The 121,896-nt window shown below is 51.4% G+C and overlaps 1 protein-coding gene and 1 long non-coding RNA gene across 2 annotated transcripts; both read right to left on the reverse strand.

The window, feature by feature from the left end:
- Positions 1-50,615: 50,615 nt before the first annotated feature.
- LOC116738090 lies at positions 50,616-54,657 on the reverse strand. The gene is made up of 3 exons (XR_004343688.1): positions 54,590-54,657; positions 54,418-54,481; positions 50,616-51,291 (listed from the first exon to the last, which is right to left on the reverse strand). It is a non-coding gene; the product is annotated as an uncharacterized LOC116738090 (long non-coding RNA).
- A 4,770-nt stretch (positions 54,658-59,427) lies between these two features.
- MDGA1 (MAM domain containing glycosylphosphatidylinositol anchor 1) lies at positions 59,428-119,702 on the reverse strand. The gene is made up of 17 exons (XM_030315415.2): positions 119,463-119,702; positions 88,829-88,968; positions 84,150-84,324; positions 81,345-81,541; positions 80,411-80,543; positions 79,891-80,160; positions 77,414-77,743; positions 74,739-75,035; positions 73,615-73,899; positions 71,731-71,882; positions 70,702-70,879; positions 70,441-70,464; positions 69,271-69,423; positions 68,770-68,904; positions 64,477-64,607; positions 64,155-64,263; positions 59,428-63,411 (listed from the first exon to the last, which is right to left on the reverse strand). Exons 1-17 carry the CDS (start codon positions 119,527-119,529, stop codon positions 63,320-63,322), a joined length of 2,868 nt encoding a protein of 955 aa, XP_030171275.1. The 5' UTR covers positions 119,530-119,702; the 3' UTR covers positions 59,428-63,319.
- Between the last annotated feature and the right edge of the window lie 2,194 nt (positions 119,703-121,896).

The raw sequence follows: 121,896 nt of genomic DNA on the forward strand, positions 1-121,896 counted from the left end.
ACAGATGGCCACTACACTAGTGGAGAGCACAACATAACAGAGAGAAGTTGAGTCACCATGTTGCACACGTGAAACTAATATAACGTTGTGTACCAACTATGTTCAAATTAAAACATTTTTTTTGAAGAATTTCTGTGCTGTGACTGGAGGAGAAAGATGGAGGAGACAGGATTCCTGCTCATTGTTCTCGCCCCTGGGGAGCCCCGCGCGATGAAGCCCAGGCCCGCGAATCTCAGAATGGACAAGTCTTAGATATCAGCTTGTCTAACTTCTCCCTGCTAGCAAAGCCTGAGATGTGAATTCTTTGCGGGTGACTTGCCGTGGAGGAGGGGAGGAGGCGCAGGCGAGGCCAGGAGAAATCCAGGCAAGGGGGAGGCCTGACCCCACAGGAGGCCCGGGGGCATGAACGGCACCACATTGCTGGTCCTGTGAAGGAAGGAGGCTTTTTATGACCACCTTCACTCAGTCAGGCGGTCATTGGCTGTGAGAAGCCCAGGGAACCTCTCAGACATCTCAGACATTTTGTCAGGTGGCTCTGTTGGTTGAGAATAATTCTCTGGAAAAGAGGACCACCCTGAACATTGAGGAGCTGGGGCTGAATGTGGAGGCCTGATAAAGGGGATCCGGGCAGGCACCAGGCACCCACTGCGTTCCTCCAGATTGCCCTTCATACTAGGCATGATTTCTGAGCCTGTCTCAGAGGTGTGGAGAAGGGAGGACAGAAGGGACGTCTGTTCCCAGTTGTCAGTCCATGGGGGCACCACAAAGATTCAAGTTAGGAGAATTTTCATTTCAACTCTGCACTGTTACCTTCTTTCAAGTGCATGAACACACACACCCTGGTTTCATTATGCATTTATTCACATCTAGGTAAATTCTATCCTGTTATTTCACCCCAGCTTCATTTGCCCTCACCTGACCTCTGCATGGACCCTCATAATGGACACTGCCCCCACCCCCAGCCCCTGCTGCCCTTGTGCTGTCTGCACCCATCATCCCACCCCCTAGCCTTAGCTACAGCAGGGCTTTGCCGTGCAACAGGCTGAGAGGGGCCAGGGAAGATAAAATTTTGGAGAGAGGAATCTGTTAGAGGAAGGAGGGCAGAGCAGAGAGAAGCAGTGCCTGGCTGTAAACAGGAGACTATGCAGGGCAGAGAGATTGGCTGGGAGGAGCTGTGGCCCACTCAGAACCTCAGCTGGTTCTAGTTCCCTGAGTTCAGCTGCGGTGCACCCCTCTGTGCAACCTGTGAGTTGCAAGCTTGGAGCTTCCTGGGGAGAAGTAAAAGAAACCTGTTGTTGAGGGCGCCTGGGTGGCTCAGTTGGTTAAGCATCTGACTTCTGCTCAGGTACTGATCTGGCTGTTGGTGGGCTCGAGCCCCACATTCTGTGCTAATAGCACAGAGCCCGTTTCAGATCTTCTGTCTCCCTCTCTCTCTGCCCCTTCCCCCCACATGCGCTCTCTCTCAAAAATAAACATTAAAAAAAAAAACCGGCGACTCATATGGCTGATACCTACCTATCAAATAGGTAATCAGCCATCCCTCCATCTTCCTTAGACTGTAGAACCCTGATTTTGTTAAGGGGTGGCGGGGGGCATGCTCAAGAAAGTGAACCCAATCTCTGGCCCCAAGAGACGAACTAGGTGATCTATGCCAACCAAGATAATCCTGGCCACCTTTACTGGGGATTGGCTTGAGGGTGGGCAAGTGACCCGGTTCTGGCCAATGAGATGCAGTGGGAAGACTGGGGCGGGAAGGATGAGGGGGGCTTTTGTGAATGACTGTACTCCCTGGTCAAGAGACAGATAAGGAGGGGCGCCTGGGTGTCGCAGTCGGTTAAGCGTCCGACTTCAGCCAGGTCATGATCTCGCGGTCCGTGAGTTCGAGCCCCGCGTCAGGCTCTGGGCTGATGGCTCAGAGCCTGGAGCCTGTTTCCGATTCTGTGTCTCCCTCTCTCTCTGCCCCTCCCCCATTCATGCTCTGTCTCTCTCTGTCCCAAAAATAAATAAAAAACGTTGAAAAAAAAATTAAAAAAAAAAGAGACAGATAAGGAAGTATGCCTTTTCTTCTGTCTTGAATGCAGTCAAGTAAGGGTGTAAAGGCTGAGACACATGAGACAACAGCCTGAGGATAAGAAGTCAACCATCCTGAGGACGGTGAGGTGACAAGATAGAGCCTAGGTCCACAGTGATGTCACTGAACCTCTGAATGACACTGGGACTGCCTACAGAGGCTTATGTGTGACACAATTAAATGTCTTTATTGCTTAGGCCTCCAGGATGTGTGTGTGTGTGTGTGTGTGTGTGTGTGTGTGTATGCCTGTGACAGATACTTTCCTGCCTATTTTGATCCACTCTAGATCACTTCTCTCTATCTCCTTTTTGTCTCAGGAGGCTTCTGATTGTGTTTAGTCAATCGGAAGCCCTAGCAAAAGACCAGAAAGAGGGAAAACAGTGATGATGAAGTCATTTATTCCCCTGGCTCTCTACCTGCAAGGTCACTTCAGGCTGGCCGAAGGCCCTGTGCCTCTCAAGCTGGCCTGTTCCCCATGACTCTAGTTGCTGGGTTCCAGTAACCTCTCTCCCCCTCCATCCCTTTCAGCTTTGGGGTAGTCACAGCTCCTTTGATGCCAACCCTAGGTTTCTTCTCTTTCCCCCTTGTCATCTCCCTATATCCCATCTACACCTTTGTAATTAATCCCTTTGTAAATAAGTTATCCTTGAATTATCTTAAGTGTGCTACTTACCTCCTATTGAGATCTTGACTAACACTCAGTTCTTGTAGCCACAAGAATTCTTAACTGATATGACCATTTATTCTTGAGCTAACTTGAATGGGTACCATAGCCAGCAGTCTTGCTGGAACTATCTCTACACTAGACGGCCCTCTGGGATCCACTTGAGCCCCTCCAATGATGGCTGTTCACAGGTGTTGTTGGGGGAAATACCCACTCTGAGGTTAGATAGACTTGGACATGAATCCCATCCTTGCTGGATTTTAGTTGTGGGATTCTCTCTAGGTAAGATGCACACCTTGCAGAATTGCTGTATTGTCTGAAGACACTGTTTATAAAATGCCTATCCAGAAAAAGAGGACATTTTCAATATATTCATGCATATTTCAATATGTCACTGGAAAGATCTTTAAGGTATACTGTAAAGTATTAAAATCACAACGTCTGGCATTCAGTAAAAACATCACTAGGCATGTGAGAGACAGAACCAGATCACCTAAGTCAGAGGAAAAAAATAGACAATAGAAATAGACCCACAGGAGATCCAGATATTAAGGACTTTATTTTTTTTTTTAATTTTTTTTTCAACGTTTTTTATTTATTTTTGGGACAGAGAGAGACAGAGCATGAACGGGGGAGGGGCAGAGAGAGAGGGAGACACAGAATGGGAAACAGGCTCCAGGCTCTGAGCCATCAGCCCAGAGCCTGACGCGGGGCTCGAACTCACGGACCGCGAGATCGTGACCTGGCTGAAGTCGGACGCTTAACCGACTGCGCCACCCAGGCGCCCCTAAGGACTTTAGAATAGTTATGATTAATATGCTCAAAGAAACCAGAAGAAACTATGAAAAACATTTAAAAATGGAATATTCCATTAGATAATAGAATATATAAAAGAGAATCAATGGAAATTATAGAGCTGAAAAACAAAATAACTGAAATCAAGAACTCAATGCATGGGTTTACCATCAGATTAGATACAAGAGAAAAGAGGATTGTTAACGGGTAAATAGAAACTATCCAAAGTGAAGCAAAGACACAGCTGTGTGTATTATATGTTACCTTTTGTGAAAAAAGGCAGAGGTGTGTCAAAAATATGTGCTTTATTTGCGTATGGAAGCTTTGGAAGGAGAAAAGGTGGTTCCTGAATGCATGACGATAGGAGGGGTAGAGGATATTTTGGGATAGAAATAAGACTTTTCATTATAGACCTTTATGTATTGTTTTGTTTTTTGAGTATGTGAATGTATCACCTATTCAAAATAAGCACATTATTTTTCAGTAAAGTATAGCTAGTATAATTTCTTTCTGAGGCAGTCTGTTTCGATAACTAGTTTAGTTCCTTACATTAGACCCAAACCTACCTTTCTATAACTTACATGTGCGATCCTTGTTCATCAATAAAGAATGGCAATAATGAAGGTTCACTCAACTTGCCATGTGACAGTTACATGGCCCCCACTTTTATCGTATATGTCCCAGCTAAATACTGTCAGATTTTTGTTGTTGTTGTTCTCATCTCACATGATTTCCAAGCTTTTACATTTCTGGCCAGTTTCTCCTGGACTGGTTAATGTTTGCCAGTGTACTTCTTACCTGATGCCCAGAACAGAACAGGTGAGTGGGGTTCTCACCACCTTGGGACCCCGTGGTTCTACATCTTTTAATGTAATCTAAGACCAAGCAAGCTTTTATGGTTATCACACCCAATGGTTAGCAAATGTTGGTCAGCTAAAACTGGGTCTTTTTCACACAAACTTCTGTTGAATTTAACACCCCACCCTTTTCTGAATTTATGCAGATATTAAATACCAGATTACTTTTTCCCCCAGTCTTTTCCATCTTTTTATATTTCAGCCTGTGATGGCCTTTGCAAAACTGGATCCTGGCAGCTCTCAGTCAGGGACAGGTTAACAAGTACCTTAAACAAGCATGTATTTAGGTAATGTAAGGAGCAAACACTTCAACTTTAAAAAAATGTGTTCCACGGTCTCTGTCAGATTTATGCAGTGGGGGTTATCTTCCCCTGACACACAGGAAAACACTGGCGGGCCCATGATTTTTCTACTCTCTTAGGTGGATGATAGTTCTGCACTTTTTTTTTTTTTAGCAACAGCTTTATTGAAATATAACTCACATATCATAAAATTCACCTTTTATTTACTTATTTATTTATTTTGAGAGAGAGAGCGTTCATGCATGTGAGTGAGGGAGGGGTAGAGAGAGAGAGAACCCCAAGCAGGCTTCACACTCCGTGTGGAGCCTGATGCAGGGCTTGATCCCACAACCACAAGACCATGACCTGATTGAAAATCAAAAGTCAGATGCCCTATGGGGCGCCTGGGTGGCGCAGTCGGTTAAGCGTCCGACTTCAGCCAGGTCACGATCTCGCGCTCCGTGAGTTCGAGCCCCGCGTCAGGCTCTGGGCTGATGGCTCGGAGCCTGGAGCCTGTTTCCGATTCTGTGTCTCCCTCTCTCTCTGCCCCTCCCCCGTTCATGCTCTGTCTCTCTCTGTCCCAAAAATAAAAATAAACGTTGGAAAAAAAAAATATTAAAAAAAAAAAAGTCAGATGCCCTAACCGACTACACCACCCAGGTGCCCCAAATTCACCCTTTTAAGGTGTACAACTCAATAGTTTTCAGTACATTCAAAGAGTTATGGAACCATCACCACAATCAATTTTGGAACATTTGCATCACCCCAAAAAGAAACTCTGTTACCCATTAGCAGCTACTGCCCCCTTCCCTGCTCCCCCCTCCATCCTCCCAGCCCTGGGCAATTATTAATCTACTTCCTATCTTTATAGATTTGCCTCCTCTGGACCTTTCATATAAATGTAATTATGCCATACGGCAATTTTTGTGGCTGGCTTCTTTCAGTTAGCATACTGTCTTCAAGGTTCATCCACGTTGTGGCGTGGGTCAGTATTTCATTCCTTTGGATGGCAGAATCATATTCCATTGTGTGTATATCCTACATTTAAAGATCTATTCATTAGTGATGGACACTTGGGCTGTTTCTATTTTTTGGCTATTTGGAATAATGATCCTGTGAACATTCATGTCTAAGTTTTTGTGTGGACATATGTTTTCGTTTCTCTTGGGAATAAACTTAGGAGTGGAATTTCTAGATCAAATGGTAACTCTAACTTCCTGAGGAGCTACCAGACTGTTTTCCAAAGAAGTTGCACCATTTTGCATTTGCACCCATAGCGTATGAGGGGTCCAGTTGCTCCGTGTCCTTGTCAACACTTGTTATTATCTGTCTTTTGGATTATGGCCATCCTAGGGATGTGAGATGGGGACCACAGTATAGCAAGAGCTCTCTCCAAGGTAGTCTCTTCATAGAATCCTCTCCTTCTACTATGTGTCCTCTTTATATGTCCTTGACTTGGCTAAGGGTGCTACAAGTTATGAAACCGGTTCTGGAACATTTCTTTGGCAAATTCTGTATATAAGATCTGCCTTTGAAATTTCACCTGTATTGTACATTGGTGACTCCATGAAAAAGTCAGTTTTAGTACCTTGGCATGTGTGCAGTGCCCAACACGTGGTAGGCACTTTATAAGTCTCTTCTCTTCCTTAGGGTCTCCTCCAGCTACTGATAGAAACTGTGAGCAGGATGGAGGACAGCTCCGTGTGGCTCCCACTCCCTCCCTGCTCAGTAGAAGGGACCCCATGAGGTGCTATGTTGGAGGCCTTGCCACGGGCAGGATGGTGCATCTCTGTCATTGTCTTTATCTGCCCAGCTTTTAAGAGATATCCCTGTGGTGGCAAATAGGATGGCATTAGGGATCCATTCTGACTCTGTCACTGAGTTATTGTGGGGCCCTGAGAAAGCCACTTTTCCTCTCTCTCTGCTTCTGTTGTCATATTTACAAAATATAGGGAAGGGTTGGATTTGAGGAGTGATAACATTTTAGCTATAAAACACAATCCATTATACTTAGAGTCTACAAGAAATAAAGACGGGGCACCCAGGTGGCTCAGTTGGTTAAGCGTCTGACTCTTGATTTTGGCTCAGGTCATGATCTCACAGTTCATGAGATTGAGTCTCTCATGGGGCTCTGCGCTGCCAGCACAGAGCCTGCTTGGGATTCTCTCCTTCTCTATCTCTCTGCCCCTCCCTGGCTCACACATGCAGGTGTTCTCTCTCTCTCTCTCTCTCTCTCTCTCAAAATAAATAAACAAAAGAAAAAAGAAATAAAGATGAATTTGACCTTTGCTTCTGGGGAGGTACTGGGCTTATAAGAAAGCCTGGACACAGATAGGAGGCAAGAGTAGGGTTGTAGGGTCAAGGCTACAGATGCAATGCCAGACAGGGAATAGGATGAGCAAGGCAAGAGTGTCGGCCTGGGAGCTGTCCAGCATGTGGGAAAGAGGCAGGCAGCAGCGGAGGGACCTCCTAGGGTCCCATAGCCACACAGCCCTCCTGGACCTTAGGTCCTCCAGGGCTTCTAGGGCTCCTGAGTCTCATGACTGTCCAATATTGGTGCCTCGGTCCCCCCAAGGCAAGCTCCCCAGTCAGCTGAGGACTGGTTTTTACAGCCTGGAGTTGATTGTCAATGTTTCCCTGTCCATTGGTGCCACTTGGCTGTTGGTAAAGTGGGAACCCATGGGGAGTGTGTGTAAGAGTGTGTGTGTGTGTGTGTGTGTGTGTGTGTTTTGCTTCTGCCCTTCATTTCAGATAGTCTTCTTCACCTTGTGACTCTTTGGGAGATGTCCCAGTGGCCTTAGGATACCTCTTCTTATGACCCCAGTACTCCCTGAAGAAGTGATAAGTTTCTTACTCATCACACTCAAAGCTATGCAATATTTTCTCAGCAGCTGGAGGAGAATCTTGGGGCCCAAACTGTATCCAGACAGGCCAGCTTGGTCACAACAGACCACAGGCGGGAGACAGAGAAGGACCTTACATTTATTGCACAACCACTCTGTGCTGGCCACCATACAAAGTGCTTCTCACATTTTATCTCCGCTAATCCTTGAAGCAGCTCCATAGAAAGATATGATTGATGTCATTTCTCCAGTGGGGATATTGGACTCAAAGTGCTCAGGACTTTTCTCGCAGTCTTGTGCTAGGTCAGGGGCTGAGCTTGGACTTGAAACTGGGACTCTAAAGCTTGCAGTCTCTTTCCTATACCTCACGGGTACACAAGTCTACCCCACATTGGCACAGAAGGCCTCACCTTAAATTGGGTTCTTCCAGAAGCTGACCCTGTTAGGAGGGTTCGTGTACAGGTAAGATATTACAGGAGTGCTCACTTGAGAATCTGGCAAAAGAGGGGTGAAGCAGGACAGGAAAGATAAAGAAGCCAAGCATGGGGAGAATTTAGGCAAGGTTCTAACCTCAGTCTGATTCTATAGGGAACTCAGGCATAAATCACACCTCAGGGATGGTCCTGCTTCAAGGCAAGCTTGCTGGACTTTATTTACTCTCCTGACAGTCACTGGCTTCAGGCTGCCTATGTGTGTGGGAGGGAAGGAATGCAGACTCCCAGACACTTCCAGCTCTCCTTACAGATGAGGTGCTACCACAGCCCGAGGGAAACTGCTGGAAAAGGTCAAGGTGCCAGACATTAGTTGCAAAGCACACAGAACCCGGAGATGAACACACAGAGCAGTTAAAGGGATCTGAGAATATCATGGCAGGACCCCAAAAGCATCTGCCACACTTAGCTTTATCCAGCCTGGGGTGGGAGGTGGGGCAGAAGGAACACAGGATTGCGAGTCTGGAGGTGTTTTTGGTCTGGTCCTGGCTCCTGTCATTGATTTTCTGTGTATGACTCAGGGATACTGTCCCTCATTCTGGGACTTTATTTCTTCCTGTTTGAAATGAGGGGCTGGATTAGATTAATTCGTTCATTCAAGGAATATGACCTAGATGCCTACTGTGTGTCAGTTACCATCCCGGATGCTGGAGACACATCAGTGAACAGAATAGACAAATATCCCTAACCCTGTAGAGCTCACATTTTCATGAAGAAAGCTGATAGGGACAAAAGAAATAACTATGTTATATTGTATATTAAAGGGTATGAGTGCTATAAAAAATAAAGCAGGGTGGGGCGCCTGGGTGGCTCAGTCAGTTAAGCATCCGACTTCCACCCAGGTTATGATCTCATGGTTTGTGGGTTTGAGCCCCACGTTGGGCTCTGTGCTGACAGCTTGGAGCTCGGAGCCTGCCTTGGATTCTGTCTCCCTCTCTCTCTCTGTCCTCCCTCTCTTGTGCTTTGTCTGTCTCTCTCTCAAAAATAAATAAACATTTAACAAATTTTTAAAAAATAAAGCAGGGTAAGAGGGATAAAAAATTCTGGATTGGGATGGAGTTACAATTTTAAATAGGTCATAGAGGGTGGCATTGGAGCAAAGACCTGAAGGAAATGAGGGAGTGAGCTCTGCAGATACCTGGGGGAAGTGTTTTCCAGGCAGGAGGAATAGTCAGTGCAAAGGTCCTGTGGTAGGAGACTACTCATGTGTTTGAGGAACCATCAGGGAGGCCAGGGAAGCTGGAGTGGAGTGAATGAGGGAAAGATGGTAGGCTATAAAGTTGGAGAGGTAATGAGAGGCCAGAAGGCATAGAGCTCCTGGACCATTGTGAGGGCTTGCACCGTTAACTCAGAGTGAAATGAGCAGCCCTTCTGAGCAGAGGAGGGATGTGAGTTAACCTGTTGTTAAAGGATATTTCTAGCAGCTGTGTTGAAAGTAGATCCTAGAAGGTCAAAGGCAGAAGCAGGGAGAGCAGCGGGGAGGCTTCTGGAGTCTCCTAGGGCAGAGATGGTGGGGGTTGGGCAGGGGAGGGCAGTGGAGGTGTGAGAAGTGGGAGGGTTCTAGATGGATGTAGAGGATGGAGCCTATAAGATTTGCTAATGGGTTGACAGGGGTGTAAGAGACAGTGGAGTCAGGGATGATTCCAGTTCTTTCTGTGAGCAACGGCAAGGATGCCGCTGACATATACTGAGTAGGAAAAGACTCTGGTGCAAGAGGTTTGTGGAGGAAAGGCCAGGGCTCAGTTTTGCGAACACTGAGTCTGAAATATCCATTAGACACCCTAGTAGAGATGTTCAGTAGGCAGACACAGTCTGGAGTTCAGGAAGCAGGTCTGAACGGTGGCAGTAAATTTACAGGTTGTTGACAAACAGGTAGATGTATCGTAGAAGCCTGTTGGGAGTGAGTGCAGATAGAGCAGGGAAAGGCATTGCGACTGAGGAATGGCCCAGCACTGAGTGCTCAGAGGTCCAGGGGACAGGGACAGATGGCAAGGGAGGCTCAGAAAGGGCATCCAGGGAGGCAGGAGGAGAAGCCAAGGGGAGGGGATGACACCCTCTGGGCCCCTTGCCGCTCTGACCCTCAGTTTCTAACTGGCGTGGGCCTTTCTCTGGCTGGGCTCCTGACCTGGCCTCCAGGAGACAAGGTCAGAACCACCCTCTTTTAAGTCCCAGCTGGTGTCTGAGACCCTTTGGTTTGGGATTAGTGCTTCCAAAGCCCCTTTCTTTCCTCTCGTCCATCCCTTAAATGGCACCCACCCCACCCCTCACCCAAAGTCAAAGGCATAAGTCCTGGTTCATTCAACCATTTAAGCCTCAGGCTCTACCTCCTTGACCTTTAGGAATCTGCTCACATCAACCCCACATACCACAGACAGTCATCATACTTTCACACACATGCACACACGCACACAGTTCTTCCTTAGACTGGCATTTCTTTGTCAGTGCTCTAGACCACCTGTCCTTCTAGTCATGGCCTTTTTTTAAAAAAAAAAATTTTTTTTTGATGTTTATTTTTGACAGAGACAGAGTGCAAGCAGGGGAGGGGCAGAGAGAAAGGGAGACACAGAATCTGAAGCAGGTTCGATGCCAGCTCGAACTCACAAACTATGAGATCATGACCTGAGCCGAGACGAAGAGTTGGACCCTCAACCAACTGAGCCACCCAGGCGCCCCTAGTCATGGCCTTTCTGACCTTAGCTCTCTGTTCCAGGCCTCTGCTCGCCTGGTGCCACCCACCCATCCCATCCCATCCCTCAGAAGAGTTTGCATGAAGTTTGCTGTTCACACAGTCTCAGCCCCAGAATCAGGGGGAGCCCATGAGGCCTAACACAGAGGAGCCAGGCTTGAGAGCTGGGCTTAGCCCCTTCATGCTAGGTGGGGTCACTTAACCCCATACCTCAGCTGCACAATTGTAAGACTGGCCCCTCCCTCTACAGGGTCGCGGATTCTAGTGGAATCGGTCAGGTGGGAGGGTCTTGAAAACTGGACCAAGGTGGGGAGAAGTTGGCCAGGGAGATTGCGGTCTCATGGCACCAACTAACTCCCAGTGCCACCTTTCCAAAGCTACCTGCCTCAGTGACCTGGAGCATCTGGAAAACTCCCTCCAGTGAGAAGATCACCAAGGGCTGGACCTGGACAACAGGCCAGGGTCCCGGCCTTCGGCTCAGCCCAGAACCCCAGTAACAAGCTTGTCTGCATCCCTTCCCCCGGGACCCCAGACGCCACCCCTCATCCTTGGGGTGAGGGAAAGGGGGGTAGTGCCAGGTCCCTATACCCAGTCCTCATCTGTGCCTCCAGAACAGACTTGTGTCTGCTCACCCTCAGTCCCGGACTTGAGAAAATGTTGTGAGAGCACAGTGCCCACTGATGGCAGACCAGACTCGCTCCATCCACCCCCCTCCCAAGGTCTTCCCCATTTGTCCATACCCCCAGGAGTCAGTGCTCCCCTTTCCCCACCCACCCCACCCTCCCAAACTGTCCTTTTACTTTCCATCCAGCTCTAAGAGGGGCTTGAGAGGGGTCTCCTTCACGCTTCTACTCTGCTTGTGGGGAAACTGAGGCCCAGAAAGATGAGGCAGCTAGTACAAAACCGTGGTCGTTAGTCACACTAAACTTCACCTAGGGAGGCCCCTAATCCACCATCCAGTGGTTTTCCCACTGCACATCAGCCTCGGTCAAATTCCTGCTTTCTTCTTTTACACAGGTCTGTTTATAGGAGCCCTGAGCTAGGAGTCAGAACTGGGGTCAAGTTCTGGCTCTGCCATAACTGGAGTGTGACCCTAGCTTCAGGGCCTGAGTTTTCTCAGCTCTAAAATGGACTTTAAAATTTTCCCTTGGGGGCACCTAGGTGGGTCAGTTGGTTAAGCATCCAACTTCGGCTCAGGTCATGATCTCACAGTTCACGAGTTCAAGCCCCACGGTCGGGTCGGCACTGATGGTGCAGAACCCGCTTAGAATTCTCTCTCTCTCTCTCTCTCTCTCTCTTTCTGCCCTTCCCCCACTTGCACTTTCTCTCTCTCAAAGTGAATAAATAAACTTTAAAAAACTAAAATAAAAATTAAAAAAATAAAATAAAAATTTCCTTCGACGTTGGAAAAACAGTTGTTATTTGAGAAAATATAGATTGTATAACCAGCCCAGGCCCAAACCTCAGCTGGCTGCTAATAAATGACACGAAAATGAAAACATCCTTAAACAACACACCTGTTAAATCAGTAAAAATAAATTAAAATAGCTCAAGCCAACGTTGGTTGGGCTGGGAGGAAATAGGAACATTGGCTCATAAATTCCGCACGGCCCTGTTGTTCTGGCTGGTGTCTGGGAGCCCAGTCCTGCAAATGTAACAGCAGCTACTGCCAGAGAGGACGAGTCACCCCCTTCAACCTGGTAGGTTACCACATGTTTGGGAAGAAATCTCAAGGAAATAAGACAAATGGAGAACAGCAATTTGCACTAATATGGTTATCCAGAATGCAGAAAAAAAAAATTAGAAAAGTCCAAACTGATCATTACACCATGGAACTTACATGTGAAAGAATACCATCCTGGTTACCTTCTGGAACCATCTCTTTCTGCCTTAGGAAAAGAAAATTATCAAGGTACATGGATGCCCGGAATGAATATTTCATTTCCCAGCCTCCCTTGCAACTAGACGTGGCCTTGTGACCCAGTTCTGGCCAATGAGATAGAGACAGAACAGCCACATGTGACACGTCATTACAGAGTCACCCCTCCTCCCCCTTCCATGTCCCACTCGCAGGAGCACAGATGGCATAGTGTGAGTTTCAGCAGCTCTCTTAAGATATTTGGAGGAAATCATCTGTTGAGAATGGCAGAGTAACATGGAAGAAGGAGCCTGGGTTCCTCATGATCATGGGGTCACCATATCAGCCCCAGACAGCCTGCTTCTGGAATTTTCACCTGAGGGATTGAAGTAACCTTGGGTGTATACGTCATTGTTAATTTGGGTTTTCTGTTATTATCAGCCAAACTGAATTCTCACTGATGGATACACAGAGGAAGAAAATATCAAGTGGAAAAGTAGAACATAAGAGTGGACATTGGTCATCGGGTGCCTGGGTGGCTCAGTCGGTTGAGTGTCCGACTTCAGCTCAGCTCACGATCTCACGGTTTGTGGGTTCAAGCCCCGCGTCGGGCTCTGTGCTGACAGCTTAGAGCCTGGAGCCTGCTTCGGATTCTGTTTCCCTCCCCCGCTCACACTCTGTCTCTGTCTCTCTCTCTCTCTCAAAAGTAAATAAACATTAAAAACTTTAAAAATTATTTTTAACGTTTATTCATTTTTTTGAGACAGAGAGAGACAGAGCATGAATGGGGGAAGGTCAGAGAGAGAGGGAGACACAGAATCCGAAACAGGCTCCAGGCTCTGAGCTGTCAGCACAGACCCAACGGAAGGCTCGAACTCACAGACCGCGAGATCATGACCTGAGCCGAAGTCGGACGCCCAACCGACTGAGCCACCCAGGTGCCCCTAAAAACATTTTTAAAAAAAAGAGCGGACATTGGTCTTGGCAACGATTTTATGGATTGGACGCCAGCAGCAAAGGCGACAAAAGCAACAACTTTTAAATGGGATGGTATCAAACTAAAAAGCTTCTTTCTGCAGAGCAAAGGAAACTCGATAGTTTCAACCTGCTGAATGGGAGAAAATATTTGCAAATCATATAAATGGTAAGGGGTTAACATCCAAAATATATAAATAACTCGCACAACTCAATAGCAAAACAAACCAAATAATCCACTTCAAAAATGGGCACAGGGTCTGACATTATCCCAAAGAGGGCATACAGTTGCCAGAAGGGACATGAAAAGGTGCTTAGCATCCCCTAATCATCAGGGAAATGCAAATCAAAACCACAAAGAGATGTCGCCTCACACCTGTTAGAATGGCTATTAGCAAAAAGACTAGAAATACGTGTTGGCAAAAACGGGGAGAAAAGAGAACCTTTGGGCACTGTCGGTGGCAATGCAAATTGGTGCAGCCACTGTGGCAAACAGTATGGAGGTTCCTCAAAAAATTAAAAATAGAACTACTATATCTATGATCCAGCAAGTCCACTTCTGGGTATTTATCCACAGAAAGCAAAAAACACTAACTCAAAAAGATATCTGCACTCCCATGTTCATTGCAGTATTATTTACAATAGCCAAGATGTGGAAACAACCTAAGCGTCCATCGATGGATGGACAAAGGAAATGTGTGTGTACACAATGGAATATTATTCAGCCTTAAAAAGAAGGAAATCTTGCCACTTGCAACAACACAGATGAATTTCAAAGGCATTGTGCTAAGTGAAATGTCAGAGAAAGTCAAATACCGTATGATCCTACTTATACGTGGAATCTATAAACACAAGAACACAGAGCAAACAAGAACCCACCAAAAAACCTGAATTTATATGTATAGAGAACAGATTGGTGGCTGCCAGAAGCAGGGGGTGGGAAAAAGGTGATATGGGTAGAGGGAGTCAAGAGGTATAAGCTTCTGGTTATAAAATAAATAAGTCGTGGGGGGATGTAATGTACAGCATGGTAATTACAGTTAATAATACTGCGTGGCGTGTTTGAAAGTTGCTAACAGAGTAAATCTTAAAAGTTTTCATTACTGGGGCGCCTGGGTGGCGCAGTCGGTTAAGCGTCCGACTTCAGCCAGGTCACGATCTCGCGGTCCGTGAGTTCGAGCCCCGCGTCGGGCTCTGGGCTGATGGCTCAGAGCCTGGAGCCTGTTTCCGATTCTGTGTCTCCCTCTCTCTCTGCCCCTCCCCCGTTCATGCTCTGTCTCTCTCTGTCCCAAAAATAAATAAACGTTGAAAAAAAAAAATTAAAAAAAAAAAAAAAAAAAAAAGTTTTCATTACAGGGCACCTGGGTGGCTGAGTTGGTTGAGCATCTGACTCTTGATTTCAGCTCAGGTCATGATCCCAGGATCGTGGGATTGAGCCCCACGGTGGGCTCTGGGCTGAGCATGGAGCCTGCTTGGGATTCTTTCTCTCTCCCTCTGCCCCTCCCCTGCTCAAATGCACATGTGCTCCCTCCCTCTTTCTAAAGTAAAAAAAGAAAGAAACGGTTCCATCACAAGTAAAACGTTTTTCTAATTCTACACGGCGACAGATGTTAACTAGGTTTACTATGGTGATCGTTTGGCAATATATACAAGTATCGAACTATTATGTTGTACACCTAAAACTAATATAATGTTTTGTGCCAATTTTTTAAAATTCTTAACAAAAAATAGATGTTCTGGGGTGCCTAGGTGGCTCAGTTGGTTCAGTGTCCAACTTCGGCTCAGGTCATGATCTCATAGTTCATGAGTTCGAGCCCTGCATCAGGCTCTGTGCTGACAGCCCGGAGCCTGGAGCCTGCTTTGGATTCTGTGTCTCCCTCTGTCTCGATCCCCTCCCCTGTTCATGCTCTCTCCCTCTCTCTCTCTCTTTCTCAAAAATAAACATTTAAAATTTTTTAAAAAATAGATATTCTTCACGGATTATAACTATGTAAACTATACATTGGTGCAGAGAACATGACTGAGTGGGGAATCACCAATAATAGTATAATGGTGCTGATTGGGCTCTTTTCTGTAAACCAGTTCAGTTGTTGAACCAGTTGGGAGAAGCTAGGTGATGCTGAAGTGACAAGTAACTCTTAAATCACAAGGGCTGAAACAACCACTTTATTTTTTTTAACATTTATTTATTTTTGAGAGGGGAGGAGGGACAGAGAGAGAGAGGGAGAGAGAGAGAGGATCCAAAGTGGGCTGTGGGGTTCAAACTCTTGAACTTGTGACATCATGACCTGAGCCGAAATCCAGAGTCGGCCGCTTAACCGACTGAACCACCCAGATGCCCTGAAACAACCAGTTTAACTCTGCCTCCCTCTTCATGGCCACTGGGGGAATCGGGCTGAAGGCAAGCTACGCCAGAGTGAGAGAGGTCTGGAGGATCTTGCCCCGGTCATGAAATGCTCGGGCCTATCAGGCCCTTGCACTTTTGCTCCCCACTCATCGACCAGGACCAGACCCAGGACCAGGAGCCCACCCACCCACCCATGATGAAGTGCCAATTCAGCCATTTGGCAGAAGGCAGAAGGCAGAGAGCTGGAAAAAACTTGGCATACTGCATTAATGATGATCACAGATGCACAATGAAGAAACTTTAATAGCGTAAACATTTGTGAGAGAATTTTTAGAAGCCGTCCTTCCAGGGGAAAAAAAAAATTCTGTTTCGACAAGCCTTTGTATTCCCAATTAGATTGTAAATTCCTTGAGGGCAAGCAGTGTTCCTTCCTTCTTGGGGAGCTCCCACGTGCCCATCACAGGGCTGGGTCCATCCGGAGCATGACAGCAGGACTTGTGATAATGATGCTGGCAGCTGACATGCTCACCGTGTGCTATGCACTGTACCTCTGATCACAGCACTTATTAGCTCACCGGGCATGGTTCTCTGCATCTAATATGGATTAATTCATTGAATCCTCACCAAAAAACCTTTGAGGCCAGTGCTATTATTATCCCCATTTTACAGATAAGCACACTGAGGCACGGAGAGTTTAAGTGACTTGCCCTGGATCGCCGCAAGGAAGAGGCAGAGGAGCCCACGCGATCTTTTGCTCCTGCACAAACTCTGGAGGGCAGGAACGGCAGAGAGAAAAGACAGACTCCCTGCTGCTGAGGCCTCACAGCCTGGTGACCACAGTAGGATACCGTCAGTGGGGCCCCTGAGGCAGGCTGAGTGATGGCACCCAAAGATGTGCCCCTCCTAGCCCCTGGGACCTATCAGTGTTCCCTTATTTGGCAGAAGGGACTTTGCAGGTCTGATTAAATTAAGGATCTTGAGGTGGGGAGATTATCCCAGATTCCCCAAGGCAGGCCTAGTGTAATCACCAGGGTCCTTATAAATGAAAGAGCCAGGAGGATGAGAGATGTGATGACCGGAGCAGAGGTGGGCACGATGTGGCCACAAGGCAGGGAACGCCGGCAGCCTCCAGAAACTGCAGGAGGCAAGAGCAGATTCTCCCCTGGAGCCTCCAGAAGGAAGCAACCTTGCTGGCACCTTGATTTTTGTCCCTTAAGACTCATCTGGGACTCCTGACCTCCAGAACAGTGAGAGAATAAATATGTTGTCTTAAGCCACTAGGTTGCAGTAATATGTTGAGGGGGCAGCAAGAAAACTAATCAACCCACCTTTCCATTTCTCTCTACACAAACCTAGAAACTCCTGCACTCCCCCTGCACCCTGCCCCCAGCCTCCCATGTCTCCTTGGGGTGGAGGCTGAGAGAGAGCTGGGAAAGAGAGGGGAAACATTGTCCCATTCCAGTTACCTTGGGACATGACCTGCTTTGCCTACCCTGTTGGAGGGGTCCCGGGCAATTCCTGGCTCTGCCTCTAGAACACGACTCCCGACCCACAGCCTTCCCTACCACCCTTCCCCACCTGCTGGAAATGGCCTTTCCCTGCAGCCAGGCTGGGCACCCCCCCGTCACACCCCAGGCTGGTGCACTGCCCACCCCCATGGGCCAGGCCCTCATTGTCTCTGCTCAGCCAGCAAAAGGGGAGGGTGTGCCCAGCAGAGACTTGGAACCATACAGAGACCTGTCAGACACCAGCCAGGAGGCAGGCAGAAGCAGGGAGCTAGGGAGAGGAAACAGCTGGGTGGGGGTGCAGGGCAGAGTCACAGAGTCAGAGCAGGAGCGGACAGCAGGAGGAGGAGTTGAGACACGCATCCAGCAGGTCTGTTTCCTTTATCCACAACAAAAACAGCACCATGTGCAAGCAGAGAATAAGTGGACAGCTGGTTTGCCAGAGTGGGGCCAGGCACTGGACCCGATTCCTGGTCCAGTTGGCATTGGCGATGGCAAGCGCTCCATGTGACAGAATAAAACCCATGCTCCCTTCTGTGCCCTGGGTCAGCTCAGACCTCATTACCTATCCCCCCAAACCCCAAGTCCCACTCCACCCCTGGGCTGCAGTCACTCTGGCCCGAGCCCACTCCTATCTCCAGGCCTTTGCACCTGCAGTTTGCTGTGCCTGGCACGCCCTTCCCCAGACCACCCCAGCTCTCTCTCTTCTTTCCCTCGGTCTCTGCACAGGCCGGGTCTTGGAGCGGCCTTCCCTGACCACCCTTTCTAAAACAACAGCCCACTACGTCACTCTGTCACTCCATTTTTCTCGGTAGCGTTTATTGCAACCCGACACTGGACCGTATAGGTCTTTGTTTAATGTCTGTTCTCCCCGCCTGGAACAGAACGTCAGGGATGGATCCCAGGGTCTCCATACTGCTCTGTCCAATCCAGCAGCCAGGAGGCCCAGGGGGCTATTTAAGTTTACATTTACATTAACTAAAGTAATTAGAACCGAAAGCCGGCGCCTCAGTCTCACTGGCCACCTTTCCAGCGCTCAGGAGCCACAGGTGGCTACTGGCTACCAGACTGAATGGTGCAGATACACAGCATTTCCATCATCCTCACTGTGTCAAGAACCGACTAACATAAAGCAGGTGGAAGCAAGCAGTTTGTAAGGTGCTGTGTCAACACTGGTGGCTTCATACATAGCAGGTCTAGTTGTGACGCTCTCTCCCCCTCCCTGCCTCCCAGGTGCCCCTCACTCTCCCTTCTTGCCTCCTCCCCCCCTGTGTCTTCCCCAGGCGCACGTCTATGTCCCCTGTGCTCCCTCAGTGGGGTAGATGCCCCTCCTGGATGCCCCCACCCCCAGCCCTCGCCTTCCCCAATTGCATTTACTGGATTCTAATTACTTCTCTGTGAGCCTTCCCACAAGCCGGGAGCTTCCGAGGAACTGGGAAGTGCCTTTTATCTCAAATTGCTAGAGGCGCCACAAAGCCTCAGTAAATGTTGGCTCCCGGTGGGGTTTTCATCTTTGTCCGTTCTCCATTCCCCCGGTGTCCACAGTTTCAGATTCCGCGTCTCCACGCCAGGTCAGAGGACCCCTACCCCCTCCCTGAGCCGCTGGAGCCAGATGGCTGTGCCCTGTGGTTGCTGGAGGCAGGTGGGGGAGCAGGCCAGAAAAAGGCAGCCCCCTTGGACAATCCTTTGTGTCTCTCGGTCTTACTGTCACATGGTTTTTCTCATGCAGTCTTAACAACAAGACAAGTCAACACGTGACCTTTTAAATTGTGGGAAAGGCTCAGCTTTTTTGGTGCATGTGCTCAGGGGAAGCCCTATGCTGCCCCATGGCCCATCCCTCTACCTCCTGCCAGATAGGACCGCCCGCTCAGAGAGCCCCTGTTGTCCCACCCTCCCGATCTCCCTCCTTGGGATGCTGGCCCAGGTAGTAGGGATCCAGGTAGGGTCGGGGGAGCAGGGAGAGAGCAGAGCCCAAGGCCACGTGAAGGTAGGAGGGAGGGCACCAGGTGGGTTATGTGTCTCCCACCCACTCCACCGCTCCCTACCCCAGCCCCCACACCAGGCCACTCGGTCCAGCCTCAGACTGAGCCACTCTGTAGCTGTCCCCCTTGCCTTCAACCTCCCTAGACCCTTCCACCCTGAGCTGGGTGGGGGCTCCTACATCCATGCGATGCCGGCAGGGGAGCCAGTCCCTCAAACAGCTCAAGGGCTGGGAGAGGTGCTCCAGAAGGGGCGAGGAACTTGGATACTCACTCATGACTTCTAGGTCTGAGAACCCCACCCTCTTCCCACGGCCCCATACTTGAGCTTAAGCAGTCAGGAATTGCTTTTTTCCAGGGAAGGAATAGTCCATAAGCCTTTAGCAAGCTCCTGATTAGAAACCAGAGTAGGCTCTCACCCTAGACACAGTTAGAATTGGTGGGAGTTAGTGTGGGCCAGGGGAGCACTGCTGAGGGAGTCTACCCTCCCTGATTCCGAGATACTGAGTTGGAGTGTGTGAAGCCCGGTACTGGGCTATCTTGAGCTCCTTAATAAACACCCTCCACTACTGTCCACTACCCTTGAAGGCTAGGTCTCAGGGGACACAGACTGTCTTGGGCTGGAGCCTGGGGAAGGCACAGCAACCTCATCACCACCACCCTCAGGCTCTCAGAGAAGCACCAGGGCACTGGCTATGGGACAGGCACTGCTCCATTTTGCATTCCTGCTCGTTGGTTGGGGGGAGGGGAGTCCTCCCTTTTACCAGGGGCTCCTCCTTTGGCACAAGAGTGTTCCATCTCAAGTGGGACCTCAGGGGTTTCTCTGTGTCATGTGTCATTCTCTCCATCCCACTGTCGTCCAGGGCAGAGGCAGAGGGGGGCCACACCAGAAACCCAGGCTTCCTGAGTGCAATTCCATTAATTCTGGGGCCTCCTTGCTCAGCATGCCAGAGCTGTGGAGAGACCTCACATTCTTCAGAGGAGGTAATGTAGCCCAGAGGGGAGAGGGATTTATCCAAGATCATGCGGGACGCGGGGGCCAAAGTCTCCCGCCGACCGAACTGGCGATTTGGGGGCTTACGAACAGGTATGGAAGCCTGAGTGTGTGTATTTGGTCCGGCATTTGCATGCGGGGGGTGTGTGCTTATCTGGCTGACTGGGTTCTCTTGTGTCTGTTGGGTCAGGAACCTGCTGTCTCCCCTCTTTCAGACCTGCTGCTCTGACTGAAACTGGAAACTTCTCAGTGGTCGCATTTCCTGGGAAGCTCCCAAGTGCCCAAATGCTCCTCTGGGGAAGTGGACATCTGTCCATCTGCTAGCTGCCCAGCACCCAAACTCTTCACCTCTTCATGGAGTCCTCCAGCGTGTGACCCTGGCCTGGCCTGGAGGCAGAGCCCTAGCCCGTTCTGGAAGCCACAGGGCTGCAGACAGGCCCCCTCCCCTGGCCCCGGCAGCTGGCCTGCGGGCCTACAAGCCACCTTCGTCAAAGGATGTTTTGTTTTGTTTTTTTTTACCTAGGATTTCATTTTTCCATTCACAAACAGTGAAATTGACTCCTTTCTTTTTCCTTTTTGTTTTTGAGTGTACAGTTTTCTGAATTTTAACACACGTGTAGAGATTCATATAACTACCACTATCAGGACGCTAAACAGTTCCATTATCCAAAAAACTCCCTCAGACTGTCCATTCGCCCAGGATCTTGACCTGGAAAGAGCAATACAGAGAAGTAGGGACTGTTAAAATTATTTGTGGTGTGCCAGAGTCCACAGGTGGCCTGTGTGCAGAGGGAGCAGCGTCCCCTGCCCTAGCTGGGCTGCTCTGGGCGTGGCTCCGGCTGGCCCCCTTCACCAGCCTCTCTCGTTTCTGGCAATTTTCTCAGCCTGCTTCTCCAGCCTTCTCATCAGGTCAAGGAGCTAGGCGGTGTCCTCCCAATGAATTCCTTCTGTTCTTGAGTTAGAGTTCGGGGGTTGTTGCTGTTGTTGTATTTTTTATTTTGTTTTGTTTTGTGTGCAGTTTGCAGTGTGATCCCTGAGGAGTTCAGGTGGGACTGGGATCTGGGGAAGGAAACTCCCTAGAGATGAATAGAGCCAAAGAAAAATGGCATCTTTTGGGATTCCCAGGGAAGGAGAGGCCCTGCCCTTGGGCCCTTCCCTGGGGACTGGTCCCTTGGCCAGTCATTTCAGGGGGATGATGACAGAAGATAGAGCCTGCCCTAGCCCCCACGCACCTGCCACCCCCACCGGCAACCCCATTTCTCTCTTGCGTGGGTCTTAATGTCCCCGTATAACAGCCTGAGCCCGGAGAGCAAACCAGCTGCCTTCCGTCATTCAAGAAGTGGAGCTCCTGCTGGGAAAATCTGGGGGAGGGGGTATTATTTTCAACTTGGGGCCCCCCTGCAGGCTGGAGCAGGGGCAGTGTGGGGGCGGTGGGGGCGGGGGCGGCTGCCCAGCTCCTCCTTCCGGAGGTTGGCGGGGAAGGTTTCCATGGAAACAGCAGCTCTGGTATCTCTGGAGATTTGGGGGGAAACTGGCTCTAAAAAATCACCATCTTCGTTTCTAGGGGGAAGGCAGCACAGCTTGGCGGAGAAGATAGGAGCTTGGGGCGAGCGGGTCCTGGAAAAAGAGTTGGTGTCCCCAAGGGGCCCTCGGGCATCCGGTCAGTGCCCTCCCCCCCCCCCCCCCCAGTCTACCCCCTCCAGTGCTCTTTCACTGCAGCTTCTGGTGGCCCAGAGTGAGGCCTGCCTCCTTCCCTACCTGCCGTGCTGCTCCCTCCCCACCTCTCCATTACCTTTCCACCCCGTCTTCCTCCACCCCCTCCTGGGGGGCAAAGCCCAGCCCACCGTGCTCCCCGGCGCCCCTTTTCTTGCAGCCCCACCTCCCCACCTTCTTACACACTATGGAGATGCCCCTGCCCAGCCCCCAGCACACTGCCCCCCATTACAGCCTTGGAGAGAAAGGGAGACACACGCGTGGAGACTCTTGCTGGGGAGTTAATCAAAGTGTCCTCGGCTTCTCATGTTTCTGTCCCCTCCCTGGGGAGGGGTGGGGGGTGGGGACCAGTCAGAGTGTGACCGGTGGAGGGGTAGCATCAAACACGCCAGCCTCCAGGCATGTACAGACATGAAATCAACTGGAACACTGGCTTTTAAAATGGCTTTTCCAGTAGTTTTCCTCTCTGGGCAGAGGCCCCCCCTCACCGCCAAGAATCTTCCCGAATTCCTGGTGCTGCAATGGCCCTTGCCAACCTGTTCCTGGAAAAGGGAATTCACTCCTGTCCTTTCCACTTTCAGGCCCCATCCCACACAAATATTCATTCATTCATTCAAGAATGATTAACTCCGCACTTATTCTGTGCCAGGCACTGTTCAAAGTACAGAAGACACAGATAGGATATGGGGATACAGGACAGGGGAGGAAACAGACAAAAAAACCCCAGTACTTTGGGGAGGGAGGAAGTGAGGAGGGGGGGGAAGAGAGAGAGAGACAGAATAAATAAATAACAGGCACATTATATGTCAAAAATGATGAAATGCTCTGGAAAAAAAGCAGGAAGAAAGAGAATGTTTGTGTCAGGGCATTTTGCGGGGTGGGACAAGCTGCGATTTAAAATAAGGTGCTCAGAGGGGCACCTGGGTGGTGTACCCAGTTAAGTGCTTGACTCTTGACCTTGGCTCAGGTCATGATCTCACTGTTGGTGAGTTCCAGCCCCGCATTGGGCTCTTCACTAATGGCTTGGAGCCTGCTTGGGATTCTGTCTCTCTCTCTGCCCCTCCCCTGCTTGTGCATGTGCACGCTTGCTCTCTGTCTTTCAAAATAAATAAGCTTTAAAAAAAATTTAAAAACATAAATAAAATAAGGTGCTCAGGTTTTGGATACTAATCCTTTATCCAATAAGGATGAATCACTGGGTTCTACTCCTGAAGCCAAGACTACACTGTATGTTAACTAACTTGAGAAATAAATAAATAAATAAATAAATAAAATAAGGTGCTCAGGGAGGGTCTTACTGAAAGGTGATGGTTGATAATGACCTGCAGAAGGTGAGAGGGATACAGATTTCTGGGGGAAAAGCATGATAGGCCGAAGGAAGAGCACGTGCAAAGGCCCTGGGGCAGGGTGTGCCAGGCATTTGCAGGGAGACAAGTGCGGCTGGAGTGGAGTGAGCAAAGGAGAGAACAGTCAGAGATGAGGTGAAATATAATAGGGCAGATTATATTTGGGTGGAACAGATGCTCTGGGCTTTTCAGACTACTCTAAGGGCTTTTTGCTAAAGTGTTAAAGACCCTCCACTATGCTACCATATTTTGTGTATACTGTGGGGCTCCTAAGTTCAGATGGGAAGGACTATAAAGACGATCTTAGCCTTCTAGCGTTCTGATCACCTCAGATGAAGAAGTGGAGCCTGCCCCCATGGTTAATTCCCTGCACTCCCCCCCTCCTCATTTGGAATTAGACTCTGAGAGCTTAATATGGGCATGTCTGCTGACCACACTGCAGAGAAGCCCAGGGGCTGACCTTAGGCCTCACAGCCAGGTCTCCTGCCCACCAGGGACCTCTGCCCTTTGTTCCCTTCCCACCACCCACTGGCCCCTGTGGCGTTGTGATGTCAGGTGCTGCAGCAGCGGCTGTATAATTACGGTGATGATTTCACAACATGCGGCTTTCCCTTCTCTTATCACCTCCCAGTGAGAAATAAACCGTTCAATAATTAATTGACAAAGATGAACTTGTTGTCCTCAGCCGGGCTGGGAGGGTGGGGGTGGCCACAGCCTCCGCAAACAAATGATGTGAGAAGTAATTGCCCTAGGAGAGGAGGCGAGAGGTATTAAGATCAGATTTGCAAGGTCCCTTCCCTTCCAACAGCCCATGGGCACCAGGTGACGGCAACTGCTGGGATTTACGTTGTTAATTCATCACTAATTAATGTTCCAAATTGTGCCTGACGGGAGGGGAAATAAATGCTGAGGCATCTGCGGAGATAGAGAGACAGAGGCTGGGAACAGGGAGAGACAAAATGGGGGGTGGGGGGGGGACACACAATGAAACACTCAAGAGGTGGAGAGAGATGCTGGGGCAGAGCATAGGAGCAGGGTGTTGAGACCAGATTCCAGGTATGACTTCCTGATTATGTGTGTAACAAAGATGGGCCACCTCTCCTCTCTGAGTCTTCGTTTTATAGTCTGTAAAATGGGGCTGTGCAATGATCTCTGAAACTCCTTCTAGATCTGCTAATGTTGTTAGTCCCAACTTCAAAATAGATCCAAAATTACTCAGCGGCGGGGGTGGGGTGGGGAGGGGGGGTTTGAGGGCAGTGTGTGTGTGTGTGTGTGTGTGTGTGTGTGTGCGCGTGTGTACACATGCTCCATTGCCACCACCCTGGTCCAGGCCACCATTGTCTCTTGCCTGGAGAATCGCATCTGCTTCTACCCTTGTCCCTGCTATAGTCTACTCTCCACATAGCAGCCAGACGGATCTTTTAAAACAAGCTGGTTCAAGTGCCTCATCTTTGCCTTTTCATCTCCCTTAGCATAAAAGCTAATACTGTGAAAAAGGTCTAAAAGCCCTATACCTGGTGCCTGGTGTCACCTCGCCCACTCCAGCCGCATCAGCCTCCTTATTGTTTCCAGTGCCTCAGGGCCTTTGCACTTGCTGTTCTCTTGGCCTGGAAAGTCCTTCCTCCACACGTCTGCATGGTTCAGTCCTTCCCTTCATTCAGGTCTCTGCTCATCTCCTCAGAGAGACCTTCCTGGACCATGTCATCTGAATGATCAGCCCCCTCCCCCAGTGCCTATTACCTGGTGTTTCACTTCTCTGTTTACCGCCCATCTTTCCGCTCTGGAATGTCAGCTTTGTGAGCCAGGATGTTGTCTCTTGTTGATGGCTGAAGGAAGCACCAGCACCTGGATAAGCTCTGGGTACCCGGTAGGTGCTCAGTGATGACGACTGAAAGAATTCCAGGATTCTGTTTCACAGAAGGGTAGGAAGAGGTAAGACACAGGGAGGACCCGAGAGTGGGGGCTCAGAGCAAGATGGGATGGGGTAGGGGTACGCCACCTGGGAGCTCTGTCCTTTGTGGCCTTGAAGGGTCAGCAAAGGTGATCAGGGACTGAGGACAGGACTCGAGGGGAACTGGGGACAGGGTGAGGCCGATTGGGCCTCAAGAAGTCCCAGGCCTGTCCCCAAGCCTCTCCCCAGCTGGCAGCTGCCACTCTGGGCACAGGAATGCTCTTCCTGGGCTGGCTCCTTCAGAAGGCACCACTGCCCTAGCTGGAAGCTCATAGCTCGGGTTTCCCCGGTGCCGCCCCCTAGTTTAGGAGGGGATGAGAAACCATCCAATTGCCGCACCATAGGGGCCAGTTAAGTAAAATGGAGTCTGTCAATCGAGTGGAAAATTAGGCAGGCGCATAACAGGCTGGGATGAGAACTCTGTCGATACTTGGAGCGGGGTATGAAATGTTGTCATGAGACCCAAGGAGGCCGCTGCATCAGAGCCACACGTGGGTTCTTCGCACACACTGATGGAGCACCTGCTGTGCGCTCAGCGCTCTGCTGGGTCCTGGGCCCCCTGAGGCCCCGGTCAGGGCACACGCAGCTGGGCCGGGAGGCAGACGTGCTCACCCGCATCGAGCTGGGATGTGGTGTCTATCTATAGGAGATAACAGGTGCTGGGCCTGCATCTTACTGACCAGGAGCCGGGGCGAACCCCTGAGGCTGCTGGAAGATTCCCACCTCCCTTGTGGTGCTTGGGAGCCATCAGCGCTGTGTCCACAGCCTGGAGTAATACTGCGGGTCTTCTTTCAATATTACCACCAATACTTTCCACTACAAGACATAGAAACTAGCGATTAAAAAACACAGGCTCCAGAGACGGCCTGAGTTCACATCTGCCCTCTGCCATTTAAATGAGGGTGATAGCACCCCGCCTGTAGCACCCCAGGAATGCCTTAGCTCATCCTTTCGAGAGCCCAGTGAGTGCATTAGTGTGCTAGGGCTGCTATAACAATGTATCACCGACCAGGAGGCTGCAACAACAGGCACGTGTTGTCTCACAATCCTGGAGGCTGGGAGTCAGAGATCAAGGTATCAGCAAGGCTAGTTCCTTCTGAGGGCTCTGAGGGAGATCTGTTCCAGGCCTCTCTCTAGCTTCGGGGGGAGGGGGGGGGGTTGCTGGCAGTCTTTCACTTCCCTTGTAGCTGGTATTTCGTTCTCTTCTCTCTTTTTTAAAGATTTTATTTTTAAGTAATCTCTACCCCCAACATGGGACTCGAACTCACAACCCCGAGATCAAGAGTGGCACACTCCATTGTTCCCCTGACTGAGATGGTCAGGCGCCCCCTGTAGATGGTATTTTCACATCATCTTCCCTCTGTATGTGTCTCTCTTCTCATGGAATTTTTTTTTGGTTATTTATTTACTTATTTAGAGAGAGAGAGAGAGCAGGGAGAGGGGCAGAGAGAGAGGATCCCAAGCAGGCTCTATGCGGTCAGCACAGAGCTTTGACATGAGGCTCCATCTCATGAACCGTGAGATCATGACCTGAGCAGAGATCAAGAGTTGGTCACTAGGGGCGCCTGGGTGGCTGAGTCAAGTTAAGCATCTAACTTGGGCTCAGATCATGATCTCATGGTTCTTAACTTGGAGGCCCTCCCCGCCTTGGGCTCTGTGCTGACAGCTCAGAGCCTGGAGCCTGCTTCAGATTCATTCTTTGTCTCCCTCTCTCTCTGCCCCCGCCCCTGCTCCCGCTCTGTCTCTCTCTGCCCCTCAAAAATAAATAAACGTGATTAAAAAAAAAAAAAAAAGGAGTTGGTCACTTAACCAACTGAGCCACCCAGGCACCCTTCTCATGGCATTTTTTTAAAACTGGGTTAAGTTTTTTATCATTGCATTTTTTAAAAAAATTTCAGAAAAAAAATTTTTTTTTACATTTTACTTATTTTTGAGAGACAGAGCACAAGTGGGGGAGAGACAGAGCACAAGTGGGGGAGAGGCAGAGAGAGAAGGAGACACAGAATCTGAAGCAGGCTCCAGGCTCTGAGCTGTCTGCACAGAGCCCGACACGGGGCTCGAATTCACAAACCGTGAGATTGTGACCTGAGCCGAAGTCAGACGCTTAACCGACTGAGCCACCCAGGCGCCCCGTATCATGGCATTTTTTAAATAAGGACACTAGATACGTTGGATTCAGGGCCCACCTGATCCAGTATGACCTCATCTTCCTAACTAATTGTATCTGCCGTGGCCCTATTTCCAAATAAAGTCATATTAGGTACTGGGGTTAGGACTTCAACACAGGAATTTGGGGGAACACACTAACAATTGATAGCGCTGGGTGTCAGCAGTGGCTATTGAGGTCTGGGGTGGGGAGCAACCCCCTGGAAGATGGGGCATGCTTCCTAAGGGAGGCAGTGCCTGGTTGAAGGTTGGAGGACGAGGAGGACACATGAAGGCGGGAGTAGAGGAGATGGGAAGTCCATTCCAGGCTGAGGGCACGTGCCAAAATCCAGCTGTTAGGGTCCAGATGTAAGCCAGGGCTGCTGTAAATGTCTATAAAGATGATGCTAGTGCATGAAGCTATTTTTGCACAGTCTAAAACTCAGACATTCGGGTAGCTCTGGGAGAGGTTGCACGTGGCTCTCATGTTAGTCTGAATCAGTTTCTCTTGGGCATCTGACAGCTTACAGTAGCCTGAAGAGCTTGAAGGGCGGGTGAAGGTCAGGCCAGAAGAGGGAGGGCGGGGTCCCACTGGGCCATCTGGGGCATCTGAGAAGGGCAGAGCCCTAACTGGGAGGTTTTACAAACTCTGCCTTCCCTACACCCCCAGCTGTACCCTTTATCATCTTTATTTTCCCTCCAGTCCCTGGGTGAAGCCAACATCTCAGCATCCCCACATCTGGCGTAAGCCAGGATGACCCTGCCTCTGCCATTCCAGCTGTGCCATCTTGGACAAGCAGCCCCCCTTCCAGCCCAGCCTCCTTAGCTGCCGGGTCTCAGATTGTCCTTCCCACTGCAGAGGGATGCTGGAAAATCCCATGTGACCATCTGCACAAAAGCGCCTTCTACTCTGGATCAGGTGGAAGGGACAGTTACTGCACGCCAGCTCTGTGCATATTCTTTTATTCTGTCCTTTGAAAACACGTGGAAAGCTACCCAAATTACAAGTGCACTGGTCCTTCTAGTCCCTAACTAGGAATTTATCCTGCAAACAGACTTTCTGTCTTTGATTGGGTTTCCTGGAAACAGTGTCTGAGACAGAGATTTGCACGCGGGAGGTTGGCTGGGAAATGTTCTTGGGCACCACACCTGCAGGGGACTGAGGGAAGCAGTATGGGCAGAGGAAGGAGTTGAACTGTCCTGCAGATCCCACAGGAACTCTGGGAGCACAGGTGTCCCAAACTGAGGCAAAGGGGCCTTAAGGATTAAGTAGCAGATGTTTATGCCTCGAAGCCCTGGGTGAGGGTGGAGGGCTGGGTGGAGGGCTGCGTCTGAAGAGGTGTGTGAGCTGTTAGCAGCCAACGCTCCAGCAGCCGGGGGAACGGGTGCCTGATCCCAAACGAGTCTGAGCAATGCTTCATAATATCCAGTCCACTCACCTACATGAGAATGCCATGTGCCCAGGGATGTTCACAGCAGTTTATTTAGCAGAAGATTGGACAGTGTCCATGAATAGAGACCTAGTTGATTTAAGTAATGGTGCATCCACACAGCAGAATACCACGCACCCGTAAAGAAGCAGAAGCTAATATATTAGAGTACTGATGTGGAACAATCCCCGACATACAGTCTGGAGCGGCAAAAATAATGTGTCGAACAATATAAAGAGTATGCTGGCACTTGCGTAAGAAAGGGGGGTGGGAACATCATGTACACAGAGTTTTGTGTAAGGATAAAATATCTCTGATGAGAGTCATGACTACTGGTAACAGGGAGTATTTCCAAGTTGGGGAACTAGGGGGTGGGGTCAGCAGAGAGTGAGAATTTACCGTATCCCCTCTTCTCTCTTCTGAATATTGAAACATGCAATTGTATTACCTATTTAAATAAATGAAATTATATTACCTAATTAGATATGCTCAATTAAATACTGTAAAAGAAATCCACTGAAGAGGTTTAGAAGAAGGAGGGATGGGGCCTTTCAGAACCCACGAGCCCTTGTGGAGGTCGGTGGAGGTATTCTGGAGGCCAGCAGAGGCTCAGTGGGGGAACCTCCCCTTGCAGGGAGCAGGTAGGTCAGGGGGGCCCAGTGAGAAGAGAATGAGCACCTCTCGCTACCTCTGTGAAGGGAGAGAAGCCTGCTGTGAAGGTTCTGACCAAGGCCAGCTCCTTACTGGCTGTGTGACTTTGGGCAAGGTCATCTGAGCCCGCTGGGCCTCCATTTCCTCACCTGTGAAGTGGGGACACTATGGAATGCCAAAGTGCAATAAAAAACAACAGGCTAGGAATACAGACAGACACAGGGATGGATATTAAAAGTGTAGTGTTGAGTGGGGGGGGGAGGGGAACCAGAATGAAGGTCCAGAGCACAATATCATTTATGGAAATTAGAACCACGTTTTCAGGCAAACGGACACTACATATTTAACGAGAATAGACATGCATATTCAAGGGCATGTATGAGGTGCATCAGAATGTGTGCTGGTGTCAGAGAGAGAATGAGGGTGGGGTTGGGGGTGGGGAGAACAACAAAAGTACACCATGAGCTGAGGTGGGGGGTGGTTTTCTCATGTCCTGGCCCCTGAAGTCCCCTCCCCAGAGGATGACCACTTTACAGGGATGTCACAAGGGCTCCCAGAGAGACTGTGCGAGGAATATCCGAGCACAGAGTCAGAACTTAAGTAAATCTTGTAAAAAACCAGAATCCTCACCTGGGTGTTTTGTGAACTGGCTCTTCATTTTTTTTTTTTTTTTTAACTTCCACAGCAGCGCACAAGCCAATGCCTTTACGTGTGAGCATCAGCCCCGGGACAAGAAAGATGACCGCAGGCAGCGAGTAGCAGAGCCAGAGTTTAGCCCAGGTCCACCTGACTCCAAAGCCAGGGCTCCTCCCCTCCGTACTGCAACACCCCCTCAGCCTTCCACCAGTGAAAACCAGAGACTCGGAGGTTGCACAGATGACAGAGGCTTGGGCCTTAGGGGATTTCGGTCTGGCTGCAGAGGTTGGCCAGGCTCCTCTGCCGGGAACTGACATTATAAGGGGGCCTGACATGAGATCTGTCTTTTTTCTCGGGCTGCTTTTAGAATTTTTTCTGTTTGATGTTCTGCACAATGAGTTTCTCTTAATAGCCAAGGCCCCCGTCTTCAGGAAGCTAGTTAGGATCTGTTGGGCCCCAAACCCACAAAATTCATGCAGCCCTGCCAGGTGGTCTAGGTAAAGCCTTTTTCCTTTAAATGTTTATTTATTTATTTTGAGAGGGGGAGAGAGAGAGAATGCACACACCAGTAGGAGAGGGGAAGAGGAGGCGGGGGAGAGAATCCCAAGCAGGCTCCGTGCTGTCAGTGCAGAGCCCGATGTAGGACTCGATCCCATGAACCAAGAGATCATGACCTGAGCTGAAATCAAGAGTTGGACATTTAGCCGACTGAGCCACCCAGGTGCCCCCGTGCAGCCGTTTTTTATTTATCCTGCTTTTCCTTGTGCCTTTTGACTCTATGAATCCATATTTTTAATCACAAATGGGAAATTTCCAGCCCTTATACTTTCAAATATTTCCTTTTCTCCATTTCCTCTCTTCTTTTGGGACCCCGGTGAGTCTCCTACACCTTGCCACCCTTCTCCATATGCCATTTCTTTGACTTGGTGTGCTACAATCACAGCGAAGTCTCCAGCTCTAGTCCCCACTTCACTAACTCTTCCTTCAGCTGCGTCTCATCTCCTATTTGACCCATCCACTGAGCTTGCTTTAATATGAGGTCTATTCAGTCCTTTAAAAAATATGCCTTGTCATTGCTAGAATTTGGTTGCATGAGTATCTTTGCCATTCAACTTTTTTTAAAATACTCATTTGTTAAAGTTTATTTATTTTTGTTAGTAATCTCTATACCCAACGTGGGGCTCGAACTCACAACCCTGAGATTAAGAGTCACATGCTCTTCCGACTGAACCAGGTGCCCCTTTGCCATTCTATTTTTAATTAAAAAAATATTTTATGCAGGGGCACCTGGGTGGCTCAGGACATGATCTTGCAATCTGTGGGTTCGAGCCCCATGTCGGGCTCTGTGCTGACAGCTCAGAGCCTGGAGCCTGCTTCCGATTCTGTGTCTCCCTCTCTCTCTCTGCCCTTGCCCTGTTTGGCGGGCACTATCTCTCTCTCTTCTCTCTCTCTCTCTCTCTCTCTCTCAAAAATAAATAAATGTTAAAAAATATTTTTAAATGTATTTTATGCATAATTATTTTGTAATCAGTGTCTAATTATTCTCATATCTGAATTCCTTGGGAATTCACATCCATTGCTTATGGTTTCTGCTGGCTCTCACTCATGGTGGCTCATTTTCATAAATGTTTGGTGAACTGTGACCATGAGGTTTTTTGTTGTTTTGTTTTTCTATTTTGCTTACCCCTAATCCTTGGGAGTCTTGGGACAAAGTTGGAATATTTTCCTCCAGAGAAGATTTGCAATAGCTTTTGCTGGAAGCCAGAGGACTGGCCATCTGAGTTCCTGCTTAAAGCAAGAGTATCTGGTGAGTTTCTCTGCCTTCCCTGCTGTAGAGTGATATCAGCATGTTCCCTCAGGGCAGTCTTTAAGATTCCCCCCCTTACATCTCCCAAACTCCATGTCCTTACATACAGTTTACTGTGATTTGAGTGTTTTATAGACAGAGGGCCCCTTGGAGTGTCTAGTCTGTCGTGTTCCTGCCTGTGATGTTTCTAGGCAAGAGACCCGTGTCCAAGTACGACAGGGTTTCAGAGCAGGGCAGCTAGTTACCAAGGGCCGGGGCGGTGAAGCATGATAGGGCAGGGCTGGGGGGTTGTTAAATGAGTGAAGTTTCAGACATCATCTCCCACCAGGGAGTCTGGTCCAGTAGATCTGGGGTGGGGGCCCATGAATCAGCATTTTAACCGCCCTGTCTCCCATACATTTCACGTGATTCTGATGCCAATGGCACAAGTCCACTTCAAGAAACTCTGGACTACGCAATCAAAGAAGTCTTCAATGAGGAAGCTGGATTTGACCAGTCTTAAAGAGGCTCAGTCAAAGGAGGCAGAGACAAGGACAGGGAATAGACAGCCTAGTTTATCCAAAGTGTAGAGTCCTGTCAGGGAGGCTAGAATGTAGGGAAGGCCCAAACTGGTGGAGGTCCCCAAATCCCAGACCTAGGATTTGGGGCTTTGTCTTATGTAATCTTGGGAGGACGGGAAAACTCTTGGGGGAGGGGATGCAGTGACAACAGCAAAGTTAAGATTTTAGGAAACTCAATCAGACAGCAGGGAGCTGGATGAATTGTATTCCTACAGTTGCCCACTTACTATGGAGAATAATTAACTAAATCACGCTGTTATTTTAATAGAGTTGTGTTTTTTTAGAAAGAGAACCAGTGACTAGCTAATGCTCAGTGTTCTGGGCTGTCAGCTCCTGGGGCCTGGGGGAGGGGGCAGAACAGGCAGACTGACGTGGCTTCCACGGGCCTTCCAAGCCACCTGGCAGGGCTGCATGAAGTTGGTGGGTATGGGGCCCCGCAGGTTCCAACTGGCTCCCTGAAGATGGGCCTTGGCTCTTAAGAGGAATCTATACATTGGGGTCCCTGTTCCTGCCTTAGACTCTGCAACCCCAGAGGGTAGTAGCCTGTCGTGTCACCCTGGGACCCAGGATGCTACCGTCACAGTAAGGTGCACGGTAACAATTAAAATGTGGTAATAGTCCATTGTGCTTATGTGATGATTTACAACCCACCAGCTGCTTTCACCAGTAGCATCGCCTTTAAGAGTCCCAGGTGGGGGGCTCTCCTCTCCCTGTGATGAATGAGACTCAGAGAGGTTCACTGAGTTGCCAGGGGACATGCAGCAAACCGGAAGCAGAGCTAGGACTTGAATCCAGGCCTCCTGATGGCAGCCAGGGCTCTGCTGGGGGCAGTGGAGGAAAGTGGGGAGGGGGTCCTCTCCATTAGGGTGCTGTTGCTGAGGCAGCAGTGCTCCGGGGAGTGAGAGGAGGTCTGTTTCTCCTGATCACCTGGGCAGGGTTTTTTTTTTTTGCGAGGTTCGGTTCGCCTTCAAGGACAGTGCTTCCAGGGCACCTGGGTGGCTCAGTTGGTTAAGTATCTGATTTCGGCTCAGATCATGACCTTGCGGTTTGTGGGTTCAAGCCCTGCATCGGGCTCTGTGCTGACAGCTCGGAGCCTGGAGCCTGCTTCGGATTCTGTGTCTCCCTCTCTCTCTGCCCCTCCCCTGCTCACGTTCTGTCTCTGTCTCTCTCAAAAATAAATAAGTAAACATTAAAAAAAAAAAAAAAAAGGACAGGACTTTCTTCAGAGTGGAGAAGAACTGAAAGGTGGTCTGGCCCCTGCATCCGTACTGGATGGCGCCTGAGCCTCAAAGGATAGGTGTCCAGCCAGGAGAGAGACGTGCCGGGTGGGTGACAGGGAGGATGCACATCCCTCCCAGAACCAAAGCCCACCATCCTAGTCCCTTCATTTCTCACTAGGAAGTCCTTCCTGCTGTCTGCCTTCAGTTCTCCTGCCAGCAAAAGCAGAAATCAATGGTTTCTCCCATGCTATGAGAGTCCCCAGGGCCTCTAGGCCTACGATCAGAGGTCTTTCATACCCTAGCATCTCCAGTCCTTCCCTGTGCAGAACTGACAGCCGACCAAACTTGGAGCTCCCTCAGACTGATAGAGGAGCCCGTGCCTCCTCCCTTGGCCTGGTAACTCCCCAAGAGTAGGGAATCCGCCTCCCCCCTTAAACCAGTGACTCCTTGAGAGCAGGAGTCGGTGGAGGGGGGGTAGTGCTTCCTCCCTCAGACGGAGGGCTCCCTGAGGGTGGGCACTATGCCTCCTCCCTCAGACCCAGGGCTCCTCAGTATTTTCTCTTCAGTCCAGTCCACAGGAGCTGGGCAGACCCTGGATGCACTTGGAGCAGAAAACTCTCTGCGCTGTGCTGTCCCTCAGGCCTGGGGCCTGGGCTTTGTGAATTTTTCCTGTCTAAACATTTAGGCTGTGACAGGGCAGCTGGGCCAAGAGCGAATGGTGGGAAATTGCCCTGGTCAACAGCGGGCTGCTGGATGATTTACATGGGGAAGACGTGTGTGTGTGCCCGGGCAGGCTGAGATGGGACGGGCCTGTGGGGGCTGAGAGGCCACCCCCAGGCCATTTCATCCCCTCCCTGCCTCAGACGGGATGCCCCAGATGTGGTGTCCTCTGTGCAGACAGACCTCCCTCTCCTGTACCCAGCGGAAGCACTCCCCAGCCCGAACGCATCTTGCCCCACTGGCCGCACAACCCCTACCAGCAAGTGCCTGCCCGCACCCTAAGCTCTGTTGTGCATAAGCGCTCCCAGCCTGTCTTCCTTGGCAAGGGCAGCTTGGAGGGGGGCGGGGGGGGGAGTGTGGGGCCTGTCTGAGGCGGTGTAGAGTAGGGGTCAGAGCAGGGCCCGCGTCGTGATTCCTCGCGATGGGCTTTGAGCCTTCCATTTGCCTTGCTGGCAGAGTCTGCTTCCTAATGCCTTCTCTTAAGCTCTTGACAAAAGCGGCAGGATCGGGACTGGAAAGGGAGTAGGAAAGGAGCTGTGGGGCAAGACAGGTGTTTGAGAGAGAAAGGGATTCCCAGGAAGTTCTACAAATGCATCTAAAGCCCCTTCCAGTGGAGACATTCTATGATAAGTATAGTTCAGGTACACAGACAGGGCTCAGTGACTCATGGTCATTGTTGTTTGTTATGTTATGACTCTTCCTCCCCAACCTTCATAAGCACAGACACACACACACACACACACACATCACACTCAGCTTGGACTGTGTTATGGACTCTGGGAAAAGAAAAGCCAGACCACTCCAGGATTAGACCAAGCTTTTCCTCTGCCTAGAGAAATTCCCATACATTTACACACAGAAACATGTACAAGAAGGTTCTCAGCAACACTAGAAAAGCAAAAAAAAAAAAAAAAAAAAAAAAAAAATTAGAAACAAATTAGATGTCATGAATACAAGAATGGATAAGTAAACTGTGGCATAATCCTACTGTAGAATATGATACTGCAGGAAGGATGAATGAACAAGGCCTACACATGTAACATGGGTGAATCGGAGAACAATATTAAGAATAAGTAGCAGAATACAAGGTCATACCATTTATATAAAATTAAAAAAAAATTTTTAATGTGTATTTATTTTTTGAGAGACAGAGAGACTGCAAGCGGGGGAGGGGCAGAGAATGAGGGAGACACAGAATCCGAAGCAGGCTCCAGGCTCTGAGCTGTCAGCGCAGAGCCCGATGTGGGGCTCGAACCCACAAACTGTGAGATTGTGACCTGAGCCGAAGTCAGACTCTTAACGGACTGAGTCACCCAAGCATCCCTCATTTATACAAAATTTAAAAACATTTATGTAGGGGCATCTGGGTGGCTTAGTCAGTTAAGCATCTGACTTTGGCTCAGGTCATGATCTCATGGTCCGTGAGTTTGAGTCCCACATCAGGCTCTGTGCTGACAGCTCAGAGCCAGGAGCCTGCTTTGGATTCTGTCTCCCTCTCTCTCTGCCCCTCCCCTGTTTGCACTCTGTCTCTCTCTCTCTCTCTCTCAAGAATAAACAAACATTAAAAAAATTTTAAAAAAACATTTGTGTAAATCTTATATAGTAAAATATACCACATTTGGTTTGGAGGTATATGCATATAAGTGAAAGATAAAGAGAAAAGAGTAAAAGTATGAAGAAACGCATGAGAAAGATAAACAATACATTCAGGTTAGTGGTTATCTAATGATTACTAAAATATTTTCCCTGGGGGCGTGAGATGAGTGGGGAAAGAAATACAGGAGGAACAAAGAACTTGCTAAGATTAATTATCTATTACTGAGTATCAAATTATCACAAAACTCAACGGCTTAAAACAGCATACATTTATTATCTCAGTTGGATATAATCATGTGGATTTTCTTCTTTGGTCTGTTAATATGATGGATTACATTGATTGATTTTTGAACGTTGAACCAGTCTGGCATTCTTGGGATAAACTCCACTGGGTCATGGTATATTATTATTTTCATAGCCATTGTGTATTCAAGTTTCCAGTATCTTCTTTAAGATTTTTGTTTCTTTGTTCCTGAGCGATATTGGTCAGTAGTTTTCTTTTCTGCTGTCTTCATCTTGTTTGGACATTAGGGTAATGCCACCTTCATAAAATGAGTTGGGAACTTTTCACTTCTATTTTCTGGAAGAGATTGTGTTGAACTGATGTTATTTCTTCTTTAAATATTTGTTAGAATTCACTCGAGAAACCATTCAAGCCAGAAGATTTCTTTTTTCTTTTTAATAGGAGAAAAACAAACAAAAGTTTAATAACACGTATAGCTATATATAAATAGATATAGATGTGCCACCCAGGCACCCTCCAGGGGATTTCTTTTGCAAGTTTTCAAATTACAAACTCAGCTTCTTGTTTGGGGCGCCTGGGTGGCTCAGTCGGTTAAGCATCCGACTCTTGATTTCAGCTCTGGTCGTGATCTCACGGGTTCGTGAGATCGACCCCCTATGGGGCCCTGTGCTGACAGCAAGGAGCCTACTTGGGATTCTCTCTCCCTCTCTCTCTGCTCCTCCCCTGCTCACTGGTGCTCTCTCGCTCTGTCTCTCAAAAATAAATAAACTTAAAAAAATTTTTTTAAACCGAAACAACAAGTTCAACTTGTTTAACAGATATTGGATAATTCTGGTTATTTTTGTTGGGTGCATTTTGGTAGTTTGTGGCCTTTATGGACTTAATTCTGTTTCATCTGTGTCAAAAGTCATTAAACATTTTTTTGCAAAGGGACACATAGAAAAGATCATAGGCTTTTTGGGCCACACAGTCTTTGTTACAACCATTCCATTGTGCCATTGTAGTGTAAAAGCAGTCAGAGACAATCAATAAATGAGTGAGCCTGTCTGTTGTATTCGTTTCCTGGGGCTGCCATAACACAATAGCACAAATTTGGTGATTTCAAACAAGAATGTATTCTCTCACAGTTCAGGAGGCTAGAAGTGCAAAGCACAATGTCCCCTCTGAAGTCTGGAGGGGAGAATCCTGCTTTTCCCAGCCCCAAGCATTCCTTGGCTTGTGGCCATGTAACTCCCATCTGTACCTCTTCCTGTGGCCTCTCCCTGTGTCTCGCTGTATTTCTGTATCCTAATCTTCCACTCCTTTCCTTATAAAGATATCAGTCATTTTTTTAAATTTTAGGGCCCATCCTGGTCCAGTATAACCTCATTTTAATTACACTTGCAAAAACCCTATTTCCAAATTAAGGTCATATTCTGAGATTCTAGGTAGACATGAATTTGGCAGGGGGGCTATTCATACCTGTATACCATGTTCCAAAAAAGCTTTGGTTACAAAAACTGGAGATGGGCCAGATTTGGGCCATGGGCCATAATTTGCTGACCTTGAATCTAAGCTGTTAAGCTCATGGACATAGAGATATTTGCAGTATTCTCTTATTATTTTAATGCCTAGGTGTTGGTAGTGACATTACCTCTTTATGCCTGGTACTGGTAGTTTGTGCCTTTTCTGGTTTTTTGTCAATCTAGCTATAGGTTTATCAATTTTATTGATCTTTTCAAAGGACCAGATCTTAATTCAATTGATTCTTCTTTATTGTTTTCCTGGCTTCAATTTCATTGATTTCTGCTCTGATCTTTATTATTTACTTCTTCTGCACTGTTTTTCTCGTTTCTTAAGGAAGAAGCTTAGATTCTTAATGTGAGAGCTTTCTTCTTTGTTAATATAAGCAATTAATATTATAAATTTTCCTCTAAGCACTGCTTTAACTTCACACCATACATTTTGATGTATTTTGTTTTTATTTTCATTCAGTTCAAAACATTTTCTCTTTGGGATTTCCTCTTTGTCCATGAATTGCTTGGAAGTGTGTTGTTCAATTCCCAAGTGTTTGGAGGTTTTCCAATTATCTTTCTGTTATGAACTTTTCGTTTAATTCACTGTGGTCAGAAACCATGCTTTGAATTCCATTTTTAAACACGCATTAACACAAAGGTTCAACTTTTTGGTACTGTCCCACAGATCCCTCAATTTCTGTTCAACTTTTCTAAGGAAACTTGTTTCTGTCTGTTGTTCAAATCGAATAACTATTGATCACCCACGTTCTTTCATTTTTCCTCTGTCATCTTCACTCTGCTATTGAGCCCATCCAGTGATTTTCTAATTCAGTCATTGTATTTTTCAGGTCTGAAAGTTATGCTTGGTTTTTCTATAAATCTTCTACTACTTTGCTGAGACTCTGTACCTTTCCATTTATTTCAAGAGTGTTCAGCCTAACTTCTTGAGGCATGGTTATAATAGCTGCTTTAAAGTCTCTGATAATCCAACATCTGTGTTACTTTGGGGTTGGTGTCTGTTGCTTTGCTTTTCACTTGTGAGTTAAGAGTTTCCTCATTCTTCATATGCCAAGAAATTTTGGATTTTATCCTAGACATGTTGGGTCTTGTTTAAATCTTAAGAGGTGGGAGCGCCTGGGTGGCTCAGTCAGTTGAGCGTCTGACACCTGCTCAGGTCATGATCTCCCGGTTCACGAGTTCGAGCCCTGTATCGAGCTTGCTGCCTGTCAGCACAGAGCCCACTGCAGATCCTCTGTCCCCCTCTCTCTGCCCCTCCCCCCACTGCACTCTCCTAAAAATAAATAAATTTTTAAAGAAAAATAAATAAATCTTAAGAAGTATATTTGGGTCTTTTGTTAGCAGGCAACCAATCAAATTGGGTTTAGATTGCAAGTTCTGATATGCCTTCTGTGGGCTGTAGGCCCAAAGTCAGTTTGGTTTTCAAAGCACTTGTAGTGCTTTGAGGGATAGTCCCATGTGTGTGACACCCAGTTGTCAGCCTGGGATAGTCTGATCCGTGTTGAAGCTCAGTTCTTGAAGGCTGGATAAGCTGTTTAGGATCACATCCAGACATACAGGGCTCAGAGGCAAGGCCTGGAATTCACACACAACTTGATGGGATTACTCTCTTGACTCCCCCTCTTCTCCATGATCCACCCTGACTATTTCCAGATCCCTGGAGCCTGCCTTCCCAGACCTCCAGACAGAAATTTGGGGTTTTAGTTTCCCCACTTGGCTGCATTCCTTCCATTACTGCCTCTGTGTCCAGGACCAAGTAGTGGGAGGACAAAGAGAAAGGAAAAATTAATGGGGATTCACCTTCTGCTATGGGCATCACAGCTACTCTGGTGAGAGATAAGAGTTTCCCTCTTTCAGAGACTTAGGCATCTGCCCTGCTGACCCAATCTGCCATCACTGTGCACCCCTCACCTCTGCTACCACTGTGGGAGCTGGGGCCAGGGGGATAAAAGGTAAAAATGAAAACACAGGGGACTTCTCCTACTCTCGATACCCGTAGGGGTCCCCTTTTCCACTCCTTCATCCAGAGATAGAAAGCTTCTCACGGAGCTCTTTCTGTCCACACCCAATGTGCACTTCTGAGTTTTAGGCCGCCCTTAAGTCCAGAGTGGGCAATACCAGAGAGATAAAACTTCTAATTCTTCCTTAATCCACTTGCCACCATTTATTTTTCAGAATCCTCTGAAACTGGTTCTCTGAATTCAGAATTGATCATTCCATGCCATGGGAGAGAGAAAGGAGGGTATGCTTACTCCGTCTTCTCAGCATCAGAACCCAGATTTTTATAAAGAAAGAAAAATACAACTCCTTCTGCTGGTGTCTGAAATTGCACCATTAGGGAACCCATCACAATGGCAGCCATTGTTTATGTGAGAGAAATGAATATTCACCTCGAGTAAGCCATCGTTATCTGTGGTTTTCTGTCAATCTGAACTTAATCCTATTTAGTACCATCCCTTTCTTGGATGAGCACAAGAGCCTCTAAATGTCCTCTCGGTTTCTTTCACTGCAACCTAAGCTATCCTAGAAACCACCTCTGCTTTAAACATTACTTTTTTCATGTCTTTCCCCAACTAATAAACCTTAAGTGGCTCCCTATTTGCTACTGAAAATAATTCTAGATTCTTTAGCCTGACATTCAAGGCCCCGCTATAAACCGGATTTATCGTGTCTCACATATCTCCACATGACTCTGTACTAACCAGACTGGTTTCCTCGATGTCTCCCATCACATGCTATCTTACTCAAAGTATGCCAGCTGCTGTAACAACCCCCAAATCCCAGTGGCTTATCACAAACAAGGATAATTACCCACTCATGTTACAATCTGATGTGATCGGCAGTGGGGGAGAGGTAGAGTTCTGTCCCATACAATCATTTGGGGACCCAGGTTCTCTGCCATCTTCAAACTTCAATCTCCAAGGGGAAGAAAGAGAGTGGAGGATTATGCAGAAGGATTTATGGGAAGCCTGGAAGCAATGTTCCTTACTTTCATCCATATTCTGTTGTCTAGGGCTCAGTCACATGGCCCAACTGATCTGCAAGAGAGTCTGAGAAATGTAGTCTTTCTGTGGCCCGAGAGAAACAACACAGCAATACAGGACATTGTCTCTGTCACATATGCTTTACTCTTTTCAGCTCTGAGCCTTTTCATACATTCTCCACCCTACCTTCTAATTCTTCCCTTCAGACCCTGCCAAATCCTCCCCTTCCCTGGAAGCCGTTCTTGATCTCTTCCTTGAAGTCCTCCTTGATTGCTCTCCACTCTGAATGAATAAACCATGGAATTGCCCAAAACATGCAATTTAGCACAAGGTTGCCTCGGCCTCAGTTTGTTTTATGTGTGCAGGTCTGGACAGCATCTGTGGGACACTCTGGAGCCAAAGGCCATGACTTATATGCATACGTTCAAAAATGTTGGAAGTGAACATCATCAGAAATGGTATATGTTGAAACCTGATAGGGTGCAAGAACACAGCATCAATTCTTTGATATTCTTTCTTGCCAAAGATGTATAACTTGAATCTGATCATGAGGAAACAGAAACATTGAAATTGAGGGACAATGTACAACATAACTGGCTGGTAGTCTTTAACATGTTGAAGTTGCAAAAGTCAAGGAAAGATTAGAGAACAGTTTTGGAGTGAAGAAAGCTTCACATGTCAGAGACATCACAACTAAATGCAATGCATGATTCTGGACTGAATCTTTTTTGCTATAAAATACATTACAGGGACAGTCGTCAAAACCTAAACGGGGTCTGAGGACCAGATTGTGGTAACGTATCAATTTTAACTTCCCGATTTTGGAATGCAGGAGAATGCCCTTGTGTGTAAGAAATACTCCCTGAAGTATTTGGAAGTGATCGGACATTAGGCGTGCAACTCGTTCTCAAATAATTCAGAAAGTAAACTGTTCTTTGAAGAATACTTCCAACTCTTCTGTGAGTTTGTGGTTTGAAAATAAAAAAATAAAATGCTTGTTGAGGAAAACGTTGATACATCTCCAAGCATAGGCAAAGAGGCACATTTCACAGGCAAGCCTCCTGTAGTCCCCTGTGCCTGTCCCTCTGGTTTCAGCAGTAATGATCGCTACTGTGGCTCTGGCTGTTGATGGTCTACACTGCAGCCATTTCCCCTCCTCCTCTTCTCAGAGAACCCTGATTCTGGTGGGGCGAGCCCCGCATCAGGCTCTCCGCTGTCAGCACAGAGCCCTCTTCAGATCCTCTGCCCCACCCTCTCGGCCCCTCCCCTGCTCACGTGTGCCTTCTCTCTAAAAATAAGTAAATGTTTAAAAATATATTGGGCAAATATATTTTAAGAAATTAATTAGAATCTTCAAAAAAGACAAAAAGGCAGCAGGAAAGAGCCAACTTTGAGATGAAAGCTTATAACCAGACAGGTGAGGGCCAGAGCTGCTTATCCTGAGGTTATTTGCTCACTTGGGCTTCAGTTCAGGGAACATGCAAGATGAAGGGTACAGAAGTCAAGGTCAAGATCTCCCAAGGGACTCTCCCTACATCAAGCTGGTGCCCCAAAGGGTATGCCCTTGGGGTAATGGTTCCAGAGACTGGCTTTACCATGCAGCTGGGGTGACCATATGACTCAGTTCTTGCCAATGGGACATAGGGAAAATCTGCTGGGCAGTTTCTGGGAAAGACATTTCACCTCAGTGAAAGGAAAGAGGGGATGAGGGGGACTCTCTTCTCTTTCCTTCCAGACAGCTCTGGATGCTGTCTTGGGGTGCTGTGATGTAGTGCTTTGGCAGCCACCTTGTAACCATGAGGCTATGAAAAATGCTGTAAGTGGCAAAACAGAGGAATCTGTGAAGAGCCCAGTCATTGATCAACCCAGAAAGCACCCACTTCAGACTTTTTGCTGGAAAACCATTTAAAGCCACTTTGAGTCTAATATTCTATTCCTTCTAGTGGCATTCTCTTAACTGAGAAAAACACAGACAAACCATAATTGTAAGACAGGGGGCTTACAATTGTAAGGCAGGGGGCTTACTTTCACCTCTATCACTTACCCACCCTCAGAGTCACAGGGGTAGTCCCTCTGTGAATTCACTGGGTTCACAGGCAGAACAAGGAAGGTCAGGGAAGAGTAAGATCTCAAGCCCCTCACCCCCATGGGCTCAGAAGTTTCACAGCTGTGGACACTTATCCTTTGTCTCCTCTGCCATACATAGGTTGACAACTTTCAGGGTTAAGTGGGGGATCCCAGTCACAGTTTCTGTTCCAGCTCCCTGAAGGATTTGAAGACATCTCTGGGGCTCATTTGTTTGCTCTGTGAAGGGGAGATTGATCCCCGCTATACCTGTGCCTCAGGGCCAACATTACAATTCACTGAGAAAACCCCTTATCTTGCTTAAGCCTCTTACCCCTTCCTGGCATCTTACATACTTCATCACCTTTACTTTAATCCTCAGATCACCTGCTCCCAAGAGATGCATGTTAATACCCATTTTACAGACACAGAAACAGGGGCTCACTAAGCTTAAGTAATTTGCCCAAATCACACAGCTCATAGATGACTTAATTCAGATCTGTCCAACTCCAAATTATTGCCTTTTCCACCCCCACCGCCCTGCAACCTCACCATGATGGGCAATGTTCAGGGCTGTGGAAGTACATTTGGGCAGGGACAATCAGGGAAGACTTCTTGGAAGAGGTAGTGAAGGCCAGCCCTTGCAGGCTGAGGAGGAATTAGAGACAGATGGAATGTCAAACAACCTAGAGGGAACTGAGCCTCATAGCTTGGGAGAGAGGGATTGTCAGGGAGATGGGGCTGGGGCTAGGGCTGGGGCTGGGGTTGGTAGGAGGCCAGTGGGTATAACTGTGAAGGAGGGAGAGTATAGCTTGGGGTTAAGCACCTAAATTCGAGAGCCAGCAGGCTGGATTGCCTCCCAGCCCTGCTACTTACCAGGCGTATAACTCTGGGCAAGTATTTAACTTCCCGTTGCCTTAGTTTTCCCATCTGTAAAATGGGTATGATAATAGCATATACTTTACTGGTCTTAGCTACAACAATGTCCAGTACTTGATGAATATTGTGATAATAGCCTTCCTTCTTTGTCCCTCTCCTCGCCCACCCACCCCTGCCCACCTGCGGATTTATTTGGCCACTCTGGAGTGCCCCAGAGAGCTCCTGGGCGTGCCCCACCCCTCAAGGCCTTGATCTTTCTGTTCAAGGTGCCCACTGCCCCCAGAACTCCACCAATGTGGGCTTCCTCTAACCCAACCCTCCTCCTCCCTCCCCTCTTGTATGTAGGGGAATGAGAGAGATAAGAACCAGCAGCTTCAATTAAAACCGAGTCGCTTGAACAATAATGGAAAAGTAATTGAGCTAAATTGAAATGTAATTGGAAAAAAAAAATCATGGCTTAACATGGATTTGGAAACCAGGCTGGGGGCAGGGGCCTCTCCATTCTCTAGCCTCCAGATCTCCTTATCTCTTCTGGATCTCTCAGGGGACCCCATCACCTCTTAGTCCAGAGTCCCCAAGAGCTCTTTCCTCTCTTTCTGAGGCTTCTTCCCCACCCAAGATTTTTCCAACAGTGCTTCTCAATCAGGGGCAATTTTGCACTCACACACACAAACACCAAGGGCCATTTGATAATGTCCGGAGACATTTTTGGCTATCACAGCTAGCAGGGTGGGGCGCTATTGGTATCTAGTAGGTTAGAGGCACTAGGGAGGGACACAATGCACAGGACAGCCTCCCACAGCAAAGCATTGTCCAGCCCCAAATGTGAATAGTACTGAGGCTGAGAAAGTCTGCCCTGCTCTAACCGTCCACTCTGCAGAGGTCCCCAGCCCTCAACTAAGGGGTCTCTAGTTTCCTCTCCTTTCTCCACCATCAGGGAGACATCCCCCTTTATAGGTGTCCCCTGCAAACCCCAAGATCTCAGCCCTCAGCAGAGAGAAAGGAAGATGACCCTGCTTTCTGGAGGCTGCCTATCCCCACCCCCACCAGGGGGATTCACCCTCACTCCCTTTCCCTCCTCCCCATGTTCCCGGCTTCTTGCTCCCTCTCCCTTGCAGGAGCCCATTTGGAGGCCAAGGAGTGGACAAGACGGCCCTTCAAAGCTTCCTTCCATCCTCATCCCCAAAAAGTCCTCCAAAGCTAGTCCTCAGAGAGACCTAGCACACATAGGATGCAGAAGTGTCCTTAGAGATCATCTTGATAAGTAGAAACAGGCGTGCTCCTGGCTGGTTGGCTCAGAGCTAGGGCCACCCCAGCCTCCAGGCTTCCAGCTCGAGCCCCGCCCTGTGCTACGTGAACATCTCCTCCTCCTCCTCAGGCCCCCTTCCCCTCTGTCCACACTGGAGAGTGGGCCTGCTGCCCACAGAAGCCAGGCCGGGCCCCCCTCCGCCTCTCCATTCCCTCCCATCTCTCCCCCCTGTCCGCCTGCCCTCCCTTCTTGCTCTGGTGTGTGAATCCAGTGATGGGGGGGGGCGGTGAGGGGGGTTGGGGACTTGGTGGGGGCGGGAGGTGAGCGGGAGGTGCCTGTTTGGGCTCCCGATAAACTCAGGAGTCAGCCGGCGTGAAATGAAGAAATATGGCTCCCGGTAAATATTTATTTTCTATCAGAAATTAGCAAACCAAATGTAATTAAAAACAACTCCGTGTGTGCCTTCTCCACTCCCACCCCAACCCCAAGTCTAGAAAATGACATCTCGGAATAGTGAATCATGAACACCGCGCCCTAATTAGCAGGCTGCCCCTGCTGCTGAGGCCGCCTCCCTCAGACTCCCCGGGAAGTGGCTGGAATGCACGGGCCCAAGCCATCGAGACCTCTGCAGGTCCCCTGGGTCCTTTGGCCCCAGTCCTGAGCAGGACCTAGTAAGGGTAGAGGGGAAGTGAAAAAAGCCTCTCTTCAGTGAGTCTGAGGGGGGAGGCAGAAGCCTGCCCCCACCCCTCTTCTGCCTGGCTACTATCCATCGAGTTCAGAGGCAGCTGGGGTTGCTGGTTGAGAAAATGGCTTTGGGAAATCAGCAGAACCCGATTCCCTCACTTTCTAGCTGCACGAGCCCGGACAAAAGTCCCTCTAGTTCTCGGAGCCTCCGTTTCCCCATTTGTAAAGTGGCGATTGTGAGGCTTACCTTGTAGATTGATCTGTAGTGAGCCCCTACAACGTGCAGGGGAACAGCACACCAAAGAGTGTGCTCTCGGGACTCACCTTCTGCAGGAGTGGTAAAGGCACTGGCACAAAGAGGGCGTTGCCTGATCTGTCCAGAGTGCCCTCTGGCACAGACCCCGTCGAACATCCAGGCTGAGAGAGGAGTTGTCACCGCCTAGGCTGAGTCATGGTTACCCCACTTTGTTGAGCACTTACTATGTGCCTAACACCGTGTGAGGTGCTGCTCCTCCAGGGCGGGCCCAGCTAGACAGAAGCCTTGCTTCCAAGTCTAAGCCCTGTGCTGCCTCAGGGCGGGGGTGCAGGGAGGGCGGAGACTCCAACCCCCACGGCCTTGTCCCTCCCCTTGGCCCAGGCCGTGGATTGCCGTGCTCAATAAATATTTGAGACCCATCTTCCAGAAATGCTTTTTCCCTCTTGTCAGCATGTCTGTTTAAAATTCACCATGACACGCATGAAGAGAGGCTTAACATCACTCATCACCAGGAGAATGCAAATCAGAACCACAATGAGATATCACCTCATATCTGTCAGAATGGCTAGTATCAAAAAGACAAGAAACAATAAGTGTTGGAGAGGATGTGGAGAAAAAGCACTGTTGATGGGAACGTAAATCGGTGCAGCCCGTGGAGAGAAGAGAGGAAAACAGAGGTCCCTCAAAAAACTAAAAATAGAACTACCATATGATCCAGTAATCCCACTACTGGGTATTTACCCAGAGAAAATGAGAACACTAATTCAAAAAGATATGTGCCCCCCTATATGTATTGCAGCATTATTTAAAAGAGCCAAAATATGGAAGCAGCCCAAGTGTCCATCAATAGATGAATGGATAAAGATGTGGTACACACACACACACACACACACACACACACTAGAATATTACTCAGCCATTAAAAAAAAGGATGAGATGTTGCCATTTGTGACAACATGGATGGACCTAGAGGGTATTACGCTAAGTGAAATAAGCCAGAGAAAGATAAATACTATATGATTTCACTCATATGTGGAATCTAAGAAACAAAGCAAGCAAGCAAACAAAAAAAGCAGAGACAGACCCATACATACAGAGAACAAACTGACGGTTGCCAGGACAAGAGGCAGGGATGGGCAAAGAAGGAGAGTGGAAGATACAGGCTTTCAGTCATGGAATGAATGTCACGAGGACGGCAGGCACAGCATAGGTAATACAGTCAAGGGTCTTGTAATAAGGCTGTATGGTGACACGTGGTGAGCACAGCATAACGTACAGACTTGTGGAATCACTGTGTTGTACACCTGAAACTAATGTAACATTGCGTGTCAACTACACTTCAGTCAAACATTTTAAAACTTCTTCAAACTCAACACCCAAAGCCCAAATAATCCGGTTAAGAAATGGGCAGATGACATGAACAGACAGTTTTCCAAAGAAGACATTCATTCAGATGGCGAGCAGACATGTGAAAATATGTTCAACATCGCTCGGCATCGGGGAAATGGAAATCAAAACCCTGATGAGATACCACCTCACACCTGTCAAAATGGCTAAAATTAACAACACAAGAAACATTAGGTGCTGGCAAGGATGCGGAGAAAGGGGAACCCTCTTGCACTGCTGGTGGGAATGCAAACTGGTGCAGCCACTGTGGAAAACAATATGGAGATTCCTCAAAGTTAAAAATAGAACTACCCTACGACCCAGCAATTGCACCACTAGGTATTTACCCAAAGGATACAAAAATACAGATTCAAAGGGACACATGCACCCCGGTGTTTATAGCAGCACTATCAACAGTAGGCAAACTATGGAAAAAGCCCAAATGTCCATCAACTGATGAATGGACAAAGAAGATGTGGTATACATATGTGTACAATGGAATATTACTCAGCCATCAAAAAGAATGAAATCTTGCGATTTGTGGTGATGTGGATGGAGCTAGAGTGTTACGCTAAGTGAAATAAATCAGAGAAAGACAAATACCCACATGATTTCATTTATATGTGGAATTTAAGAAACAAAGCCAAAGCACATATGGTGGGGGAAGAGAGAAACCATAAAAGACTCTTAAAGATAGTGTACAAACTAAGGGTGGATGGAGGGAAGTAGGTGGGGGATGGGCTAAATGAGTGATGGGTACTAAGGAGGACACCTGGGATGAGCACTGCCTGTTTTAAGTGATGAATCACTGAATCCTACTCCTGAAACCAATATTACACTGTATGTTAACGAACTAGAATTTAAGTAACAATTTGAATACACATACACACACACATTTTAAAACTTCTTGTGAAAAAAATAAGGACATTTTAACCCGAAAAAAAGGTCACAATATTCTACTGCCAGTCCTGCTCACGGGGCCTCTGCAGCCCACCTTTCTGACCTGGGCTGTACAACCCCCTGACTTGGCCGATGAAAACAGATGCTGCTGAGCCCACGCATGTCCCCTCACCCTTACCCACTGTGGTGCAGCAGCCCAACTTCCAACTGCCAGCACCTGCGCCTCTTCGTCTGCGTGCTCTTTCTGGAGCAATCCAAACTGTCCTACTATGCTGGCAAATGCCACCTCCTCTAAGAAGCCTACCTTGATTGCTGGTGCCTGCTCAACTCTGCCCCCTGGGTCTGGCTTCCTTCAGCTCTGGGTAGGCTCTGCTTTGGACACATGGCACAGCCCGCCTGGTATTATAAGCTCCACTTCATGTGTCCAAGCTTTAGCTTATATGGATTGGACCTTCCTCCCTCCCCGACTTATGCCACCAAAAGTTTTGGGTTCAAGTTCTGGCTCTCTCACTTAACAGCTACGTCACCTGAGGCAAGTTATTTCACTTCTCTGAGCTTCAGGGCCCTCATCTGTAGATCATGGATGATACTAGAACCTTGTCTCATGCTTGTTTCAAGAAATAGAGATGAGATAGACTATTTGACAAGATGCTGGTACCTAGTGAGCAAAGGTCCCCATAACTGGGAGCTATTATATAGCCTTCCCGGCCCCTAGCCTCCTTCTGGGATTGGCCTCCCCCTACTTTGGGGGAGCTGCCCACACCTGTCCAGCTGACCCCAGTAGAGGGCATTTATCGTGCCTCCCACTCTTTGGCCATTGATGATCAGCTGAGGCTTGAGCCCGTGCTCAAAGCTGGGCCAGAATTTTTCCCTGGGATTCTTCAAACTGGAGCTGGGAGAGGTTCAGCACCTCCTGGCGGAAATGCTGTGGGACACGAGGAAGAGCCATGGTGCCTGCCGAGTGGAGGAGGGTCAGAGAGGCTCTGGCCAATAGGTGGAGGAGTAGAGACCAGAGAGAAATGAGAGAATTTGTGACGGTGTTTGAGTCCCGAGTTCCAGTGGTCCCCCAGGTTCTCATGCTTGTCCTTTGATTAGGAGAGATATTCCAAATCCTTCCCACAAATCTCCCCGCCCCCATTTTTTTTCTTTTGCCTTAGTTCAATCACTTAAGCTGGGTTTGTCATGTGCTCCCCATCAAGTCCTGGCCGATGTAGTAGTCCCAGGAAACCATCTTTCTGTCATCTGCTGGTGACAGAAGGCACAGGGCTTCCTGGATGGAGAAGGGAGGTTCTGAAGGGGACTTTGAGCCTCTCCTAAGTGTGCTTCCTGTTTTCTTTCCCCACAAAGAATATGATGAAAAGAAATCACAGCCCCAAAGAGGACACTTAGTGATCAAGAACTTCCTAGTGCCAGGAGCATGAGGCTCTTAGAAGCTGGGAGTGGTCAAAGTTAGTTGAGTGCTCGATGGGGGAGGGGATTGGTCAAGACGCCTTTTGGAGCCCTGAGGCATCAGGTGGGGCTCGACTGCCCCTTTCTACCCACTGGCTCTATCCAGGTGGCTGGGAGGCGGGGTGGGGGCACTCCTAGGAGGTGAGGGGGCAGACAGGGGGCCTCCATAGAGCCAGCTGAGGTGTGGGGGCTGCTGGCTTCCTGTCTGATTGGGTATCGTTTTACTCCATTCTTCAGACTGCTCAAGAAAAATTGCTTCCCTAATTGGCTCTTCTTTCAAACAAGCTGTAATGAGGCTAAGCTTCATTCCAAGGGTGCTTAACCACCCTCTGGCATCATTGGATGCCATCTGTGGCTCCTGCCATAGCCACTGCCACGTCACAGGGGGCTGGGAGGCCAGGGAGGGACAGCCAAGAGTCTTGCCCTGCACTGGTCTCAGCTTCCCAGAGAGCTGCTCTCAGCCTGAGAAAGTGCAGGGAGCCTTGCCCTCAGGGGGTCTCCGTCTGAGGCCTCCCCGACCTAAGCCCTTTTGAAGCTTCCAGAATTACTAGGAAATCCTTCTCCTTCCCTGGTTCATTCATCTAATCAACAAACACTTAGTAAGCATCTATCTGTCATGCTCCGTTTCCAGCACTGGCCCGGAGACATAGCTGTGAACAAAAAGAACAGACAGAAATCCTTGCTTTCTGGGAGCTCACAGTCTAAGGAAGGAACCGCCCCCCACCTCCCCCAACCCCAGCCCCCAGCTTCTGGTCTGGACATAAGACACGGGCTGCCTTGCAGGAGAGGCTGGCAGTAGGAAACAGGATAAAGCTAACCTCCTACAACAGAGAACGCAAAGCATAAATGAGAGGATTAGAACTTTCTCAACGATCCTGGCTAGGGTGGTGAGCGGCTCTCGTCACCGAAAAGCAGAGACTGGCTCCTTTTATTCCCGTAGGGAGGAAAAACAGCCCCACTGTCCTTACAGGCTCTGGCCCGCGCGTGGCCTCCACCACTCCCTCCCACATCCCATTGGAGACAGCCCGGTCATGTGACAAATCCTGATGCAGAGGAGGCTAGGAAACAAGGCGCAGCTGGGTAGCCACGTGCTGCTGAGCCCCGATGCGATCCCCATGATGAAGGGAGGATGGGTTTGAGCTGTCAGCGAGGGATCTGACTCCGGTGTGAGACTTCATTTTCCCCGTGACTCAACGAGGCCATCAGCTCCTAGAGCCGAGAATCCTGTGTCCTGCCTCCACCCCCACGCGTCACTGGGCACCCAAAACACCTCTCGGTTCCACATGTTGATTCAGAAATTAAAAGCTGGTATTATCAGGTATTATCCGTTGATGTGTAACAAACGCAGCGGCTTCAAACAAGAACCGTTTCACTGACGCCCAGGACTGGGCGTCAGTGATTTGGACTGGGCTCTGACCTAGGACCCCTGGTGTGGCCGCAGTCAGGATGGTTGCAGATGGATTCACTTACGTGTTTGGAGGTCAGTGCTGCCTGTGGGCGGGACCTCATGTCTCCAGGATCTAGGAGGATAGCTCATTCCTGCTCACGGAGTCTCCAGGCACTAAGAGCAAGCAAACAGAAGCTGCAATGCCCTTGAGGCTTAGGCTTGGAAATCATGTGACATCACTTCCATTGTATTCTGCTGGTCAAAGGCAGCCCAGATTGGAGGGCTGGGGAGTATCCCACCATCTCTTGGTGGGAAGAGTTGCAGAGAATCTGTGGCCATTTAAAATCTATGTCGTTCTGGTTATCTCTCACCGCATAACAAACCACCCCAAAACTTAGCGGCCTAAGACAATGACAACCTATCTTTTGCTCGGGAATCTCTAACTTGGGCAGGATTTGGTGGAGACAGGCCATCTCTACTCCACCCAGCGCCAGCCAGGGTGGCGTGAAGGACGGGGGCTGAAGTGACCAGAGGCTCACTCACTCATGTGCCTGGGAGCCGATGTTGCCTATCGGCTGAGACCTCCTATTGGACCACCATCCAGAGCACCTTCATGGGGTCCATCCACGTGGCCTGTGCTTTCCCCCAGCATAGAGACAGGTTCCCAGGGTGAACATCCAGAGAAACAGACCCAGGAGGAGCCGTATCACATTCTCCTGGCAGAGGCGGTCACAAAGCCACCTTTCAGTCGGAGAGAAAAGAGATCCACCTTTTGATGAGGGGTGGTCAGGTTCTGGAAGAGCTAATACAGGACCGGGAACATTACTGAGGCCAATTTTGGAAAACACAGTCTACCACATACTTCTCGATTCTTCATCCGTTTATCAAACTCCTGTGGCATACTCGCTGTGTGCCAGGTACGGGGTGAGAACCATTCACACGATTCTCTGCTTCCCAAAGGAAATGAGCCAGCTGACTCCCCGGAGGGTGCGAGACTGACAGCCTTTCTTCAGAGGCATCAGAAGGGGGTCCCTGGGGGAGATGCTGGTACCGCTCCCCATCACACCCAAGAACAAAAAGAATGTACGCTTCAGCAGGCAGGATTCCCATTAGAACCTAAAGCAAAGATTTGTTTTGAGGGTCAGGCCCTCACTTGCCATTGTCACTGTTCTCCCTCCTTCCTATATGCCTGGGCTCAGACGAAGTTGGGGGAAGAGGGAGCTGGGGGGCCGACCCATGGCCCACCAAATGTAATGTCATTGGTGCTCTTTGCTTTTCAGTTTGGGTGCGTGTCTGGGCAGAGCAGGCGCTCACAAAAGTTTGTTGGATTTGAATGTCTAGACTCATGTTATTCTCCCACTAGACCATGAGCAGCCTGAAATCTGGGGCCTTGGCACGAGGCACAGTGCTTTCCACACAGTATGTATTTATACGTGTTTGATGAATGAATTTGATGAATGAATGAGAACAGATACGAGATGCAGTTGGCATTTTCATCTCGTATCTGTTCTCACTTTCTTTAGATCTATCTATCTATATATCTATCATATGTCTATATCTATATCTAACTATATATCGGCATGTCTATCTATATCTATATATCTATATGTCTATCTATAGCTATAGCTATATATATATATATATATATATATATATATATATATGTTTTGCTCATGAATACAAGGTGTGGCCCTGTGCCAAGCAGGCCCCAGGGGCAGGGGGGCAGTCCAGGCCAACAAGAGAGGCTGCACCGATTCCTCAGAGCCAGGCCTACCCACCAGAGCTTGGGGATCTGAACTGAGAGAAGAGACTTGGACCCCCGCCCCTGGCCCCACCATCACCATTCCACAGGCCAGAAGTCACCAGAATGCAGCACACCCCTCCTGCCAGAGTCCCCAGGGGAATAGCATCTAGAAACTACTCTGCTCTTCAAATTTTAGACAAAGAAAAGGGCCTCAAATTCCCATCAAAGAGGGAAAGGGGCACTTTGCACCCCACAGCACCTCATCTGGTCCCCATCTCTAGACTCGGGGTAAAGTGAGCAAAGCGACATCTCTGAGACCCCACCTCCCAACCTCCTTCACCTTCACTCCAGGAGAGGATGTCCGGGGCTGGCCAGCGACCTTCTGGGAACCTTCTGGATTTACAGGGCTGCCCCCCTTCGCCGCCCAGATTGAACAGGACTTTCCTGATGCCTCTGGGAGCTATGGAGAGCGGGACCCTCCTGCCTGTCCTAGTAGCTGCCACCCCCCACCATCCAGGCCGGCTTGCAGTCTTCCAGGACCCTACAGCCATCCTCTCTGCAGACTGTGGGTCTCTCCTCTGTCTTTGGTTCAGTCTCTGGTGATCCTGACACCCAGCCGACACTGCCAAGACCCCTCGGCCTCAGGACTCAGCCAGAACGACATCCCCCCCCCCCCGCCCCCCACGCAGTCCCGCTCATCTCCCAGGACTGCGCTGCTGGCGCTCAGCAGGCTGCCCGCCCCTGGGCGCGGAGCCCGGCGCCCCCTTCTTCTCCGTCGCGGTCCCTCAGCCACCGCGGTCGGGCTCTGCGCCCACACCCACCGCCCCGCCGCCACCGCAGGGCGCCTGGCCAGGACTGCCAGGGCTCGAGCTGGGCTCGTTCGTGCCACCTGCCCACCTCTAGGCGGGGGTGGGACCCAGTTGAGGGACTGAGGTGTGGAGAGACCAGATTGACCAGCTTTCCCGGTGGCCTCAGTGCTGGGGAGGGGGACAGAGACCAGACAGATGCTCAGTCCCACAAACAGAAACAGGGCTATGTCACTGAGGTTTCCATCTCTTTTGTGTGTGTGGGGGGGGTCCCCTTTCTCTGCATTGCTTAGGAATACCTCAACCCCTCATTTCTTTAAATCCCAGGCCTGAAAGAATGTTCAAGTTCAAACCTCCCACACCTCCCCCATTTCACAGGGAAACTGAGGCCAGATGGGTCCGCTTATTCCAGGTCGCAAGCCGGAATTTGGGCCCAGGCATCCCTGTCTCTCCTCAGAGTGCTCTTTCCAGTGGGCTCCAGCTCTGTGACTTTCCTCCTCCCTTAATCCCTTCTCTCTGCCGCTCACCAGTGGAAGCAACGATCAGCAGAGGCCTGGAGGCTTCTGATCAAGAGTCTGAGTTTCCAAGGGGGTCTGTCTGCCCGATGGGGGGCAGGGGTGGGGGGAGGATTGCGGAGGAGCCTGCAAAGGACCCAGCCACAGATCTTGCCCCTCCGTCCAGGCCCTCCCCTGGCTGCCGAAGACAGCCCTCCCGCTTCCCACTATGTGACACGTTCGCCCACACACTCACCTTGGCTGGAGTGAGGCCTCATTAAAATCATGAGAGGGAGGGAGACACCAGTGCTGCACAGGGCCTGCCAATGACACAGGTGTCCCAAAGAGGGCATGCACAAACCTGCACGGGAATGCAAGCCCCCGTGCACGCTTGCACCCCTCCCCACGCACACCGGTGTCGGGCGTACCTCCAACGTTAACATTTGTTGTTCGCTCTGCCTGGGCTTTCTCTTCCTCACGACTTGGCTTGCTACCCCCCACTCCAAGCCTGGTCAACACAACCCCATCCTCCTTCTTCCTCCCAATTGTCTGCGTACTTTTATTTGAACAATCAGCAGGAAAAGATTCCAAGGCCTGAATTCAAAGCCCTTTCCCCATCTCTGTGATGTATGGTTATAAAAATAATGCTAAGAACAGAAAGTGACCTTTATTTCTAATCTGTAGTCCTTGATGACTTCTGGCTTTGCTTTTCTCGAGAAAATAGGTTTTTTTTTTCCTGGTTATTAAAAATAATACCTGTTCATATAAAAATATTCAGGCAATACAGAAAAATCTAAAAATGTGAGTCAGAAGCATCTGAAATTTCATCGCTGAGATAACGACAGATAATCCGGTGAATATTCTTCTGGACTTAAAAAAATGCACACACTTATACACACAGATATTTTTATATGAAAAAATGAAATAGTACTAGGCCTATTTTTTTTTTCCTTATCTGCCCTTCTGTCTCAGCAATGTATTATGGACATCTCTAAATGGCAGCCGAGACACCCACTGTGGGGACATTTGGCACTCTGGGCCTCTCTGACTCATGTTTCACTCTTCTCGCTGCCTCGCAGAGGAGAGTTGATTGGTGGGTGGTTCTGGGGGGGTGGGGGATGGGGACCCTGAGAGCAGGATTCCACTTAGGGCAGCCTGTGTAGATGGAATGAGGCCTTGCAAAGTGCTGAGTCTACTCAGCTGAGCTCTGGCTGGGTCTCATGGGGCCTGAGGGAAATGGAAGGCTCAAAACATTTTTAAAGACCAAAAACTGCTAAAGAGACAGGGTGATGGATTCAGTGGTGAGATTTGCATTTGGGGGGCTTGCCAAGCTGACCTCAGGGCAGGGAGACATGCTGGGTGCTGCCAGGGCCTCATGCTCCTAAAGATGAATTTAGGAGCAGGGGGTTTGGGAAGCAGTATGGAGAGATGCTTCCACTCAGGGTTGGGGTGACTTCAAGGAGAAGAGTTTCGACTTTTTTCTTGGATTTATTTATACCCAACCTCCTTCTAAAAAGGTGTTATAGTAGCTTTCCACAAAGGACATATGCAAAAAGGTCAGGCAGCTAGAAATAGAAAGTCAGGACCAGGAACAATTTCCATCTGAAGTGGAGGGCTGCATGGAAAAGGGCCCTGCTTCTCCCAGCCCCTGGGGATGAGCTGGTGAGAAAAGCAGAATGACCCCAAATGGGGAGGAGGAAGAGGAAGGAATCTGGTTGATGTGAATGGACACAGCACCCAAAGTCAAACCTCTAGCTTTGTCTCCAGGTTCTCCCCCTTCCTAAGTTGACGAGTGTGGGTAACCACAGCACCTTTCTGAGCCTCAGTTTCCCCATCTCTAAACACAAAAATAAATACATCTGCCTTATCATAAGTCTAATACAGGGCACTGTTCCCGTAAGTTACCTGACCTACCTGTATAGTTTTACACTAGGACTTGCCCTTGGATGGGGTCACTTTCATAGTTTACACACTGTACAACTGTGGCCCTGGGAGCAGATGGTCATCAGAGGAGAGATGACAGAGGGGAGGACCAAGGAGGTACATTTATGGTGCCTGCCAGCCACTGCCCCTCTGAAGGGGGCCAAGTCTCAGCCTTTCTAGAAGCAGCAGGCCATAGTCAGTCATGTTTTATATGCATGATTCCTCCTACCCAGCTGATTAGACCAGGGCTGACCCCAGGGTGGCCAGTCAGCTGGTTGCCCAATGATGCGTTTATGACTAGGCACAAAATGGTGTGCCAGTCCAACCGGCCCTTTCTCTAGAGAGGCTGAGTCAGTGATCGGGACTGAAGGGGAGCTGCCATTGGAAAGTTGTGAAGGACAGTTGGAGCTGGAGAGGCTAATGTAGGAAAGTCAGGAGAGGAACCATGTGGGCCAAGTGGAAAGTGAAGAAAGGAAAGTGGCTGAATCACTCCAGGGTGCTTATCTATTGCTGTGGTAGCAAGCTACCCCCAACCTCAGGGGCTTTAAATGATAATTATTTTATTTATATCCCTTGATTTTGTGAGTCAGGAATTTGGGCAAAGCTTGGCTCGATGAGTCTTCTGTTTCTTGTGGCGTTGGCAAAGGTATTCAGCTAGTGGAAGGTCTGTTCTGAATGGTCCAAGGCAGCTCTACTCCCATAGCTAGTGCTTTGAGGGGACAGGGGGATGGCTGGAAGCCTGAGCTCTACTGGGACAGTCAACTGGAGCCCTTCATGTGGTCTCCCCAGCATGTTGGTCTCAGGGGAGTTGGACATCCTATGTGGTAGTTCAGTGCTCCCAGAGAGAATGTCCTAAGGGGTCTTGGCTGAAGCTTCAAGACATCTTCATCTCACAATGTCATATTCTACTGGCCAAAGAAGCCACTAAGACTAATACAGATTCAAGAAGAAGGGAATTAGACTTCCCCTCTGTAGGTAGGATAAGGATCTGTGGCCATTGTTACAGGTGAAGGGTCATAAACTCCTAGATCATCCTTGAATCCAGAATGCCATCTCGTTCAAGAATCCCATCCCTCTCACACCTCTCGTGTTTGGATTTCTGAGAGTGGCTGTCCCCTTCACTATGTATGTCCTTACAATAATGCTTCTGTACTTGAGTGAGCTACAGTGGGTCTCTCTCTTGCTTGTACACAATGAGCCAACCTAACCAAGTGGTGGGCCCTCGGCTCTTAGAAGAAAAATCCCAAGTATGGCAACAAAAATTTATCCCAGATATGATCTGATAAAGCTGGGATAGGGAACCCCTACCCTTGTCACCTTTCTGAGCCTCACTTTCCCCATCTGGAGCATGGAAGTGAAACTATCTGCTCTACTTACCTGAGTCATTGTAACCAAGTAATGTGAGACTCTTCCTGTCATTTGCTTGATCTTGCTGTAGTTTGTATCATGACACCCATGCCCTTGATTTGGAGTCACTGCACAAATGTGCACAGGAGAGTGAATTTTCCTCATTACTTCCTGCCCCTGTGATGTAGGCAAGCTATTTCTCCTAAGGAAAACAGTGATAGATGGTTGAAATTAAGTGACCTTTAAGGACCTCTCAGCTCTGGGGCGCCTGGGTGGCGCAGTCGGTTAAGCGTCCGACTTCAGCCAGGTCACGATCTCGCGGTCCGTGAGTTCGAGCCCCGCGTCAGGCTCTGGGCTGATGGCTCAGAGCCTGGAGCCTGTTTCCGATTCTGTGTCTCCCTCTCTCTCTGCCCCTCCCCCGTTCATGCTCTGTCTCTCTCTGTCCCAAAAATAAATAAACGTTGAAAAAAAAAAAAAAAAAAGGACCTCTCAGCTCTGAAATTCTAGGATTCTGGGAGGGTCTGGGAAAAAGGACAAGGTTGGTACAAAATGATTCAGGGGCAAGTGGGCAGCTCATTGGTGGTGAATGATGGAGGCAGCCCCAATTGGAGTGCATAGTGGGGTTGATGGAGCCAGGAAGGAACCCAGAGATTGTGAGGGGAGGATTGTGAGGGGATCAGGTAGGGGAGCAGAGGAGGGACGGTAGGCCGGGGTGCCGAGAAGCAAAAAGCCAAGTTCATATGGTGGTTGACCAACTTTATTCCTCCTTCTTCATCCTCCTCCCCCTTCCTTGAGCCTTCTATGGTTTTCAGCCCTCTAGGCCTGCACATGCTGTGTTCCCTCTGCTTGGAAGACCCGCTCTGCCCTGGTAGGCCAACCCCAATCATTCTTTGGGTGTCTCCTAAATGCCTCTTCTTTAGAGAAGTCATCCCTGAATCTCCAACCCAAATAAGAACATGCTCTTACTTTCTTTCACAGCCTTAGTTGTATTGATAATGATGTGCTTCCTGGTGTAATGATTAGATTAGTGTCCATCTCCCCCACTTAGCAGAAGCTTCCACGAAGATGGTATTTGGCCAGTGTTTCTTGAAGGAATAAATGAATGAGGACACTGAATTCATTAGGCTGGAGACCGGAACGTAGGTTCCCACTGTCGGGGAGGCAGAGGAGGACCCATAACGGCAGGTGGCAAAGAGAAAGGCTCTTCCCCCTGACCTGAAAAGAACCCCAGCAGCTCACTAGCGCCCCCTCCCGGCCCACCTGCCGCCCCACACACAGCCGGACCCGAAGCACTAGAACACTGCAGCTTTATTTATTGAAACATCCGCGTCCGCAACTAGAGGTTACATTTCGGGGGGCTTGGGGGTGAAAGAGGAACAAAGGGGGGGACAGAGGCTGGGGTGGAGACAGAGAGCAAGGCAAAGGGGTGAGGACGGGGTCGTGTGACTACAACGACCCCAATACCTTTCACCCAATAATGAGGGTCTCCTGTTGTGCTTTTACCTTGGTGGTGGGGTGAGCCTGGGCATGGAGGGGTTGGCTTTTCTCTCAAGTCTATGAGGCCTCAAGGCTGGAGCAGTCCCCTCCTTCCCCTGCCCCTTCTGGGTTGGGGATAAAGGCCTTGGTGAACTGGCCACCTGGGGCAGGAAGGGTGCTTAGAGGCCACAGGGGCAGAGGGCCCTGAAGAGTCGAGCTGAGATTGTGATTATGGGTGCGGTGGTGGGGGGTGGGGAGGTGCCAGGAGGGAGGGCACGTCTAGCGGAGCCCCTGGGAAACGAATGCAGGTGACATGAGGGAGGGGTGATGGTGGACAAGTGCCATCTCTCTGACCTCAGCTTTCCCACCTGTACAGTGTGGGCACTGGATTAAATGGTCTCTAAGGTCCTTTCCAGCTCTAAGGGTCCAGGGATCTCTAGGAAAGAGTGGTCCTTCTACTCCAGCACATACCCTCACACCTGTTCACACGCCTCACACACACATTCCCTCACACACATTCATATGCACACCCCCCACCCTCACCCTCACAGACACACAGCCTCACACATAGCACTGACTCAACAGAAAGGGGCGTGCTATCTTGCCTGTGGAAATGAGGAGGGCTCCCCAGAGCCTAGAACCTCAACCAGGGGCCCCACAGGGACTCCCCAGTGCAGGCTCATTCACCCCATTCCTTGGTACAGACCTTGGAAACCCCCCCCAACCCCCTTGAATCCAGGGAGAAGAAAATACAAGAATTTGTACACTCTCACCCCTGCCCTCCTGGTCCTTAGGGGTAAGTCCACAGGATGAGGACACAAGGACACACTGACCTTCATTCGGAGCCCAGGCTCATGTGAAGACAGAGGGCAGGGAGGGGAAACAGTCCCTTCTGTCTGGGAACCTGGGCAGTAGCTAAAGCCTGGGTGGGCAGAGGGATGCAGCTTTCACAGGGCACCCAGGCCTGATCTGGGGTGGGAGGGGCAGTGGCCTGGGATGAGAGGCCAGAATTTGGGGCAGGGAGGGAGCACCTTTCCTAGAGCAGGTGCCCAGTCACATCTGTACCAGCACCCAGAGACAGGGCAGTCTGGCTGCCAGCAGGAGGCAGTGGCCAGCAGTGTGACACCCTCGGGGCTGTAGAGCACAGCTTCCAAGGCTGGCTCCACCCCAACTAGCCATGTGACCTTGGGCCAGCCCCCCACCCCTGCTCCTATCCATTTACAAGGTGAGGGGCTCAGACCTCTGAGGCCCACCCTGGCCATGAGAGCCTGAGCCAGTGAGCACAGGGAGAAAGAATGAAAGGGAAAGAGGCGGCAGAATATCCCGGAGAAGGCAAGGTGGGAGGGGCATTCCAGGAGATGGGCGTGTGGTCCGCAGGCTTGGCTGGGCACCCTGGAGGGCTGTCTGTGGTCCCAGGGGCAGGACAGCCAAGCTGAGACTTCCCCTCTCCTAACTGTACAGCACCGGGCCCTAGGGGTCTCCCCAAAACATCAAATCAGGGGCAACGGGGCTGAACAAACCCCAACACCATGAGGGCTGACCCTGGACTCCCTGTTTTAAGGCCACAAAATGCCTCAGCCACCCTGACCCAGAAGGCGAGACTGCCCCAGGGGGAGATGCACTGGATCCTGCCAGCCTGGTCTCCCCTGGGCTGGGGGTCTTGATGGGCCACCTACCAGCACAACGGTGCTGACAACCACAGGCACTCAAAGACACACACAGCACAAGTGACACTGATACAGAGGTGCTGAATCACAGGCACACACAGATGCACAAAGACACTCCTTCCTTGCAGACCCCATCTTCCCCCCGCCCTCCCCCCACACACACTGACTGGCACACTCTAAGTGCTCTCATCGCACACTGTTAATGCTAATACACAGTGACACCCACACTCCCTACAGACCTGCCTGCATGCACACACACACACACACACACACACACCAGCCTCACCCATCCACACGTGAGGACCCAGGACCTCAGTGTCCCAAGGAGGAAGTACCTGGTGCTTTTCATCCCTGGATCTCCATACCCACCCCAGCAAGGGCGCAAAGGAAGCACTTGGCAGGTGATAGGCCACTGGTTCCCACTCCCGGGTTCTTCTGGGGAGCTTTTAAACATTTCTGATGCCAGGCTGAACACCAGTCCAATCAAATCAGAACCTCTGGGGGTAGGACCCAAGCATCATGGCTCTCTAAAAGACCCTCGGGTGGTTCTCTTCTGCAGCCAGGGCTGGGAACCACCGATTAATATCATCCTTCCCGCTGGGCAAAGCCTACTGTGGTTTCCATAACAGGCCCACTTGTGCTGGGCGTTGAGGTTGGGAGCGGGGGTGGGGGAGAAGGTTGGAAGGCTCAGAGGAGGAGCTCACAGTCTAGTCGGGGGAGCAGACCCTGCACAGATGGGACAATTAAGGAACAATACCCAGCCGGCGCGATGGAAGTGTGATCTGGGAACCTGGAGCCACTCGTTTCGGACCGAGGCCTTGGCTGGGCCAAGAAGGCAGCCGGGCTGGTCAGGCGTCAGAAGGCCCTGCTCCAGGCCTGGCCCAGCCCCCTGCCAGCTGTGGGTGATGATGATCACACAGGCCTGTCCCCTGGTCCCCTGCCTGCCTCTTGGCATTGCAGTGCTGCCCCTTCTGGGCAACTGTCCCTGCAGAATGCTCTGGGCGAGTCCCTGTGACAACCCCCACCAAAGGTGCTTGCATTTCAATAGGGTCATCTGTAAACTCTTTGTCATCCAGAGGGGATGAAAGGTAGAAATTCAGGCGGTGGCAGGCAGCTTGAGACTACAGACTAGGGCTGGAAGTGGTATATTCCACCAGCCCCCTACAAACATTCGTGTCCCTCCTGAAGGTGGACGTGCATGCCAACATCCACAGGCACTCACTGAGACAGGGTTTAGACCCGGCCTCACAGACAGATATGTGTAATTGCACATGCGGACTCATATTCGCACACACTGCTGCCCAGAGACGTCCCCACAGTGCTACACAGACACAGATCGGCCCACGCACGTGCACACATGTGCGCGCACACACAGCCACACGTACGCAAGCGTGAAGGCTCACCCTGGAAAGAGCTGGTCCTCATCTCCCCCATAGACGGCTGGTTGGGGTCTCACGGGTGATGTTGAGAAGGACAGGTCTAGATTCCACCCTGCCCATCTAGGTTCCCATCCGAGAACCCAAGGACAGGGAGCCCTTTCATAGATCAGGGCATGAGCTCGGCTCCCAGGCAACATGGAGGCCAGCAACTGCCCCACCCTCTGCTGCTGCTCTACAAACCACCACACACACCCCCCCCCCTTCACTGACCTTGGGCAGGGAAGGGAGCAGCCAACTAGACAGTGCTTTGCAGGGGCACCCCCTCTATGCATACCCTCCTATCCAGGGCACTCCTTCATGCCAAGTATATAAGAAATGAAGTTTCCACTCTATTCCCAAATGCCATGGGGGCACAAACTCACAAAAGCAGGCTTTCTCCTCTGCCCCTCTCAAAGTCAAGCCTCACCCCAGAAAACAGCCGGTCTCCACCCCTCCTGGCTCCTCGGAGACACAGGTGGGTGCTGAATTCAGGCCAGCTGACTAGGGTGGGGACTGTGCTCTCAGGAATCCAGCTCCTCGTAGGGTGGGGTGGGGGTTGGATGGGGTAGAAGGGAAGGTGTCAGTCTTCAGACTGCCCAGGCCCAGGACCCTGTGCTGGGTCCCTTCAAAGGGGTACATCGAGGTGAGATATGACGTCCAAGGAACAGGTCAAGGGATCAGGGTGACCTGGGATCTCCACCTTCCAGCTCTCGCCCTGTAAACAGAGGTGCGTGCAACAGGTGCCTGACCTCCCTCGCCATCACCTGCACGGGGACATTCACGGAGCTCACAAAGTACCCCCTGGCCTCCTTTGACCCAGGCCTCCCCCATCCCAGGGAGTCCCAGAGTCCAGCCAAGGGTGGGGCTCCTGAGTCTGCTCCTCTGCTGGCTCCCGTCTGGTAAAGCCACTGGGCCGGGGCTCAGCCTTGAGTTAGGAATGTGGGAAGGTCAGAAACACGCCACAGGTGCAGTTGGACAAGGCCTATGTGGCGCCGAGGTCTCTGGGGTGGTGGACGCCATTCGGGCGAGTCCCTTGTCTCCGCAGAAAAGAAGGTGCTGGCAGGTCGGATAGAAACTTGTGCTTTAATATATCTCTGTGTGTGTGAGTGTGAGTGTGTGAGTGTGTGCGTGTGTCAAACGACTGTCTCCAGGGCCTCAGCGCCGGGCCTCTGTCCTTGTTCTCTGCTCATCCTCGCAGCCAATGCAGGCCCCCTCCCTGGCGGGCCGGCCCTGCCCCTGGGCACCCCGGCTGGCGGGGGTCAGTCTTTGGTACGATGCGGACACTTTGGTGTGCCGGGGGCCGGGTGGGGGGGCCACGCAGCTCTCATCATCTCTGCAACGCCAAGAGGAAGATGACCATGGGCCCCCAGAGCTGTGGGTGGGGCTGGCGGGGGGCTCCACTGCCTGGCATCACCACCACTGTGACAGGAGAGAGAAGGGAGACAGGCCAGGGCTCTGATCAGCTCAGCATGTCAGGGACTAGCAGGCTTCCCCCTCTCTCTGGGGGACCTAAAGTGAGACACTGCCCTCACTGTGCACAGACATGCTTGTAAGCACAGACATCTGGTGGCGTGGGGTGGGGGTTAACTTTGAGCCTGAGAGGGTCCAAATCCTGGCTCTGCAGCTCACTAAGACACGGAGCAATTCACTGGCCTCAGTGGGCCTCAGTTTCCCCATCTGTAAAATGAGTCTAATAGTAAGTGCTACCCCAGAGGGCTGTCATCAGGGTTAAATGAGATCAGATACATGTAGGGCTTTGTACTTTGCCTCGTACATGGTCATCACTCAGCAAATTCCAGCTGTTATAACTGCAAACACCTGGCCCTGGGGGGTGGGGCACACGTTCACATCTGCACCCACACATACCTGGACGCAGACACAGGAGGCACTCGGGTACTGTAAATAACTCAGTAAGTTCACAGGAGGGCAGAGTTTAGTCTTCTCCTTGCCCTACATATGCCCCATAACCTGAGCCAACGTGGAGCCCAAGGTGGGTACCAAACACACCAACACCTGCTCACATAGTCACTGACGCACGCATCCCACCACCTAGTCACTCTGAACCACCATTCAGACACCAGCACCTTCTCCTGATACGGACAGGTGCCTACCTACACAGCTCCCCATAGATTCGGCTCCCCCTACCCCTTCCCATCTGGCACCTTTGTTGGGATCCATCTGCTTCCGGGGACATTCTCCCTTCTTCAGCGTGACGTCATCTATGGCAATATCCCCCAGGTAGCCAGAGCCTCGAACACCCTCAAAAATAATCTGTGGCGGGGTCAGAGAGCAGGGATTAGGGGTGTTCTGCCAGGCAGAGCCCCCAATCCCTTCCCTTCAGTCCACTTGAAAGCCCCCCCTACCCTGCCTGAGTTTCTCCCCAGCTCCCCAGAAAGAGCATGAAGTCCTCCTAAGTGCTCCCTGGTCAGAGCAATGGCCCAACGGCTGGGAGAACCTCGGGGGCCCCCACACCCGGTGACTCACCTGGAAGGGCCCACTGGGGTTGATGGGCACATGGGCTTGCTGCCACACGTTGCCCTTATTGCCACTGAGGGACCAGGCGTGCGTGTCCAGGGCCCCTTTGTTCCGGGACCGCACCAGGAGGTTGAGGGAGCCTGTGGTGGGTATGAAGGGGGGGGGGGCAGTGAGGTCTGGACAAGGACACCCCTACCCTTCCACATTCCCCAAACCCTCCTCTCTGCCACTGCCCACAGCACCATCCCAGACTGGTTCACTGTCCCATTTTCCCGGGGGAGGGACCTCCACACAGGAAAGAGAAGACAGCAACAGGGCTTCAATTCATCGAGACAACTTGCAAATTTTTGTTCATTTCTTCCCTTCCTTTCTTTTTTTTTTTTTTAATGTATATTTATTTTTTAGAGAGAGAGAGACAGAGCGTGAGCAGGGGAGGGGCAGAGAGAGAGGGAGACACAGAATCCGAAGTAGGCTCCAGGCCAGCTCTGAGCTGTCAGCACAGAGCCCAACGCGGGGCTTGAACCCATGAACTGTGAGATCATGACCTGAGCCAAAAGTCAGTTGGACTTAACCAACTGAGCCACCCAGGTGCCCCTCTCCCCTTCCTTTCTAGTCAACTAATCCTGCCCCCACCCCGGCATACACACACACACACACACACACACACACACACACACACACACACCTTCCTCCTCTCAACAGTGGAGTTATCCCAGGGCGGCAGGGCCTATGACTGAGCACAAAGCAGGATTCCCAAAGCACACAGTGCATACCCCTGGCAGGGGATGATACATGGGATGATTTCTGGAGGCATAGGGATGGACTTTAAAATTTTTAAGTTTTCAATACTTATATGTATGTTTTAAGAAATGAATAAAGTCAGTCCTTCCAACTCACAGTTTCTCTAATACTGATGCTTAGTACAAAGCTAAGACAAGAGGAGTGAGTTGCTTTAAAGAGAGATGTTAGTATTTGTGCCACACAGCCATGGTAAGCACAGTGAAAGTAAAATTTTGAGGGCATTAGACGGAGGGTGCTGAGGCCCATTGCCCACAGCCACAGAGGCCTGGAATTCTGGAGGTGCTGGGGGCCCCGGAAAAGAAGGAGGGAATCATGGCTTGGCTAAGAGCACCCAGGCGATGTCATGCCCCTTCCTGGCTCTTCCGGCCCACCTCAAGCCCCCAGTGATGTGAAAGACCTGGCTCAGAGGGAAGGGGAATCAATCTTAGACAGTGCCCGGTGGCTGGCATTTCCATGGCGCTGCCCACAGACAAAGGCACACCATCTGTGACACCAGACAGACAGACCCCCGGTGGGAGAGAGCCACCAAATGTTACCTGCCTGAGATGAAAGGAGTTGGCTTAGACTGAGGAGAGCCAGCGAGACACAAGGTCTGGGGACAGCTGGTGCCCAGAGCTGCCAGGTGGGGTAGCAGAGGAAGGAAGAGGAGGGAACTGGACAGCAAGAAACACCCCCTCCCAAGCAGCAGAGCTAGGCCTGGGTGGGGACCCTCACCGGCAGATGGGGCCACGACAGGGCTGCAGCAAGCTCCCAGGGGGCCAGGAGGCAAGCCCCAATACTTTTCAGGCTCCTCACCAGCTCCAAAGGGGCCTTTCTCTCTTCCCTGTCCTGGAGCTCTTCCCCCTGTTCCTATCCCCCTCAATCTCCACCTTTTCTTCTTCCTCCACCACCCTGCCCCCAGGACACTAATGGGGGAACCCCTCCTTTTTACTACTTAAACAAAAATTGGGTTTCTGTCCTCTCCCCTGAGCACCCCGTCATCTCCGGCATCTCCCCTGCTCAGGGGGCTTCCGGACCGCCTTTCACAGGGATCAGCCAGGGCCCAAGACCTTCAGCCTCCCTTAATGGTGGGCCTGCTCACTTCATTCTTCCCTATCTTCCTTGCCTCCTGCAAAGCCAAAGCGGACTACATGCTGGAGCCTAGACATACCCCAGCTTTCCAGCCTCTGGGCTTTTGCTCAGGCTTTTCCAGCTGCCCGAGACTCCCTCCCCTACCACATTCCCCTGGCCAAATCCTTCTTGCAATGTCCTCTCTTCCAAGAAGTCTTCCTAGGCTTGAGTTGGGAGCCCTCTATGCGTCCTGTGAACCCTGGGTCCTTCAACTGCAGCCCTCCAGGCCCAGACCACTCTCGGCTCTGTGGTGTGATAGTTATTGGGATTAACATCTCCTCCTCATTTGACTCTTTGAGGGAAAGTCTGCATCAAACTGGTATTGGTTCTCAATAATTAAATGCTGACTGAAGAACCTTTCATGACTATCCTCACAACTGAAAAAGGACTTTCATAGAGCCTCATGGTTAGAAGTTACTTTGGGTTCATGAATCTCAGACCTCCCTCTCATTCACTCATTCAACTAAGGAAGCACCACTATGTGCCAAGGGCCGTTCTAGACACTAGAGATACATCAGTGAATAAAGACAAAGACCCCTGCCTTCCTGGAGCTTACATTCTATCGGTGATGGGCATGATAAAGATAATAATGCAGGGAAAGGAATAAAGAGGTATTTCAGTTGGGGCTTTCAGGGACCTCTCTGAGGAGGAGACCTTGAATGAGGGGAGGAGAAGAATGTTCCAGTCCAGGGAACATCATGAGCAAAGTCCTCTAAGGCAAGAACCTGCCCTGAGTATTTAAAGGAAAGCAAGGAGCCCAGTGTGCTCAAGCTGAGTAGGAGCCAAGGGGGAGAGTGGCAGAACATGAGGTCAGAGAAGGAGGCAGGGACCGGATCAGGTACTGGAGGCCTAGAAAATATGGTGATGAAGAGGGCAGAGCAGGGCAGTAACATGACATGGGACAGGGGGCCCCTCCATGGCATCCCTACTGGAAGGTCCTCCTGTCCAGATCTGATGCTTACAGAGTCTTCCTCAGGAAGGCCAAATGAGGAGCCAAATGGAAACGACAGGCCTGGGCAGCGCAGGGCTGGTCACCCAACCCACCTACCCCACAGGAATCTTCCCAGCCGAGAGTGCAATGGTCTGGGTGGATGGTCTGGAGGCCCCAGTGGACGCAGAACCTTCCATCCTACCCCATCCTGGCTAATCAGTTCAGCATGACCCACTACTTTAGCTGGGGAGTCTTGTCCATAAAGAGCCATTAGGTCTACTCTTGCTTAAGGTCACTTCCTCTACTGTGAAACTTTCTGTGGTCTGATAAGGCATGATTCCCAAGATGTACAGTTCAGAAGGAGAAGCAAGACACAGAACAGTGTGTATAAAAGGGGGCAAGATCAAACACACATGTACTGGCTTCTGTAGGCATAAAGTGTTTCTGGAAACTTGCCCCCAAGTCTAAGTGCAGTGGTTGCCTGTGGGGAAGGGTTCTAGGCAGCAGGAGGACTGAGACGAGCAGGGGGCTCTCATTATGTACCTTTTGTACCTTTGACCCATGCAAAATACATGGCCTGTCCCCTAAATAAGTGAACAAACAAATAATAAAAATTTTAAAGACTGTCACTTCCTCGGCAGAGTTTTCCATAACTCAGCCCCCACAGTCAGTCCCTGTTACCAGCTGTCTTGGCCCCTGTCTTGCTGTGGACATGTGTCACAGTGGCTGCTCAATCTTATCTGCTGCAATTAGCTGTTCAATGCCTGTCTCTCCCACTTGACTTTGGGTGCCCCGAGGATGGGAACTGGTCGGTCCTGTTCGTAGCAGCACCTGATGCCTGGCCCCAGAGCAGGAGCTTTGGAAGTGACGGCTGAATGATGAGTTCGTTGATTAATGTGACTCTCCTACCATCTCCTTCCAAGGGCAAATGTACACCCACACTTAAGAAGCAGGACTTCCCCTCATTGCTCACAAAACAGCACCCTCCCAATTCTGTGTTTAGGGCTTGGGGGAGGAAGACAACTCGGGTTGCTGTGTGATCTCGGGGAAAATGCTTAACCTCTCTGATTTATATGGTAACACCGCCCTCACCTGTTGGTTGTGAGAGATAATGAGACCACGGAGACAGAGCTCCCAGGAGGTCACCTGGCACCTGACAGGCACTCAATACATGCAACCTCTTACCTGTTTTCTCCGTCTCCTCCAAGACTTGCATGTTGTCCGGCTGGAGCCATTTTCTTTGCAGACTCAGGAAGCCTTCATCATCTCAAAACCTCAGACAAGCTGGCTCTGCCTTCCTCCCTTGCCCAGATTCTGCCCACACCCCCTCCAAGGATATGTGATTCAGCTAAGCTGGGAAGCCCAGGCCTCACATGGGCCAATACCCAGCCTCCTGTGGACTCCCTCTCTCCTCCCAGGCCCAGCAACGTTTGGGCAGACCACCTAGTGCTCCGACTCACCAATGTGCTTCCCGTACATGTGGTAGAAAAAGGAGACGCAGTAGAACTTAGCGCTGGCATTGTACAAGGGACTCACCAAACGGGCTCGGTCCCCCAGTTCCCGAGGCCTTGATGTCTCAATGAACATGTAGTAGCCTGTTGGGAAGGGGCAGATGCACCAGCAGCCTCCGCCTCACCCCACACAGGCCTCTTCCCCTCTGATTCCTTCACTGCCTTGACTTCATCTGACCCCCATGGCACCTTGTCCTCCCTGCCTCACAGCACAGCACCGGAGTCTGGGCCAGTTCTGAGCTCTACTGGACTCTCTCTTCTTCCGAATCCCCGTGAAGACAGAGTTGTGTCTCCCCCTCAAATTAGGGCTCCTTGAGGCAGGGCGCTGTCTCCCCTCAGACTGGGTCTCCCTGAGGGAAGGGCTGTGTTCCCCCCCTCAGACTGGCCTCCCTGGCACTAGACCCCTCCCTGAAGCTGTCCTTCATTCCTTGCAGCAGGCCATGTCCTCACCCTCAGGGGTACCGCTGATATCAGTGGGGGGACCGGTGTTGGGGGAGCGCTTGGGATTCTGGGTGAGGGCGTTCTGCCGTGTCCAGTCAAAGTTGTCTGTCAGGTCCTGGGTGTAGCCACAGATCTTCTCATCTTCAAAGTGGCAGGTGTTGTCTGCTTTGGGGTGAGGGTGGGGATGAGACAAAGAGGGTCAGGCTCCTTGGGTCCCCTGGTCCAGCTTTGCCCTCCCTGGCCACCCCAAGGCAGGTCCCGTGCATCCAAACGGTGGACCCAGGATCTCAGGGCTTGAGAAACCAGGCAACTGGGCCCTGACAAATTTGTTCCCAGAACAGAACTTCTTAAACTTTGTGCACCACAGACCCTCTGTCATCTAGTAAAGGCTAAGGACTCCATCTCAGAATAATAATTTTAGATGCATAAAATGAAATACACAGGGTTACAAAGGAAATCAATTATGTTGAGATACAGCTGTCAAAATATTTAAAACACAAATCCGTGTTGTAATAATAATAAGTGGGCTTCTTTATTATCTAATTAAATAACAAGACCTAGTGTTGGGTCTAATAACTGCTGTGATTTTGAAGTTCTAATGAATGTTAATGATATTTAGAAATAGCTGTAACAACTTTAAGGTGATGTGAAAGCACCAGGTTTGTACTGATGACAAAGTCACAGGTAGTGATGTTACTACTGCGGTTTGTCGCCTACGTTCATCACTGAAGGAGATGTTAAGCTTCTGCTAGAAGTTAGGGAAAATGAAGAAGTAATTGTATGCCCTTCCATGTTCCAGGATCACGGACCCCCCTGAATTCTATGTATACACAGATCCTTTGTGGGGAACAGATTAAGTACCCCTGCCAGAGAGAAAAGGGGACGTGGATTAGCCTGGTCTCTATTTTTCTTTTAAGGATTGTGAATGGTACTGACTGAGGAGGAAAGGCCCTGAGTTCGAGACGTCTCCCACCCCTGACCCCCCCCCCCCAACCACCTGTAAGCCCCAGAATAAATCCTGGATATACATGTCTCCAAGCCTAGCCCTGTTCCCCTTGGCTTCTCCTTCCAGCTGCTGGCCTCCACCCATTTTCTGAGTATCTCTCAGGGTCTTTTCCTCCCACCACGGGAGTCTTTGTGTCCCCAAAGGGAAGAAGAAGTGGGAGGGAGTTGTCTCACCTGACAGGTTGGGAGAGTTGATGGCTGAGAAAGAAAGTAGGAAAACCAAGTCAGAACTGAGGTGTGGGACTGCACAGAGGGTGCCCAGGCTTGGCACCAGGGGACAGGGTTCCCGAAACCAGGACTGGGGTCCAGAGGGGTGACAGAGTAGAACACGACACAGTGGGGGGACCCAAGCTCTGGACCCATGTGGTGAGGTTGGAAGGGGTCCCCAGGGTATGGGATGGGCCCCCCCTTACCACCACCACCACCACCACCTACGCTCTGTGTAGTGAATGATGCGGGAGGCCATGTCACCAGCCCCGAAGGTGGTGTAGGGTGTGAGGCGGACCTCGTAGCTGTGGGGCACACGGAGGTCGGTCAGAATGTACTCCAGCAGCTGCCCCTTCTCCACGCGCCGCACTGGGATGGCCTTCACCATGGCGTTGTGCTGATTCAACTGTAGATACAGGGAGTTCCCAGATGCCCAGCGGGCCACACCCTCCACCAGAGCACCAGCCCAGGCCCTGGTGAGACTTGGAGGGTGGGGTGGGGGCAGTGTCAGGGAGCAGAAAGCATAAAGGACTAAGAACCCAGACCCTCAGTTTCCCCATCTGTGAGATAGGACAATCACTCCTTCTATGCCTGCCTCCTAGGGCTGTCTTAGTAAGCGATAGCAACACGTACTGAACAACAAAAGTGTGCTGGGCGCTACGCAGAGTAACTTGTCATTATTAACTCATTTACGCCTCAAAATAACACTTTTATGAGGTGGAACATTATAATTACTCCTATTTTACAGATGAAGAGACTGAGGCCAAACAGATGCAGTTTGCCCTAGCTCATACAGAGCTGGATTCTAGCCTAGGCAGTCTGCCCAAGAGCCACACTTTTACCCTCCACACCTAATGCCCCTTGGGCAGAACTACACCGAAGGAGACTGTACAAAACATCCGCATAGCTCTGGCCTTGCATTCTAGAGATCCTGTGGACGAGACTGACCCCACACCCCACCTTAAGCTCCTGACCCAAGAGCAGGTTCTACATTTTGGGAACACAGCTGGTGGCTCTGCCCTTTTTCCTGTCTGAATCCAGCAGACCCAGCCCAATTCTCAAGCCTGTGCCCAGAGCAGGAGTCCAGAGGGGGCAGGTCCCTAGAGCCTCCCAGTTTCTGCTGCTGTGTCCAGAACACTTTCTAGGTCTGAAGAGTTGTCTATAAGGGGGTCAGGCCCTGCCTCCAACCCCTTCCCACGGCTTGATGGACATTCCCAGGGTCAGCTTGCACCCGGGCCCCTGTCCCCCTTGGCCCACCTGGCGGACACTGAGTCTGTAGTTGAGCAGGGGGTCGACAGCGCCAGGCTCCCTCTGGGTCCACTGCAGCACATAGGAGTAGTTCTTGGACAGCTTGTGGCTGCGGGTGGGGTTGGGGGTGTCGAAGTAAAACTCCGGGCTGTAGGCTTTGGCTGAGAGGATGGGGATGGGGGCGTGGGGCCGGGGAGGGTGGGGGATGGGGAGAGATACAGAGAGAGGGAGTGCCGGAAAGGGAGACAGAAGAAGATGGCAAGGAACAGAGAGAGGGCATGGGGAGACAAAGAGAAAGGGAATAGAGTGACAAGAGGAGACGGTGGGAGAGGAGGAGATTGGGAGAATGAGGTGCAGTCACAGGGAAGGTGGGAAATGGAGAAAAGGGAGATTGGGAATTCCAAGAGGTAGTATTGGTGAGAACAGAGAGGAAAGGCCAAGGAAAAGCCAGAGAAAAGAGAAATTTGGGAAGACACGGGGGAGGGATATTAGAGAGGACACAGGGAAAGAGGATGGGGAAAAAGACACAAAGAAGGGTAAGGATATTGAGGTACAAGGAAGAGAAGAGAAAGGAGAAGGACAGAGAGAGACAAAAAGGTGGGGAGACAAGGAAAGTATGGGAGAACAGGGGAGAGGGGAAGGAGGTGGGAAATGTCACAGGGGCCTCTGGCTGGCAGGGCTGGGTGGGGTGGGGAAGGGCTGGGAAGTGACCCGTCCTGGCCCCCTGCTGTTGAGTGAGGAAATCCAAATGAGGACTAAAGGGGCACCCAGTCAGTAGGGGCTGTTGGGAGAGCTTGGGGTGCAGTAGAAGGGCACAGGCACAACTGTGGCTCTCCTCCTGGGATGCTGCCACCAGGTCTAGCGGTGGGGAACCAACTCTCCCTCATGAAGACAGGGGGGGATCAGCAACTCCTTTGGCCACTATGCATTCCCCTCGGCCCCCACCTCAGCCCTTTGACTCATCCAGGCCCGCCTGCAGCCCCAAGCAGCCCACCCGGGAGTGACTTGATGATGAGATGGGCTGAGAGGGATTTCTGGGTACCGAGGGGCCTGAATCTGTGGGGTGACAGCTCAGGAAATGTGTGCTGGCAGGACTAGAGCCACCCACGACGTTCCAGAGAGGCTGCTGAGGGTCGTCTTCTCTCCTCTAAGCTACAGCTCTGGCCCCTCATATTGGGCCTGGGGTCACGAAAAGAGGGACTCCCCCATCCGCAGCTTCTGGGGCCACGGATTAAAGAGGAGGGGCTTGAAACGTGATGGCTGGGATGGGGCGGTGCCCAGGTCTTGAGTGGGCGGGTTTAAACCTGGTGTGGGTGGGGCTGGAGCTTACCTGCTACCAAAAAAAAAAAAAAAAAAAAAAAAAGCAAGAAATGGAGAGCTGGGATTGGACGAGGCCAGAAGGGGTGGAGCCTATGCTTCAGGCAACTAGGGCCTAGGCGTGGTGTGGGCGGGTCTTTAGAGGGAAGGGCCCAAACTTGGTGCTCCAGGGGCTGGAGGGGAGAAGCCTAAACCCGGGGAAGGAGGGGTTTGAGAGAGGCAGGGCTGTCCAAGGCCAAGGAACGGGGCTGAGCTAAAACGGGGGCGGGGGGAGGGGGGCTTAGGACACGTACAAGCGGACCTTGAGAAGACCTACACCTGGAGTGGGCGTGGGCGAAGGGATCTAGCCTGTCTGGAGGGGACCTGGCTGTAAACGACGTCACGGTTAGGTCCGGGCGGCATGGGCGGGGCCTAGACCTGGCATGGGCGGGTCTTGGGAAGGCAGGGGCCTGAACCCAGTACGGGCAACTGGAAAGGGGCGCGGCCCAGTCCGGGAGTGGGCGGGGGCTGGAGTTGGGGCGGAGCCTGGTCCCAGGTGGGCGCGGTTGGGTGGGGCGGGACCCACGGGACGCTCACCCGAGACCTGAAAGAGGCAGGTGGCCGAGCCCACGTCATTGGAGATGCTGCACTCGTAGCTGCCGCTGCTGTCGCGGGTGACGGCGTCGAGGCGCAGTTCGGAGTGGTCGGGAGCCTCGGCGGCGACGGGGACAGCCGGCGGCGGAGGCAGCAGCTGCCCTTTGAAGCGCCACACAGCCGAGGCGATACGCTGGGGGCTGCCTCGGAGCAGCGAGCAGCGCAGCAGCACGGGCCGGCCCAGCGCCTGGCGCACATCCTGGGAGCTGGGCTCCACCTCCGGCGGGACTGGGGGTGGGGGCGGCGGGGGCGGCGGTCAGCGGGGCCGAGTGGGGTTTGAGGAGCGGCCCCATTGAAGGCGACGCACTCGACCCTGCTCCCGCACCCCGCAGCCTGGAAGGATCTCAGAGCGGATACACGCTCGCAACATAACACAATGGCCACGCTCAGAACTCCCTGACCTGCAGATACCCACCCCCCTCCCGGCCATTTCCTCCAGCGTGCTTCCCAGACTGGGCCTTTAGTCTTGCCGCAAAGGGTCCCCTCACCCCACCGTGTAGTGAAAAAGCAGCATAACGTCGGGGTTTAGAGCATGATCCCCGGAGCTAGTTGCCTTAGGTTCAAATCTCAGCCCTGCCTCAAACTAGCTAGTGAGGCGTTAGGCAAGTTACTTATCCTGGGACTCGGTTTCTCTATTTGTCAAAATAAGGGAACGATAGAGTCTATTTATAGGGCTGTGGAGGGTTAAATAAGTTCATGCATTAAAATGCTCTTAGAGTAGGGCTTGGCACAAGGTGAGTTAACTCTCATCGTTATAGTCTCAGACACAACGTGCTCCCTTGAGAGTCTTTCAAACTCCCGTGTCTACCTGTCAAAATCAGTTATTTCTTTGCTCACTGGGTCCCTGGGAATGCAGATGGGGGTGGGGGGCACTTGGTATTGGAAGTGTGACAAGGGTCAGACTTCCCACCTTAGAACACGGGGGTGGCAAGGTTCTAGGGGTATCCGCAGTACTTGGAGGGGGCTGGTTGGACTGGAGTGCACGAAGGGGTGAAGAGGGGGGCAGGCCAGGCTGCGAACCGGGAGGGACAGCTCTGATGTGGTCCAGGTGGGGCGATGGGACTCACACTGCACGTTCAGCTGCACCTGGGCCTCGCGGGGGCGCACGTTGAAGCCATTATACCGTGCCGTCTGGCAGCGGTAGGTCCCACTCATGTCGCGGCTCACGTGCTCCAGCCGCAGCTTCCCGTCCGGAGTCTCCTCCAGGGGCAGCCCCGAGGGCAGCAGCGCTGCCTCCTTGTCCACGCGGGACCAGAGCACCGGCGGCCGCGGCTTGCCTCGAACCTCACACTGCAGCTCAGCGGGCGAGCCCTCCCGCACTGTCACCACGGCCCTGCCCTTGGGCACGCTGATGGTGGGCGGCACTGCGGTGGGGAAGCGGGTAGGAGCAAGGTTAGAGCTCCCCGCTAGCCTCTGCGGTGAGGCTTCTGCTCCCCTCCCCCTAGGAGCCTCCCTCGCGCATCCCAGATGTCCCAAAGATCCCTCAGCATCTCCAAAGCACAACTCGCCTCCCCCCATTCTCCCCACCTCCTGCACCCCCGAGGGTCTCCCAACTCAGAAAAAGGGCTGAAGTCACCCTGGCCTATTCCTTCTTTCCCTTTACCCCAACAAAAGGGAGTTCCACTTTTAAACAGTTCTACCAAAGGATGCCTTCCCTCAACCCCCTCTCTCCTGCCCACTGGCCCTGCTCTAATTAAAGCTTCCATCTTGTCTTCTGGAGTGCTATTACAGATCGCTAGTCGGTCCTCCAACATCCTTACCCCTCCTCCCAAAGTGATAGAATGTCTGGAGGTTAGCAGGGCACACAGCCAGAGTAACCATGATGTCCCCTAGCCTGCTAGCTGTGGCCATGTGACCAAATTCTGGCCAATGGGATGTGACAGAAAATAAGGTTCTTCACAGGGAGAGGCTGTGCCCCTCTTCCCTTCCTTCTCCTTGCAGGCTGGAATGCAGATTGATGGCTGCAGCTGGGACTGCCATTGTGGACAAGGCGGTACACGCTAAGGGTAACAAGACAAGATGGAGCCTGGGGCCCTGAGGATTTGGTGGAGCAGAGCCATTATTCCAGCCCAGACTGCTCACTTTTACCAGAAAAAATAGTACACATCTACCTCGTTTAAGCCACTAGTAGCATTTCGGGATTTTCTGTTATTCACCGCCAAACCTAATCCAACCCAGCACATCACCCAACTGGAGAGTCTTTTAAAGACTTCCATGGGTCCCATCCCACATGACATGGACCAAATTAAAATGTCCGACATCAAATATGAATTATAAATAACTCTACAAGGCAAGCTGAGGTCCAGTTATCTAGTTAGCATAATTTATACTCTGTAAACATTTATACATGTGTTGGCTTTAATTTTACAGTTTTCTCTTTGTATTTTGGAGCCAATTAATTTCTTTTTCCGGGTCTGAATCATTGCCACAAGCCCTTAAAAAGCTTCTGTGCCGTAGGCATCAGGCTGATGAGCCAAATGGAGGAAATGGCCCTGCGCCCCGTTGATTTCCCTGTTTCTAAAACATCCCAGCTCCCCAACTTTTTCTGTGCCCTCACACGCTAAAGGGCTGTTGTCTCCCCGCTTTGAGGCTGCAGTGCCCTCAGGTTAAAACTCAAACTCCTCGCGTCTGCAGACCCAAGGGTCCTGTTCCCGTCTCTGCCTTTCCTACCTCATCTTCCCTCTCTCGTCCTGTATCCCAGCTATGGGATCCCCTTGTAAGGGATACTCTCCCCGGACACGAAGTCGTCTCCCTGTGCAAAAGTCAGGATTCGAAGGCACCTCCGAGGCACCTCTGGTTCAATGTCTCACAGAGGTGAAACGGAGGCCCAGAGAATTAAAGAGGCTTAGTCAAAGTCAGCCAGCTCCTCAGTGCAAGGGGCTAGGGGCTGGAGATAAGATTCTAGGAACTCTCTCCGAAATTATCCCTTCCAAACTTCCGTCATGCATAAAATGAAAACCCTTCAGGTGTGGCTCTAAAGTCAGACTGCTCGAGTTTGAATCCCAGCTACACCACTTATTGTTTGTTACCTTAGGTAAGTCTCTTAAACTCTCTGAGCCCATTTCTTCATCTCTCAAAACTGATGATAAACTATCCCATAAGGTAAACCATGAAGGTAAATGATATCAATATGAAATCATCAGAACACATAGTAAACACTCAATAAATGTTAGTCATTATTTCATTATTCTTATTTATTTTTATCGGAATAAAGACCCAAATCCCTGCATGATCTTGCCCCTGCTGGCCCCTCCACTCTCTCACATCTCACTCCATTCTCCCAGTCGCACTCTCCTTGGGTGCTCCAAATGGCCCATGCGCTTACCTGCCCCAGTGCCTTTGCACATGCTGATTCTTTGGCCTTTCTCTTCCACCCTCCCTTGTTCTCCTTTGCCTAGTAAAACCTGCCCCTCCCTCAGATCTCAGATCAAACATTCTGAGGAAACTCTTTCCTGATTCTCACGTATCACTGTTTGCAGTCATATATTTATCTGTGAGACTATCTGAACAACGTTTGCCTTCCCACTTACTTCAATGTAAGCAGAGCTTATCTGCCCACCACTCTACCCCCGAGCCTAGCACAATGCCTGGCATATAATAGGTGCTTAATAAATGTGTGCAGCGTGAACAAATGGTGTTCCCCTCACTGTGGCCTCCTTTTTTCAAGCTACTGTCCCACCTCCCCTCTGTGGGCCTCTCCAGCTCCCTCACACACACACCCCATGCTGCTTCAGCTGCCCACCTGTCTCAGAGGAGATGTTGACCTCGACGCTCAGGTCAGGCACTGGTGCCCCTGGGAAGGAGGCCACGCAGAGGTAGGTGCCATAGTCACTGAAGTGAAGGTCAATGAGCTCTAGGCTGCTGGTGACGGCAGGCAACTCAGGGTCGTTTCGGGTCACCAGCAGCCTCTTGGACATGCGTGCCGGCTTGCCATTCTTGAACCACTGGTAAGTCACCTTCTCCTGGGGCACCGCATCCACATGGCATGACAGCTTCAGGTCTTGGCCCAGCTGTATGTTCTCACTCTCTTTGATCACATCTGGGGTGATCTGGAACGTAGCATTCTTCATGGCTACAGGTGGATGGGGAGGGAAGGGTGGCTGGGGCTGGCCCAAAGCCAAGGCTCTATGTCCCACCCCCATCCAGACCCAGCTTCTCTCCTTGAACCAGCCCTCCCTGCAGGCTGGGGGCTACAACCCCATCCCACCCCCAAGAGAAACCATCACTTTACTTGGAAATTGCTCTGCTTGTTCAGATGCATTTTGAAAAGTTCAAAAAAGCTGGCTGTAGAAAAGTAGGTTTAGTAATTGTTCTAGCCACTGTTGATTGAACATCCACTATGTGAGAGGCACTGTTCTAAGCCCTTTACATGGGTTGACTCATTTAACCCATCCCACAGTCTTTGAGGGAGGCACTTTCCTGTCCCCATTTTACAAAGGACAGAACTGAGGCTCAGACAGTTTAAGGAATTTGCCCGAAGAAGTAGCCAACCTTGAATTCAGACTCAGCCTACGCTCTTAACGGCTGTGCTGCTTTATTTTTGTTCTTTTCTAAACCTTGAATATGCAAAATACAAATTTTGGAAAGATGTGCCAGAATGTACTAGTACTTCTATCTAAAGAGTGGAACTGAGGGGAAATTTTAATTTGCACATTTTATCCTTTTGTCCTGTTTGATTCTTTGCAACAAGTTTGTGTAATTTTTATAATGAAAGCCTAATACGATAATTTTACATGACGTTACATAAAAACACAGAGTTTAGAAAAATGAAAGGTCTAGCCTTTTTTGAAAAGTCTAAATGTTAAAAAAAAAAAAAGAAAAAGAAAAAGAAAAACCTGAATATTGTTCTGACGTAGCCAAGAGGTAGACAGCATTCTTAATATTTGGGTGCGGATTCAATAGGACCGTGGTACAATGGTCATGAACCAGGACTGGCCCGGGGCAAAGCAGGCTGTATGTCACCCTAAGAGGTAACCGTAAGTATTTGATGTAAATTGCAATCTCATGAACCCAGGTTTTAAAGGCCCCGAATGTAATTAGGTGGAGAAAAATAATCTGACAGAAGAAGAACCATCAGAGGAAGAAATAGTCATCGGCAACAATCTGGCTACTGTGCTGCTTGCTCTGGTTAAGTAAAAAGTCACTGAGAGCTAGCTTCTTTTTGTGAGAAGAGTCAGAGAGAGACTGGTTGGTGAGGGAAGAACAAAAGGAAAGTCCATTTCATCAGAAGATTCTCCACTGAAGTTGACAGAAGCTGTACTTTATTTTCAAGTGCTAAAGAGCTGGAATCAAGCCTAGATCTTTAAAATTTTCAAATAAACAACAAACAAACAACCTAAGGTCACTCCTAAGTCAGAAGAATTTAAAGTTCTCTCTGTAAAGCACATGAGCAAAATCAAGATCATACGGAGCAGCTAATGAGGCTGAAGTTTCATAAGGGAAGTGTTTGTACTTCATTTGCGCCCCCAAGTTTTGTATCATTTTTACATTTACTAATTACCTTCAGACTCACTGACATGCTTTGCTAATAAAGATTTGCATATGAGGTATGTGCAAATGTATGTTACTTTCACTTTAACTCCATTAAAAAGGTAGAAACCAGGGGTGCCTGGGTGGCTCAGTCGGTTGAGCGTCCGACTTCGGCTCAGGTCATGGTCTCGCGGTTTGTGGGTTCGTGCCCCGCGTCGGGCTCTGTGCTGACGGCTCGGAGCCTGGAGCTTACTTCGGATTCTGTGTTTCCTCCTGTCTCTGCCCCTCCCATGTTCATGCTCTATTTCTCACTGTCTCTCAATAATAAATAAACATTTAAAAAAATAATTAAAAAAATAAAAAAATAAAAAGGTAGAAACCATTGTACGGGAAGAGAGGAAATTTCTCTTGCAGACTGGAATGTCCACATTTAGCTTTTCGCAGCCTCAGTTTCCCAATCTAAAAAAAAATGTAGGTAATCAACACCAGCCCTTCTCCCTTCTTCCACTGTTGAGATGATATTTGGGAGAGGAGATTATAAATAAAACGTTCTACAAATCGTGGTCCTGCTGCCTGCGGGCAGACACCTGAGTTGCGGGGAAATCACAGTGCCTGGAACACGCCTCCTCGGCATATCTCACCCCCGAAAAGGAAGCAGACGGGCCCCTTTCCTAGGTCACTGGCAGTTCCTGGAGGACAGGGACGCTGCCTGCCTCCCGAGTTCCCTCCCACCCCTCTGGACCCACGTACATCGCACCAGCAGGTTGACGGTCTTCTTGGCAGGATTGCCCACGTTGTTGGTGGCTGTGCAGTTGTAGTAGCCAGAGTCCCGGGCCTGCACTGAAGGGATGCTGAGGGTGCCGCTCTGAGCCAGGGCACCCAGGGGCAGCGGGCCCGGCCCGTGGGACCACTGCAGCTGGGGTAAGGGATCACCGCCTGTCAGCAGGCACTGTACCGTCACATTCTCCCCAGGGTTTACCACCAGAGTTTCATTCACAGACAGCTTCAGGGCTGGTGGTGCTAAGAGGACAAGGAGGTGGGGTCTTAGGGGACCATGAGGCAGGGCTGGGGGAGGGGTGGGGTCCAGGGAAACCATGGGGTTGGAGAAGGCCTAGAGGGAGAAGAGAGGGGAGAAGTCAGGGAGCAGGCGTGGGGGAGGAGGGGACGCACTAATGGTGACGTGCCTGGAGTCCTGTGTGGGGTGGGGCACTTTCTCCTGGCTGGGGAGTGAGCCAGGTGGGCAAAGGGCATGGGCAGGGCAGTCCTGTACCCGTGGTGTTGGTGAGCCGGAAGGTGATGGCCTTGTCCGGGATGCCGCACACGTTGCGTACAGACACCTGGCAGGTGTAGCTGGCGTAGTCCTGGGGCCGCAGGTTCTTCAGCTTCAGGACCTTGGTCTCCCCCTAGGGCAGGAGCACACCACTGGGCTGAGGGGCCTGCTTGGGTCTCCGGGGATCCCGCACACATTCACCCAGCACGAGCGGCTGAAGCAAATTCCTATTTTCATTCCTATCTTTCCAACCTCCACACCGTTTATCCCCAGGGAGCCTGATGCGCTCTCCGTAGCTTGAGCGTCTCTGGATGCGATGTCCTGGTACACACAGCCAGGACCACGCCTCAGCTTTCCCACTCTGGGAAAGGGAGCATAAGGAAGGAATCCTGCCCTGTCTTACAACCTATACAGACATGGGGTTGGCCCACAGGCCACGTCCACATGGGGAGCTTTGACAGCCACCAGGGATAGCCACCTCTGAAAGACTCCCCTGGCAGGACAGATTCATCACCATCTCCTGGGACTGGAGGGGACCCATGGGAAGCGCAGTCATCTCTCTGCCCCCCAACTCCTGCTGTGCCTGCCCAGGGGCCCCCCCCCCCCGCCATGTGCATGCAGGGATGACACATCCGCCCCTCGGGGGTGCCTTTTCTAACAAGCGATGTTCCAGGAAGACACGCTGCCTTAGGGACTCTGCTGTCCTCACCACTGCTCCCTGACCTTTCTGTCCTGATCTCATCTGGCCCAAGTTTTCTGAAGCCCAATCAGAACGCACGCTTCTGAGGTCAGAACAGAATCATTAGAGTCAGGGCAGCCCCTGGAACACCAGATCATGAGGCCTCAGTCCCCACGTTCCCCTCCCTTGCTGGGTGCACAAGGAAGAGTGTGGGGGGAGCCGTGAGGAGACAGGCCAGCTGCCGTCCATCCTGACCTGGGTGTAGAGGGGTTCATAGATGTCGACCCCGTTGTCCTGGCTGTGGGACAGCGTGTCGGAGCCCCGCTTCCAGATGAAGCGGGCAGGCGGGTTGGAGTTGACAGTACAGCGCAGGAACACCGTCTTCTCCTGGTAGAAGTTGCCTCGAACGTCGCTCACCGTCTGGTGCACCGTCAGCACAGGCTCATCCAGGTCTGCAAGGACACAGCCCCAGGGAGGTCAGGGCTGGGTGACCCCCACGGTGGGGGGGTTTGGGCTCCTGGCAGCCCCCCAGGAAAGCTAAGCCACCCTCAAGGGATGCCTCCGGAGAGCCAGATGCCGTCCCAGCCCTGCTTGCTTGACCAACCTGTTAGAGGCAGGGGAATGGACTTCATGGCTTCCTAGCTGTCCCTCACAGGAACTGCATGGGGGTGTCTACCTTCACCCTCCCATCATGGGATGGAGGAAGCAGGGCACACTGGAAATCAGGGCACTGTCCAAATCCAAGGTTACCTGTTAATTTGCAGTGTGGCCTGCCTAAGTCCCTTCTCTCTCTGGGCCTCTTTCCTCACTGGTAAACTGGACTCGATTGGTGGTTCTCACCTCTGTTTGCATGACAGAATCACATGGAGATTTTCTTTTTTAATGCCAAAGCCTGGCAGAGCTCACTGATGGTGTCAGAAGTCACAAGAATGATTGCCTCTAAGGAGATTACTGAACTGGGAGGGAGCATGAGGGAACTGTCGGGGGTCCTGGAAATGCTCTTGAACTGGATGGTGTTTACATAGGCATACACATAAGAATTCATTGAACTGTACATTTAAGATTAGTGCACTCTAGGGGCGCCTGGGTGGCTCAGTTCGTTAAGCGTCCAACTTCGGCTCAGGTTATGATCTCACGATTTGTGGGTTCAAGTCCCTCATGGGGCTCTGTGCTGACAGCTTGAAGCCTGCTTTGGATTCTGTGTCTCCCTCTCTCTCTGCCCCTCCCCCACTCACACTCTGTCTCTCGCTCTAAAAAGTAAACATTTAAAAAAATATTAGTTAACTCTACTGGATGCAAGTTAATCCTCAATAAAAAAAAGTTGAAGAAAAAATCCCAGGGCGCCTGTGTGGCTCCGTTGGTTAAGCATCCAATGTTGGCTCAGGTCATGATCTCACAGTCTGTGGGTTCAAGCCCCACGTCAGGCTCTGTGCTGACAGCTCAGAGCCTAGAGCCTGATTCAGATTCTGTGTCTCGCCCCCCACCCCCAACCCCTGCTCTCTCTGCCCCTCCCCCCCACTTGTGCTCGCTTTCTCTCTCTCTCAAAAATAAATAAACTTAAAAAAAAAAAAGAAACGAAAACAATCCCAATGCCGGCCCCACCCCCAATTACATCAGAATCTCTGGAAGTGATTGCCCCCAGGTATCAGTATTTTCTTTATAAGATCCCCTAGGAGGGGCCTGGGTGGCTCAATCAGTAAAGTGCCCAACTCTTGATTTGGGCTCAGGTCATGATCTTTGCAGTTCCCGGGATCAAGCCCCATGTCAGGCTCTGTACTGATGGCACAGGGCCTGCCTGGGATTCTCTCTCTCCCTCTCTCTCTCCCCTCCCCTGTTCACACACACACACTCTCTTTCAAAATAAATAAATAAACATTAAACCAAAACAAGAGCCCCTAGACATTCTAATGTACAGCCAGTGTTGTGAACCACAGGAATCAACAACCCACAGTCTAACATCCCACAAGAGGCATTCCAACATCCCGTCACTCTTTCCTTGCACAGCCCCCTTGGACAGAAGTCATAACAAAGACCATGGGTGGAGGTAAGGCATTGATGACACCTAAGCCATGCCTGCCAGCCCCTTCCAGCACCAATAACTCAAAAAATGATCCTCAGCCCCAGGGTTTGGCAGGCCCTTGGGTGGCTGATGGGAGACAGAAGGGTCTAAGGTTCCAGTGGTCACCACTTGGGGGTCTCACCGGGGGGCGTGAGGCATAGTTAATGGGTAGAATCATTGCAGAAATTAAGATGGTGCCAGAGAGGCCCCTTGGGTTGGCCCTACGGTTTCTGGGTACCTAGGATCAGCCTGGGTGAGCACAGAGGCAGGTGACAAGCAGTAAAATAGCCTCTTGGGGTTCATGGGGTATCTCCATGGAAGGTAGGTAGGGACTAGGGGCTTCTCATTCAACCAGCGGCAAGGACTGAGGGGTGCTTGGTTATGTAGGTGGTGGGGGTAGGGAAGATTCAGAGGTACCCTTGGGACAAAAGCAGAGATATGAGGTCCTGTGGGAAGGGCACTGGACCAGAGTCAAGAGCACCTTTGCAGGTGAACAAGTCACAAACACAAACCCTTGGTACCTCATATCATCTGTGAAAAAGAGTATAATCCAAACTGTCCTGCCCTCCCTGACCACTTCTTTTTTTTTAAGTTTATTTATTTTGAGGGCAAGAGAGGAAGGGAAAGGTAGAGAGAGGGAGAGAGAGAATCCCAAGCGGGCTCTGCGCTGACAGCCACACAAGGCTTGAACTCACCAACAGTGAGATCATGACCTGAGCCCAAACCAAGAGTTGGAGGCTTAGACGACTGAGCCACCCAGAGGCCCCTCCCTGACCACTTTAGAGGGACGTTGCAAGGTTCATACAGATTACGGACGGATATGTGTGAATTGTATAGGATGATGCACATTGGAGGAACAGCAGATATGCCCCTCTAGTCCGGGAGAGAAAGGAAGGTCTCTACTGTCTTCTTCCATGGAGCTATTGCTTCTTCAGCCTCCTTTCCACCCGCCTCCTTCTTCCCAGGCTGAGCACGCGGGGGCACCCACGGCGCCAACTCACACTGCACATCCACACGAATAGACTTGATGGCGGGCACTCCCACGCCGTTCTCAGCCTTGCAGTAGTAGCGGCCGCCCTGTGTGCGTGCGATGCGCTCGATGCGCAGCGTCTCGTTGAACACTGACGTCTCCTGGAACTTGTCGGATGCGCTGCCCGCAGTCTTGGTCCAGCGCACCTGGACCGGCAGGGTGGGACACAGTCAGACGTGGCAGTGAGGGTGCGGGGGACACACCCGGGCCTGGGAAACTAACCCAGACAGACTCCCAAGGATACACAGATGGGGTAGGACGCCTCAGGGAAGAGCCTGGGAAATCTGGGGTTGGATGGAGGAGGCTTTAAATAAGGCTGTGTAGTGCAGTGGTTAACAGAATGGATTTGGGCAAATTACCCAACCTTTCCTGCCTTCCTTTCTTCATTGGTAAAATAGAGAACATTATGCCCTCCTAAGGTTACTGGGAGGATTACATGTGCCTTAGTGCCTTAGTGCCTGTAAGACTAAGAATTTGGTAAAATTTTTAGTAGCCTTGGGTAGGCTATTCCTCTCTCAGCTTCAGATTTTTCATCTGTGAAAGAGGTCTCTGAGGTAGCCAGCCTCCAAGATGGCCCCAGTAATCCCTGCCTCTAGTCCTTTTCTGTGGTGCCTTCCCACTTTGTACCAGGGCTCGTCTGTGTGACCAATATAACACAGCAGGCATGATGGTATGTCACTTCCAAGACCAGGTTACAAAAGACGGTGACTTCCGTCTTGGGGAAAGCCATCTGGCTGTCACGAGCAGCCCTGTGCAGGGGTCCACGGGGAAATCATGGAAGCCTCAGGTCAACAGCCACAGGAGTTAGCTTGCAAGTGGGTCCTCCAGCCCCAGTCAGTTCTCAAACGACTGCAGCCTCCTGAGATACCCTGAGCCAGAACTGGCCAGCTAAGCTGCTCCTGGATTCTGATCCCACAGGAACTGTGAGACACTAAGCGTCTACTGTTTTAAGTCCCTGAGTTTTAGAGCATTTGTTATGCAGCCATACATAACTGTAACTATCATATAGCATAATACTCACTTTGCAGAGTCATTGTGAGGTAGCCCCTGGCCCATATTAGTCATTCAACAAATTCCTATTATTATCAACATAGCCCTAAATTGTGGGAAACTCTTGAGGATCACACAAGAAACTGGAGCTACTCCTCAGGGTACCAGACGTTTAAGAAAAATTGATCGGTTCCAGATGATTGAGTCTTGAGGACTGGGGGATGGGGAAGTTTAGGGAAGTTTCCATCTTAAAGTTGGGGAGAATTGCTTATTACTGAGACAGGGCAAGGTGCCTGATGCTGGTGAATAGGTCAGGCCATAGGCCACAAAAACAGCAAGGCTCAGGAGAAGTGGGTGAAGGGCAACCTTCTCATTCAGAGAAGCGTCACTGCAGGCCTCATTGTTGCTACTGTCATCCCCCTGCCACCCTCAACTTTTCCCTCAGGGACCTAGAGGGGACAAAACCTGCAGAAGGCTATAGGCAATTTCAGGCAATTCATACTTAGGTCAGAGGGTGCTTTGGAGAGAAACCAAGGCCATGAGAATATCTTTTCTTTTACATTTGACATTTTGCAGTTTTACTGTGTTTATCTAGATGGGATGTGTTTAGAAACTGCTTTGGATTTGCTTTGTTTTATCCACCTGAGGGTTTGTACCTTTCTTCAGGTCAGCACAATTCTCAGTCTTTACCTCCTCGAATGTTGTCTTCTCTCAGTTTTTTCTAGTCTGTCCTTCCAGAATGCCTACATTTATGTTGGAGCTTGTCATTCTATTCTCCATGCCTCCCAGCTTCCTTTCCACATTTCCATCTCTTTGTCTCCTCCAGACCACACTGTAGTTGATTTCCCTGGATCTATCATCCAATTCGCTAATTTTCTCTTTAGCTCTCTCTATGCACAGAGGCCAAGTTTTTAAAAAGACTGTGTTATTTTTATCTCTAGGATTTCCATTTGTTTTTTTCCCCCATATCTAACTGATCGGGTTGTATAATCTCTTGTCTTGTGGATTATATTCCTTTCATTATCTCTTGAAACACTTTAATCATATTTATTTTAAAGATCCTTTCAGATTGTTCTGTTATCTCTGTTTCCTCAGATGTGGATTGCTCAATTTTTTTTTGGTGGGGGGGGGGGGTCTATGGATTGGCTCTCCTGGCGGTGTATTTTCAAATATGTTTGGAAACTTTACTCCACAGGCTTGCATTTCATGGGAGTTTTCTTCCACAGAAGTCCCACTTAGGCCCTCACAGGCCTGTCTGTGGTATAGCTTTTATGGTTCCCAATGCCCAAGACACATACGTTCACAGGTTCCAACTAGTTTTTATATTAATTTCTCAGCTTAGGGTTTCCTCACCACTTGGATAGTGCAAGACACAGACAGCCTAAGGGTTGTGCTCCTTCGTAGGTGACTCTGTTTATACCCATGCCCTGAAGCAGAATCTGATCCCTGCTGTGACTCTAGGATGTGGGACAGAGCTCTTCTGATCCCCATTCACAGGTGATGCCCTTGTCCAGCTTCCTGCTTTAGGTAGAGAGTCTAGGTCTAACCTCCAAGCATAGATGGACCTGTGGCCTCAACTCATATCCCCCATGTGTGTGTTAATACTACTATCCCTGAGGTGAGTACACAGTCCAAGCCCCTCCAAGGAGTTCTTCACCTTCTGCTCACTGCCATTGCTATAGATCCTTCATTTTGGCCCTCAAGATTCCCTCTCTGTTGCTACTTGTTTGGAGTGGGGAATTCCATGCCCACTCAGCCCCCCATCCTGACCTCAAAGTGGGCCATGAGATGCTGCTTCCCTCTTCTCCTACTAGATTGGATGCTCCATGACAACAGGAACTGTAACTGTATCTTTAGGACCCATCACAGCGCTGGGCACATAGCAGGTGCTCCATAAATATTTGAGCAAACAAGGAGGTAGACGGCATTTCAGGAGAAGGGAGCAGAAGTGGCTAACGCAGGAATGAACAGGGTGTACTTGGGCAAGTGTGACTGGAGCACAGGGTGTGAGGAGGATGGCAGTGGAGGTCAGACAGGCAGAAAGGCAGGGGGGCCAGCCTATGGGAGGTCTTCACTTCCACCCCTAGCAGCCTGAAATGGGTCTGGTAGGTAATAGGTAAACCATCGAAGGTGTCTGAGCTGGGGAGTGATAGGACAGAGCAGGTTTGAAGATGATGATTCTGGGAATGGGGTACAGAAGCAGAAGCATGGGGATCCAGTTAGTCTATTGCAGTGGTCCAAGGGATAGGACTGAAGGTCTGGCCTCCAGAGGTAACGAGGAATAGTAGCAGAAGACCCATGTGGGAGACATAAAAACAGAGGTCTCAGAGGCTGGCTAGATGTGGGGAATGAGAAGGCAGAGTCAAATATTAGCCCAAGGGTTTGAGCCTAGGTAGCAGGAGGAACAATGAAATCATGGATGGAAGTAGAAAAAAGAGTGTGTGCACGCACAGCCACAGACACAAACGACTCAAAAACGCGATGCACAAGGGGACACACGCAGATGGCCAGTGCAGCCTTAGGGAGAGATGGCCCAGCTGCCTCACTGGAATTAGGGAGGACCATCCCGATGTCACACATGATACAAACACCAACCTGAAGGCTGGCAGCATTGTTGTCACTTCTAAACAAAACTTTGAGAAGAAGCGAGCAGTGATAATGGTTTTAGGTTGAGTCTTTAGGCGTCTCCTTGTCCATCTGCTGGTCTCAAGGCCAAACCCATCAAAGCCATCCCTCTTCCCAAGATTATCCCAAAAAACTATTTTGCATTTCACTGTCCTCCCTAGGATCCAATGAAAAATTTTCTGCTGCTCTTAAATGCCACGGCAGCTCACCAGCAAATTCCATCATTCCTCCAGCCCAGCTCCTGCCTCTTGCCACCAGCTTCGGTGAGAACTGGCCAGCGCTTCTGACGGAACCATATATGTGGTCTGTGACAAAATTTCCCTGGCTTCTGGTAAATTTACTCATCTTCTGCTGCTTTCTAATTGCTTTCAGGCTTTTACCATCAAGAATGTGGGGCTTGCCTACCTGAAGCCTCCTGAAGAAGAGAATGTATTATATGTTGTTGGTAACTCCTGAAGCCCCCAACCCAAAGATGGACACACTGGGAGGAGGTGCGCTAAAGCTACAGCAGATGCTGGTTCTGGATTCGAATTCCGCTTCCACCCTCACAGGAGCTGTGTGATCTTGGGAGTTTACTCAACCTCCCTGAGCCTTGATTTCCTCAGCTGTGAAGTGGATGCCCTACTGTCTTCCTCACAGCATGGTCGTGAGGCTCCAACAAGAAAACACTGGAGGAAGTACCTAGCACAGTGTTGGCACGTGGTCTTCCCTCAAACGGAGGTTGAAGGTGCGTGTGAGGAAGCGTCTGCACAACAGATACAATGGGAATGAAGTAGAATTCAACAACTGACATTGAATTATTCCCTCAGTCGTCGATGTTTTCAGGTGAATAAGCTCACAGACTCCAGCCCTTCCCTACCGCGTTCATTTTCCAGCTATTTCCTAGCCCCAGCCTTCTGTGTTGGGTTTACTGGCCAACATCCATGTCTTACCCCCAGCTCCTGCTGCCTCTTCTCTAGCTCTGGGCCCAGAGTGGGGCGCGGAGTGAGGAGGTAAGGGCAGGGGAGGCACGTGCGAGGCCAGGGTGGGGCTTACCTGGGGCCGAGGGTGCCCGGTGACAAGGCACTGCAGCACGAGGGTGTCCCCCTCCCGGATGGTGTAGACGCGCTCACTGATGTTATCCTCCTTCACCACACACGCCTGGCCCGCGTGGACGATTTGAGCCTGGGCGGGAGCTGGCGGGAGAGGGGGCAGGTTTAGGTAAGAGGCACCAAGGCCAGCGGGGGTCTAAGGCTCCCTCCTCTGAGTGTGTTAGGGGGGAGATGTCAGCCCAGAACTCCCCAGGCCATTCCTTAGAGGCCTGACCTATGGAGCTCTGGAAAGAATACTCCCAGGGTCCCAGGCTAGGCCCAGAAAGGTCAAGGACTCAGGAAAGGGGCAGTTCCTCCTCATCCCACCCTCCTTGCGAGAGTTCTGTGTTTTCAATGAGCTGATGAGTATGAGGGGCTCAGTAATCCATACAGATGGGTCATCTCTCCGTGAGCATCGCTGTCTTAGCAGCCTCTGTAGCAGAGACTGCTGGCGCTCCCCCAGGTCCCCATACCTGCCGGGTACATCCATCCCCCAGCTGCTAGGCACATACAGCTCACCTTCCCCTGGGAACTGTCCTTCACCAGTGGGAGCTGCCTGAGCCAGAAATGCCTGGGAGCTCTCCCCTTCCCCTAGTGCATATGCACATAGTCCAATGGCTGACAGATCCCCGTCTCCTGGTGGGATGACTATGGTGCCATTTGCACTCCAGAGCGCCCCTGGGAATAGGTTGAGGCTAAAACAACTGAACCACATTTCTGTCTGTCTGCTTCCCCATCCAGTTTCTCCTGAGAGCACTTTCCCAGCAAATCACTTGCCTGAACTATACCCTATCAACCATCCAGCCTTTACTTTTAGAGAGCTTAACTAACATATTTCCCGACCCCACAGACTGCTCACTGCCCTCACCCAAAGGCCTGTTACTGTTCCCCCATTGCTCCTTGAGCAGGCCAACCTCTTCTTCTAGGGACAGAAGCTCTCTCCAGGGGCCTGGAAGCCTCCAAAAGACTGGCTCCTCCCTGGCCTTTCTCACATGACCAGGGCTGGGGGACCAGGGCTAGGATGTGGCCGGGACACCCAAAGGGAAAATGACTGGATTGGGAAAGTACACAGTCCCTCCCTAAGTGTCTAGCCCCTAGCCCAGCAATGTTTGGGCTTGGAAAAGGAGGGCAAGGCCCCCTGAGTTCCTACCTGTCTGCTCTCAGCTGAGGGTAGAGAAAATGGAGGTAGGAAGGCTAATCCGGGGCACAAGGGGGTGAAAACAGAGTCCTTGCCCTAAAGAGGTGTACAAAGATGCGATAAAGCCTGTGCATAAGATGTGTAACTTCCTCCAGGAATCATCCCATGATTGACCTGCACCCTCCCTCCTTCTGTATCCATCACTATCCCAGTACAACAACAAAGCATCAATCTGTGTGTCTGCCAGATTCAGGATTCTTGTCTTTCTGCCTACCCAGCCATGAGTTTCACCTTGATGTTCCCAGTGAATGTTGAGTGAATGAATCTACAAGAGCATCACATGGCAATGTGTCTAAGCATTGTAAGAGAGGTGGAGAGGGCCCAGAAGGTCAGAGGAGAGAGAGAGAACACTGTCTGCTAGAGAAAGAATCACAGAAGAGATAGCCTTCTAACCAGGCCTCAGAGAACAAGGGACTTTGTGCAGGTTGACCGGGCAGAGTCCCGTCTAATATGTATTACCTGGAGTAAACCCTTAGTGGTCTTTGGACCTTCATTTTCTCATCTCTGAAACAGAGAGAATGCTGCCAGGCCTGAGAACTCACAGGGGTGGGTGTGACAGTAACACAGGCAAAATGACAAGTGCTTAGGAGACCCCTAATGTGTTCTAGAGCTGCCGCAAGTAGACCTCAACAGAACCTCTCCGACCAATACCACTGGGGCAGTCAGGAACTAATTACAGAGGTGGGTCCACAGAGGCAGCCCAGCTGTAGGTCAAGAAGCTTGTGGGGCAGCAACAGGGAGCAACCCAGGGCCATGTTTAACCAGGAGAGTCTCTGCAAACAGCAGCGGCTCCTGCAAACAGTGGCAGCTGCCAAGAACCCAGAGTCTGAGTGTCCAGACAACCTTCTGGACCACCGGGCTGCCACAGAAAAATGAACCTAGGCTAGTCGTCAGGGGATAAGCTACGCAACCTTGGGCAAGTCAGACCTCCTGGGCCTCAGTTTCCCCACCTATATAGCACGGGAGTGGGTTTAGATGACCTCTGAGATCCCTTTCAACTCACACTTTCTATGAATTTTGTAATCAGTGCATAGTCCATATAGAAGATGCACCCTAGAGTCTGGGGAATGGGTCTGAAACTGTCACCCACACACCTCCCTGCAATGCAAATGCAGGCACATCACCACACCATGGAAGAGAGAGCCATCTGTGGCCAAGGTCCCCAGCAATCTCGTCAGGAAATGACCCACCAATGCAGGACGCGCATGCCAGTTGCTGATAAGACCAGAAGGTCGCGTGGATGTCTATAAGAAGCCTGGCGTGCCTCTCAACAAGGAAGACATTGATTTAACAGGCTCCAATGGAAGATAAGCTGGAATCCTGGACACTGTGGCTCGCCAATAGCCAGGCAGTGTTGTCACAACAGAAGGTTTGGTGACTGATAAGGAATATTGAAAAGGAGCTGGAGAGCCACACTTTCTCAGGGTCTGGACGGCACAGGCCAGGAAAAAATGGGGCCTGGCCAGCAGACAGAAGGCCTCTGGCCACCTGACAAGTTTCCTCACTGGAGATGGGGCATCATGGATGATGACATCATGAAGATTGCCCAACTCCCTTTGATGACATTGACTCTTAAGAACATCAAACTCTAAAATGATGGAACCACTTTGGAAGAGAATTTGGCAGTACTTACTCAAGCTGTTCAAGGGTACACCCCATGACACAGCAATCCCACTCCTGGGTTGTACCCAGTAGAAACGAGTGCTTATAACAACCAAATAATAGGGGCGCCTGGGTGGCTCAGTCAGTTGAGTGTCCAACTTCGGCTCGGGTCATGACCTTGCAGTTTGTGGGTTCGAGCCCCACGTCAGGCTCTGTGCTGACAGCTCGGAGTCTGGAGCCTGCTTCGGGTTCTGTGTCTCCCTCTCTCTCTGTCCCTCCCCTGCTCATGCTCTGTCAACAATAAATAAATATTAAAAATTTTTTTTAAAAATAACAGTCAAACAATAGGTCCAAGTATATTCATAGCAGCTTTCTTCATTATAGCTAAACACAAGAAACAGCCCATGTGTCCATCAAGACTAGCATGGATAAATCAATTCTGGTATAATCATACAATGGAATATTACACTAAAAAAAAAAACCACTGATAGACACAACGTCATTGTTGAATCTCACACGCACAATTTGAGTGGAGGAACTCAGAGACGAAAGAGTAAAGAGTATGTGATTTCATATATCTGAAATTCAAAACTGGAAAAAACCCATCTTAAAGCAACAGAGATCTAAACAGTAGTTGCCCTTGGGTGGGGATAGGGATTATTAACCGGGACAGGCACAAAAGAAGTTTCTGGGGAGAAGATGAGATCCCATCTGGTGGGATGGAAATGTCTACATCTTAATCTGGGTGGTGGTTATATGAGTGGATAGAGATGTAAAAATGTGTCAGGTTATTTGCTTAAGGTTTTACTGTACCTCAGTTACACTTCAGTTTTAGAAACCTGCCCACTGAGATCACCCAGTTCCTTCTGTTGGCACTAACCATTACCCTACCCACTCCCTTCACTCTGACTCCTTGATGAGCTGCCTCCCATGGCTGACTTCTTCACAGTGCAGATTTTCCCTCTGGAGCAAGTGGTGCCCAGGCCCCCTTGGCCTTGGCATTTCAATCTCCCCATCACCTCCCACTGAGCTTTGTTAACATGAATCAGCCTCTCTGACTCTGGTCACCTCTGGAATGGCTACAACTGTGATCTGGACCCTGAACCAAGAGAGTCCCCACCAACTCACGGGCCCCTAATGGGACTCTGTCCCACTTAACCTCCCGCTCCACACACCCCAGGAAGGCACCACCAGCAGTAGCATCTTCGGTTCCAAAGGCAACTAGGCCAGGGCCTGTGTCAAGAGGCACCATGACATCATAATCCCTGCATTCAGTCTGTCAAACAACAAATGCTCCGAGCGGGGGCTGCTGTGCTGGGTGCTGGAGAGACTGTCATGAAAAGCAAACAATGAAAAGAGCATTGTTGGGGAGACAGATAGCACACAAGGGAACAGAAATGAACAGGGTGGTTTCAGAGTGTTGTAAGTGCTAAGACTACTCTAGAGCAGGGGATGCGTCACGGAACAGTGATAGCAGAGGAGAGACATGGTTTAGAGAAATGGGAAAAGCATACAATCTGGGACTAATTCCTGGCTCTGCCATCTACTAGCTGAGTGACATTAAGCAAATTACTTAACCTCTCTGAGCCTCAGCCTTTTCATTCATAAAATGGGAACAAAAATGCCTTCTTCCAGGGCTGGTGTGAGGGTTTAATACAAGACCTGTAAAACATCTGGCCAAAGAAGACGTGCTCTCTCAATAAATGACAGTTCCTGGGGCGCCTGGATGGCTCAGTTGGTTGAGTTCCTGACTCTGGATTTTGGTTCAGGTCATGATGTCACAGTCGTGGGATCGAACCCCACATTGGGCTAATGCTGGGCATGAAGCCTACCTAAGATTCTCTCTCCCTTCCCTCTCTGCCCCTACCCCACTCCCTCCCTCTTAAAAAAAATAATAATAGGGGCTCCTGGGTGGCTTAGTCGGTTGAGCGTCCCACGTCGGCTCAGGTCAGGATCTCACAGTTTGTGAGTTCGAGCCCCACGTCAGGCTCTGTGCTGACTGCTCAGAGCCTGGAGCCTGTTTCAGATTCTGTGTCTCCCTCTCTCTGTCCCTTCCCCGCTCATGCTCTGTCTCTCTCTGTCTCTCAAAAATGAATAAACGTCAAAAAATTTTTTTAATTAAAAAAAATAATAATAAATAAATAAATGACAGTTCCTGAGATGATTAAATAGGGACAAGAGATGGGGACAGGAGACCACCCTCTGTGGCTCCCTCTATATCCCAGCACGGAGACACTCAAAACAGACATAAAGCCGACAGGGATGTTTCACGAATATGTTAAAATTCATGTTGTGGGCTGTGCATGGCTTCAGAGGAGCTGGGAGCAAGGGGAGGGATGGGACCCCTCTGAGCATCCCTCTTAGCATCCAGCACGTCTAGCTCTCGGCAAGTTACTTTGTGATTTTAGCAAGTTACTTAAGCCTCGATTTTCTCATTTGTAAAACGGGGTTGTTGTGAGGAATACATCAGTAACGCACACAAAGTGTTTAAAACAGTGTCTGGCACACAGTAAACCATCCACACATGTTGGCATCATTATTCTAGAAATGATCCTGCACTCTTTTCAAGAATCCACCTCCCTGGGGGCCTGCAAGCCCTCTGCACAAGAGGACCCTGCCTTATCGGCCACAGATGGTGAGGAGTGATACATTCCTGCGGTCCACTGTGTCTATTTCCAAGCTCCTCACCTCGTTCAGAGAGGCAGAAAGAGCAAGTCCTATTTAGCCTCTTCCGGCAGAGAAGAAAACCAAGGCCCAGAGAAGAAAATGCCCCGTCCGCGTCACTCACTGACACAGGACAGGAGCGGAGCTGGGACTTGAACCCAGGCCTTTCACCTGCTAGCTTGGCACTCCATTCACTGTCCCAGTCCTCCACGGACTCCCCTACCCCTGCCTTGTGTCACCAGGGAGCCTGTCGCAGCACAGAACCACCAGCCCTGACTCTTCAGGGACGGGCCTCAGAGTTTGTATTTGTAACAAGCTTCTTGGAAATTCGGGAGGCTGGGTTTGATCCCCTCTGCTTGACACCACATCGGTAGAAAGTAGGGCAGGATTTTGGAAACAAGTATGTTTCCCTACCTCTGGTCTATGAGACTTTTCCTATTTCACTCTCCTGAGCTCTAGCCACAAACCCCCATGGAAAAGGAAAATGGTGTCTCCCAAGCTGTGTGCCGTAAGGTGTTGATCGATAGTCCTCTGCGGAGTAAGTATGCTGATGCTGGGTCTTCTCTCCTTCCCAGAGTGTGTCAGCACCCAAGTGTGTATTATTAAAGGCTCTGAAAAGTCCTGCAGTAAACACACCTATGTAACTTGGTGTTAAGCCGGTGCCTTCCAAATAAATTTGACCGTGTAGTGCTTTCTTCACAGAGGATCTCTTAGTGTCGTGACAGCTAGAAGCGTTGTATAAAACGAGTGGAGAAATGTTGATCCAAAGCTCAGCATAAAACTAATGGCTATGGAGACAAATAACATGGCCTTCCCCAGCCTGTGTCCAAGAACAGCCAAGCCAGCATGAGAGATGTTCCCCACCGGGCAACATCGTAAGGAGTTCAGCTGAGGCAGAAATAGTGAGTCCCTGGTAGAGTGCTTCTGGCCTATCTGCGTACTCCTTTCCCCTAAAAAAAAAAAAAAAAAAAAAAAAAAAAAAAAAAAAAACACAGACCCCAAATTCCAGGTGAGGGGCGGGTAGGGACAGCCAGCACCCAGCAGGCCCAGGGAGGAAGCCACAAACTCTCAAGGACTCATGTTAAGATGAATTCCAACTTGCCCACTGGGCTTTGGAAGAGAATTGTCACCAGAACCTGGAAGGGAAATTTCATCAAGGACCTCATCCCTCATCAGAGAATTTCTTCCCCGGCACTAGCCAGGGTACAGAGGGTGCTATCAAATGCACAAGGGTGAGACGGTAAGACGTACAGCCATATAAAGCAGGCAGATAGGAAAACCTTAACAAATGATTTTTTTTAAGCAATCTCTAGCACCCAATGTGGGGCTCGAACTCGTGACCCCAAGATCTGGAGCTACACACTCTTCTGACTGAGCCAGCCACGTGCCCCTGGAAAACCTTAATTTAAAGCTCCATCAGCTTTCCTTCAGGTTTCCTACCCCACATTTAGAAAGGTTAATCATTAAAAAAAAAAAGATTAATCATAGCCAGGTATGGGCTGTTGTCGTGCTTTCTGCCCCTGACTCTTTCAGGGAAAGTGTGTGTCTGCAGGAGGCCTGGGACACTCGCAGAGGAGGTGGGGACGAGAGAAAGGAAGCGGGCTGCAGACTTCCCAGCCTGGCGTTGGTTCTCTCCGCCCAGTTACCAGCGGACAGGGTGAATGCCATCATCCTAACAGCCTCCCACAGCACCACTGAGTGCTCTGGGCCAGGCAATACGGAATCAGGATCTGCGCTCTGGTCCTTCCTTCTATCAGACCGTCAACACATCCTTATGGATATGAGGTGCTGAGCTTGGTGCCAGGGAGAACTAGGGACGCGTACAGAGGCTCAGCAAGGTTAAGTACGTTGTTCAAGGATGCCCTGCTGATTTAGAGTCTGGTTCTCTGACTCTTATGCCAAGCCCCATGCATTTCCAGGTCCTAAGTGCCTGACACGGTGCTGAGGACTTAGGGCTCAGGGTGCAGGGCACAGTCTCCAAGTCGCTACCTGGGCCGGTCCCAGGCAGCATCCTTGGAAGCTATCCTTCCCTCGCCCTCCCAGCTCCTGGTATGCACATGTTTATTGATCCTTTTATACATGTAATGCAAATGGACACTTAATAATTTAGCAGAGTTAACAGTGCTGAAATATTAACAGGTTTTTCTCTTTTAATTAGCCGCTCAAAGAATGGTGGCCAGGGTCTTGGAGGAGGCTCTCGGGGCAGGGCACCTGGCCAGCTCGGCCTGGGCATCCTTCTGCCCGGGACAATGCTCTGTACCTCTTCAGCAGACCATGGGCCATCAAACATGGACCTCTTGGGAAAATTAGCCCTTCTGTGCTCTCCACAGCAGGGCTTTGCCCTGCCCTCCCCTTAGCCCTGGCTGTCTGTGGAGCAGGCCAATACCTGTCCTCTGTTCCCCATCCAGAATGAACCAGGTGACCTCAGGAGCACTCCAAGTCTAAGGGAGGCTCCAGTTCTACGCTGGGAAAACCAGTCTGAAACAGTCTCTCCCATCCCGCCCCATCTCCTCTGGCCTCACCTTAATGCTGGTCATCTTGAGGGGAAGCACCGTCACACTCCGGTCATTCTCTCGGGCCATTAGACCTCACTGCAAGCTGATTCCCTCGCCACCCTCCCTCTCGTTCCTTGCCTCCCAACGCTTCAAAGACACACACATTGCCTGTTTATTTGCCATCGATTCGTTGATTTGTTCTGCAGTATTTCCTGAGCACCTATTGTGTGAAATATCCTGCCCCCGCACCGGACAGAATCAGAGCCAAATCAGGCAGAGCCATCCTCAGTGAGGAACTTCTTCTGTCTTCGCTCTGCGGCAGACCACATTAGAGTCTGCTCCCCACCGCAAGCTCTTTTTTTGCTCATCAGAACCAAACCCATATGCAGCCGACCTCCTCTCTGACCACAAAAATCTCTGCCCGACCCGAGCGTATCTGTCTCTGACCTCCAAGTACAAGGTGCTGTCACTGAATACGAGAGCAGCCATCGCAGGAAGGATCATCAGCACACAGGCTGCCGCCCTATCACCACGGCTGAGCATGAAAAGTCTGCTTCCGTGGTCAGAGGCAGGGCTTGACCCTACTTGCAGAGCCTGGTTCCATCTTCAGGGGCCGATACTGGGGGTGGGGTCTCGTGCCATTGGCACAGCCTGGTGCCCTTGACACACTTCCTCTGCTGGAAGTGGTGGCCAGTCCACCTGTGCCCCGGGCCCAGAGAACGTTCAGCACCCTTGCACCTATATCCTGGCCTCATGAGAAGGCACATAGTTGTTGAGAGGGCCAGGTTATCCTCCTGGACTCTTCATTGTGCATCAACAGAAGTGTGATAGGCACGCCACTTAGGGAACTCTGGGATGTCGGGACAGGCCATGGGGAAAGCCCTCTAAACTGGGATTCTGAGGTCCCTGAGGGTAGCTATAAGGGATGTTCTTCCTGGGTCACAGGAGACCAGGATCAAAACTCTCAACAGTGAGGGGACCTAGGGCAACTATAAGCAGTGAAGTCAGGATGCTCAGGGAAGAGAGGAGAAAGGTACATGCCCTAAATCTGGCTCTGCTTGATCTGAGGCTGTAAATGTAAGCCTGGGGGGCTGCCCGGATGGTGTGGTATGAGGGGCCGAAGGCAGGACTCCATCTCTCATCTAATTACTATAAGAAACAGAAGCCTCAATTTCTTCGATCTGCAAATGGAGAAAATACATCTCAGGCACTAGGGGAGATAACTAACTTCTGGGTTGCAAGAATTAAATGAGAAAACGTACATTGGGTCCATAACACAATGACTAGTATCTAGTAGGTACTAACAAATGTTAGTCCCTTTTCCATTTGATAATATAGCCCGAGACTCTTCGGGAACCTGCTCAAAGGGCCTGCGATAAGAAAATGTAAAACTGGATGAAGAGGTCTACTTTAGGGAGAATGCCAAGAGCCCTGATCTCAAGAGATAAGAACAGCAAGGTGGGCTAACAGAGGTAATCATGGGAAGGAAAGATCTCCCCAAGAGAACATACAGGACGACAGTGGGAGAGAGAGTCTGCCACCCATCAGGGCAGAGAATGGCTTCTAGAACCCAGGACCTCAGCTGCCGGGCCCAGGGATGTGTGGCCCAGGGACACGGGGTCACTCGTGTTAATTCTCCTGCTTGAGTCCCAGCTACCCAGCCCTGCCAAGCTCTGCCAGTCCTGGGGACCCCATCACTGTCGCTCACTTGGCTCCCCACCTTGGCAGGAGACCGGACACTAGATATGACCAAGCCCCCACACCTATTGACCCAAACCCATGGAAGGATCCAAACCTACTGGAGTAGACACAGCCCTGGGCATGGGGTTCTTGTCCAGGCCATTGCAGTAATTGCTGTGTGGCCTGGGGCAAATCGTTAACCCTCTAGTCTAGAGCCTCAGTCTCCTGACTATAAAACGGGCATAGGGGCGCCTGGGTGGCGCAGTCGGTTAAGCGTCCGACTTCAGCCAGGTCACGATCTCGCGGTCCGTGAGTTCGAGCCCCGCGTCAGGCTCTGGGCTGATGGCTCAGAGCCTGGAGCCTGTTTCCGATTCTGTGTCTCCCTCTCTCTCTGCCCCTCCCCCGTTCATGCTCTGTCTCTCTCTGTCCCAAAAATAAATAAACGTTGAAAAAAAAAATTAAAAAAAAAAAAACGGGCATAAGCGCGCTCTCTATTGTGAGTGTGAAATACTGTAAAAATGCCATCTGCCAAGCACAGTGCATGCTGCCTAGTAGAGATTCAAGAATTATAGCTAGAAGGGAGCAAAATAAAACCAAACTCACAGCTCAGGTGTGTCTGCCATGAGAAGCCCCTGGTCTGAGAGTTACAGCTTCCAATGTAGAGCCCAACAGCCCCGAGTGACCCTGTCCCTAGGTGCACCGAGGCTCCAGCGCACCTGTGTTAGGTACAACACTGGGCCTGGGGCACATCCTGGGTGGGACCAGAGACACGCTGCCAGGTCTAGGCCCCCAACCCAGAACACAGAGCTTGGGCCGGTCCTAGGCCAGGCAATGGAAAGAGTTATGGCTTTGCTGAAGGACCCCCAAATGCAGAGGCCTCCTCTAAGCCCCACGGAGCTGAGACCCAACCTGGCAGCGCAGGGCACTGGTTGGGGCCTGGCCCATGCTGGCTGTGGGAGCCGATGGGAGACAACAGGGTTAGGGCACCGAATTTGGGCTGAAATGGGTACCTGCGGATCCTGGGCCCACAGAAGGAATGGGATGGGGACAGGTGGGTGGGAATCCTATATAACAAACCCGCAAGAACTGTTTGGAGGTTTTGCTACGGCACTTAACTTGACTAAACTCCCATTCTGCCATACGAAACAGAAGCCAATAATATTACACTCACAGCGCCTTATTAACTGAGGTGACATATCGGCAAGCTCCATGTAAACTATGAAGTTCTGCACAGATCGGGTCTTACTGGGTGCTCAAAGACCCAAACGTGGCTTCAGGAAGTGAAAATTGGAAGTTAAGAAACAAGCCATAATGCACCTATTAAGCCAGTGAAAGTAAATTAGGAGGATCAAATCCTTTGTGGCTGGGCTGTGTGCAAAGCTGGCTCGAACTCTTTGTCGCACGGCCCGGCGGTGCAAAATGAGAACCATAAAACTGTTCCTATCCTATGACCTATTAGGCAATCTCACTTTGGGGAACAGGCCCCAAGGACGTAATTTAAAAGGAAAAAGTAATTCACATAAGGATATTCACGGCAGAGCTATTTAGAAGAAGGGGAAATTGGCACCTGCCCAGACACTCCACCACAGAGAGATGGTCACCAGGCTCCAGAGTATCGATGCAGGGGGTGCCCTGTAGCTATTAAAGTGACAGGTCCGAGGTCTCAGTCAATACCAGGAGACGTGTGTAGGAGATAAAGTCGGCCGACAAAGCAGAACAGACGACTGTTTACCGCTATGTAAAAATGTATTGACAGGTATGGGCAGGGAATTTAGAAAGAATGGTTAATGTTTGATGGTCATTGGGTTCCTTTTTTTTCCCCTATGAAGTTGTTTAAGTGGGTAATAATAACAATAACAACCCTGAAAGCAAAATCAATCCTGTGGCTTAAGAGCAGGTGGGGCCTTAGACCCCAGGATGGGAAAGCAGGGGAGGGAAGGACAGTGTTTCTGGAGAGCCTACCACGGCCAGACAGCAGTCTGACCTGACTGCTTCAAATGTCTCACGGCCCCTCCAGGCTGGCCTTCACCCCAGCTCAGAGGGGGCAGGAAGATTAGCTCTGAGGTTTAAAAATCAGGGAGCAGAGGGGCGTCTGGGTGGCGCAGTCGGTTAAGCGTCCGACTTCAGCCAGGTCACGATCTCGCGGTCCGTGAGTTCGAGCCCCGCGTCGGGCTCTGGGCTGATGGCTCAGAGCCTGGAGCCTGTTTCCGATTCTGTGTCTCCCTCTCTCTCTGCCCCTCCCCCGTTCATGCTCTGTCTCTCTCTGTCCCAAAAAATAAATAAACGTTGAAAAAAAAATTAAAAAAAAAATCAGGGAGCAGAGATGTAAGGGCCTGATTCACTTTACGCCTCTCTCCACATCCAGTGACCTCAGGAGGACAGCACTTACTTTCCCCCCCCCCCAGGACTCCAAGGTGGAAGAGCCATTCTTCATCCCCACCCCCATTAGTGAAAACACTCTGTCCCTTGCTGTCAGCGAGAAACAGTCCTCCCTGACTTCTCTCCTTCTCCTACACCCCACACCCAATCCATCAACAAGCCCTCTCAGCTTGACCTTCAAAACTGATTCCCAACTCGAAGGGGCGGCTGGGTGGCTCAGTCCGTTAAGCATCTGACTCTTGGTTTCGGCTCAGGTCATGATCTCATGGTTTCATGAGTTCAAGCCCCGTGTCAGTCTCTGCACTGTTGGTCCATGAGTTCTAGCCCTGCCTCGGAGCCTGCTTGCGATTCTCTCTCTCTCTCTCTCTCTCTCCCTCTCTCTGCCTCTCTCCCACTCACACTGTCTCTCTCTCAAAATGAATTTGAAAACAAAAAACTGATCCTAACTCTGACCCCTAAGACACCACTCTAGTTTAGCCATCACCACCTCCTGCCCCAATTACCATAGCAGCCTCCTGATAGGTCTGCTCTCCTTCCCTTGCCCGGTTCAGTCTGTTCTCTGCAAGAAGCTAGAGGGATCCCTTTACAACACTAAGGTCCCATCCTTCCTCTGCTTCCTCTCCTCTTCCCTACCATGACTTCCATCTCATGTGGAGTCAAAGCCAATGCCTTTTCAACAGGCTACCATGCCACCTTGTCATCTGCTCCCTTAGGTTCTACTACACTCCACGTTGTGGCCACACTGCTCTCTCTGCTGTTCTTCAAAGCAGGCCAAGCCCACTCCTACCTCAGGGCCTTTGCACTTGCAGCCCCTGCTGCCAGATTGCTCTTCCCCAGATTTCCAGAACTCGCTCTCCCTTACCTCCTACAGCTCTTTCGAGAGAGAGAAGCCTTCCCTGACCACTCCATTTAAAACAGCATGCCTGCCCCCACTTTTACCATTTTCAATCCCTTTCCCTGCTGTGTTCTTCATAACACTCATCGACACCTTGCATATTAAACAGTCACTCATTTATTCTCTTTCTGTGTCCCTTTCAAAAGGCAAACACCCCTGGGAGGGAAAGCATGTGAAATCCCTGAAAAGGATGAACAATCTTCTTTTCCTTTTTTCCAAGAGTCAATTCAGGAAGCATAAAGTTTGGGAACATATTTTCTTTAGCATTGAGTACATTTATAAATCAAGAAATGCAATACCTGCCCCCCTGTTAAGTATTTTCATTATTGTTTTTTTCTCCATTACTGAAGGGTTTCACTCCTTTTTTTGGCTAAAATTTTAGAAACCACGTAAGTGGCTTGCACCGTAGGATCTGATTATAATGCTGAGCCTCTGAACAACTTGTAAATGATTTGGAACCCAGTAGGTCGGGGGAGAAAAGTGAAGAATTTGGGGATGGGGGAGGCCAATTGGACCAGAGTTCAACCACAGCCAGAGACGGAAAAGTCATTGCTGTTAGGAAGCACCCAGGGGCTGAGGAGGTGGGGGCGGGGGGCTGCCTCTCAGGAGGAAACTGAGGTCTGGAATAGGCAGTGGTGCAGTAAAGGGCTGGGTGCAAAACACACCTGTCTCCCCACCTACAAAGTGGCTGAAAGGGAACGTTGTTGCCATAAACTTCCAAGAGGAAGATGGGAGGAGGGCTGGAATTCTGCCACCCCTTCTCCTGGAACAGGGTCTCTGTCTTGCTCCCTCTTTCTCCGGATAATGCGTCACATGCCTGTACACAGAGCCTCACATGCCACTTCCCTGGTGGCAGCCTCTGTGACTCACTAGCTTCCTGAGCCAGGCCCAGGCACTGGAAGCACCCACTTAGCAGGGCCTCCCCTGGACGGTCGCCGTCACTTACTCCCCTTGCGCCAGACACTGGCAAAGAATGGCTTTCGAGGGGCGCCTGGGTGGTACAGTCGGTTAAGGGTCGGGCTCTTGATCTCGGCTCAGGTCGTGAGTTCAAGCCCCGCATCGGGCTCTGCGCTGATGGCACGAAGCCTGCTTGGGGTTGTGTCTCCCCTTCTCTCTGCCCCTCCCCTGCTCGTGCTCGTCCTCTCAAAAATAAATAAACACATTAAAAAAAAAAAAAAAGAATGGCTTCCCATGCGTTCCCACTCCCTCTTCACCACCGCCCCCTCAGGAAGGTGCTATTATAATGCCATCTTGTACATGAGGCACAGAGCACAACCTGCCCGGGATCGCACAGCCAGGGAGCGGCTGAGGCAGAACCTGAACCCAGATCTGTCTCAGAAGCCTCTGCTCCTTGAGGCCGCATGCTCCCACCTGAGAGAGATGATTATTCATCAGCTTTGGTATATTTAGTGGCTGGCTTCTGAAATTAGACCTTGGTGGTGTCATGGAGCCTGGCAAATCATGTGCAACAGCTGACCTCAGAGCTGCGAGTCGCTGACACCTGGGTGCGAAGAACGTCTCTGGTTACTCCCCTCCCTGCGGGCACTGACCCAAGAAGGAAGGAAAGCAGTGGAGGGGGGTGGCTGTAGGACCACTTGGCTGACCCTTCCCAGAATCCTTGTCTCCTGTTGCCACGGTGCCACCTCTGCAGAGGCCGGGGTCCTGGCGGTGAGGGTGAGGTGGGGCCAAAGGAAAGCTACCTGGAAGAAAAGGAGCTAGCCTGTTCATGGGGTCCCTCTGGAAAAGGGGGCTGCAGAGGCGTCAGTACTGAGACCCTGTCACCAGGGCCACCCTCAGGTGGAAGGGAGAAGTGATTCTCAGGAGGAAGTGAGAGAGACTGAGCAGAGATGGGGGGGGCGGGGTGACAGAAGTATGTGGAAGAGGGGGAAACTGAGGCACACGAGGCGGCCTGGCACCTGCAAGGACTGGATACTCAATAGTACTAGCCCAGTGCCCGGCAAACTGTAGGCACTTAATGAATGTCAGTCAGAGCTGTCATTATCGTAAGTGCTCAAAAGAGTCTTCCTGGGCAGGACAGCAGTGAGCCCCAGTTCGCTCAGACCAGGTTCGAAGCCTGAGCACTGCGCCAGGAAGATGCGCTTGGGACTCCCGTGGAGAGGGGCTCTCCGCCCTGCACAGCAGCTTTTCCAAAGTCTCAGCTCCCCTCAGAGCCTGAGCGGCTCTGTTCCCGCAAGGCTGGCTGGGGGGGGGGCTTCGGGAGAAGAATAGACCCTCCTGCCACTCAGCCCAGCTGGGGCCACTGTCCATGGGCCCGGCCCAGCCCCCATCCTGGCACGGGCGCAGCGGGTGAGCGCACGCCTGGCACAGGCCCCAGTGCCTGGGAGAGAGGCTCCGAGCAGGCGGCTTTGTATTTTGTGAAAACCAAATCCACAACTGAGCTCTCCAGCCAAGCAGGGCCTGCTGGGAAGGCTGGCGGGCCTCTCTTCCCGTCCCCCTGCTGGGGCCCACCCTCCCCTCCTCAGCCCCCACCCCAGGAACCATGGGGAGCACCAGCTGCCACCCCGGCTGGCATGGGGGGCTGAGGGGGATGGGCCCGGGCCCAGCGCTTAGTGAGCCAGGGTTCACCCCTCCCACCCTGACCCCCTTCCTGCCTAGAATAAATTGGAATACAAATCAGAAGGAAACGCTTTCCTCTGTTTGAACAAATTGCTATGGATTCCTCCCTGTCTCAGGTCAGGGCTCGCAATGGGGGATATTTTCACTCGCCGACTGCTAATAGACTCAGGAGAAGCTGCTGGATCGATGGAGGCCGGGGAAAATTAGCCAGGAGCTCCAGGCCAGCCTCGGCCTGCCCCTGGCCCCCACTTCAGGTCTCCTAGAAGCGGGGTGGGGGGAGGTGAGCCATAACCCAGGCTGGATATAAGCGCTGAGCTGGCGGCCCAGAGTGCTGGATGCCTGCTCCTGCCCCCTGCCTGGGAGCCAAGGGCTGCCTGGAGAGGCAGAGGGATAAAGGTAGACCCAGAGAAGGCCCCCGAAAGAGGTCAGCAGTCTCCCCACATGTACACATCTGGTCCCCTGTACGCAGGCTCTTCTGTACATCACCATCACTTTCAGCACATGTATGCCCTGGTGTATTTACGGCTACACAAAAAATACATGTAAAGTGCACGTGCACAGGGTAGAGAGAACGGGGGGGGGGGTGTATTTTAGCTCCTATCAAGGTACCCAGTGGGAGCAGTTTATCTCATGCCAATGGTCCTACACACACACACACACACACACTGATTACCAGCACACAGAACTACCTCCCCTTTTGCCTCTCAGCCTGGCTCTCTAGAGCCACTCCTTACACCTGCCCCAGCTCCAACAGAATGAGGGGGAGCAGACTGGGAGGCACGCATTCCACCCCTGCCCTGGACAGCCTCACAGCCTCTGCTCCTTCAGCTCCAGAAAAAGGGAGTGAGGCAGTCAGGGATGTTGATGCTTCGGGCACATCAGGGCATCCTGCAGGACTGAACCCTCCCAGCATTGCCCGAGGTCACTGTGGCAGTAGGCAGTGCCAGGGGCCATGGCTGTATGGGAGAGCTAGAGGAGGCAGGACGGGAGAGCTCACTGTATGTCCCAGAAGGAGGTGGGATGTCTTGATCACAGGAAAGCCACTCATATCTCCTGCTGGCTGCCCTAGCCCATGTAAAGCCGCACAGGCACAATGCATGCACACACACACACACACGCTCCCTTCAGTACATCAGAGCCCAAGTCTGGCTTGGAAGGGATGCAGGAGAGAATGCTGTGTTCACTGGCAGGCAAAACCCATGCCACTAGCTTGGTGTGACTCTTGCCTCTGGCCACTGGTTTCTGCCTCTAAAAACTGAGCAGTTAGGGAAAGGTGACCTCTTAGCCCATTATCTTTGACCTTCCATGATTCCAGGCTGGGCTCCCTATTTGCTCTGTGGCATGAAGGCTTCTCTTGCTCCTTCTCGGCCTCAGGTTTCTCTCCCGACAAATGATCAGATTTGCCCTAAGATCCCTCCTGGCTCTGACTCTACAAGCCTGTGATTCTAGATCTTCTCTTTGTCTTGCTCTCTGCCGTATCCTCAGAGCTGAGAACAGTGTCTGACACATAGGGGATGCTCAGTAAATATCTGACTAATTAGTTAATCTCAGGTGGGTAGTGAAGAGACAAAAATTCGCAACAGGATGGAGGTGCTCTGATCTGGACCCATTAGACCCAGGGATGTTCAGGGGTACAGGCTAGTCTGCCCACGGGAGGAGGTTTGGTTCCTGGAGAAGGAGGTGGACAGAAAGCAATCTACTTTTTCACCCACACAGAATTCTGCCTGCGGAGAGCTAGTCTCAGAGACTGTCCCCACCTCTTTCTTAGTTTTGAATTCAGCAGGTGGGTAGCTAAAGATCATGCCTCTCGTGGCAATGCCCAAAAGACCTGTAGACTCTGAGTTTGTCCTCAGTGATCCCCCAACCCTGCCCTCCCCAAGTGTAAGGCCCCCTTCAATCCATCAGGGAGAGCCTGGACTCTATCAGGAAGGTCTTGGGGAAATCGATGTGCTGGGGTTCTGGTCACAAAATCCTAGGAAGTAAATGAGCAGCTCACAGGTCTGACGGCCGCAAGGGAGAGTTTTTATCCCGGAGTCAGGGCTTATACATGCATCTAGAAGACAAGACCTAAGAACAAAGAGCTCAGCAAAACAGGCTGGATCGGAAAAAGCAAGACCGATGGCTTAGGCAGGATGTCGTACAGCTGTTGGTGCCTCCCCTCTCTGCACCACATCCTCTCCCCTGACCACCTCATTGCACACTGGCCAGAACCTGCTTCTCTCTGCCTGAGGCCATCTCTGGCCACTAGAGCTTACATTCCATGCCTACTGGGCTAGAAGTACCAGGAAATTAATACCCCCAGGAGCAGCCTTCAACCAACACAGATAGGAGTTGGTGTATACATGCCCCGGCTCCTTCACCATGGTGGGAGAGTGTTTTACATGGTGTCCCAGAGGTCCCCAATGGGACACAGTAGTGACTGGCTTGACGGTGCACCTTTTATGGGTTCCCTGTGCTTCCCTGTCTTACATCTCCATTTCCCTACAGAGTTTTCCAAGCTCACCTGCCAAATAAACTACCTCACTTGGCTCCTTATCTCGGCATCTGCTTCTGGGGAGCCCAAACTAAGCCCAAGCCAATCCTGATCATCATGGTGTCCACTATTAAATCTCTCACATGGGGTGCCTGGGTGGCGCAGTCGGTTAAGCGTCCGACTTCAGCCAGGTCACGATCTCGTGGTCCGTGAGTTCGAGCCCCGAGTCAGGCTCTGGGCTGATGGCTCGGAGCCTGGAGCCTGTTTCCGATTCTGTGTCTCCCTCTCTCTCTGCCCCTCCCCCGTTCATGCTCTGTCTCTCTCTGTCCCAAAAATAAATACACGTTGAAAAAAAAAATTTTTTTTAATAAATAAATAAATAAATCTCTCACATGGCCACAACCCAGGACCCTCATACTGCTTAACAATCACACCCACCAACATCACATAACCTACCATGCTTCCCTACCTCCACCCATGACTTCCTTGGAAACTTCCTTGCATGAATACCAACACTTCAAGATCCAACTCATCTGATCAACCAACCTGGGCCACTGGAGAAAGGCTTGAGGGCTGCCAGGTACTCCCAGAACAACCTTCTGGTAACATAGACCATGCTTCTGCTGGCTAACTTGTCAATAACTCTAAGGTGAGACTCAGGCAGTGTGACAGAGATGTTGGGCCTGGTGGGGACTGGCAGCAAACTCCAGTTCACATTGCCAAGCCAACTGCTTCCTCTACCCACAAGGGGGGGGCCTCCCTGACATTTCCATTAAGGACTTCTAACATCTAAGCAGGAGCCCTGGACCCAGAATGAGCCTCAGATCCTATAGTCCAGATGCAATGAGGCCTGGGAATGAGACATAGCCTTCACAGGGGTGAGGGGAGAATTATAAAGGTGTGAACACAAAAAAGTTTGTAAGTACCATGTAGACATGTCCTGGCTTCTCCTTGAACCTACGAAGTGATACTGGAGAATGAGAAAGATTCAGCTGTAGAGTCCCTTGACATGGCTTTTCACTTCAGCTTTGACACCTAATTGCTGTGTGACCTTGGCAAGCCACTTACCTTCACTGGTCTGTTTCTTCTTGCACTGAATCTCGAAGATCTGCTTCTGGGTCACTACTTAAGGCAACTGCCTGGCAGATGAGCTCACTCCTTGCCACACCTTGAGACCCCATCTCATGGCCTTTCCTCTGTCTACTCTGTGGCCTTATTCCAGAAAGGAGAGTAAAGCCAGGCCTTGCCACCTCCAGCTTGCCTTGTGGGCTTATGTACTTTACCGGAAGTTAAAGTGACCTCCCCCAAGGTCCCTCTGCATTTTACTGAAATGCCAGAACCAAACACAGGTAGATGGGGCCACCAGAATCCAGCTCCCTACCTCTACCCTCCTGATGTCCCTCTCAGACATGGGAAAAGGTGCCTTCATTAAAAGTTCCTTAAGAATCACATAGGGAAATCACATAGGAAAGTCTCAGGGCCAAAGAGATGTTCAAGTTCAGCTCAAAGGCCTCAGCTCCCGAATCTTTCTGATAAGAGATTATGTTAAGGTGAGTGGAAAATAGGGTCAGACAATGAGAAGTTTCCAGCAACAAGGACCAGAGACACTGAGCAAACAGCAAATGGAGTAGCCTGGTCTCAGATGGGTGTGGGCCTGAGAGGGAGAAAATGAGCTAGATCATCACCTCTACAGCACTCTCCAGTCCCTGGCTTCTAGTATGGACCTTCAGTTTCTGGTCTAAAAATCCACAGCGCCCTCCTGGTGGCTGTGAGCAAAAAGAGCTACCTGCTAGTGGAAAGGGGTATCGGCCAGCAGAAATGAACAACCTCAGGCAAGTGTGAATGGTGCCGGGGTGGGGAGGAAGGAACAAGAGCACTGGAAGATACAGGGCACCCGGGTGGCTCCGTCACTTAGGCATCTGACACTTGATTTCGGCTCAGGGCATAATCTCACCATTCATGAGTTCAAGCCCCGCGTCAGGCTTTGCACTGACAGCACGGAGCCTGCTTGGGATTCTCTCTCTTTCCCTCTCTCTCTATCTGCCCCTCCTTTGCTTGTGCGCGCGCTCTCTCTCTCTTCCTCAAAATAAATAAATAAACTTAAAAAAAAAAGGAGCACTGGCAGATGGGAAAATAGACCCCTCATGAATGTCTGGGTGACCCTAAGCAAGTCTCCTCCCTATGTCTCTCCTCCCTATGTCTCTTCTGGGCATCCTCAGAGCAGCCAGAGCCCCTGAGCTAGGCTGGCAGGGAGGGGTGAGAGCAGCGCTGACATCCATCTAAATCCTCTCTCATTTCAAGAAATGCCAACTGGCCCCAAGGTAGGGATTTGTGGTAAAGACTACTCATTACCTACCCAATACCCATTCTCCACTTCTTTCTAACGTAACCTGATATTTTCCTAGGTGACAATGTGCCCATCTAAAAGACTACATGTCTCAGCGTCCCTTGCAGCTAAGAATAGCCAATGGGATGCAAGCAGAAGTCATCGGGAGGGGGCTTCTGGAAAAGCTCTTTAATAGAAGCTGACTCAGCTGGCAGGTCCACCCTTTTAAATGTTCCTCCTTTCCTCCTGCCTGGAATGTGTCACGATGGCTGAGCCCCAGCAGCCCTTTGGCGACTTGGAAGCAAAATGCTCTAAGGCTGGAGTTCTTTATGCTGAACATATATGTGTGTGTGTGTGTGTGTGTGTGTGTGTGTGTCTGTGCGCGCGCGCGCACGCGCGTGCGCATACACACACACTGATGCCTGGTTCCTACTCCCAGACGTTCTGATTTAACTGGTATGAGGTATGACCTAGGCATCAGGATTTTTAAGCACCCAACCTGGTAATTCTAACACGTGGCAGAGTTTGAGAAGCACCATTGTAAAGAGAGCAGAGCAGTAAGATGGAAAGAGAATGGATCTCCATTGACCAGGAAGTCACCATAGCAGTCATGGATAGTCTACCTCTCGACTTAAGAAAATCAGCTTTAATTTGTTGGCGGCTCTGTAGTCAAGTCTTTGTTTCTAGCAACAGAATGTGATGTCTATCTGATATAAGACTGAGGGTCCTCAGCCAACCCATCCTCCACAACACAGGCTGGGGAACAAAAAATGGCCAGATACTTCCTTCAGGAACCTCACATGTGGGGCAGCAGGCAGACCCTAGACTTTGCACTGGGCAGGCTTGAGTGCAAATCCTTACTCCACTACCTGCTAACCCTACAGCCTTGGGCAAATCACTCAAGCTTCTCCAAAATGAGGGCTTTGGAAAGGACTGCACTCTCCTGCTCCACTGTGAGCTCCCCGGGGGCAGGTGTCCTTCACCCCTGCAGCCACGGCACCCACTACCCTTCCAGACACTCGGCAGATAGATATTCATTAAATATTTGCTTGGTTTACACTGAATTGCTGTGATGTGGTCCAGCTCTGAAATTTTCATTTTTCTCTAAACCAAAAAGAGAAAAGAATAAACAAAAGGGCAACGTTTCAACATGGTAACAGAATTTACCTACTGAAAATCAATGAAAACAGCATTTCTGGGGCAGTTTCTTTCAGGCTCTCTAGGTTCCGGACTGGAAATCCCGTGGTCAGAAGCAGAGGGAGGGGCCAGTCTCCCAAAGATCATGACCTGCACTTGCCAGTTAGAACTCTTAAACTAGAAAGCTTCCCTGCTCCTAATTTACAGAATAATAAGCATAGGGTTTTTTTTTTTTTAAACCCCAGGGTCCAGAGCTTGGCTGAAACAAAGCTTGGGTGGTGACCTAGAAAACCCAGAAATGCCCTCAGAAAGCCCAGGGGAAGAAGACATCTGTTTGGGCCTGACTCATTCGGATGCGCTGTCTGCACCAGCTGTGCCCGAGAATCGAATGGAGAGCTCTTACAACCACAGCTGCCTTGATGCCACCTGCAGAGTTTCTGATTCAGGAGGTCTGGGGTGGAGCCGGGCATCTGTCGTTGAAAAAGCTCTCCAGGTGGTTCTGCCATGCCCCTGGGGTTGAGAACCACTTCTCCACGCAGCTTCCAGCCCTCCAGAGAATCAAAGTCTATTTCAGCAGAGTTTCTTGGACTGGAAAGGAACCCAGAAGAGCGCGGGGTGGAATCTCCAAACCTGGCCAAGCAGCGTCCTCGTGCCTGCCCAGGTCACCACCCACTGACCCAGATCGCCCACCCCTGCAGCCCAGCTTCCCACAGGCGGAAGGCCAGGCAAGGGGAGCAGGAATTGCCGTTCAGGCCCTCCCTGGCCCGCCACGTTTCTCAAAAGCGCAGCCCGCACCTCCTGCTTCAACAGGCCACCCACACCCGGGGCTCCCTACCATCTGCCTGCCACCCCCTCTGCTCTCGCGAAACAGAGTCCCCAGAGTTCGCCTGAGAGCTTGCAAAGCATTATCACTGTCGGGCTTCTCTGGAATCCTAAGAGGCGGGCATGCCTAAACCGGCCTTCCAGATGGGGAAACCGAGGCTCGGAGGTGAGGCTACTGGGCCACAGCCCCTCACAGGCAGCAAGCCACCTACTTGGCCCTCCATCCCAAGTCTGCCGCTTGAGCCTAACCTCCTTCCTGGTTGCCCTTGCTATCCAAAGAGCGACTGGACCAGCAGCATGGGCATCACCCCGAGGAGTTCGTTACAAATGCAGAATCTCAGCCTAGCCCCAGACCCACTGAATCAGCATCTGAGGTTTCCCCAAGTCCCCAGAGGATCTCGAGGAGCCCTGCTGCCTCTCTGCCAACCTCCTAGTCTCCAGATGGCCCTTACTCTGTCTCCTCCTCCACCTTAGATGGCCCTTCCTCCCACAGACCCCGGCCCTTCTCCTGGCTTTCTGATCCCTGTCCCCTCTTAGGTCTCCTTCTTCCTCCCTGATGCCTTCTACTCTGTCTCCTCTCACTCCCTCCACCCCCAGGGTGCTGGCCTCAGCCCAGTGCCCCTCACTCTACTCTCTCTTCCCTGGCAATTTCAGTCCACTCATGATTTCAACCCACATTGTTCTGTGCACGTGTGCACATCTGCCTCTTTCAGAATGCTCTCTCTCCTGAGCATGAACACTCGTGTGCACTTACCCCACCACCAGGGCTCCCACACATCCCACACCAGAATCCCACAAAGTTCAAAACTGCACAGGCGTCGTCATTAGAATAAAGCGATGTGTTGAGGCCTGGCTGAGTGCCGAGCGCAGTGCCCAGGGCTCCCCAGCACGGTCTCATGGCGTGCTTATCACAAACCCGTGCGGTGGGCTCGACTACCCACCGCAGTTTACTACTGTCGGCAGTAAACATTCCGACAAATGGAAAAGCCATGCCTGAGAAAGCTGATGTAACCTTCCAGGCTCTCGTGGTCGGTGCCGGGCAGAGCTGGGGTTCGGCCCTGGTTTCTTACCCCGAATTCCAAGCTCTTAACTACGTCACGCCGTTGTCCTAAACCTGCCTGACTTCTGTGGCCTTTGCTCTGCCGTTGTGTGCCAAACCTCAGAGCCATTTTCAGCCCCAGCTCTTGCCTGTGCTCTTCCTGAAGCCCTTTTGGACCCTAATGATTGTACAGTCTCATTTCTTGCGTTTTCCGACAATCTCTAACCGGACCCCTTCCCCCACGCCCAACCCCCTACAGTCTATTCTCCACATGGCAGCGAGAGGGATTCTATTAAAAAGGCGTCAACTCATGTCTCTCTCTTGCTCAAAAGCCTCCCATGGCTCCCCCACGCCTCTCAGAATACAAGCCAACATCCTTACATAGCCTTCAAGACTGCAAACAACCAGGCCCCACTAACTCTCTCGCGCCACCTCCTCCCCCCGGCCCCCGCATCGCTCACTTTGCTCCAGCCATACTGGACTCCTCGTTGTTGCTAAACAGGCCAGGCAGGCTCCTACTCCAGGGCCTTTGCACTGGTTAATCTCCTGCCTGGAATATACTTCCTGCAGATATCCACTGGGCTTCCTCCCTCTGCATCTTCAGCTCTCTGTCCTGGCGGCACCTATACAAGGAAGCCTCCCAGCCACTGTATGTGAACTTGAACCACAGTCTACCCCTCCTTGTCCCTTTAGCTCCTCTCCCCTTTTTCATCGAACCCATCACCATAGGATGCATTTTATACTTGTTTACTGTTTACTGTCTGTCTCCCCTCAGCGTGAATGCAAACTCTAAGAGAGTAAGAGCTTATTTCTCTCGCCAGATATCTCGTGTTCCATACAGAGCCTTTACTCCCTGTGGTTCTTGTACCTGAGACCTCCTGTCCATTCTCACAGCCACCACCCTGGATGGAGTTCTCCCTATGAATTCCCCAGACAACCGCGGAATCTCCCAACCAGTCTCCCTCCTCCTGACCGTATATACCCTCTTCAAAACACACAGCTGCACAGCAGTCTGAAATATGGCTGACATCAACCCATTTCTCTGCTCAGGACCTTCCTGACAGCTTCTCCCAGACCCAGAATTCCAGCCTCCTACACCCAAACACAGGCTCCGAAATCCGATATGGGTTTGAGCCCAGCTCCAGCACTTGGACAGGTGACTTCATCTTTCTGAGCCCTCACTTTTTTGGTAAAATGGCTGAAAATGACTCACTCCAAGGGTTGTAGTGACCGCATGTTTGTAGTGAGTGCACGTTTGTGATCTCAGCCCAGGCAGTAAACATTAGCCATTGTTATGATTGTTCCTTTGCTGTGCCAACTCTAAGTGCCCATTCTTTTTCAACCGATGTTCCAGCCCGACGGAACAACTCATTACTCCCTGCACAGACCAGGTTCTTTACCCTCCATGCCTTTGCCACAGTGAGCCCTCCATCTGTGATGTTCTCCTCAGCCCTTACTTCTATTCATCGAGCCAGTTGAAACGCCCCCTTCACAAGACCTTGGAAGTAACTTCCTAACCCTTTGAATTCCCTCAGTCCTTTATCTGCCCTTGCCACATGGCATTTACCAAGATCTTCAGGAACCATCTTGTGTGTAACTCCTCTCCCCTTCTCCTTGAGGGAGGAAACCCCATCTTTCCTACCTCCAAATCAGAAGGTCCCCAGCGATGGAGCCTCGTGGCCACTTCTTACCAGCTGTGTAACCTTGAGCAGGTCACTTAAGTGTCTGTCTCCTCTTCTCTTAAATGCGGACAATAGGACATGCTATGCTAACCTCTCAGAACCTTACGGGAATCAGAGGCATACGAGCACTGGGTAAAGGCACATGACACTTACTCCCTATGAGGGATTGTTGTAATAACCAATGATTCTCTCGAAAAGAGTCATTCTTCTTTGCATAAAGGGACACCTGAAAGAACCATCACCAAATGCAGGGTGGGATATCAAGTGAGCTTTACTTTCTTCCTTATAATTTTTTGTATTCTCTGATTGTTTTGCAAAGAGCACGTGTTACTCATTGACTGCGGGGGTGGGGGTGGGGGTAACAATTCCATTGTTTAAAAAAGATTCCTCTGCTATTAAGCATTGGTCTCGACTCCTGTATCGGCATTCAAATGCAGTAGGGTCCCTTAATACCTAGTTCCTGCCATGGGCAGATTGTGTGCCTGCAAAGCAGAGTGTTCTGAGAAGGGGAGGAAGATGAAGAACAGGGGCCACACCCCAGGTTCACAAAGAGGCAGCGCTGTGACGGATACAGTCCCAGCTCTGCACACCGCCCCACCTGGGCAGGATCCCACAGAGCTGAGTCCTACTGCCGAGCTCTCTTGCGGCATGGGGCGCAGCAAGTGTGGCTTTGGCCACAGGCAAATGCCCTGGGACAGGGGGTTGGGTATGTGGGAGGTGGAGGTGGCCTGGAGCATCAGAAGGCCTTAAGGAGCTCCCGTAGACCCCGGGCTGAGGAACTGGAATAACTCATCCCACCGGGAGGCTTGAGGCCCAGGGAGCCCAGAAAAGGCAATGTGGTGGCCAAGCCCTCCCCCTGCTGGCCACATCTGGAGTGGCAGTGCCAGCAGCATCAGGTACAGTCCTTGGGCAGCTACGCAGCTCCCTGCACCTGGGGCCTGGTCAGGCTCAGGTGTCCAGCAGCAGGTAGGGGGCAGGGCAATGTCCTGCCAGGACTGAGAGGCCCAAGGTCCTCTCTCCCAGGCCCCTTGCCTTTGTGGGGTGCAGCACTGCCTGACCCAACATGGAGATGGAAGACAAGAGTGGGGGAGAAGAAAGGCAGAGAAGTGATGAGGAAGGAGGAAGGGAGAAGGTGGCAGAGAGGGGTCCTTCACACTTCAGCCTGTCTCACTACTCCCAGGCCCACCCGTGCCTCCTGGGCAGCTAGAGACGCTGGGGCTGCTACCACTGCCCGGATTTCCACCCCCGCCCCCAGGTATTGATTTCCTGCATCGTTCATTTGCCGGGCCTTGGCGGTCGTGATTAGCTCCTTCCATTCTCCCTCCGGAGCACTCCCCCCCACCCTCCCCCCCGCCAACAGCTGCCCCCCCCCCCGCCCCGTTCCTCCCTGTTCTAGCAAAGCAGAGCTAATACCAGGCTCTAAAGGAAGCTTTGCCGCCCGGCCCCAGCAACTCACAGCCAAGCCTGGCCAATTACAAGTGGGCCCCTGGCATGTCCCCAGCACACTCCCTCAAGGGTGCTTTCCTGGCTAATAAAATCCTCTCTAACCACCCCCTCACCAGGGCCCCACCACCACCCACGAAACACCGATTCCCTGCCTGCAGTGTAGGATGGGGCACCATGCAGATCTTGACCCTAAGTGGGGCTCTCCAGGCTCGCTACTGGACTTGGGGAGTCCTCAGGCTGGCTCAGGGGCCAACATCAACTTCAGCAGGGAAAGGTGGAGGGGGGTGGGAAGACAATGCTGGCAAGGCAAAGAAACCAGCCTGACTTGTGGGCACAAGGCTCCGTCTCTCTCTCATGCAGTTTCCACAACTGGGAAGGAAGAAGGAACAGAGGTTGGAACCTTCTTGAGGACATTTAGAAACCCCCAGAGCCTTCCATTAGCCCTAGGGGACCAGTTTTCTGATGGCATGCCTTCTCCAGGGGCAGGGTTAGATCTGGACAGCCAGACTCAAGACTTGTGGTAGAAACTCTAGGGAGAAATCCCAAGAGTGCCCACAGCCAGGATCAACACCCAGAAGATGGCACTGGGAGACACACGTCCTGACATTCTTTCTCTGCACCCCTCAGAGGAGGGAAAAAAAAACCTGACTTGGTGATAATTCTGTAAGCTATGTTGCTCTTGTCAAATTATTCAACATCTGTCTTCATGTTCCCACAAAAATTAGCATAGGATAGTAGTTTCTGATGACACCTTTGGTGAAATATTTTGACTTCCACCAGTAAGTTGCAAACAACCTGTCTTAAGGATAATGTCAATTCCTACTCCTGCATATTAAATAATCCAGAGGTTTGCTGTGTTTTTGTAAGGGAGTGGAATCCCACTGACCTGCCCTGGCCGGGCGTCCGGCAGCTACGGGGAGAAGCGGCAGCCAGGATGGAGGAGCGGGTGTTTTCTGATGCTTTCCACACACGGGATGCCCTTCCTCCATCATCTGGCTCCTGCCTTTGCCCAGGAGTAGGCCTCTGGGGCCAGCCCACCCCCCTGGCCGGCCAGCAAACAGACTGCAGAATCCACCACGGAGCACAACAAACTGGGCCAGGAGATTGGGAGGCAGGGAGGGAAGAGGGGATCAGCTCCAAATGGACCATCTGGTCCAGCACTGGGCTGCCGTAGCATCTGTGTCCCAAAGAAGGAGCGAAACCACCTGGCCAGACTGAGAGCGCCTCCCCAGCCCTGCTGCAGACAGCAGACCTCAGAGCCCGGCAACAGGACCCTCAGACGGAAGCAGCCAATAGGCTCTGGACACTTGCCCCCTACCAGCCTCAACAGAGACCCACAGCCCAAGCTAGACAGATCCTGCCGGCTTTGCCCTCCTGCTCTTCTGCCCTCTCGATTCAGCTTCTATGTTAATCTACCCCTCCCTCAGCCACGCAGGGCTAGGCAGAGGGGAAGGGGCCGGGTTCCCTCCGCAGGACACACTGTTTTCTTTTGTGCCTTGACTAAAACCGGCCTCTCCTCACTGCCAAGGCAGCACTGGGCTTTCAGCCTCTTCGCTCTCCTCCTCCCTGAGGTCTCCTACAGCTGCCAGTCTAGGACTCTGTGACTCTCCCTAAAGCAGAGACCCTCAGGGTGTGCCCCACTACCCTGCTGGAAAACATCCTAGACAGACTTCTTGGGGAGAAAGAATTTCAAAAAGCATTTCCTCAACCTCCCCCCACGCCCCGCCACCCGCAACCATGGCCCTTCATTCCTGCAGCAAACATTTGCCAAGCTCCTGCTGTGTGCCCGGCACCATGTTGGATGCCAGGATACAATGATGGACACAAGTGGCCATCTCTCACCCCTACACTCTACTCTTTCTCACGCTGCTTCATCTGCTTTAGGCAGAGAGGGAAACCAGGGTGGGGGGGTGGGCAGAAGAACTACGGTAGTACCATAGTTCCCCCTTCTGCTGTCTCTGGCCAAAGCTTCTAGCATCACAAAGAATTCAGCAGCCTCTTGCCATCCTCCTTCTCATACTAGATCTTAACCTCTTCCCCATCTATCCCAATAAAAATGCTTCACTCTGCAATTTCCCTGAGGCCCCAGCCTGCCCTGGAGCCAACACCTCAAAGGGAAGATGCAAAGACTCTCACCCTAGAGCCCTGGGGTTGGCCCCAGTACACCCAGCGCACCTTGGTTTGCTCTAAGTGGAGAGCAACAAAAAGTGAGATCCAGGCACATGAGGGAGGAGAAAATACAGAAAACGAGAGGCAGATAAGCCAATGGCTAAATCCTGGTCCCCTAGGACTCTGAAATCAGGGTCTACAGACACTGCTTCCATAGCCCCCACCCGACCCCAACCCTGCCCTTATTGCTGGGGTTTCCAGGCTAGGCTCAGAGGGGCTTCCCCAACATGGGCCCTGTGCAGCCCTGGAGAAGTCTGGAAAAGCTGGAGGGGACCAAGGAGAGGGATGACCAGGAGATAGTTCGCCAGATCTGCCCAAGGACACTTAGGGGGGAGGGGCAGAGTAGAGGACAGTAGGGAACAGTGAGGGTTCTCTGTCACCCTCAGAGCCCCTGGGGTGTGGTGAGGAGGTAAAGACCTCAGTGACATCCATCCTTAGGCCACCTCTTAAGGAGGCAGTGAAGCTACAAGAAAACCTTGGGGACAACGAAGAAAAAGAACCCCCCACACACACACCCCAGACCTCTGGTGTCTTCCTCTGCCCCCGGGGAGGCCTCTGGGGCTAGCTCAGTGGCCTCCTCCCCACAACCCAGCCTCTCTAGGTCCCTGCTACATTCTTCCTTCTTTTTTCCTCTTCTGGCCTATGTGAAGGGCCAGGCAGTAAGAGACACACAAACTAATTAAGAGCAGAGTTTGGCCAGATGCCTGGGCCGGCCTCCCCAGGGAATTATGCCCAAGCCAGCTAGCTGTGTAGAGCCAGGAGCATGTCACCTCCCAGACACCCCTCAGGACACCCCTGCCTCTCGCGAGGTACCAGGAGGCAACGCCAGCCACCCCCAGAAGGAAGCATTTAACATCTGCGCCCCAGGCTGGCGGCTGGGGGGACAATGTCTCTGCCTCCACACCAACAGAACAGGTCAAACTCTCCCCTGATCTGAAGATGAATAATTAGGCCCTGGACTCAGGATAGAGGGACGGGGAACCCTCCCACCCCACCTATACAATATTAAAAAGTGATCTGTGCAGACCATCCTGCAGTCAGAAGGCAGAGTAAGGGCCACTAGGCCCTGAGACTGTAAGGTCAGGGCACTGAAGCCTACTAGAACTCAGAAGGAGGGTCCCTGAGAGTGGTGAGCCCTGGGGTGATCCTGGACATTGATGCCTGCTCTCAGGACCTCTCCCCAGGAACACCCACGGGAGAGACAGGAGAAGGGGTAACCAGCCAGAGCCCCCTTAGCGCCGGAAGGCGAGGCGTAGGGACGCAGGAGCAAAGCTGCGTGGCAGGAGGCAGAGTTTGAACACGTAGCCCGATGGGTGCGTGCCGTGTTTGCGTTTCCTGGGGACGGTGGCTGAATGCGTCCGTGTATGCGCTCAGGGAGAAAGAAGGTGGGGCTGGGGTTTTGTAGCTGGGAACCGGGGATGGGAAGAACTGGCTCAGGCTAGATCCGAAAACGGATGCCGGGGTTTTAGGTGCCCAATCCAGGGGATGCTGGCACCCGCTCTGGCAGTCAAGAAGCGAGTAAAAGAAGCGAAGCCGCAGCGAGAGCGGGGAAGGCGAGCCCGCCGCCCCGCCGCCGTGCTGGCAGCCAGCTCACCCGCAAGCCGCGCGCAACTCCGGATCGTGCATCGCTCGGCTTGTACTCCGGAGGCCGAGCCAGGGTAGGACTAGGTTTCCGTGCAAGTCACTGCCCCAGGCTCGGGTTTGGGGTCAGTCGGGATCTCCCGAGCCCACTGGGTGCTCTCAAGGGTTTCGAGTCACTCCGGCCCCCGGCAAGGTTTGAGGAAGTGTGTGCCTCCCCCTGGCATCCCCGGCTTCACGCCAGACCCTACGACCCGTCTCCGTGCTCTGAAACGGCGAGCTCGATCTCCTCGCGCCCTGAAAAGGGCGGGGACCCGGGCATCCACTCCAGAGTCCGAGCCGGGGTCCCCACCAAACCCCGGCAGCGCGCACTTTGCGCCTCTTGCAAAGTTTCCGCGCGGTGCTAAGCCAGCGTGGAGCGGGACGCGGGATCTTACCGTAGACTCCTTGTCCCCGGCAGTGGAAGGGGATCAGCGCCAGAAGTAGAAGGCAGGTCACCTCCATCTTCACGGCCGGTGCTTCATCCCCGCGAGGCGGCGCAGCCCGAGAGGTGGCGGGGGGCGCATCCGCCGGGGCCCCGCGAAGCCCCCTGCGTCCCCCCTTTCCCCGAGAGGCGACAGAGGGGGCGGCGACGGAGACCAGGAGACTGAGGAGGCGGCGGTGGCTGCGGCGGCGACCCGGGTTTCTCCTCCGGCGGGGCCGCTGCCCGCGTGGGGACGCAGGGGGCGCTGGCCCGGCCCCGGGTGCCTTGGCGCGCCCGGCGCAGCAGCCAGCGCCCCGGCCCGAGGAGCCCGGCCGCCGACCTGCCCCGGGTCCCCAGGGCTGTGTGCTCCGTGTGCTGGGCGCCAGGGACCCCTCTGCGGCGGCAGGGGCTCTTCGATCCAACAGGCCACCGACGACTGACAAACTTGTCTTTTTCCCCGCCCAGGGGACGCCCCTCCGCGGAGTGGGGGCTGGAAGGCCCGGGCTTCGCTCGGGTTAATCCGCTGTCTCCAGTCCTGCGGCGGGTCCTGGGGTCTCAGCAGCCCGACCCAAGGGGGCCGGATTGGGCGCCCTCCCAAAGGCGAAGGAGCCCCGGCCCCGGCCCTCCTGAGCGGGGGAGAAGCGCTGGCTGGGCTCGGCCAAGGGGCGAGATCCACGGGTCCCCAGGTCCGCGAAGTTACCCGAGCCACCGAGGAGCCCCGGGGAGGAATCGCGCCCCGGCGCCCCGCGGGAATCAGGAGAGCAATTCCAGCCAAGAGAGACCCGGGAAAGCGGGGAAAGGAGGAAAGTTTGAGTCGTTTGAAAAATATTCGCGCTCTCGGCGAGGCCGGGGCTGCGGCGCGGGCGCCGCTCGCCGCCTCCGCTCGTCGCGCTTCGCTCCCGCCGTCTGGCCGCGGCCGTGGCGCTCCCGGTCTCGATGCTCTCCGGAGAGTGGGGCTGCGCCGCGCCCCAAGTTGGTCGTCCCCGCCCCCGCCCGGCGGCCTCGGCCAGCGGGGGCCCCGAGCGGGCGGGGCCGGGCCGGGCTCCCGGGCGCGGCGGCCGCTGGGCTCGGGGCCGCGGGAGCGCTCCGCTCGCTCGGCAACTTGAGCTTCGCTGTGCTGCTTTTTCCCCCCTCGGAGCTTTTCATTCCGCGCTCCCCCCGCCTCCCTCCCTCCCTCCCTTCCTCCTCCCTCCTCCTCGCGTCTCCTCGTTCGGTCTCTCGCTCTCCCACCCTTTGTCGCTCGTTCTCCTGTTTGATTCCCCTCCAGTTAAAAAAAGGAGCCAATTAAAGGCAGCCCAGCTCGCCCGGCCCAGCCTCTGTCCAATTTCCTCGCCTCCCCCAGGACCAATTAGAGAAAACAAAACAGGGCTGGGGGAAGCAGACTGCCTGCTTTCTCCTCTCTCTCTCTCTCTCTCTCTCTCTCTCTCTCTCTCTCTCTCTCTCTGCCCCTCCCCCTTCTTTCCCTCTCTCCGCCCCCCCACCCCCCCGGCAGGAAAATGTCAGAAAGCAGAAATGGATCCATCTATCCCGAGGACAGTGGCGGAGGGACGTGGGTTTCGGCGCGGGCTCTGCAGCCGCGCGCTCGCACGCTCTCACGCTCGCTCTTCGCCCGCCCTTGCACACCCAGACTGGCTGCCGAGCCGGGTACACCGATTCCAGTACGCTCGCGGGGCAAGCACGGCCGTTCGCCCCGGGGACCGAAGCCTGCGGGGCACTGCACACTTTGTAAATGTTTTGCACTTTTGGTGGTTGGAACTACAGCGGAGGTCGGAGGGAAAGGCCAAGGGCCCGCGTCTTTTGGGGTCCTGCAGGCGCGCGAGCCGGCCGCCTGCTGTCGGTCTGCAGGGCTGTCTGCGCGGCCCCGGAGTCCCTCCGCCCCTGGCCGAGCCCCCGCCCCTTTCCAGGCAGCCTCGGCCTCTCCCTGCGTAGGGCGTGGGGGCCACCGCCAGAGCAGCTGGCTGAGCCGGGGGCGGAGAGCGCACGCTTAGAGCTCCAGCCCTTGCCTCGGCCTACAGGTTGCCAACAGGTTTGTCCGCAGGACCCCGCCGCCGGAGCTCCCCGAGGCCACCCACATTCTCCCCGGCTTGCCCCTGTCTCTCCCCATCCTGCCTCTCCTTAGGACCTCAAGCGCCCCCAAGCGCCCCAGGGGCGCACTCTCTTCCGGCAGCCAAGCCCGGGGCCCCCTCCAGCTGCGGGCGTCAGACACTCCGGAACTCCGCTACCTCACCCCGCCCCCAAGAGCTGGGGTGGGGAGAGCGCTCCTCCCAAACGCCAGCAGGGAGGGGGCGTCGGCTGGGAAGCCGGGAGGGCTGCCTCCGCTGCGCCTCCGATCGCGTCCCCTTACCCCGGTCCTGCTAATCTCACCTGCTCCACCTGTCGCCGTTATTTATCTCGGCTTGTGCGCAAGG

The sequence above is a fragment of the Lynx canadensis genome, chromosome B2 (genome assembly GCF_007474595.2).
Source record: "Lynx canadensis isolate LIC74 chromosome B2, mLynCan4.pri.v2, whole genome shotgun sequence".
Classification (NCBI taxonomy): Eukaryota; Metazoa; Chordata; class Mammalia; order Carnivora; family Felidae; genus Lynx; species Lynx canadensis.

Coding starts and splice junctions, on each gene's coding strand:
- MDGA1 (XM_030315415.2), bottom strand. CDS start 119,529: ATGGAGGTGACCTGCCTTCTACTTCTGGCGCTGATCCCCTTCCACTGC. Junction 64,608..68,769: donor CATGTACGGGAAGCACATTG/GTGAGTCGGAGC, acceptor TACCCACCACAG/GCTCCCTCAACCTCCTGGTG. Junction 63,412..64,154: donor GCAGATGGATCCCAACAAAG/GTGCCAGATGGG, acceptor CTCCTGTCACAG/TGGTGGTGATGCCAGGCAGT.